This window comes from Marmota monax, unplaced genomic scaffold (assembly GCF_021218885.2).
Source record: "Marmota monax isolate L192 unplaced genomic scaffold, Marmota_monax_Labrador192_F-V1.1 WCK01_AAM20220418_F8-fsc00165, whole genome shotgun sequence".
Classification (NCBI taxonomy): Eukaryota; Metazoa; Chordata; class Mammalia; order Rodentia; family Sciuridae; genus Marmota; species Marmota monax.
The window spans coordinates 2,735,535-2,879,713 of record NW_026693851.1 but is presented as its reverse complement, the minus strand read 5'-3'; the positions used below and the strand labels follow the sequence as shown (position 1 = coordinate 2,879,713).

The 144,179-nt window shown below is 37.1% G+C and overlaps 1 protein-coding gene across 3 annotated transcripts; it reads right to left on the bottom strand.

Annotated features, from left to right (window-relative positions):
- Window positions 1–34,384: 34,384 nt before the first annotated feature.
- On the bottom strand, window positions 34,385–79,889 carry Steap4 (STEAP4 metalloreductase). Of its 3 annotated transcripts, XM_058585033.1 has the most exons (7): window positions 79,740–79,889; window positions 73,360–73,430; window positions 60,328–60,384; window positions 51,792–52,249; window positions 50,569–51,096; window positions 48,944–49,108; window positions 34,385–45,526 (listed from the first exon to the last, which is right to left on the bottom strand). In XM_058585033.1, the coding sequence occupies exons 4-7, from the start codon at window positions 52,245–52,247 to the stop codon at window positions 45,263–45,265; spliced, it is 1,413 nt and encodes a 470-aa protein (XP_058441016.1). In that variant the 5' UTR covers window positions 52,248–52,249; window positions 60,328–60,384; window positions 73,360–73,430; window positions 79,740–79,889; the 3' UTR covers window positions 34,385–45,262. The 3 variants fall into 3 exon arrangements, with proteins under 3 accessions (XP_058441016.1, XP_046318433.1, XP_046318434.1); XM_046462477.2 differs by lacking the exon at window positions 73,360–73,430 and having other exon boundaries at window positions 79,740–79,860; XM_046462478.2 differs by lacking the exons at window positions 60,328–60,384; window positions 73,360–73,430 and having other exon boundaries at window positions 79,740–79,852.
- Between the last annotated feature and the right edge of the window lie 64,290 nt (window positions 79,890–144,179).

Genomic DNA, 144,179 nt, shown 5'->3' with positions numbered 1-144,179 from the left:
AGCCTCTACAGCTTCAACTTGTTGCCATCACCATATGCAGGACCAGTTAGAGAGGAAAATCTTGAATGCTGGGGCTGTGTTCCCAGGTGGAAAATCTCTTGTGTTCAAATTCAAGAGTTTCATGAGGATGAACGTTCTTAATGCCACTGGACCAGGGTGGTACATTCAGTCAACTCTTATAGAGGTTGTGTTCTAGAAGCTGGTTGTTATGGGCTGTGTTCTCCCATAAAAGTCATTTCGTTATGGTTCCCAGGCAAGCCTTTGCAGCCTCCTCAAAGCCCTCATTGCTCTTCTGTAGAAGCCTGGTCCTAGATCAGGACAGAGAGGAGTAGGGAGGACCTGGAGCTGATGTCCCTCCCATTTTCGTCCCCATCTCAGTCCCTTACCCTACCAGTGTTGATGTCACAAGGTCTGCACAGTATCAGCAGTGCAGTGAGACCAGGGGGGAGGGGCTGGAAAGGGGACCCGTCTCCATCACTGGATTAGCATGCGTGGGGTGAGTTGGAGGAGGAACAAAAACAGAAGTTCCAAATTACACCTCTGGGAAGGAAGAATGACCGCTCATGACTCCAGGAACTTGGGTGGAGTAGGTATTTCTAGAAAGTCAGAGCTATAAAAGTCTATATAAGTCAGCTATATATAAATTAGGAATAAATTGGGATTTTTTTTTCCTCTCTCTTTTTTTTTTTTTTTTTTAAGCAGCACTGTGGTTCAAACCCAGGGCTTAAGCATGCTAGGTGAGTGTTCTACTACTGAGTCACGGTCCCTTGAAATTTCTTAATTAAGAGTTAGGTATTTCTTGGGAGACGATGTAGCTCAGTGGTAAAATATACTTGCTTAGCATGTTAGAAGCCCCATCATTAAAAAATAAAAATAAAAAGTTAAGATTTTTTTTTTAATTCATCTATTTTTACCCCCAGAAAGTTACTTGCCTGTTTTCATAGAGTTGGAAGTGATAGTAAAGCTGAGGAAGATACCCGGGCTAGTTGATTACCATTTCTGTTTTTTGTCTAAGAAGCCACAAATTGTGATATTACTATTTTAGTAAACAAGGATCAGGTAAGCAAAATTTTAATGCTGTGTTCAAAACTGGTTTATTACATGCCAAAAAGCAATTGTTGCCAGGCGCGGTGGCGTTCACCTGTAATCCCAGTGGTTTGGGAGGCTGAGGCAGGAGGATTGCAAGTTCAAAGCCAACCTTAGCAACTTATTGAGGCACTTAGCAACTCAGCCAGATCCTGTCTCTAAACAAAATATTTAAAAAGGCCTGGGGATGTGGCTCAGTAATTAAGTAGCCCTGGGTTCAATCATCAGTTCTAAAAAAAAAAAAAAAAGCAATTGTTTGTCAAATATCTAAGATTCTCGGTAAAACCATCAATCTTTCTAAATCTAAAAGCATATTATCAGAAGAACTAGATACATTTTAGATTTAATTGTATTACATGTTTTGTTGAATTTGCTGAATTATTGTTCTGTGAAGGAAACTGTACTGTTTCCATTTTATCAAAATGGGGAATGGGTGGGTAACTTAATAAATTACATCTAAGAGCAAGTGTCAAAAGGGAGGCTTTTCTTTGGAAAATGAAAGTAATTTGAGGGGAACTGACTTCTGGTGGAAGCTTACTATTCTATGAGCCTGTACTAATTTTCTCAGTGGGGAAAACCACTCACCATTCCTGTATTCCCTTGAAGGCTGAGAACACATTTTTTTCATTCTTAATTAATTTCCTTTACCATGATTATTAATTTCTAGGCTTCTGTATTAAATTTTGGCCAACCCACAAAGCATTTAGCAAATATTTTTATAAAAATAAACTTTACGGATATCCCTAATCTGAAAAAAATGAGTCATTAGAATTATGTAGATTAAGAACTTTCCTATTTTGATTAATAGAACATCAGAATTGTGTGGAACTCTGTAACATTATATACTATCTTTTCCTTACCTGCATCTTGGGGTGAGGTCTTACAGGTAGAAGCTGTGATTCTTAGAGGAATGTATCCTTGCAGTGTGGCCAAATGGAAGAATCAAGAAGTGTAAACTGTAATAGCAGATGAATCACATTACCTTCTTGATCCCTGGTAATCAGTAACCAACTATAATCACTTCCAGCAGTTAGGCAGACTTCCCATAGGTGCCAGAAAGGCTTTCTACAAAATGTGTTTGCTTCAGGGTTAGAATGACTCTAGCTTAAAGCAGGAGCCAACAGCAACAAGCAACAGCATCAAACATACACATGAGGCAATATTTTAATTCCTTTGGAATTTTTACCTTTTTTTTTTTTTTTTTTTACTTCTAGCTTTATAAGAGTCTTCTGAAGACTGTGCATTGCTCCAACGATGGGTGAGAGCTGGGTTCATAGTGGCTAGTGAGGGCCTGTTTTCAGGAATTTTGCCAGATCATTGTTAAATATTGTTAGTATTATAAGCTAATTTTTTAAAAAAACACATTTATTTGTTTTTTTTTTTAGAAATATATGACAGTAGAGTGTATTTTGACATACTATACAAGCATCCCATTCTTGTGGTTGTACGTGATGTGGAGTGACACTGGTCTTGTATTCATATATGAATATAGGAAAGTCATGTTCAGTTCATTCTACTGTCATTCTATTCCCATCCCCCCCTTCCCTTCATTCCACTTTGTTTAATCCATTGAATTCCTATTTTTCCTTTCCCCCTTATAGTGTTAGCGCCCTCATATCAGAGAGAACCTTCAGCCTTTGGCTTTTTTGGGGATTTGCTTATTTCAGTTAGCATGATAGTCTCCAGTTTTATCCATTTACCATCAAATGCCATAATTTTTTAAAAAAAATCTTTATTTTGTTTATTTTTTAAGAGGGAGAGAGAGAAGAGAGAGAGAGAGAGAGAGAGAGAGAGAGAGAGAGAGAGAGAACTTTTTAATATTTATTTTTCAGTTTTTGGTGGACATAACATCTTTATTTTATTTTTATATGGTTCTGAGGATCAAACCCAGTGCCTCTGGGCTGGGGATGTGGCTCAAGCAGTAGCGAGCTCGCCTGGCATGCGTGCGGCCCAGGTTCGATCCTCAGCACCACATACAAACAAAGATATTGTGTCCGCTGAAAACTAAAAAATAAATATTAAAAAAATTCTCTCTCTGTCTCTCTTTAAAAAAAAAAACAAACCCAGTGCCTCACATGTGTGAGGCAAGCACTCTGCCACTATGCCACACCCTTGCCCCACAAATGCCATAATTTTATTCTTCTTTATGGCTCAGTAATAGTCCATGTATATGTATGTGTCTGTGTGTGTGTGTATGTATGTATATATATATATATATATATATATATATATATATATATATATATATATATAACATTTTCTTTATCCATACATTTATTGAAGGGCACCTAGGTTGGTTCCATAGCTTAAATATTGTGAAATGCGCTGCTATAAACATTGATGTGGCTGTTTCACTGTAGCATGCTCATTTTAAGTCCTTTGGACATATGCCAGGGAGTGGGATAACTGAGTCAAATGGTGGTTCCATTCCAAATTGTGGGAGGCCATTCTTGCACTTGATTTGAGTTACCTCCCTGGCTGGGTGAAAGGCGCTTAGGCGAATCTTGTGTCCAGAGCTTTCCCCACCCTTCTCAGGTCCGAGGACTTGTCCGTTGTGGAGGCGTGTCTTGCCACTACCCTGAAGACCCAATTGTTCCTTGCCCCTGACCTTGGGACGCTAACCCCCTTAATCTTCATTGGATGGGATTTTCCCCAGAATTTTTTGTTCCCCAGTAAAAGTCCACTCCCTGGTGTGCTCTCTCTCTCTCTCTCTCTCTCTCTCTCTCTCTCTCTCTCTCTCTCTCTCTCTCTGGCCTCTTCAGTAAACCTTGCTACCACAATAGGTGGCTGGAGACTGGAGCTAGGAGGAGCCATCCTGGAGCTGGTTTAAAGGTAATTAGAGTCCTGTTTTTTTAATTCAAACTCCCTAGCGGTTTCTCACATTTCGAACCTTTATTCATGAAGCTGGTGCTGGTTGCGGGCTAAACCAAATTTTCTGAGGAATCTCCATACTGCTTTCCAGAGTGGTTGTCCCAATTTGCAGTCCCACCAGCAATGTATGAGTGTACCCTTTTCTCACGTCCTTGTCAACATTTATTGTTACTTTTTAATTTTTAACATTTATTGTTGATAATTGCCATTCTGAGTGGAGTGAGATGAAATCTCAGTGTAGTTTTGATTTGCATTTCTCTAATCGCTACTGATATTGAACATTTATTCATATATTTGTTTACCATTCATATTTCTTCTTCTGTGAAGTATGGGTTCACTTCCTTTGCCCATTTATGTTTTTTGGTGTGAAGTTTTTTGAGTTCTTTATCTATCTTGGAGATTAATGGTCTATCTGAGGTGTAGGTGGCAAAGATTTTCTCCCATTCTGTAGGCTCTCTCTTCACATTTTTTGATTGTTTTCTTTGCCATGAATAACCTTTTTAGCTTGATATTATCTCATTTATTGATTCTTGATTTTACTTCTTGTCATAAGCTACAATTTTAAGCTTACTGAAAGAATAATAAATACTCAAAACATGCCACTTACTAATGACTTTGCTCCATTTATACTATGTAAAGGTGTGCTGCTGGACATTAATTCCAATCCCAGGCTCAGTCATACATTGTTAATAGCTTGAACTTGACATGGTGGAAATACTGACACTGTGGAAATAAATTTCCAGTACAAGTGAAAGGTTTATTTTGTGTGTGTGTGTATGTGTGTGTGTGTGTGTGTGTGGATTGTCTGCTCTAGACTTGGAGTGGACATGTTGGAAAAAATGTTAATGGTGCAGATTATAGTTGAAAGTGTGTGTGTGTGCAGCCATTCCAGTATGCAGGACACAGATAGTTGAGGAAATATTCTTCTACCATTTGAAGTTACTTTGATTTACTAGAACCTTTTACTTGGCTTTGTGAAAAACTAATTTTACCATAATTAGCTATGAAAAATATAGTGCCATTTGAGTTTAATTTTTAAATATGGTTGAGTTAAATGACTTTTAGGATTTTATAGATGATAATATAAAATCAAATAATACTCCATTCCCTGCAAAACATTCAGAGTGTGATTGTAATCAGTAGTCTTGAAGCTAAAATAAGCTCAGTTTAATGAGAGTACTTTTTAAAATACTTTTTAGGTGTTGATGAACCTTTATTTTACTAAATTATTTATATACAATGCTGAGAATTGAATGTCCAGCAGCACACATGTGAGGCATGCATTCTACCACTGAGGCACAACTCCAGCCAGCCCTGAAAGTACTTTTTTTTTAATATTTATTTTTTAGTTATAGTTGTTGGACACACAATCTTTATTTCATTTTTATGTGATGCTGAGGATTGAACTCAGTGCCTCACGAGTGCTAGGCAAGCAGGCTACTGCCGAGCCACAACCCCAGCCCCTGAGAGTACTTTTTGACAATGAGAAAAAGTTTAACTAAATCACATATCAGATTAATTTCCCAATAAATGTAATGAGAAAGTGCCCACAGATTGGGATGCAACTCTGTTTTTTCAAATCATGGTTAAATTTGAACCATTGGTTGACTATGGATACAAAAATGTTTTGCAATGAAAGCATTCTGTGAGAATCAATTGGCTACGTGAAATTGACAAGAAAAACTATTATATATTTTGTCATTTGTAAATTGTGTGCTACATACTGTTATTGACAGAGTATGTCCTTCCAAAATGCACATGTTGACATCCTAGCCCTCAGTGTTGTGTGTGGGGGTGTCTTTGGAGGGTTATTAGTCATCATGAAAGGATTAGGTCCTAATTAGAATAAGATATATTCCATGCTTGTATAATTATATCATAATGGATTCTACTGTCATGTATAACTAAAAAGAACAACAAAAAAAAAGTATTAGTGCTCTTAGGCTCCAGAGAGCAGCCTGGTCATTCCTCATGTGATAACATAGAAGGCACCATTTATGAACCAAAATGTAGGCCCTATTGGACACAGAATCTACTTTGATCTCAGACTTTCTAGCATCCAGATGTGAGAAATAAATTTATGTTGCTTATAGTCACCCAGTTTACTTTGTTATAGCACCCCCAACTAAGACAACACCATTTATGTAGGCTAAATTTATAATAATCTTATGTATGTACATATGTACATGTAAACCTCCACAGTTTTGGAGAACCAGTTGTTAAACGTTTACTAATTAACCACTGGCTACAGCCTAAAGGGCAGAAGAACATCATTTTAACTAAAAGACTTAGAAAAATACATCTGGGTATCAGGCTTTGAACTTGATCTTGACTGGTAAACCAAAGACAGGGTTTTCGAGCAGAACTAGGCAAAACATTTGTGTTGAGTGCTTTCATGTATTGCTTTCTATTCTTCTCTGCCAAGTTCTAGAAGCAGCTGTCATCTGCCTTAAGGTCCCTCCCATGCCTCGGTGACTGTCCAAATTTCATTCTTCATAGTTCAGCCCTCTTTGAAGAGCCCTTGAGCTTCAAAATCACCATTATGCCCTATTTAAACCCCTATCCCGGATGCAAAAGATCACTTATAGTTGTTAAAAAGCAACTGGGTAAAAACATAAATACTGCATGTTATAGTTTTGATGTGAAGTGTCCCCCAAAAGCTCATGTGTAAGACAATGCAAGAAGGTTTAGAGGAGAAATTATTGGATTATGAGACCAATCAATGAATTAATCCCATGATAAGGATTAATGAGTGGTAACTGAAAGTGGGTATGGCTGGAGGAGGTGGGTCATTGGGGGCATGCCTTTGGCTCTATATTTTCTGTATGGCGATGGATTCTCTCTCTGCTTCCTGATCATCATGTGAGCTGCTTCCCTCTGCAATACTCTTTCACCATGATGTTCAGCCTCATCTTGCGCCCCAGGGAATGGAGATGGCTATCTATGTACTGAGACCTTTAAAACTATTAGCTCAAAAATAAAATTTTCTTCCTCTAAAATTGTTCTAGTTAGGTCTTTTAGTCACAGCCTCAAAAAAGCTGACAGAGACACTGCAAAATGTTACACTTTGCCATATAATTTTTTTAAACCAAAAATTTATCTTTAATAATAGAATATCTGGGGAATTTTTAAAAATAAAGTAATACATGCTAATGAAAACTTATACAATACAAATAGGAAAAGAAAAATCACTTATCACCGAGAGAAAACCATTGTTAATATTTTGATTTTTATCTTTTCACATTGATTTTAATTATTTAAATAAAAACTGAAATGAATTAAATTTAACAAAGTTTACTTGAGTAAGAAATAGTTTGTAGAACTGGGCAGCTTTCTAAGCCAAAGTTATTTCAGAAGGCTCCATCTCCAACCCCTCACATCTCAAAGTTGTATCTATAGTCACAGAAAAGGAAGTAACACACAGGAACAACCTTATTGGCTAAAGAACTTAGAAAATGCTGCATTTGCCTTGGATGATCATAGTCTGATTACTTGGTACTCTGTGGTTGGCTGAAACTAAATTACTGTGAGTGGCTGAGTCTCAGTTGCTTGGTTACAGTGTTATACTCTTAGGTTAAGCTTATAATTTGTTTACATATCAAGATGGGATAGTTCACTTTTTTATATACCTTTATTTTATTTGTTTTTATTTTTATGTGATGCCTGGGATAGAACCCAGTGCCTCACACATGCTAGGCAAGCGCTCTACCACTGAGCCACAACCCGGACCTTAGATTCACTTTTATATAAAGACAACTTTGGGCTAAACTTTGTCACTCAAGTATGGAAGCTGGTTTAGACAAATTTTATTTCAGTTTGACACTATGCATAAAATCAGTCCTATATATTATTTTAAAACTTGTTTTTCTTCTATTATATTGAATGAAATTTTTCATTAAATATTTCTAGTATGTACCAATTTTTGGCTCAAGTATTAAATTGTATGATCCTTCTGCACTTTACCTGATACTATGTTATACAGATTGTTTCCAAGTTTTTTTATTACATAAATGCTGAAATAACATCATAGTTAAAATTTGGCTCCCATCCTGGATTGCTTTCATAGATATATTCTTAAAATGATACTTTCTGGAATGAGGTTTTTAAAATTATTGACAGCTATTGCAAATCACAGGAAGATTGTAACTAATTTATACTACCATCAGTAGAATATCAGAATATTTAGATCTATATTTAGGGAGGGGTATGATGATGTTCGGTGATATAATTGCATATTTCTTCCTCTATAGACCTAGACTGTAGACCGAATTGTTAAAGAGCTTATTGTTGGGTGTTGAGTTTATGTGCATTGTTTCTTTAATTTTCTTTATGTGTAATGTAGTATCTTGCAGTGAACAAAATTAGAAGTATAGAAGAGTCTTGTTAATTAAAACCAATAAATAAGATTTGTTCCCTTAACAAAACTCTACCATTCACTTAAAAGGCAAATGACAAGCCAGAAAAAAATATTTGCAACATCTTAATGTGTGGGGAGCCACTCCAAATGCATGCATATTTAAGTCCCCATGGGATCTGAAAGATCAATGTAGTCTGGTGTGGTAGTCCCATGACTCATGACTCACTCTTTTCCCTCACTCTGATAACAAGGCTAACGGTGTGGCCCTAGGAGTAGGTATATCCTTGGGGTTGAACTACACTCACCTATTCCTTTGTAATCCTACCCCATTGCCCTGTTTGGAATCAAATGTTCCATGGTAACTCCCTTTTTGTCCCCTTCTCTTACTCTGCCTTTGGGTGTGGCCTTCCTAGTGGTCAGTCAATTTGCTGACAGCAGACATCATGAAGCTAGACTCAACCCCCTGAAACTTGACCCTTTGCCTCATTTGAATGGCTTCTTCCCAATAAAAGTGTTCAGCTCATGATTCTTGCTCTCTTTCCAGGGGCCCCTAAGGGTCCAAAGAAAAAAGTATTTCTCTTCTCTGTGTGATTATTTCGTGCAGCCCAGTTCACCTGGAGTGACCATGAGTGTTTAGTTGTGGAACATGACATTAACATGTTTGCTTTACACACACAGACACACACACATAAAATAGAGAAGGTTTTTTAAAAATATTTACTTATTCTAATTTGTTATACATGATGGCAGAATGCATTTCATATTACACATATAGAGCACAATTTTAGAGAAGGGTTTTTGATAGATTAATCTCATTCCTGATCTGCTCTGAACTTTGCTCTACCACCCCCTCACTTATAATCTACACACACACACACACACACACACGCACACACAAACCTTGTCCTCACCTACCCACATCTACCATCACCTACAATCCAGTATCAGCCTACACACACACCCTCATGATCCTGCAATCCTCACACCAAACCTGGTCCTTTTTTCACATTTACCCACAATCCACACACAGTCATAAAAATGGGTTGAGGAACATGGATCCTGAATACTATGGTTGTCAGAGTAATAGATTCCTCAACCATTCCACATGGATGGTAGTTAATTCTCAAAATCAGCCATCCCATCCCCCTTGCTGGTACCTGATATGAGAATAAGCAAGACAATAAATGGAGTGAAAATGCACCATCCTATGTGCAATGTGGGAAGGAATTAATGGCCAGAATATAGAAAGAACTATTGCAACTAAATAATAATTTTAAAAAAGATCTGATTTTAAAATGAGCAAAGAATTTGAATAGACCTTTCTTCAAAGAAGATATACAAATAGCCAAAAACATATAAAAAGATGCTTAACATCCTAATTATGAAGAGAAATGCCAATCAAAACCACAATGAGGTATCACCTCACACCTCTTAGGATATTAAGATGGAAACTATCAAAACAAACAATAACTGTTGGTGAAGATGTAGAGAAACTGGAACCTTAAGCCCTGCCCTATTGATGGGGATTGTAAAATGTCACAAGCACTATAGAGAGCAGTGTGGAGAACCTCAAAAAACTGAAAATGGAATTACCATATGATACAGGAATCCAGTACTGGATCATATATTTAAAAAGATTGAAAGTGGGATGAGGAAAACATCCATTCTTACATGTTCACTGTGGGATTATTCACAATAGCCATGATGCAGAGGCACCCCCATGAGCCTGAATGGGTAGATTTTTAAAAAGTGATATATATAGGGATGAGATTTAGTTCAGTGGTAGAATGCTTGCCTCACATGTGGGAGGCACTGGGTTCAATCCTCAGCACCATATTAAAAAAATACATAAATAAAAGTATTGTGTCCATCTGCAACTAAAAAAAAAGTGATATATACACACAATGACATCTTAAACATCCATAAAAAGAAGGAATTCCTGTCATATGCTATAACATGGATGAACCTTGAGGACTGTGTGCTAAGTTGGATGAGCCCATCATAAAAGGCAAATACTGCATGATTCCTTTTATAGGATGTATCTAAACTAATCAAAGTCATAGAAATAGAAAGTAGAATGGTGGTTACCTGGGGTGGGGACACATTGTACAGAATTTCAGTCATGCAAACTGGAAAAAATTCTAGAGGACTGTTGTGCAATAACAGGTATATAGTTAATACTGTTGAAGCACATGCTTAAAGATTAGCAGCGTAATACAGATGTAATGCAATTCCTATAAAAGTTCTGATGACGTTCTTCATAGAAATAGAAAAAAATCAGTCATGAAATTCATTTGGAAAAATAAGAGGCCCAGAATAGCCAAAGCAATCCTCAGCAAGAAAAGTAGGAGGCATTACAATACCAGACCTTAAATTATACTACAGAGCCATAGTAACAAAAATGACATGGTATTTGGCACCAAAACAAACATGAAGACCAACGGTACAGAATAGAAGACACAGAGACAAACCCACATGAATACAATTATCTCATACTAGACAAAGGCACCAAAAACATACATTGGATAAAATATAGCCTCTTCATATATAAAATAGAGCTAAGAAAACTGGAAATCCATATGTAATAAAATGAATTAGACCCCTATCTCTCACTCTGCACAAAACTCAACTGTAAGTGGATCAAAGACCTAGGCATTAGACCAGAGACACTGTGCTTAATAGAAGAAAAATTAGGCCCAAATCTCCATCATTTCAGCTTGGAACTGTACACGTATTGAGGACAATAAGACTCAAAAAGTGCAAGAAGAAAAATCAAGAATCAATAAATGGGATAGTATCAAACTAAGAATATTTTTCACAGTAAAGGAAACAATCAAGAATGTGAAGAGAGAGCCTACAGAAAATCTTTGCCACCTGCACCTCAGATAGACCATTAATCTCCAAGATATATAAAGAACTCAAAAAACTTCACACCAAAACCTCCCCCCGCCACAAATAAACCAATCAATAAATGGGCAAATAAAATGAACAGACACTTCGTAGAAGAAGAAATAGGAATGGTCAACAAATATATGAATAAATGTTCAACATCAGTAGCAATTAGAGAAATGCAAATCAAAACTACAGTGAGATTTCATCTCACTCCACTCAGAATGGCAATTATGAACAATACAAGTAACAATATATGTTGACAAGGATGGGAGGAAAAGGGTACACTCATACATTGCTGGTGGGAACTGCAAATTGGGGCAACCACTCTGGAAAGCAGTATGGAGATTCTTCAGAAAATTTGGAATGGAACCAGCATTTGACCCAGTTATTCCACTCCCTGGAATATACCCAAAGGACTTAAAATGAGCATGCTACAGTGACACAGCCACACCAATGTTTATAGCAGCTAAAATCACAATAGTTAAGCTATGGAACCAACCTAGGTGCCCTTCAACAGATGAATGGATAAAGAAAATGTGGTACATATACACAGTGGACTATTAGTCATAAAGAAGAATGAAATTATGGTATTTGCTGGTAAATGGATGAAACTGGAGGCTATCATGCTATGTGCAATAAACAAACACCCTCAAAAACCAAAGACTGAATGTTCTCTCTGATATATGGATGTTGACTCACATTAGGCAGGGGGGAGGAAGAAGTGAGGTTCATTGGATTGGACAGGGGGAAATGGGGGTAAAAAGAGGGAGATGGGAATGGGAAAGGTAGTAGAATGAATTGGTCATAACTTTCCTATGTTCATATATGAATACATGACCAGTGTAACTCTTCAAGAATGGGAAGTTATGTTCCAGTATGTATGTCAACACATATTCTACTGTCATGTATAACTAAAAAGAATAAGTAAAAAATGTCCAAAAATTAGGAGCGTAGATATGTTTTTACCACACTAAAATAAAAAATGAACATGTGACTATTTCTGGCTATGGTGGATCAGCTGGGGGCATCTAGGAAGTCTTTATTTACTATTAAGAAAATTATTTATGATGGACTCAAACTAAAAAGTTTCTTCTCAGCAAAAGAAACAATCTATGAGGTGAATAGAGAGCCTACATCTTGGGAGCAAATTTTTACTCCTCACACATCAGATAGAGCACTAATCTCTAGGGTATATAAAGAACTCAAAAAGCTAAGCACCAAAACAAACAAACAAACAAACAAAACCAACCCAATCAATAAATGGGCCAAGGACCTGAACAGACACTTCTCAGAAAAGGATAATACAATGAATCAACAAATATATGAAAAAATGTTCATCATCTCTAGGAATTAGAGAAATGCAAATCAAAACTACTCTTAAGATTTCATCTCACTCCAGTCAGAATGGCAGCTATTATGAAGACATACACCAATAAGTGTTGGTGAGGATGTGGGGGAAAAGGTACACTCATACATTCCTGGTAGGACTGCAAATTGGTGCAGCCAATGTGGAAAGCAGTATGGAGATTCCTTGAAAAACTGGGAATGGAACCACCATTTTACCCAGCTAATCCTCTCCTCGGTCTATACCCAAAGGAGTTAAAAAAGCATACTACAGGGACAGAGCCACATCAATGTTTATAGCAGCACAATTCACAATAGCTAAACTGTGGAGCCAACCTAGATGCCCTTCAGTAGGTGAATAGTTTAAAAAAATGTGTGGCATATATACACAATGGAATATTACTCAGCAATAAAAGAAAATAAAATCATGGCATTTGTAGGTAAATTGATGGGGTTGGAGAAGATAATGCTAAGTGAAGTTAGCTCATAATGGGGTAGGGAGGGGGAGCATGGGAGGAATAGAAGAACTCTAGATAGGGCAGAGGGGTGGGAGGGGAAGGGAGGGGGCAGGGGGTTAGCAATGATGGTGGAATGTGATGGACATCATTATCCAAAGTACATGTATGAAGACATGAATTGGCGTGAACATACTTTATATACAGAGATATGAAAAATTGTGCTCTATAGGTGTAATAAGAATTGTAATGCATTCCACTATCATGTATTTTAAAAAATAAAATCAATTAAAAAAATAAATGATTTATGAAATGTCCAGAATTGTTAATATGTTTCATGGTCAAGCTAAGTGTAATACACAACAGACTCAGCGGAAACAAACCAAACCACTGACTTACTTCAGGGAAGTTGCCATACTTTTGAGAAATGGGATTTCCTTGTTACTTAATCTACCCAAGTCAGCGTTTCTTTTACTTGGGGTACAGAAACAGAGAAGACTTTAAGACATTATTTTTGTTCTTTAAATCTCCCAGTAAGTTAACTAGCCTATATATCTATTGTAAAAATAAACCTACATTAGATCTAGGATTAATCTACCAATTAGGATTAACTTGTTTAAAAACAGAGAGGACTTTTTAAAAGTCTGGTTTATTGAAGTTTAGTAAAGTCTCCCTTTTAAATTACATGGTTTTGATTTTGGCAAATGCATGCATTTTTATGAATGAATTTTCATGTCCATTTATCAAGTAAAAAATTATGAAGACTCTGCCCTAACTTCAGCTTTTATTTATTTCTCTCCAAATGGGGTAAAATTCCTTTGAAATTTGTTGCACCAAATTATCTACAGAAGGAGCGGTGAAGCCCTCTGTAGAGATAAAAGGCATGCGTTCCATTTGGGTTGGCATCCTGAATGCCACAAAGTGCTCTGTCCTGAAATAACCAAGGACTGTCCTAGTATTTGTGATGAATATCTCTAGTTCAGGAAAACCCCTCAGTATTGAGCAAATCAGGATGGTTATCGCTCTAGCAAGATTTCTCAACCTTATAATTATGGACATTTTGGATCAGCTAATTCTTGGCTGTGAGGCGCTTGGCCTAAGCATTGCAAAATAATCACAGCTACTGTGGCTTCTGGGCACTAGAGGGCAGTAACATCTTCCATCTCTGGCTGTCAGTCAAAAGTGTCTTCAGGCATTCCTGATATCCTCTGGGTGACAGTGTCACCCAGGGTAAGAATCATTGCCCTCGATGTAAATGCCCTTACAACTCACACATTTGAAACCTATTATCTTATTCTGTTCTGCTGTTGTAAAGCAAACACAAGTTGATTCTGTTGTTTTTATAGCAGAGAACTTAAAACTGAGGAACTACTTCAATGTTCTCCCCTTTTTAAGAGGCACCTCTTCATCTTTCCACTCCCAATCTTTTTTTAACATTGTAAGTGACATGAGTGATGATTCTAGGTGCTTCTGTACTGTAGGTTTTGGGAAGCTATTATTGTGGTTGGTGTCCTTCTAACTCTTTGGACTAAAATGTTTTCATGTTTGTTTCTTTGTTATTTCTAATGCTTCTGTGCTTACAGAATCATGACACATAATGATGTTTCCTACCCATTTATAGAATCGAATATGCAAATGTTTCAATGGAACAAAAAAGGATACAGCAAATTTAAAAGTACATTTTAACACAGTACAATCTATGGTGGTTTGTGTAATTATGTCCAGTTCTTCTCATCCCTTTATAGGTCTTCTTTGTTATGTAAATTTGCAGTTTCTCCTGAAAAAGACAGAGTATATTGTCTTCCATTTCTGATACTGGACAGTTACGTAACTTCCTTTGGCTGATGAGCAGTAAGGATAGTGCCAATTTTGAGCTTAAGGGGTACCATAAATTTCACTTTTCTCTCAGGCATTTCTACCATCCTCATGTGAGGAATGAGTCTTAGGGTAGCCAGCTGGTCCAAAAAAGATGTGGGACATGTCTTCAGATGTGGAGTTACGCCCAGCCCAGCCCAGCCCAGCTTAGATCAGCCAATGCCTAACTGTCCTGCAGCTGTGTGAACTCGATCAAATGTTGCTTTCCTCCTCCAAGTCTGGGGTGGATTACTGCCCAGCAGTATTGCAGCTATGTTGACAGGCACGCTGTGTGTGTTACCAATAGGTTTGAAAATGCAGAAACGCAAGCAATGTTTTTAGAAAAATATTTTGACAAAATGGATCCTTGAAGTAAAAAATATGAACATATGAAGTTTCACAAAAGAAAATAGTATTGTAAAATTCTGTAAAATAGCATGTTCTACGAACTCTACAAAGAAGAGATTATTTCTGTCTTATACAAACTATAGCAGAACATAGGAAAAGATGAGAAGCTCTCCAATTTATTTTGTTTTTAAAGCTGGTATGCCATGGGTAACAATGCCGGACTATAAGAGAAAAAGAATATCATTGATGAAGCTCCATTAAACATATGTGCAGACATCTGAAATTAAATAGTAACAAATCAAATCCATCAGAGAACTGAAAGAGCAATGATGGCCTGTGCAAGGGTGGCACTTGTCCCTGGTGGGAGATACCACAGAAGAAATTGAGAGAACAATGCCAAACAATGAAAAATATCTTCAGCATCTATAATGCATGAACAATTAGTACCTAGACTTTGTTTCTTAAAAACTTGTACAAAACATTAACAGAGAAAAAACTAGCCCAATAAATTGGGCACAGCAGGCATTTTCATAGCAGAGGGAATAAATGTGGGCAAAGAGCTTATGAAAATTTTCAACCTTTTTAGTAATTGAGGAAATACTAGTTTAGAAAATTAGTTATTCTGTGCCATCAGACTGATCAAAAATAATAAATGAATACCAAATACCAGAGAGATGTGGGGAAATAACTTCCATTCTAGAGTGGTGGGACTATAATTCATTACAACCTCAAGGGAAATCGGTTTGTCCACATTTGGTAAAGGGGAAAATGAGCACCCTCTATGAAGTCATGGTTCATCTCTAAGTAGGTATGTAGGAATACAAGAGTGCTGAGAGCCACGGCCGAGTCTGTATGGCCCCTGGCATTTTGCCAACAGTATTGATTGACAGGCGAGGCATTACTATCCGCCTCTGCCGCAACTTTTGAGTTCTCGCACTATTTTGGAGTTCTCATGGGGATTTCCGGGGATTCCCCGAGAGTTCCCATTGGTTGGGGAAGTGCAGGAGGAGGGATTTCCGGGAGAGATATTTCCGGCTGGGGGTTCCTGGACAAGCCTCCTGGCGCGTTCGGGAGGATTCCCCGGGAGCTGTGTGAAGTGTTTTCCTGCAGTTTAAAAATAAAGTTTGTTCCTGCTTCAGTGGCTCGTGATTTGTGCCCAGCCAGACTGCGGCATTTGGTGGCCCGTACGGGGAACGTCTGAAGCTTCGGGGTAAGTGAAATTGCTTGCCCCTAAGGGAAGGCAAGAGAATGGGCGACCATTTTAAAAAACAATGTGTTCTTGTTTTGATTTGTTTTGTGTTTGTTTCAAGCTGCCTATCCCTAGAATTTTCTCAGGCAGATTGGGAAAATGGTTGGCTCAAGGTTTGAAGTTGTTCGCCCCTGAGGAAGAGATAGAAATAGACCACAAATGCACATGTCAAGAAAATAGGAAAATTGATACAACGATTTTTTGTTCCGTTTTTGTTTCATCCTGTTTCGGTTTTGTTTTGTGTTATCTTACTGGGTTGCGTTATCTTTATAACAGATTAGAAATTAGTAAAAAACAAACTGAAAGAGTGTTAAGTAAATTGTTAGAGGTTCAGACCATGGAGAAAGACATTTTAGATCAAGCAAAAGAGAAGGTCTCTCAAGCTAGTCAGACAGAGGAAGAAAATTTAAAGGAAGAAAGCTTAGAGGAGAAACAGCTATTAGGGAAAAAGCTACAACAGGAGGCTGCTACTAACACCGTTCTATCACCAGAGGGCATAATTCAACCAACAGCTCCCCCTATGGAGATAGCTGAGTGGCCCTCAAACCCCGTAGTTGATAGATGGGATCCTGAGACAGGACCTCAAAGATTAGCATGCCCTGTACTTGAGCAGGCAGGAGGGCAGCGAATTCACCATGCTTTAGATTTCAAAACAGTGAAGCAATTAAAGGAGGCTATAACAACCTATGGTCCTCAAGCACCGTTCACTGTAAGCATGGTCGAATCCATTACCAACTTGGACATGACGCCAGCAGATTGGGCTAGTATATGTAAATCTGTGCTAAATGGAGGACAATATTTGTTATGGAAGGTTGCCAATGAGGAATTTTGCAGGGAGACAGCTAAACGAAATGCAGCAGCCGGTTACCCTCAAAGAAATCTAGATATGTTGTTAGGAAAAGGGCCTTATGAGGGTCAACGGCAACAAATTGAATATGATCCTGGCGTATACGCACAAATTGCTGTAGATGCGGTTAGGACATGGAAAACTTTACAGGGGCATGGAGGTTTACAAGGTCAATTATCTAAGGTAATACAAGGAACTAATGAACCTTACGCTGAATTTGTAGATAGGCTTATTCAAGCAGCTTCCAGAATTTTTGGGGATACAGAACAGGCAATGCCATTTATAAAACAACTGGCTTATGACCAAGCAAATCGTTGTTGCAGAGAGGTCATTAGACCATGGAGACATGAAGATTTAAACACATATATTAAATTATGTAGAGACATTAATGAACAAGGGCAAATCTTAGCAGCAGTACAACAGGCTTTAGATGCCAGGCCAAAAACATGCTATAATTGTGATCAAACAGGACATTTTAAAAGGAGTTGCCCCATAGGAGGAGGGTTTAACAAAGCTAGATATCAAACGAATAGAATACCGGGTATTTGCCCACGATGCCGTAGAGGGAAACATTGGGCTAATGAATGCCGTTCTCAAACCACCATAGAGGGTATTCCGTTATCAAAAAACAGACAAGGACCAAGTGTTTACCCACGATATCGTGGAGAACGGCATCGAGCTCCATTGCCAAAAAACGGACAAAGGGGCCCAATGCTCCGGGGCCCACGACCACAAATGTATGGGGCACTGGAGGAACCCAGAAACACCATGGAGGAACCCAGCAACACCATCAGGGTAATGCCCAGGACACATTATCCATCAGATCTCTCATCAGACGAACCAGAGGAAGCGCAGGGTTGGACATCTGCGCCTCCGCCAGAGCAGTACTAACTCCAGAGATGGGAGTTCAAATCATTCCCACAGGAGTAAAAGGACCTCTTCCCCAAGGAACAGTAGGCTTATTGTTAGGACGCAGTTCTTCTACGCTAAAAGGACTTATGATAAGTCCCGGGGTAATTGATCCCGATTATGAAGGTGAAATAAAAATTATAGCTAGCTCTCCAAAGGGTATATCAGTAATTTCACCAGGAGATAGAATAGCACAGTTATTAATAATACCCAGCCTACATGATAAATTTTCCAGTAGTACTATAGAAAGAGGTTCCAGGGGATTAGGCTCCACAGGTGTAGATTGGGCTATGCTGTCTTTAAATTTAGATTCTCGTCCCATGCTAAAACTAAATATTCAAGGACATGAATTTAATGGACTACTGGATACAGGTGCAGACCTTAGCATCATATCTCGTCAAGAATGGCCAAAACATTGGCCGTTACAACAAGCCACTCAAACGCTTCGAGGCCTAGGAGTGGCGACTAATCCCCATAGAAGTGCAATGGTATTAGATTGGAAGGATCCTGAAGGATGTGAAGGAACTATACAGCCATATGTATTGGATCATCTTCCTATAAATTTATGGGGACAAAATGTCCTAGATCAATTAGGTTTGACATTAACAAATAACATCAATCCAAATGCGCCCACTATTAGGGCTAGACAAGGTTTCAGGAAAGAAAAAAGATTAGAAGAACAAGGCATAGCAGCACCAATTCAGATAGATCAGGGAATAAATAGACATGGACTGGGTTTTCAGAAGGGGTCACTGAGGCAATAAAAATTACTTGGAAATCAGATAGACCAGTATGGGTTCCTCAGTGGCCCCTGACTAAAGAAAAGATACAAGCAGCCCATGACCTGGTCAAACAACAATTAGCGGAGGGACATATACAACCTTCCGTATCTCCTTACAATACTCCCATTTTTGTCATTAAAAAGAAATCTGGTAAATGGAGATTATTGCAAGATTTAAGAGCCATTAATAATGAGATGGTTATTATGGGACCTGCTCAATCAGGGATTCCTCAATTGTCTGCTTTGCCAAAAACCTGGTACGTTTTAGCTATAGATATTAAAGATTGTTTTTTTTCAATTCCAATTCATCCTGAGGATAGTCCACATTTTGCATTTACTATCCCTGCACTGAATCATGAAGGTCCTGATCAGAGATATGAATGGAAAGTACTCCCTCAAGGGATGGCTAACAGCCCAACTATGTGTCAAATTTATGTTAACAAAGCAATCCAGCCACTTAGAAATCAAAATCCTAAACTACAAATATTTCACTATATGGATGATGTATTGTTAGCACACAAAGATAAAAACACATTGCTAGAATGTTATGCCACACTTACAAATTTATTAAAAAATTATAATCTAGAGATAGCAATAGATAAAGTACAATTAAATTTTCCAATTAATTATTTAGGAGTTCTATTATCCTCAACCATGGTCCGTCCACCAAAAATTCAAATACGAGTAGATCAACTCAAATCACTTAACGACTTTCAAAAGTTATTAGGAGACATAAATTGGATAAGGCCTTATCTAGGCATAAAGAGCCACGGCCGAGTCTGTATGGCCCCTGGCATTTTGCCAACAGTATTGATTGACAGGCGAGGCATTACTATCCGCCTCTGCCGCAACTTTTGAGTTCTCGCACTATTTTGGAGTTCTCATGGGGATTTCCGGGGATTCCCCGAGAGTTCCCATTGGTTGGGGAAGTGCAGGAGGAGGGATTTCCGGGAGAGATATTTCCGGCTGGGGGTTCCTGGACAAGCCTCCTGGCGCGTTCGGGAGGATTCCCCGGGAGCTGTGTGAAGTGTTTTCCTGCAGTTTAAAAATAAAGTTTGTTCCTGCTTCAGTGGCTCATGATTTGTGCCCAGCCAGACTGCGGCACAAGAGGTGGGGGAAGAAAAGGTGATGAGTAGGGCCCTGAAGTTTTGAAAGAAAACTGGGCCTCAATTATGCTTCATATAAATAAAAATACCATAAATATACATTTGAATTAGTCCACTTTCTGGGAGCCTTCACGGCATGATTGGAGGTCACATACATACTGAGAGGCTACAAAGGAAATATTCATTCGAGCATTGTTTATATTAATAAAAAAATCAGAAGCACTCTAATGTCAATCACTAAGAGTATGATTAAAGAAATGATCACAAATGCTGTTCTGTAAAGGAGCAATCACATTTGTGAGAATAGAACTTGAAGACACATTGGATGGAAAAAAGAATTTTATATATATATATATATATATATATATATATATAATGTTTTATATAATAAACATAAAAACATTATAGGGATCATCTTTTTGAAACTAATTAAGTTTGGGGGAGATCTTAATGTTTTCAAGGGAGATGGACAATCAGTCTCTCCTGTTGGGAGCCGTGTGTGAACTGGGCAACGTTTGAGTCATTAAGGCAGGGAAGCCACTCTTCTGGGAACTAAAACCTCCAGATCATGCTGGCACCCTGACCTAGCTCACAGCTCCAAGTTCAAACAGAGCTCCCGGAGATGGGCGTAACCTGCCAAGCACGACCTGTTTATCTCCGCTCTCATCCTCTGCCCCCTGAAGGAGATCCCTATAAATACCCTTTGGTCCATACTGATATAAATAAAGCAAGCTTTCTTTGTTAGAATTCAGACCCCACTGGTCAGCTCAACCAGTCACATCCCTGCTTTGAAAGCATATAATTCTTGCCTTTTTTTCTTTATTTCTTGATATATTATTTTATAGCTTTTGTTTCACAGCCAACCCATTCCTCTGACAGGTACCTATTCCTTCGCCCAGGTAGGATGTGGGTGGGACTCTCCCACCTGGGTCTAACATGGCTTGGAAATGCTCATTTTCATTCTTTGCCTATGTTTTCTTGATACAACTACTGTCTTTTTTTTTTAATTTTATTTATTTTATTTTTAATTTTTTATTGTGGGTTGTTCAAAACATTACAAATTTCTTGACGTATCATATTCCACACTTTGATTCAAGTGGGTTATGAACTCCCACCTTCACCCCATACACAGATTGCAGAATCACATCAGTACAACTACTGTCTTAAAGGATATAAACTGAGCATCCATTTATTTGCCTTCCTCAGGTATTTGTTTTGTGAATGTTACTTGTCTTAAATAAGCATTGCTCCCTGGAAGAATAATTACTATTTTACAAAGTTACTATTTCACAAAATGCAACAAATATATCCATGAAAAGATAGCATTAGGTCTTCCTGATTATCAAAGCAGTAAAAGTTCTAATGTGATTCTTAGTTGCCTTAACTGCCCCCTTCCTCCCTCTACCCTTCCTCCTATTGCTTAGCTAAAGCATTCACTTACAGTCTGCCTTTTCTCTATCAGGCACAGAGTGTTGGGCTGCTGTGTTCAATTCTATGAGGGATGGTTCTTTGGAATCATGTTCAGTTTTCAACTCTTGTTTCTTTGAAGGTATATAAAAGTGAGTTGTGCTTATCATAGACTTTGAAGAAATTTGGGTCCAATCTTTTTCATCTGGGATCCCATGTCTCTAAAAATTGGACATGAATGTACTTTCACACTTTTTCCTTCCAACTGGTCTGGATAATTCCAATGGGACTGGCAGCCTGTTCAAACCTGCACTTGTTGTTGTTGGTTAGTCCATTCATATACTGAGTATTATTGTAAAGTTAATATAGAGCTCTGAGGTCAAAATGTGAACAAAATGCAAGAATTGGTTTGTGCTTTTTTTCCGAAGGTAATGATCAGTCACCTCTCCTCTGGAATTCTGAAGTATTTTGTGTGGGCTCTGGAACAGTGTTTTTTTTTCATATAGTATTATAGTTAATAACCAAATAGATTGATGATCTCCTGCACCTGGTATAGATCTTTGTGACAATGTAATCTAGAGAGGGAAACATAACACATCAAAACATAACCTACACAGTACTATCCAAACAAGTTCCAGGAGGCAAGATGAGTTCTGTTAACAGTAAATAATACAGAAGCTGATTGAAACACCCTCCTTGGGTTCAACTCATTTGTGTGAGTGGCTCACATTATTCAGGGAAACATAGGTTTACTGGTTTATTATGAATTACCTTACAAAGGACACAGATGAAGAGATACACGGGGCAAGGTACTGTGAAGGGGCACGAAGTTTCATGCCCTTTTCAGCAGCTGCTCTCCAGGAACACCTATGTGTTCAGATATCTGGAAGCCCTCTGAATCTTCTCATTTGGGGTTTTTTATGGAGACACGGCATGCGCATTATTGAAGCATAGGCAACTATGTCAAAAAGTGATTGAACAACAAGGGTGTGGTCTAATGGTGGTAGACCACATGGGGAAACCCAACAAGGGTCCAGATTCTCCTTGGCCTCTCTCTGCAGCATTTCTTCCTCATGGATATGTGGCAGGACCCCTTCAGAAATGTGGGTCTTATTGTAGAGTTTCTTTATGGCCAACTCCAAGATGGAAAGGCAGGGTAAGATGATTTTAGTTTCTCTGTCTGCCTTGGGGAAGAGAAACTCTAGTTTCTAGGACCTGCTTTGGTGAGAAAAAGGAGCAGGTAAAAGAAAGGAGGGCAGCAGTCACAGAGAGAGATGTTGCTTTCAGGCTTGATTCTGAGGCTATGGAAGAAATAAGCCAGATAATGGATGTGGAGGGGAAGACTGTGTGTGTGTTATTGTATTGTAATATCACAATGGGTTACTTTAAGTTTCTTCCAAATAGAATTTGTTAAAAGCAGATTTCTCGAATATACTGATCCTAATGCAAACATACTATTTCAATTTCTTTTAAAAAAATTTTGTTTGTATTTATTTTTATTTTTCATTGATTTTTTTAAAATACATGGCAGCAGAATGTATTATAATTATTATTACACATATAGAGCACAATTTTTCATATCTTTGTATAAAGTATGTTCACGCCAATGCATGTCTTTATACATGCACTTTATACATGTACTTTTTTTTGCATTACAATTCTTATTACACATATATACCACAATTTTTCTTATCTCTGTTTGTATGTAAAGTAGGTTGACACCCAATTCATGTCTTCATACATGTACTTTATATCTTATATGCTTTAGAGTATATATCAGTTTTACATATAACTACTAAATATTTTTAACATTGTGAGTCATATTTGTAATCCCCATTTTACAGATAATTATGCTGAGGCTAGTTAAGTTGAAGAAACTTATCCCTGGTCTCATTAATAAATATCAAGAATGGACTTGAATTTAAGTCTTCTCAAACTAAGTCTCTTGCATTGTCAGATATTATATGGTCTATTAAATTTCTTTCTATATTAATCTAATTGGAAATATGAAAGTTGCTAAATTCTTCTGAAGTAATAATGGACACAAAGATTCTAAATAGTAACAAGGTTATTTTAAAACAGTTATTTAAAAAGGGGAAGGGAAATTGCATGGAAATGGAAGGAGACCCTCAGGGTTATACAAAAGTACATACAAGAGGAAATGAGGGGAAAGGGAAAAATAATACAAGGGGGAGAAATGAATGACAGTAGAGGGGGTAGAGAGAGAAGAGGGGAGGGGAGGGGAGGGGAGGGGGGATAGTAGAGGATAGGAAAGGCAGCAGAACACAACAGACACTAGTATGGCAATATGTAAATCAGTGGATGTGTAACTGATGTGATTCTGCAATCTGTATATGGGGTAAAAATGGGAGTTCATAACCCACTTGAATCAAAGTGTGAAATATGATATGTCAAGAACTATGTAATGTTTTGAACAACCAACAATAAAAAATTTAAAAAAAGGGGAAAATTTAGAAAAACTTATGGTTTAACTTTGATCACACTAGAGCTAATTTTCTTACCTGACAAAAAACAGCTAATTTACTAGAATAGATTGCCAAAATCTCAGTTTCTCTTTTTTGACAAATTAAAAATTTTTGAATAGAAAGATAAAATTCTGCAAAATGCAACCAGAAAAAAGCAATGAACAGGAAAAAAATTAATTCTGAGAAAATGATGAGGACTGCTGACAAATAAAAAAGAAAACAAGATCTTTAAATTTGGGAAACTTAATATGCTAGTGAATTGAACAAAACAAAACAAAACAAAAAACAACCAAAAACTAGTCTTTGAGTAGTGACTAGTGCTGCTACAAAGGAATATAAAAGATTTTTATTGATTTGTACTTATTCTCAGACATTTACTTTTTATTCATTTTTTTCCTGGTTTAATTAAGTTGCCTTTTAAAAAACAGTTCTAAAATATTATCTGTGATGTTTATACAATGTAATGTTATGGTTCTCTAAAACCTGAGTTAATGCTGTACAGGCAAAATCCACTAGGTGGCACTATAATACCATATTTGGTTTGGAATTTGGCTTGCATTTTTTTTTTTTCTCTCCTACTTTTTCATTTTCAGTAAGATGCCAAATTGAACTTCCTAGGGAGAGGGCCCTGGGGAGTGCTAGTTGCTCTAAGGGGATGAACTAACGCTGATATTGGGAATTTTGAAAAAAAGGATGTGTAATGCTGACCAGAACTGGAAAATTGGAAGAAATGCTTCTGTCTTTTCCTCTTACCTTTTACCCTTCTCTGTTCTTCTTGCAATGGAGTACAGTAGGAAGTCTGGGAGCAAGGGAGTCTGGGAAACTCTGTAGCATCCAAGCACAGAGCAGAGTAGAAAAGAGGCTTGGAGCCAAAAAGCAGTAAGTAAATAAGTGGCATAAAAATGTCAAACACCAATATATAAGAAGAATGGGAATGGTGGTTGAAGTCTTTGTATTATTCAGGAGAATAAAAACACTGATTATATTTAATTTTTTGAAAGTTGAATATGTACATCACACAAGGCAAGGATATCCACCTTCACTGCTCTTATTCAACATAGTACTACAAGTCCTCATCCTTAGCATATGCACAAGAAAAAGAAGAAAAAAAAGGCATGCAAATTGAAATGCAGGAATTCAACTATCCTGTTTGCAGATGACCTGATCCTATATATAGAAAACCTTAAAATTCCACCAAAAAACTCTGTTAGAATTAATAAACAAATTCACTAAGGTTGTAGACACAAGATCATCATATAAAAATCAGCTGTGTTTATATATACTAATAATAAATTAGCTGAAAAAGAAATCAAAAGAGCAATCCATTCATAGTAACTACCAAAAAAAAAATTAAAAAACATAAAGGACCTAGGAATAAATTTAGTCAAGAAGGTAAAACAACACTACAATGAGAACTACCAACACTAATGAAAGAAATTGAAAAGGACACCAAAGAAATGGAAAGATACTCCCTTGTGCATGGATTGGAAAAATAAGTCCTGTTAAAATTTCCATGCTACCCAAAGCAATATACCATTCCATTGCAATCCTTATCAAGATACTAATGTCCAGATTTCACAGAAATAGAACAACGACAATAAAAAGACTCCTAAATTCATTTGGAACCACCCAAGTCCCTACATTGCCAAAGCAATCCTGAGCAAAATGAATGAAGCACTCCCCTGACTGTGACAAGTGGGCCAATGTAATATTTTAAGACATCTATCATTTACCAAAGTCATTTTGAATTCATATCTTCCCTTTTGAGCAGTGGCTCTCTGCACTCTCCTGCTTAGTACTGGCTGCTGTCTTAATTATAACTTTTCTCTCTGAGAGCCTTATGAACGAACACTCTTCAGCACCAAGACAAGCTGCTGCCTCTTCATGGGTAATAGGCTGTTCTTTATACAGGTCTGGGGAATGATCCAGAGATAAGAAAGCTGGGAAAGAGCAGGCCTGCCTACGTTTTTCTGTCCTCCTAATAATCAGTATGTCATCTCTCTACAGTACAGAATCCACAGCCTTGCCAAGACTGAAAACTATCAGAGCACTCGAATCTGACATAAAACACTCGATTATTTGGTGGGACCATGACTACACCTACTATATTTCATAGAATTTTAGAGCCAAGAGACATCTTAGAGACAATCTAATCTAACCCATTTATTTCCCCGATGGGAACTCAGGGAGTTTTTTTCTGATTAAGCTGCTTTTTCGGCTATCCAATTCCGTGCCCTCTGTTTGCCAGCAAAACGGCATCCATCTGACTGTCTAGTGAGGGAGGTAGGATAAGACAGCTCACCTGGTGTAGTTCTACAACTTTATAGATCATGAGATCAGAAAAGACTTAATCACTTATCCAAATCCAAAAGGTAAGTGTCGGGGTCTGGACCCAGGTTTTCTTCTGGTATGTATTCTAGGGTACCCTATACTTGAGTGTAGATAGAATTCTTAAATGGTTAGAAAATAAATATTGTGAGTAATCTAGATCCTTCCATTGCACTTCTTCAAAAGTAACATGAAATACTTTTAAAAAATTGACTAAGTTCTTCTTTGAGCCTATTTCTACTTTTAAAAATATATTTTGAAACTTTATTTTTATTTATTTACTTTTTGGTGGTGCTGGGAATTGAACCCAGGGCCTCACACATGCCAGGTAAGTTCTCTGCCACTGAGCCACATCCCCAGCCCCTGAAAATTTAAGTGTCCATATGACAGATTTAATAGTCATCAACATTTTACCTCATTTGTTCCTTCTATGCATTTCTTCTTCTTTGATTAAATATTTTAAAACAAATCCCAATGTTGTGTTGTTCTGTCCCAACATATTTTAGTATGCTTTTCCAAAACAATGAACTTAAAATACCATGAAACAATTATCACCCCTGGTAAGATCAGTAATTTCTTGGTATAGTTTAATATATTCAGTATCTATAATTCTTGAAAGTCTCAAAAATAATCTTTTTGTTTTAACTTTGATTTGTTCAACTAAGAAACTCACGTAAGGTCTATACACTATACACTATACACTACATTTGGCTCAATCTCTTTATTTTATTTTATTTTTTTATTTTGTACTGAGGCTGGAACCTAGGGGTGCTGGAATCCATGGAGCTACATCCCCAGTCCTTTTTCATTTTGAGACAGGGTTGTTGCTGAGACTGGCCTCCAACTTGCAATGTCCTGCCTCAGCCTCCCGAGTTTCTAGCATCACAGGTGTGTGCCATCACATGCCTGGCACTGAATCTTTTTAAATGTAGAGCAGTTGCACATCTTGCATGTTATTGATTTTTTTTTGGATAAATTGGGTCACTGTATTCTGTAGAATGTTCCACACTCTGGATTTGTCTGTGTGATTCCTGTTGGTGACATTTAATTTGCTATCCTATCTCCCGTATTTCCTGTTAACTGGAGGAGTGAGGCTCCAGGTTTGATGAGATTCAGGTTCACTTCTTTTGGTAAACATTTGTGATGCTGTGTGCTTCCAAGAAATCACATGATGTTAGTGGCTAGGCACACACTTTTATGATGCTAACATGAGACAATAACCTATCAAGTTTTCATCTAACAATTTTATCTACTGATGAAAGATACTTGCATATTTACCTTAAGGGATGCGGAATGGTAATTTTCCAATTTTCTTTCTCTTCACTTTTATTAACTGAAATTTTTCTCTACAACTTTCCATTGTGAACTAGAGCTATTTGGTTTCTCTGTAGTATAGAAAAGGCAGTATACATGTTTAATTCTTTTCTTTCTACTTCCAAGTTTCAAAGTAAAAGATTATCTAAATAGTTAAATGGGACCAGCTGGATTTGTGTGTTTACTTTTGTTGTTGTTGGCTTTTTTAATGATACAATGAGCCTATGAATTGTAATAAGTTAACTGCAGTCACTATTCTTGTCATCATCCTCATTTTGGCCATTGGGATTTCTTTCTCATATTTATTCCTGTTTCTTTCTGACACCTCCCACTAGTCTTTGATTTCCTGAGTTTTCCTTTCCAGCACAACTCGTTATAGATTCATTTCATGCATGTCCAGCCCCAAATCTGGAATCAGAAATCTGCCATACAACTCTGATTCCTTTTTAGTGAGAAATGCTACTTAATGACCAAAATATGGGCCCTGGTGGCAATCTTGCTTTTGAGTGGTATTGTCCTCTAGATCTTTGCAGTTATAAAGCTAAGGCATACATATTTTGAAAATAAAAACAAAATCGTGAAATAATATTGGAATTTCCAATGCAAAGTTGACATTATAGAATTTTCATTTTCATTTATCTTGAAACTCTTTCTTAGGATAGTAATTTTTGGTTCTTAACATTGACTCTATGACTTATTTGAATTACCTTCATGCAAAAATGTATGTGTATCTGTATGTCTACATGCTAGTTTTAAATTAATAATACTAATAGTTGCTAAGTTAAAATTTACTTGAAACTGTGATTAAAATGAATTCTACTTAGGATGCACATCCAAAATACTTTAAATAAATCTGTTTTCTAGGTAGTAATCCCCTTAATTTGGTAGGTTTGCAGGCTTAATTGTTTCCATGTGTTTTCAGCTTGAGAGCAAGTGTGATCTTGCCATCACCTGAATACTAGTCAGAGAGAGATCCTCAGACTCCATCTCAGAACTTGTAGGTCAGAATCTTCGGGAGTCAGGCACTGAAGATGATTTCTGTGTAAGTCTAAAGTTTGAGAGCCATTGATCTACCAATGTACATTGTATTAGTTTTCCTAATACGAATTAGATACAATTCATGTATCTATTAACAATCTTTTTTTTTTTAAGTCCCAAAGTTATCATATAACATTCACACTATTCTAAATCTTGCTATTGGAAGAATACTCAGTAGAAGTCATTTTGTGATTTTACCGAAGTACTTGGGGGGTAGATATCTATAAGTGAGATTTCTAGATAGTACCCTAACTCCAGACATTATCAAATTCTTTGTCTGGGGTTGTATCAGTTTGTATTCTTATCAGCTGTTTCCTACAAACTTAATAGCAGAGACTTGGATATTTGCTGGTGTGGTAAATGAGAAACTGTGGCTGCTTCTAGTTTTTTTGTCTTCCCCTTAGCAAGAGTGAATTGGAGGATATTTTCATACATTCAAGTGACATTTGCATTTCTTTTTCTGTGAAACGTCTGCTCATGGATTTGCCACTTTTCCTAGCAGGTTGTTAGTCTGTTTTTTCCTAAATTTGTAAGAAGTCTTGATGTATTAAGATTATTGGCCATTTAAGTGCAAATATCTTTTCTCATTCTATCATGTTTTTTGACTTCATTGTTGTTTTGTGTCACAACAACATTTTAAGGAAATGACGTAAATGAGCTTATAAATTTTATGTCATCATTTCCAGATTTTGAGTTATTTTAAGGGTTCCCTCAGCCCAGGTGATAAGGCTGCTGTGGTCTGAATGTGTACTACAAAATTCATATGTTGAAATTTAATGGCCTGTGTGACAGTATTAGTAAGAGGTGGGGTCTTCAGGAAGTGATGTGATGTGAAGGCAGAGTCTTTGTGGGTGGGATTAGGGCCTTTATGAAAGGGTTTAAAGGGTGGATTTCCTTTCTTCTGTCACATGAGGACACAGTGTTAACCCCCTTTTAGCTCGTCTGCCTTTCACTATGGGGGACACAGCATTCAGGGTGTCATCTGAAATGGAGAATCAGCTACTACCAGTCAGGGAATCTGCTGGAAGACTTGATCTTGGACTCCCCAGCCTCCAGAACTTTGAGAAATAAATTTCTGTTCTTTATAAGTCACTCTACCTCAGGTATTTTATTAGAGCAGTACAAATGGATTTAGACAAAGGCATTTCCTAGGTATTCAGTATAGTTTTAATTTTTACATTAAAAATGTGATTTATTTTAAATGTACCCTATTCTGTAGTACTCACATGTTTTTTTTTCTTTCCCCCCCAAATTTGTCGGTCTTAACATGATTTGTTTTTACTTTACTAGCCATATTGCTTTCTTGTTAAATACAAATTACTTCTGTGATACAGAAAACATCTAGCAAACATATATATACTTGTATCTAGAATTAACGGTGGTCATTTTTTGCCTTCTTTCTTTGTATCTGCATTTTTTTTAAGATTTCTTTTTTTAGTTGTAGATGGACACAATACCTTTATTTTGTTTACTTATTTTTTTAACATGGTGCTGAAGATCAAACCCAGTGCCTCACACATGCTAGGCGAGTGCTCTACCACTGAGCCACAATCCATCTCTGTATCTGCATTTTTTTTTAATAAGGACACAAAAAACAGACCAAATAAGAAATATAACAGTAACCATTTATATACTTCTTAAATCCCACTTCATACCTCTCCATTATGATTTTCTAAGATGTTCAAATTTACATTTTTAATCATTTGCTGCATATAGCTAAACTGTATGTAGAACAAACATAATTTATTATAGTTCATCTTTTTCCTTAGTGAGATGCCACTTTTCTCAAATATGAGATTTGATAACCACACTTGAGGCTCTTGATATACCTTCTATTCTGTTTTATTTGTGTATCTATACCATACATAAATTCCATTGCCCCATCATTCTCTATTTAGGGACATTTATAAAAACTCGAGCAATTGTATAGGTGTCCTATAAATTTTTATAGGGTTTTAGAGTTTTCCTATCTATAGGATGATGGGACAAACACCTTTTAATTATAGTGCCTTTAAAACACATCTTAATATCTGGTGATAATAATTCCCATGGTCTTTTCTTTCTTTAACTACTGTCTCTTTATTTGCTATGAGAAGCAACACTTCAAATAGTTACTTCTTCCTTTCTTTTGCTCCATCCCTCAATTTTATTGAATAGTTTTGCCTCTTGAATACACTTATACTACTGTTTTTTAGTTTATCAGCTTCAAATGATATACTTAACTCACATTTATTTTTTACTGGTTTTCTGAAAATATGTATCTGAAAAGCTAATACCTTGTATCTGGTTGACTTTTATGTATTCTTTTTCTTCCTTTCAGATTGTTGATGTTTGCATTAGAACGTCTGGAATTCATATTCTGTTTTGGTGGCCTTGTTTCTCTCCCTCTGTCCTGGTTCTATAGTTGAAGGCACTTAGTGCTCACATCTCAAGCCTCTCCTGGAGCTTTTGCAATTCTCTTGTGCTGGATTGTTTTCTAGTACCTTCTTCACGAAGGGCTGGTAGGGACATTCCCTGAGCTCTAGTATGTTCACAACTCTTTGTGTTCTTTATATTTGAAGAAAAATTTGACTAGATGTAAAATCCTAAGCTCATATTTTCTGTCACCTTGAAAATGTCAAAATCTTAGAAATGTTAAATATATCTTCAAACTGTTGCTCCAGTGTTTTCTACCATAAAATGTTACACTTTAGAAGACTGATGCCAATAAGTTTTTTATTTTTCCTGAATGCCTCAAGGATTTTTTCTTTAATTTCAAAGTTTAATAATTTTATAAGGTATGTCTGATATTCACCAATTTTAAGCATTTCTCCATTTCTCCTTGGTATGCAGATTCAGAACTTCTTAAATTCAGAAAACATGCTTGAGTAACAGTTTCAAATGTATTTCGTTGTTGTTGTTTCATTTTCTAAGTGTTGCTTTATAGCTCACCAGTTTATACTTAATATTAGATTTCTGTTATCTGCTGCTATTTAGATTACTATTTCCTGAATCTTAAAAATTTAAAAAAATGTGAATATATAATAAAGCAGAGATGTGAAAAGAAATTTTTGTTTTTAAAAATCTTCGAGTTCCTTCACTCTTCGCTTTTCATTTTCTATTGCAGGGAGGTAGGTGCTGGGAATTGAACCAGATCTTCAAGCCTGACAAGTACCTGCTCTCCCACTGAGGTGTACCCCTTTACATTACCCATTTTTCTTATAATGCATTCATGCCATCTATTTGTGTATTTCTTTTAATTCAGTCCTTATTTCTCTTTGTTTGCTGTTTTGTCCTCCCTAGTTCTTGCTTGTAGTTTGTCAATTCTTATTTTCTCTCTTTCCATAAGTTTTGCTGCATAGATAGAAGGGCCTGGTGGTGCTTGCCTATAATAATGGTTACTTGGGAGACTGAGGTAGGAGGATTGAAAGTTCAAGGCCAACATGGGCAACTTAGTATGACACTGTCTCAAAATAAATTAAGAAAAGGCTGAGATGTGGCTCAGTGGCACAGTGCTCCTGGGTTTAATCCCTAGTACCAAAAAAAAAAAAAAAGAAAGAAAAAAAAAAAAGAAAATTGTTATATAACTCCTGGGTATAAGTAATGCTATAATTCTTTAATTCTCTACAGCAGAATAATCACGCACCTAGCCAATATCACAGTCAATTTAAGTAACTTTTTTTTTTTTTGTCTTCTTCCTCTTCCTTTCATCAAAGCAGAATCCAGGAACTGTTTATGGCCAGGAGGATGGGGATAGGTCTGGTACAAGGCCTTTGGTGGTTGATATCTTTATTTTGGTTTCTCTGGCTGCAAAATACTTCTGTTAAGAGATGACTCAGTTTAGGCATTTTGCCTTGAGTGGCCTTGGGCTGTTTTTCAGAGCATGTCTGTGCTTTGAAGAGTTACAAGATGTTTATATCTTACTAAAACTTGGTAAACATCCCTCAGCATTTGGGATACCTTGTTCCACAACTGTCATTCTTCTGTCTATTGGATATTTGAAGGTTAAACTCATTCCTTTCTCTCAGATTTCAAATTTATTGTTCTAGCATTTTCCCTTCACTAACTCCTTGCCACATTTTGCTCCTAAGAATATCAGCTTTGTAATGTTCAGTGAAATGGAAACATATTTTTACTTTTGTGTGTGTATTTCTAAGGACATTTTATATCTTTAGACCTTTAGAAGGGCATATTGTCTTTTCTTTTTTTGAATAGGGGAATAATGCTTGAGAAAAGAGATGTATTTTTCTAACACAATATTAAGTGCATTTTCACTTATTTAAGCCTGACTTAATGAGCAATAATTAGTGAAACTATGGTTAAGGGGTATATTTTGATATAGTAATAATAACAAAAATGACAACAATAATAACAATGCTGTAATTATTATGATATATTAATAATACAAATAACTTATTTTTCAACTTTTTTGCCAGTGCCATTGATGCATAGATCTTTCAAGAAGCAGATAGCAAGATAACATTTGCTAATGTAAACCACAAGCTCTACCATTGAACTGAGCTACATCCCTAGCCCCAGGTAAGAAATTTATTAGAGGTAACACCTTAAATGGTAAAGAAGGAGGGAGTCTTCATATTGCAATGCCTATCTTTATTTATTTTTTAAATATTTTTTTAGTTGTCAACGGACCCTTATTTTTATTTATTTACATATGGTACAGAGAATCAAATCCAGTGCCTCACACATGCCAGGCACATGCCCTATCACTGAGCCACAATCCCAGCACCCCCCACCCCAATGCCTATCTTATACCTGCAAAAGATGAAAGTGGAGGGAAAATTGTGGAGGAAGAGACTCAGATCAGAGTGTAGGTGTGAAATTCTCTAGCCTGGGCTATTGGGAGCAAATGTTGGTCACTAGATGAAACTTGTATGAAATAGGATGGCTTGGTTCTAGGTTCTCTGTCATGTCCATTCATCTACTGGGGGCAGCCAGGGTCAATGTGGATCATATGTGTAAACAAAAATGACCAAAAATGGGAACAGATCTCAAATCAGCAAGCTGTCTTTATTAAGCAGCAGTGGAATAGCACATTGTCAGGGGTGGCTGGTTACAAGAGGGGTCTGTGTTTTATAGGTCTTAATGAGAGTTAATCATAGCAGAATGTTGAATGTGACTTAATCATTAGAGACTGAGGATGTGCCTTTTGGGCAGTTAGAAAACTAGTTGTGTATGTTAAAAATCTAACTCAGGAAAACAGTTGTAAAAGCTTAAAACTCATTGTTACTAGGATAAAAATCCAGAGCCCAGAGTCCATTTGTTTGCCTTCCCCTCCAGGACTCAAGTGTTATTGGGAAAGGAGGAAAGACTAGAGCCCAGAACCTAATGTTTACCTCCTACCTACTGGGAAGGGATGAAAGTCCAGGGCCCAGGGCCTAATGTTTTCTTTTTCTGTCCTGAGACCCATTGTCTTCCCTCCTTCCTGGGGGCTGTAATTCCCCTTTTCTTGGGGAATGTTATTTTCCATATCCTTCATTGTGAATGCTGTGGTGCATTCCGAAGTGTGGGAGTTGGAGGTTGTCAATCACTTAGGCTGCTTTGCAGTGGGTACTCTGGAAGGGATGTCTGAGTAGGTCACCTTTCATGATGGCTACTAGTGCCTGCTTGCTCTATGTAGCATTGTATAAAGAGCTACTTCATTGTAAATTTTCTATTAAAGCACTTTGACGAAGTTTTCATGTGAAGGAGGAAATAATTCCAACAGGGATGAAATAATGCACAACTTTTTATTGTTGAATATTCCTAAAATGTCTAACAAATATCGATCACAGAATGTGAAAGGAAGTAAAAGTATCATTTATCATTATGTTGTATTCAAATAATCACAACCTAAATCTACCATTGGATAAACTGTTCCTTTAGTCTTGACATTTTGTTGGAAGTAAAGTACTCATCACTGACTGAGACGTACAAAATCAGTAACTGGATGTCCCTGTTTCTAATCCATCTGTCCTTGTAACCCTTTTGATTTTGATCTACAACCAATTTGTTTTCAACAGAATCATCTGTTTCCAAAAGGACCAGAAAATCTCCTTGTCTGGAAATCAAGTCATCTGTGGCCTCATTCTGCTTTGTTACAATGTAGCTGTGTGACCTTCCAGAAATTACTTCACCCCCTTGGGCTTCAGTTTCCACATCTGTGAAATGAGTTTATAAGATTAGACAATCTCTAAGCTTCATCTAGTCTACGAAATATTGAAGTAAATTGAAGGTTATGGATAAAATGTCTCTCTATTTGTTATCAAAATCTAAAAGACATGGAAGCCATATTTAGGAAATGTGTAGACAGCCGTATCTTGAAAAATTGAATTAATATTTAAAACAATCTTCTAGGCTGTACAACAGGTTAATTTTGATGACATAAACTTTAATCAGAATCAGGTAGCTTTTTAAAAACGTAAGTCTTCTATTTTGGAACAGTTTTAGGTTTATAGAATTACTGTAAAGAGAATATAGAGTACATATTTGTTTTTGCTTTGCATTGATGTTTAAAAATATTAATGATAATCTGTGTAGGAGGTTGAAGGAGATAGAGTCGGGGCTAGTGGGGCACAATAGAGAGAATAGCTTTAACATTTTATGTGAAAAGAATTAAGGCATATCATCGGATGTTATCCTAATAATACGTGACTATTTAAAAAAGAAAGAAAGAAAAAAGACACTAGTGTAAGATCAGACACTATATAAATAGAGACTCATGATCCAGCATAAGGGAATCATATTGTGCTGTAACCTGGCTGCTTTTGGTGTAGGGAACTACATTTAGAAAGGAACATTGAAATGTTTGTAGGAGAAGAGGGATCAGGATGATGGAAGATGTGGAAATTATTATACAAGAGGGCAGACTGAATGAACTGGAAAGGTTTAGCATGAATAAAAGATGACTTAGCATGGATATGCAATCAATTACTCTTTAAGGTTATTTTAACAGTTAGGCAAACCCATCATGTAATTACAAAATTAAAATCACATAAAGAGGTATACAAGGCTTCCACTGCTTCTGTTCTTCTCTTAGCCCATCCTGTTTAAATATGAATCTTTTGAATCCTTTCAGTGTTTCTTTGGGCAATTAAAAGCAAATACACATATGCAAAAGGAGCCAAACGATATAGGTTGTTTTTACCTTTATTTATTCTTTACTTAGTAATATTCATGGATGTTTCTTTCCATGTATGTAAAAGAAGGTGCCTATTTTTTTTTTAAACAACTGCATAGAATTCCATTATGTGAAAGCAGCAGACTCTGCTTAACCAGACCTACAGATGAATGCTTGAATAGTTGCTCATATTCTGCTTTTATAATGTTCTCATTCATGAACAAAAGAAAAGGGAATAGCAATGACTGTTTTTCATCTGGAATGCCTGCAAGTATATCTGTGGGATAAATTCTCAGAAGTGAGACTCCTGAGTCAAAACCTACTATGCATTTTTAATTTTGAAAAATGTTGCCCAATTGCTCTCCACAAGGGTGGTCCTACTTTGCATATCCAAGATGAATGTAGGAGAATAAATGTTTCTATGCCTTACCCACACAGTGTGTGCTCAAACACTTGAATTTTTGCTCATCTGTGAGGTACGAAGAAGCATTTCAATGCAGTTTCAATCTTCATGCATCTCATAGTGAAGGAAGTAGAAAATCTTTTCATATGTTGAAGAGCCTTGTTTCCCCTGTGAATGCCAATCATACCATCTGACAATTTCCCACTACAATGTGGTTCAAAGGTTGAGATGAGATTAGTGCCAACCAATTTCCTCTTGGCATTCACCTCCCCAAGCTGAAAGCCGCTTGGATGACTGGACACCTGAAACACTTTGCCTGTGGGACTTTTGTCCTGGCTGCATAGTATGTAGGAAAGTCAGAAGTGCTGGAATGTTCCTGGCAGCTTTTCTTATCCAACGATTAGCAGGGATTTAGTGGATGAAAACCACAGTTTTCTTTCACCTAGATGATGATAGTTCTCAGGTATATTTGACACAACCTCCTAGAGTTGCCTAGCTGAGCTAAGCTCCAAGTCACCCCTGTGGGCGACTGGCTTAAAAACTCACACTTTACTCCTCCCCTGTTCTCACTTTACTCCTCCCCTGTCCTGTCTACTTTACTTCTCCCGGTATTTAATGATTTAACTTACAGGATAAACCATTTGCCCCAGAATCCTTGCCTCAGGATCAGTGTCTGAAGAAACCAAGCCAACCTGGGTTTCTGGGGCCTATGTTTAATAGTCAATGTATGCTCTGCAGATAGTGCTGCTTTGTGAAGTGTTTGTGTCATAGGCAAAGGTATCTCTCTGGAGGAAGGGCCTGAGGAGTTCTCAGAGACAAAGGGGAACTCCACCCTGGACCAACAGGTCCTTGACTTAGGAAGATGGGAAAGAATTCCATCATGTACCAGTCAAAGGCATAGAATGAGGTTTATGGTTTATTTAGGAATGCAGACATGCACTCAAGAGAGAAAGCAGGCTACTTCACCTGCCAATTTTTTTTTTTAAAGGAACCTTGTTGAGAAGTGGATATGGGAAGGTATATAGGGAAGTTATTAGTCTACTGATTTCAAGACAGTTTTTGGTGGTCTGGTCATTTTCAGCATGCTGGCTGATGTGGTCTTCGTTGTCTGATCAATAGAAACACTGGAAAGTCTCCCTCAATGACAGGTTTTTAAAAATATCGTATTTTTCTTTGCTAAACCTGTTTTTTGGTGAGCTAATTAATAGTGCAGAAGATAATTACCATATGTGAGTGAATTTACCATAAACTTTAAGACTTATAGATTTCCCAGGAACTTGGGAGTGACGACGTGGGAAGAAAACTGGCTTGGGAAGTGATAGGCCTGGAACAGTATGTAGAAGTTTTGAATTAAAATTTTGTTTCCTTGTCCTTTTTTTATGTCTCCTTTCTACCTATTTATTTTTTAATCCTACCTCATTTATTACCAGTCTGTGATAAATTCAGAAACTTAAAGTTTAAAAACTTGAGTGGTCATTTATTGTTGCCAAAATATTTAAGTGTGAGATGCACACTGCTCAATGATGAGCTGGAAAAAAAAAACACAAAACAAAAATATGGGCCCTTATTCCTGTTTTAGGTGTTAGCATTCAGAAAAATAGGTGAAAGTACAACTAAGAAAACTTCGGTGAGATACAAGAGAGAGATACCTAATAACTGCCCACAGTGCCTAAATATGGGAGAGATTTCTTCCTGGTGTCCATCAGTGCCCTATCATGAGAGGGGAAGTCTGGCTGGCTGTTAGAGACTCTGTGGGCAGTCTCTGTGTTGGCTCCCAGTGTTCACAGATACTACTACTCTGCTGTAATGAAATGAGAACAGGGAGTCTGTCATTCTTTCTCACCCCTATTATCAACATGAAAGAAAGGATTAGTAAAAATGGAACTAGTATTCTGATTGAACTCCTTAAAAACCTCTTGATTCTAAAAAATCATGGGGGAAAGTCTGATTTTCATTGATTATGTCTCACTAGTTTTTGATGTACTGTGAGTGCTAGTCCAACAGCCCTTCATTTTTAAAAAACAGAGAGACTGGCAGCTCTAGGTTATAGGCAATAGGACTAAAACTTATATATAAAAATATGCATATATTTTTAAAGAACTAAGATTCCTTGGCAAGTATTGAAGCTCTAAATGAAAAGTGTTATGCAATTTTCTGCATGAGTCACTGGATCTCAAGTACAAATAGGTTCAGTACACAAAACACTCAGGTGAGCTGGAGAGAGAGGAGCTGTCCCCTCCTTCACTGCTCTCTTGAGTCCTTTGGTGGGGGTAGGGGTGGGGGGTTTGCTTCTCTTTCCCTGGAGAACTCCCTCTGAGCTCAGGAAGACTTGTGGCCAAAGTGGGAAGATTAAACTGGCAGTTGCCACAGGGTTGATCCTGCATTACAACCACCTCGGAGTATGTATTGAAATCAACACAAGCAAGTTGGGAGTATTGAGAACAGGGGATTCAAGAATATATAAAATGTTAAAGAGATTCCTGTTTAAAAAAAATCTTTCAGAATAGAATTGCCAGTGATTTGGTCTTTTTAGCCTAATTTGTGGATTCCAAGGAAATTCTAGAGGATAGCACTGTGTTCTCCATCCTACAGTTGTGTTCAGAGGGGATGGTTCTAGAGTCAGACTGCCTGGATTCAAAGTCTATCTCTGCCTCTTACTGGTTGCGTGAACTATTTTGTCAAGGCTTAGTTTCTTCTTCTGAAAAGGTTGGGTTAATAAAAAGTACATTAGAGAATTGTTAGGAAGATTAAATGGGATAATAGCTGTTGTGTTAGCACAGGGTTTGCTCATACTGTTACATGATAGAGATCATTGAAAGCCATCCAAGATTCCCTTGCAGCAGGCAGCGAGCAGCACTGGGTGCTTTTAGTCTTGCCTGGGTGAAGGCCAGGATGCACTGTCCCACTCTTCCACTCTCCCCTTCTCTCCAGTCCTGTCCCTTTACCCTTGAGCCTTCTCTCACCTGGGTCCTATTTGGGAGTTCAGTGTTTTGCCTTGAACTTGAGGTAAGAGTAACTTATTCTCTTTCCCTAAGTTCTACTGAACAAATCTTTAGACAGTGGAGGATTTTTTTAGATTGTAATCCTTTTTATAGAGGATTGGAGTAGGATTGTGTAAGGATATTTGTGGGCTCTTCTGGTGTGTGTGTGTGTGTGTGTGTGTGTGTGTGTGTGTATGTTGGCCTGGTGATGGTGGGGATGCTGGTAGTGATGAGAATGAAAATTGTGACCTTTGTGTGCAGTACCTTGAATGCCCTTTCTCCACGATTTTGGGAGAAGTTCCAGAATCTCTTGAGCTCCCAGAGGTGAAATGCATTATACACATTCATCATTGTCAGGACTCTTGTGATCCCTGAACAATAAATGCATAAAGAGCTCTTGAATGAATTTCTAATTGAAGTAGGTTTGCTTAAGGGCTTTTCCCATTTGCTCTGGCTTACTCCAAATTGCCAGTTCTTTCTTCATCAGTGGTATTTTAAATCATATTTTGAAAGCATGATAACTAACACCCATTAGGGCTGCAGCCATCCAGTTGTGCAGGACATTTAATGCCAGATCGCACTGTCTGAATCCGACCTGAAGTCCACTTGTTAAGCCACTTGTTAGTCCTGATCTGGTGGCATCTGCCTTCAGAAGGAAAGCATCTTTTCTTCAATGCTCACAAAACTCCTGGGTGGGATACTATAGCCATCCCTGTGTTTAGACAGCTGATGCCTATGCTCTCTGAGGTCATGTGGAAGCACAAGCAGGACTTGGAATGCACCACCCAGCTAAGCTCAAGCATATATTGCACAAAGCTGCCAATCCATGCATCTGCTTTTAATCTATGTACTGCCCTCTCCTTACCCTCATCACTAGGGATGGCATTTTTAGTCCCATTTGCTGGAACTCCTGTGATTCAAAACCTTTTAGGCACTTTCTTTGGAATGAGGATGAATCAAAACCAGAATTAAACAAAACTAGAAAATATTTTAAAAGGAACATTTAGTGGGTACACATTTATAAAATCAGTCGAAAGAATACAAAAATAAATGATCTATGAACTTTATAATTTTTTTCTTAGAATACAGGAAACATACCACTGGTAAAGAAGTTTAGTTCAACATTTTTATGTTGAACAGGTTGAATCTGTTAAAAGGAGTACAATTCACTCAAAGCACCTGTTTCTATCTGTTCTAAACTCTTTTTTTTCACCTGGAAGAGCCAGTTGTGTGAAGACAGTAAAATAAGTTTGATGGTTTTGGGTGGAGGAAGGGTTGTTGGAAGGATGGAAGGAGAACTTGGCCTTCTCTGGGTGGCTGATGGGAACCTGATGAAACCACCGGGGTAATCTCCAACTTCAGGCTTCCTGGTGGCTTTTTTAAGTACTCAAGTAGAGAATTCTTTTTTTTTTTTTAATATTTTTAATTGTAATGGACACAATACCTTTATTTTGTTTATGTAGTTGTGGTTTTTTTTCCCCCAATGTGGTGTTGAAGAGCTAACCCAGTGCCTCATACATGCTAGGCAAGTGCTGTACCACTGAGCCCCTGCAGTGGAGTATTCTTACTAGGCGATAAAAAATAGAGCTTGTCTTCATTACAAGTGTTTTACAAAAGGTGTGGCATTGGACCAGGAAGGTCTAGGACAGCCCGCCCATCTGTGCAGAGACTAGTGAGGCCCAGGACAGCCTCATGAACACCAGTGGAGACTGAGCAGGCCCAGGAAAGCCCCCCAACCCTGGCAGAGACCATGTCGGATTAGGTCCTGACTTCCTTAACAAGACTCCTAAAGCACAAGCAGTAAAATCAAGAATCAATAAATGAGATGGATTCAAACCAAAAAGCTTCATCTCAGCAAAGGAAACAATAAGGTAAAGAGAGTGGCCACAGGGTGGGAGAACATCTTTTAGTATACACACATCAGATAGAGCCTTGATCTCCAGGCTATATAAAGAACTCAAAAACTTAACACCAAAAAAATAAATAACCCAAACAATAAGTGAGTTAAGGAACTGAATAGACACTTTTTAGAAGAAGATATACAATCAATCAACAAATACATGATAAATATTCAACTTCTCTAGTAATTAGAGAAATGCAACTCAAAATTACTTTAAGATTTCATCTCACTTTAGTCAGAATGGCAATTATGAATACAAGCAATAATAAATGTTGTCGAGGATGTGGAGAAATACACTCACATATTGTTGGTGGCAATGCAAATTGGTGCAACCGCTATGAAAAGCAATATGGAGATTTCTTAGAAAACTTGGAATGGAACCACCATTTAACCCAGGTATCCCACTCCTCAGTCTATACTCAAAGGATTTAAAATCAGCATACTATAGTGACACAGCCACATCAATGTTCATAGCAGCTCAAGTCACAATAGCTAAACTTTGGAACCAACCTAGATGCCCTTCAACAGATGAATGGGGAAAGAAACTATGGCATATATACACAATGGAATATTACTCAGCTTTAAAAGAGAATAAAATTATGTCATTTGCAGGTAAATGGATGCAGATGGAGAATACCATAGCAAAGTAAGCCAATCCTAAAATCCAAAGACTGAATGTTCTCTCTGATACATGGATGCTGATCCATCATGGGGGGTGGGGTGGGTGTGGGGATAATGGATGAACTTTTGGAAAAGGGAAAGGAGGGAAGGGGAGGGAGCATGGGTGCAGGAAAGATGGTAGACTGAGATGAACTTCATTAGCCTAGTGTGAGAAGCCACCGTGAATTACTTGAGGGTCTTCTCAGTATGGTAGCCAGGGAGATTTAGGTTTGGCATTGTAAACTATCCATGGCTCTCCTGTGGCAATAGATTGCCCAGTGCACATGACTTTTATCTCTGCTGTACTAGAAAGACCCCTCATAGTAGCTCTGAAGATGGGCATAATGCACTGGGATCTGGACAGCCCAATTTTAACCTTTTTGGTGAAGCACATTCTATGGAAGGTCTTTGATGTTTCCCAATATAAATGAAGCAGGCATAGGCTCCATTTTGCCAGAGTCTAGAAGCCCAATCCATATGATCGGCTTGCCCATCCCGCCCTTGTTTTTGAAGATATTTTCGGTGTCCTGTGGTTCTTTTGCTGTCCTATTTTTCCTAGTATTCATTTCTCATCCAACTCTTTCCATGAGGGGAACCCCATCCCTACTGCCCACGTGGGACACTGGTGAGACCCTAGGTGCATGTATGAGTGCATATACGTCGCAACTCTACATTATGTACAACCAGAGAAATGAAAAGTTGTGCTCCATCTGTGTACAATGAATCAAAATGCATTCTGCTGTCATGCATAACTAATTAGAACATATCAACAACAACAAAAAAATGTGGCATTTTCTATTTTTAGTGGAGGACTGTGACTCTTTCTAGAAAGGCTTGACTCCACAGGCTTCTCTGGACCATCCTGGATGGTACTTAAGCTTTGGTACTTAAACAATGGCACCAATTCTCTAGGCCAGTTCTGGCACACAGGCTGCTTTGCAGAACATGGGTAAGCAGTGATATCTCCCTTGTCTTCCCCACTGACGCTCCATGGTCAGCCCTGCACACCTTGGCCCTGCTCACTCTTGCTGCTTTTTGTATCCATACTTGGGTTGATCAAGGATAGATGAAAGGAGCATATGCTCTGTGTACCTTCTCAGCTCTATTTAAGAAAACACAAATGGAAATACAACCCCAAACCTACAATTTTGCTATGAAACCAACACCCTCACCCAATGGTAATATTGATATTGTCACCTTTAAAATTAAATTGGCAATACATAGCAAATGCTAGTATACATTCTTTAATTTTGTAATCCAAATTCTTGATAAGTCTTCTGAGAACAATGAAAATATGGAAAAATATTACTAGCACAAAGATTTTCTGAAATGTTATTTGTTTTAGTAAAAAATGGAGATAGCCTATGTTTTCCATTAGGGCAGTGCTTACATAAAAGCTCATTTATGTAATATTATGCAGCCATTAAATAAACATATATGCCATGTAAGTAGAGATTAAGACCTTTAAGAAATTAAGTGTAAAAGGAAGTAAAAATGAATATTTGATATAGATAGAACAAGCTTTATTGAAAGTCATTCTGGGTTATGGGGTAATATTTTAATATATTTTAATTACATAATATAATTTCATGTGTAATATGTAATCATAAAAGTAAGAGGCAAAGAAAAATAAACGGATTTTGTAGATTAGGCAGAAAAATGTCAAACCCAACGCTTTTTAGTTATTTTGGTGACGTGGGAAGATGTGCTTAAGTCTCCTTTTAGTTCCATGCTAGAGCCATGGGGATCATTCTGCTGAAGGTCATCTTGGAAAGGGCAGAGTCAGCCCAGAACAGCAGTGAGAACCATCCCACACTCTTACATGCTAACAAGGATTTGAGAATAGACATGTCTCACAGAAACTACTGCTCACACTTTCTTTGCCCTGTGATTGCCTGTAATTCTCTGCATCTAGGCATTGGTCAAATTTACTTTTTCAGATTGTTCATTTGATTTTTTTGCTTTTACTAGGGATTTAGCCCAGGGGTGCTTTACCACTGAGCTACATCCCCACCCTTTTTGTTTTGAGACAGGGTCTCACTGAATTGCTTAAAACCTTGATAAAATACTGAGGATGGCCTTGAGCTTGTGATCCTCCTGCACCGGCCTCCTGAGTCGCTGGGATTTCATAGATGATTAGCATTGTACAATATTTTAAAATGTAATTTATAAAGCATTAATATCAATATGGTGAAGCTTTACAATGTTTATTTAGTTTGCTAACTAAAATTCTGATTTATTTTAACTTTTTGTTCAAAGTCTTTTATCAAGTCTTCCTTGCTTATTGCACCCTGAGAAAATCCAAATGGATACTGTTCCACTTTGATTCAGTCTTTCCCATATCTATCCCTGTAGAGGAAAGATTTATGACAATTGTTATGGTTTGGATATGAGCTGTCCCCTAAAAGCTCATGTGTGAGAAAATGCAAGAAGTTTTAGAGGTGAAATGATTGGGTTATAAGAGCCCTATCCCAGTCAGTGTGTTAATCCCCTGATAGGGACTGACTGAGGGTCACTATAGGCAGGTAGAGTGTGGCTGAAGGAGGTGGGTCACTGGGGATATGCCTCTAGGGTATATATTTTGTGAGCTTAGGCTCTCTCTGCTTCCTGGAGCCATGTCCCCAGCTGTTCTCCTCTTCTATGATGTTCTGCCTCACCATGGGCTCTGAGACTTCTGAAATGGTGAGCTCCAAAATAAACTTTTCCTCCACTAAAATTGTTCTTTTCAGGTCTTTTGGTCACAGAGGCAAAAAAAAAAAAAAAAAAAAAAAAAACCCTGACTAAAACAATTATATAGATTTGTATATATCCAAGGCGTGGTTACTTCCAATCAAATGCAATATTTTTGTTGCGTTCCAAAATAGTTTTCCATGGTAGATATATGTACTGTTAAAAACAAAATAAAGGTATACACTTAAGCATGGATTTCACTGTGGCAGGGTTGGAGGTGTAGCTCAGTGGTACGGTGGCTTGCCTAGCATGTTCAAGGTCCTGGATTGGCCATAGCATTGTAAAACAAAACAACAAAACCAAAATACACTATGGCATATTTATGATCACCATTTTACTTCCAAAAAGGAAGCAAAAAATTTCATTCTTTTTACTCCATTTGAGCCTATTCTTCAGACATGTTGTGCAAAGCCTTTATCTGTGGTCATTGTGGTGCTACTTTCTCATTCATTTAACTCAGTGCTTGAATCTAAGGAGGAAGTTGTATGTACTTTTCTGGATTTTGCAAGATAAGATCATGAATGTTGCCTACAGCAAAGAAACTTCTTAATGTGAAACCACAAAACTAATCTGTTGGCAGCCCCATGGCCTCAGAGGAGAAGGGGGGGGGGGGACCTGCTCTGATCCCATCACTAACTTGAGAAAGAATGGTGTTCTCTTCCAATCTGTCATTTTATCAGTTAGCAAAGTTTCTGTCCGTGTTGATAAACTTCAGGCCATGGTGAGAGAAAAAGAGCTGTCTTACCCATTTCTGTATCCATTATTCTTCTCTAAACATTCAATACTATGCATCAAAAGTCCAGGTAAATTCAACTTTCCTTTAAATATCTGATTTTCCATTCAGTGCTGATTTTGAGCATTTTGAATCCCTTTCCCAGCCCCGTCGGATCCGCATAAGGGTATTGTTTATGCACGGCATGATGAGGATAAACTTGATCACCAGCACTGTGCAGGGAATGATAAGTGCTAAAACATAAGCTGAAGGAAGGTACCATCTTAGAATTGAAGGGCTGAGGAACCTCTTCCTGCCATAGAGTAGGGCGTGGGCTGTGCATAAGATCAGGGTCAAATAACCCAGTTTGGACTGCAGACAAGAAATAAAAAGAAATACATTAATATATTTATACCTTAAAGTGAAATGCTATAAACCAATAAAATATTTGTCAATAATGACAAAGATTTGAAACCTATAATATTTAGGACACTTTGCTAAGTACAGGAAGAAATATTAACCCTCCTTGATGGGTTAATACTTGATGATAAATATTTCATTAAAAGAAAGACTTATTACAGATGACATGGTAGCTTTCTCTTAACCTGCCTGGATGGAAAAGTTTCTCAGGGATAAACTCTTTTGAGTTACAATTAATGTACCTTGCCTTGGTCCTCAGTGCTAAAATTCTTTTATATCTTTTTTTAGAGGTCAGAGACAAATATGACCTCAAGAATCTCTGCATTAGTATATGCTACTTTGCAAGCAGAGGCTAGCTAATTTCTATTGCCATAAAGAGCAGTTTGCAAATTTATACTTTGTTCCCTCTCCCTTGGCCTAAATTCTAAAACTTAGTGTTTATTTCTTGATGTCAATTAAAGGTATTATGAGAAATTTTGGGCTGCATTTGATCTGTGGGAGACTTAATATTCAAACCTAATTTCAATTACTAGTGATCTCTTTTATTATACTGGCTCACAATGTGCATGCATCACAATCATCCAGAAGACTTAATAACAAATCACAGGGCCCCACCTACAGAGCTTCTTATGGAGGAAGTCTGGGACTTTGTGTATCTAACAAGTTCTCAGGTCATGCTGTTGCTACTTCTGCTGCCATACATTGAAGACCACTGGTCTATAAGAATAGTTACTGCCTTTAATACAGTGCTGGTGGTTGATATGTGGAAAAAAACAATTTTCACTCTTTCATATCAGCAATAAGTCTGGAGTGATGTTATCTATCAAATCTTGTTTTGAAGGTTTTAAACTTCATTGCAATGTCTACTTCCCTTATCAATATGTTGATATTATAAGGTTAATTTTCAGAAGGTTAAAGGTTTGTCTTTGGGTTTCTTTTACATTGCACATAGTAATATCTCCACACCTAGGGCTCTGGGAGTAGTCAGAAATCTTGACAAAGTGTGCCACTAGGAACAACAAGTGCTGGCGAGGATGTGGGGAAAAGGGTACACTCGTACATTGCTGGTGGGACTGCAAATTGGTACGGCCAATTTGGAAAGCAGTATGGAGATTTCTGGGAAAGCTGGGAATGGAACCACCATTTGACCCAGCTATTGCCCTTCTCGGACTATTCCCTGAAGACCTTAAAAGAGTGTACTATAGGGATATTGCTACATCGATGTTCATAGCAGCACAATTCACAATAGCTAGACTGTGGAACCAACCTAGATGCCCTTCAATAGATGAATGGATAAAAAAATGTGGCATTTATACACAATGGAGTATTACTCTGCACTAAAAAATGTCAAAATCATGGAATTTGCAGGGAATTCTGTATATTAGTAACAAATCCTCTGAAAGGAAAATGAGAAAAACTATCCAATTAAGAATAGTATCAAAAATAATAATAAAATACTTGGAAATCAACTTAATAAAAGAGGTGAAAGACCTCTACAATGAAAACTAAAGAATCCTAAGGAAAAAAAAATTTTAAAAAATGTGGGAAGATGGAAAGATTCACATTTTTTTTTGGGGGGGGGGTGATAGTCAGAATTAATATTGTCAAAATGACCATACTACCAAAAGCACTATACAGATTTAATGCAATTTCAATCAAAATTTCAATGACATTCCTCATAGAAATACAAAAAGCTGTCATGAAATTTATATGGCAAAATAAGAGATCCAGGATATCTAAAGCAATCCTTAGCAACAAGAGTGAAACAGATGACTTCACGATACCAGACCTTATACTATGCTACAGATCAAAAATAACAAAAACAGTATGGTGTTGGCACCAAAACAGACTTGTAGACCAATGGTACAGAATAGATAACACAGAGACTAACTCCCATAATTACAGTTATCTTATATTTGACAAAGGCATCAAAAATATACATTGGAGAAAAGATAGCCTCTTCAACAAATGATGCTGGGAAAATTGAAAATTTATATGCAATAAATGAAAGCAAACCCCTATATCTCACCATGCAAAAAACTCAACTCAAATTGAATCGAGGACCTAAAAATTCAATCAGAAACACTATGTCTGTTAGAAGAAAAAGTAGGCCCAAATCTTCATCATACCTGATTAGTCCCCAACTTTCTTAATAAGACTCCATAGCACATAATAAATATTAAGCATCAATAAATAGGATGAATTCAAACTAAAACTGTTCTTCTCAGCAAAAGATACAATCAGTGAAGTGAATAAAGAGCCTACTAATTGGGAACAGATTTTCACCACATGCACATCAGATATAGAATTAATCTCTGTAATATATAAAGAACCCAAAAACTTAAACAAAAAACAAACAAAACAAATAACCCAATCAATAAATGAGCCAAGAAACTGAACAGACACTTCTCAGAAGATGATATACAATCTATCAACACATATATGAAAAATTGTTCAACATTTCTAGAAATTAGAGAAATGCAAAATAAAACTACTCTGTGATTTCATCTTACTCCATTCATTTAAGAATATAAATTGCAACAAAGTATTGGCGAGAATGTGGGTAAAAGGCACATACTCATACAATGCTGGTGGGAGTTCAAATTGGTGCAGCTAATCTGGAAAGCAGTATGGAGATTCCTTGGAAAATTTGGAATGGAACCACCATTTGACCCAGCTATCCCACTCCTCATTCTGTACCCAAAGGACTTAAAAACAGCATTCTACAGGGACAAAGCCACATCAATGTTTATAGCAGCACAGTTCACAATAGCTAAAATGTGAAACCAACCTAGATGACCTTCATTAGATGAATGGATTAAGAAAATGTGGTATATACACACAATGGAATATTATTCAGCATTACGAGAGAATAAAATCATGACACTTGCAGGTAAATTGATGGAGCTGGAGAATATAATGCTAGGTGAAATTTGCCAATCCCCAAAAAACAAATGTGAAATGATTTCTCTGATTTAAGGATGCTAATTCAGAATTTAATAATGTGGCAGCGGGCAGGATGGGAGGATTAAGTAAACTCCAAATAAGGCAAAGGAGAAAAGGGGATGGAGGGAAAGGAAGGGGGCATAGGGTAAGAAAGACAGTGGAATGTGATGGTTATCGTTACCCTAAATACATGTATGAAGCAACAAAAAATGTGACTCTACTTTGTGTACAACTAGAGATTTAAAAAAATTGTGCTCTATATATGTAATATGAATTTTAAGGCATTCTGTTGTTATATATAACAAATTAAATTTTTTCCAAAAAATAAAAAAGTGTATACATACATACAAAAAAAAAAGTGTGCCACTAGGAAACCAAACCATTATGGAATCTTCCTGTTTGTACCTGAGTTTAAGTCCTTACCTGGATAAACCGGAACTCTCTCCAGTTCATCATGTTGCTAACTGATGGCAAAGAAGTGATTCCCAAGAGCACAAACAGAAAAAATCCAAGGATTCCCAAAGATAAATATGAATCACTATGCCAGGCCACAGAGGTTAAAAATGGATCATCTTTCTTGGTGATCACCTAAGAACAATTATAATAAATTTTAAAAAACTATATATTTTTTTGTAAACTGCTCATATTTTTAAAGGAATTAAACAGTAACTACGCATGGGTTATTTGCTGCTGAAAATTGTATGGCATTTTTTCTCAATCATTTAAAAATAATTGTAAAAAATACACTTAGAAATATTTTTGGTAGAAACAGTAATTCTTTCTGCTGGGATTTTATTACAATTCTTGACTCTGGGAGTTGTATAAGGAGTTTTAAATTAGACTATAAATCCCTGAAACTAAGTAAACATTTACTTAAAACTTCATTCTGTATGGATTTTTTTGTTCCTCAAGCAAAACTTAATGTTCTCAAGTAATCACATCATAATTCTGTTTTTCTGTTGATAATTCACACACACAAAGTCTGGGTTCTTTCACATTGATCTTCTCTTCATATAGAATCAAGTCTGTCACACCACAGATTGAGAGGAATCACGCTCTTGTAGTGTGACTCTAACCCTAGAAACTTTCATGTATGTTTTAGGGAAATGAAGTAGAGAAACCCACAGAAGCATCATCAATGAGTTATTGACTAATATTCTTTGAGACTGCAGTAAGATGGATTGATCAAAACTGATTATTTCTAAACTAGAAATGACTTACAATACTTTTTCTGAGATTGCTTTAAGACACCTTGAACTGATTCTGAGTCTTTTGACTTGGCATAAGATAATATTTGATATTTGCTCAGAATTATTTACTTTTCTAGTTACGGAGGACAACATCCTTCAAGTCAAACATTCATAGAGCAGGAAGCAACATTTTGTGAATCTGTTTGCATTGCTGCCATAGCACAATTGTTTGGGAAGGCTCCTTATTTACAAGACAGTTGGTTTTGACTTCCAAAAGGAAGTAGAGTGCATGAAAGTAGAAACTTGAAAACACATGGGTTTTCTTTTATTGAGTAGGTGTCCTTAGGTTTCCTGAGCTCAAAATATGCCAGTTTGTTAGTATCCCAGTGAGCTCTTGGGAATACAGATCTGGACCCAAGTGAGCCTGGGAATATAACTTTTATTCTTAACAGTTATGTGAGATCTCAACTGAATTCATTAAAACAACCTTAGTCATGAAATCTCTATTTAATTTTAAAAATACAGATGCTTAGCCAGGTACAGTGGTGCATACCTGTAATCCCAGTGGCTCAGGAGGCTGAGGCAGGAGGATTGCAAAGTTCAAGGCCAGCCTCAGCAGCTAAGTGAGGCCCTAAGCAACTTAGTGACACCGTGTCTCAAAATAAAAAATAAAAAGGGTTGGGGATGTGGGTCAGTCTGTGTTTAAGCACCCCTGGGTTCAATCCCTGCCACTAAGTAAATAAATAAAATAAAGATGCTCAGAGGAGTGATTTTCTCTATTTTTGGAAATGGAATATCATGTAGTCAAATTCCTCTTTGATATAAGGACTAGGGGAATACCAGTGAGTAGAGATTTACCTGAGTAATGGTTGTGTTTCTTATCCTCCATCGTACATAATAACGAATAGGAATCACAAGCGTGTAGATGGCGTGAAGGAAGGCGAACCCCAAAGCCACCAAGCCAAGCTGCTTTCTGCAAAGCATCCAGTGGTCGAGCCAGTCTGGGAATCGTCGGTATTTGGTACCTTGGTACAGCTGCAGGATGGCGGCAATGACGCCAGGAAGGTAAACCAACGCAAGCAGGGTAAGTGCTGTTATAGGGAAGACACGATTCGGAATGGATACAGCTATGCGAAATGTGCTGTCTTTGTTCTCATTCACATAGAGGTAGATTACGTCTCTTATAACACAGTAGATAAAGAAGAAGAGACAGAGTGCAGCAGACAAATAGAAGGGGAACCTCCACATGGGAAATAGTTGCAGGGGGTAGTTTTCAATTTCGGTGGCTGCCTTGAGAGATCCTCGATCCAACGGGGTAAGTCCAAGAGCACGAACAATGTCCATCACTCTTTGCTTGGCTTTGCTGTCATTTCCACAGACAAACACCTGGGTTCAAAATAATTAATTCTGTATTTACTCTTTTTTGGCATTTAATAATTGTTTTGAAAGTGTATACAAGTACCGTGCAGAACAATGACCTGTCAAGGTGAACTGTTTCTCAAACAAGGATGTGGAATTAACATATACAATGAGATGTTATTTAAACTAGCACAGGTGTGCTGGAGAGCTAGATAGGTATTTTTTTTTTTTTTTAGGATTTTTACTGAAGGGTGGTTTTAGGCACTCTGTGTAGATATAAGACTTGACAAAGAAGACCTGGTGGTCTCCACAGTGTGAGTGGCTTGATCTTTTTTTCTGTATTAGTGGGTGCCACATCACTTACGATGGCTTCTAATCTCAGTGCACAAATGGAACCAATTTTGTACAGGTAATGGGAGTAGAAGAGGATATTCAACAAGCTATATTAGTTTCTAGTGCTGACAAGAGAAAGGCTCCCAGAGACTGGTATTAGTGGGTTCCATCAAACTAAAAAAAAATTAAAGTGCAGACCATGGGAAATAAATCACAATAATTGACTCTCTTACATGGTCAAACCCAAGAAAATTATTCTTGGTACATATTAGAAATATAAAATATTTACTGGGCATTTTATTTGGAGATTGTATTTTCTGACCTTGGAGGTAAGTGCACATTAAAAGATTCACTTTTTAAAGAGTGAGGGCAAATTCATTTAATCTCACCTGCCGACTTGCATCCAGTGCTCCTGATTGGAGAGCCCAGGCTGAAATGGTGTTAAATGTTTTTACCACATAAGCTCCCGGCACCAACTGAGCAAGGTATTCTGCATTAGATTCTGGATACTGATTAATTTTGGGGTTGTTGCTGACATCTACCAATATTTTCCCATTGAGATCCTCAGTTAGTTCTCTGAGAAATTCATAATGCTCTCTGTGGATTGCAATAAGTATGATGTCAGACTTCTGGGCAGCTTCTGAATAGCTGAAGACCTCGGCATCACTGGGCAGCAGGCTGGACATCCTGGAGTTTCGACTTCCAAATACAACAGAATAACCACACTGGAACATTTTAAATCCAAGTGATCTTCCAAAATCCCCTGTTCCAAAAATGCAGACAGTCTGTGGCTTTTCTGAAGAATTCATTGTAAGAGGAAGCATAACTGTACAAGTTTTCTCCATTACTGAAAAACATATACACAAATGCTTTGGTCATGGAAAAATTAATGAGAATTATAAGTAGGAATTAGTGTAATTATCTGATGTTCTAATGTTCTGGTTATCTCAAGAGTATTCTCCCTAAAATTAGGTAAGTACAAATTGTCATATATATTTTATTGAACAAAATAACTAGTAAAAATCTTCTCTGGATAAAGTGAAAACCAAGATACTTGTCTTAAACAGTGGACCTATATTACATTAATATTACATTTATTAAACACTTGTGATTCAAAAAATTCTCAGAGAAAAATATGATAAGGTATGTGCTAATAAATTATAGAACAATTCGCTTACATTTAGTTATATAAAAATCCCAAATAAAACTTTAGTAAACAGAATCTAGCAGCTTTTTAAGAGAAAGTACAATTGGTTAAATGAGCGTTATTCTAGGAATGTAAAGATTAGTCCTAAAAAATAAAGAATAGTTCTATAAATTCAACATTAGAAAATCTATTAATATAATTTACCATAAAATTTATGGAGAAAAATATGAACATATCTATGTATAAAAGTAGACATGTTAAAATTCCACATTTGTTCTTCATTATAGTAAAATAATATATATTCCCTAAGTATGGAAAAAGTGTCTATCTTAGCCTAAAATACACTGTTATGCTTAAAAGAGAATTACTAGAAAAATTCATAGTAAAATCAGAAACCAGAAAAAATTGTTTGCTATGACTTTAGTTATTTTTGTTCTAGAGGTTCTACCTAATAAAACTAAACTAGACAAAGAATTTAGAGGTATAGAAATGCAAAAGAGATTGCAGATAATTAAGCCAAGACTTGGAAATTCCAGGAAAATTAACAAAAAAGAATCCATATATACAAACAAAATTCAATATTTTGTCTCGGAACCTAATTAAAATCAGTATTAATAATACATCCTAAAGACAAAGTAGTTAGAAGATTTAATTGAATAAAGGCCCCTACTATCACTGCAACAAAATAGACAATATGAAATAAGATAGAAAGATGTGTGCAAGATATATATGAACAAAAATTTTAAATGCTTTTAAAAGTTGGAGATTTGCTAAATGGAAATGTATGGCGTGTTCTTGGATGAGAAAGTTCAGCCCCACAAAGACATTGTTTTCCTTAATTTAATATAAATTCTGTAAAGTAGGATAATTAATGGAATATTAGTCCTATTAAACAATTTAAAATTTTATAGAGCTACAATAATTAATTTACTACTGTCAAAGGAACAGAAATAGTCCAATGGAGTAGAGTAAAAAATAAAATCTGAAATATACCCAAACATCTATACTTCAAGTTGAGGAGAAGAAGATGGGTTATTCAATAGTTAATATTGGTCAATTGGAATAAAAAACTGAATCCATACCTTATACCGTATTCCAAGGTAAATTTGATATATATTAAACATTTAATTTTTAAAAAATAAAACTATAGTAGAACAGGAAGCAACCATGGCGAATGTTTTTATTATCTTAGAGGAGGAAAGCCCTTTTGCAACATGATTAAACCATGAGAGTAGATGGAAAAATGTGATTACATAAAAGTCAATAACTCTTGCAAAGCAAAAGAACTGTAAACAAAGTCAGAAGATAATCAACAAAAGAGCAAAAAATATTGTCAACTAGTACAAATCAATAAGAAAACCCCCAATTGTCCACTAGAAAATCGGGCAAAGGATATGAGCTGATAGTTCATTCTAATGAAGTAGAAAATACTTTTAAATATAGAAAAAGGTCCTTAATCTTACCCCAAATAAAACAAATGCAAGTTAAAACTAATCTGAGATGTCATTATAAATAGCTAATGACATTTAAATTTTAAAAAGTTTCTATGATCTAATACCTTAACCTAGGCTACTATCCATACTTGTGAAGAATATTATTTCTTCTTTCAGTGTTGATTTTTTCTTAAAATTTCTCAACATTTTGTTTAAGCCTATAGTTAATCTTTTTGGGTTGGAAAAGTCTCTGTTTTCTAATGATGTATCCTCAGTGTTTAGGAGTACCATCCACCACAGTCCAGGCACTGGACAAATATTTGTTGAACAACACTAGAAGAATGGAGTGCAGGAGTTGGGAGTAGCAGTGGTGACTCTGTCCCAGGCACAGTGTGATATCAAGAAGCCCAGTGATCAAAGAGAAACCAATGGGCAAGGGGAGGAAATAAGGAAAGAAGTAGGGGAGGACATCGTTAATGACATTACTTCTTTCTCTCAAATGGGTTAAAAGTAAACTCAATGAATGTGATGTGGAATTTTCAAAACAGGAGAAAAGGACAAGAAATATAGGACTTCCTGTACTTGCTCAGAAATTCTGAGTAATTTAACTAACCCAACATTGAAATCATTTTATAAACCAGCTGGTGATATCCTGAACAGTGTCAGAGAAGTCATGACCATATATGGAAAAGCACCCATGATGATCAGGGCTGTTCATATAGAAGCACATCTGTGCCATTTAGAAAATTTTTAGTGATATCTATTAATATAACTTACTTAGCAATTTAAATTATACAATATTGTTAGTTGCTAATCAGTTAATAACTTTATAATTCAAACCCTCAAACTTCTGACTGATGGCTTAATTATTCTACCCTTCAGAACTGGATTGTATGCTCAAAGAAGGTCTCCTCCATATTTATTCTGATATATTATTTTTTCCTCTCTCAAGCTGGATGGAAATTGGCAAGCAAATTATTGACTTGAAATTGCCAGTGTCCTGCAATAAGATTAATTATATTTTCCTTTGAATTATCTTAATCATTTCAAAGAGAGTGATTCCAGACTTTGACTATTTGGCCATTACATTCATTTATCATAATTTGCCATAAACTTTTCTTTTAAATGAAGATATTGACTCCATGGTACTATTTTTTTGTTCTACCTCTTTTGAACAATGTGATCTTGGGCAAGTTACTCAAACTCTTCATGCCTCCGTCGAAACAAAAGAAACAATTGAAAAATTGACAAAACTAAAAGTTGGTTCTTTGAAAAATTAAATAAGATCGACAGACCCTTAGCCATGCTAACGAAGAGAAGAAGAGAGAGAACTCAAATTACTAGCATACGGGATGAAAAAGGCAATATCACAACAGACACTTCAGAAATACAGAAGATAATTAGAAATTATTTTGAATCTTTATACTCCAATAAAATAGAAGATAGTGAAGGCATCGATAAATTTCTTAAGTCATATGATCTGCCCAGATTGAGTCAGGAGGATATACCCAACCTAAACAGACCAATATCAATTGAGGAAATAGAATAAGCCATCAAAAGACTACCAACTAAGAAAAGCCCAGGACCGGATGGGTATATAGCAGAGTTTTACAAAACCTTTAAAGAAGAACTAATACCAATACTTTTCAAGCTATTTCAGGAAATAGAAAAAGAGGGAGAACTTCCAAATTCATTCTACGAGGCCAACATCACCCTGATTCCTAAACCAGACAAAGACACTTCAAAGAAAGAAAACCACAGACCAATATCTCTAATGAACCTAGATGCAAAAATCCTCAATAAAATTCTGGCAAATCGGATACAGAAACATATCTAAAAGATCGTGCATCATGATCAAGTAGGATTCATCCCTGGGATGCAAGGCTGGTTCAATATACTGAAATCAATAAATGTTATTCACCACATCAATAGACTTAAAAATAAGAACCATATGATCATCTCGATAGATGCGGAAAAAGCATTCGACAAAGTACAGCATCCCTTTATGTTCAAAACTCTAGAAAAACTAGGGATAACGGGAACATACCTCAATATTGTAAAAGCTATCTATGCTAAGCCTCAGGCTAGCATCATTCAGAAACGTGAAGGTCGGTGATTTTTTAGTCATATTGAGCTCCATTTCAAATCTTCCTGATTCTACTTCTAGTCTCTGGGCAGTAGCAGAGCTCTGATCAAGCTCTAGGGCCTAACAGAAACTCATCTTTTACCTCCTGATTCTTGTCCTGGAGATCCTTTGAAGTTTGAGCCTGTCTGGTGCCCAGATATGCACAACCCTTGGGGCCACCACAGATCAACAGGAGGAGAACTCCATGAGTAAATACTTCCTCTTTCTTTTGGCACACAGTTCTGACACATTTCATAAGACTCTTCACACAGTCCCAGTGGAACAGAGATCAGTCGTCTACAAGTGGCTGACTCAACGTGAGTTCCAGTTGGTACTGTCTTTCCCAAGCTCCCGGGTTGGGCCCTCTGCCACTGACTCTTAGTTTCCTAGAGTCACCTTCCTAATAAACTATCTGCATAGAAGTCTTTGTCAAGGCTTTGCTTGCAAGATGACAATAAAATATGCTAATGATTTTGAAATGAAAAGTGTTACCACAAAATGGGATGATTATATAAATAACATGTAAAAAAAAATAAAAAGTAATTTGGGGGAAGAATTTAATTCTGATTGGAATTCAATTCTGATTGGAAAATATATCCTAATCATAGGAGTTCATAGAAGTGGAATTTATGCATACTCCCAGCTACAAGGGAGATTAAGTTGAGGGTGCATTTTATAATAAGCATTATATAAAGAAGGCCTTTACACCCTTGCCAGACATAGTTGTAACTAGAAATAGCTATGTGTAAACAAATGGATTCATGTAGATAATAAGATTTCTTGTTCAAAGACTTAAGAAAACATTCCTAGGTGGAAGAAATACAGAAAATAATAAGAAAAGTGGTAAACAGGAAGGATACTTAAGAGAAGGATGTGTTAAAATAATAAAAACATAACATACTGTTCTCCTTTCTTTCCTTCAACCCATGCGTGCCCCATAAAACTCAATTACGTAACAGGTCACACAACAGGATTAAGTCTTGTTTTACGAAATCTCTAGGATGGTTTACCTGCTATGAAGGCATCTCTTAGCAACATCCCAGGGGTAGCCAAGGTACATAATGTGATCCTATAGGACCTTTTACATAGATTAGAGATTAGAATCCAATTAAGTTGGTAAAGTGGCCTACCATGAAGGTCATGGAAGCATTAGTCACTGAAAAGTGTGTGTGTGTGTGTTTGTGTGGGTGTGAAAGAGAAGCATATATGAAGGGATCAGGTGTGGGTCAAGAAGAGTCTTGCCTATTGTTTCCCTGGGTCTATGTATCCCTCCCCAGGCCTTGGGAACCCGAGGGAGCATTCTTTAGGGGTGTTCCCAACTGGGCCTCCCAAGAGATGTTAGGGCCTGTCTGGCGTGTGGGCTTTACATCTCACACTTCCCAAGAGGTCAGAGGTTCGAGAGGCACAGGCTGTCTACAACTTTTGAGAACTGCAGTATATTAAAAGCATGGAAATGTTGAAACAGGATTTTAAAATCATATATTTTAAATACCTATACTTAAAAAATCAATGCTTATGAAAAGAAAAACAACTAAACTATTTGAAATAATTACAGAGTAGGAGGTTGTGAACAAAGTATAGGAAGTTTCTGTCCACTCTTTACCCAGTTTCCTCCAATGACTACATTTGCACAACTACAGCACGACATCCAAACAGGACCTTGACACTGGCACAATGGGCATGCACACTGATATGTCATTTTATCTCAAGTGTAGATTTATATACTCACCATTGTAATCAGGATACACACTATTTCATCTCCGCAAAGTTCTCCCTCATGTCATCCTGTATAGTCATACTCATTTGCCTCCTTACTATCAATCCTAAACTATTAATCTCTTTCTATTACTTTGTCATTTTGAGAATGTTGCATAAATGAAATTGCATGGCATATAAACCTCTTGAGATTGGCATTTTTTAAAAAACTCTGCATGAATCTCTTGGGATTAATCCAAGTTTTATCAATTGTTTCATATTATGACCAAGTGCCAAGTAGTATTCTATGGTATAGATACACTGCTGTTTGTTTAACTCTTTAAAAATACATTGTGTGTGTGTGTGTATGTGCATACTGGAGATTGAAAAAGGCCTTGTACTTCTTAAGCATGCACTCTAGCATTGAGCTGTACCCCTATCCCTGTTTAACTCTTCATCAAATGTAGGGCATTTTGTTTTTTTTTTTCAGTTTTGGATATTGTATATAGAGCTGCTATGAACATTGATGTATAGGTTTTCATCTGAAAATAAGTTTCCATTTGTTCATGATAAAGGTCCAGTAGTACAATTGCTGGGTTTTATGGTAACTGTATGTTGAGTTTTATATCAAACTGCCATACTGTTTTCCAGAGTGGCTGCACTATTTCACAATCCTATTAATAATTTAAGAGTGCCAATATTTTTTATTTGAGATATTTTGATATTGTATTGTGGTTTTAATTTGCATTTTCCTAATGGCTCATATAGTTGAACATCTTTTTATGTGTTTTCTTGCTACCTGTTCTTTGGTGAGATAGCTCTTCATGTCTTTTGCCTATTTTCTAATTGAAACTGTATTCTTTTTTAACTGTTGAATTTTGTCCATTCTTTATGTGCTTTAGATATGAGTCCTTTGTAAGAAATGTGATTTGTAAATATATTCTCCCAGCCTATAGCTTGTCTTTTTTCCCTTACATCTTAACAGGGTCTTTCATGGAAAAAGAGCTTTAAAATGTTATGATAGCCAAGTATTGACTCTTTTTGTCTAGGACTATGGTTTTGATATCTAAAAACTGATCATGAAGCACTAGGTCCTAAATATTGTTTTCTAATAGCTTAAACTTTACACATAAATCCACGATCCATTGTTTGTTTTTGTACAAAGGGTAAAGTTTAGGTCAAGATTTATTTATTTATTTTTTGCCTATAAATATTAGCTAACTGTTCCCCTATCATTTGTTGACAATACTGTCATTGTTTTATTGAATTCCTTTTTCACCTTTGTCAGAAATCAATTATTCGTGTATAGGTGTGGGTCAATTTCTGGGTTCTCTATTCTGTTCCATTGATCTATGTATCCATCCCTATGCCAATATCACACAGTGTTGATGGCTGTAGTTATATGTCTTGAAATTCAGCACAGTGATTTGTCCTACTATATCATTTTTCTTTCTTTATATGTCACTTTGTTGTGTTTATTGGTTTCTTTCATTCAACATACTTATTTTTGAGATTTATCTGTTATTATAAGAGTTAATATTTCATGAGTCAACCTATTATTTTCCAAAACTATTATAGCTATTCTAATTCCTTTTCCCTTCCATATTAACTTTTAGAACAATCATATATGTATATATGTATATGTGTATATATATATATATATATATATATATATATATATATATATATGTATGAACAAATATATTTTAAATACTTAGAAAAAATTCAGTGCTTTAAAAATATTCCAAAAAATAGGGGCTGGGGCTGTAGCTCAGTGGTAGAGTGCTAGCCTCGCACATGTGAGGTACTGGGTTCGATCCTCAGCACTACATAAAAATAAATAAAGAAAGATATTGTATTCATCTACAACTAAAAAAATATTTTAAACAAAATTCCAAAAAATAAAATACAAATTAGTTGATTTTTTAGGATGTAAATATAGACTGTGTTAAGATATTAATTCATACAAAAGCATAGCAGCAGTGTGCAGGTATCTAACAAATAGTCAAGTTTAAACTTATATGATGGACTATAGTCTTGATGGACTTCATTTAGAGGACAAGCTAAAACAATTAAAGTTTGAAGTCCTTTATGTATCAGCAACCTGGGATCAACTGGTGTTCTTGCTCCCCTCAAGCCTCAGAATAGACCTTACTCCCAGTAAGAAGAAAGATAGTAACCCAGCCAAGCGCTCTTCTAAAAGGTGCTCACAAGTTGGGTCTGGTGGAATACACCTGTAATCCTAGTGATTCAGGAGGCTGAGATAAGAGGATTGAAAGTTTGATGCCAGTCTCAGCAATTTATTGAGGCCATAAGCAACTTAGAAAGACCCTGTCTTAAAATAAAATATAAAAAGGGCTAGGGATGTGGCACAGTGGTTAAATGCCCCTGGGTTCAATCCCAGTACCCAAATTAAATAAATAAATAAATAAAAGCACTGACATTCTTGCCTTGCACTTGGAAATGGGCCATTTGTTTTCTCCAAAGATTGTATAGAGTGAAGAGAAAAATATATAAATACTTACATAAGTAATACTATTTGTAGAAAGAAAAGAAAATCTTTCTCTCAGGTGCAGAGAGTCCTGAAAGAAAAAATTGGCGTCTGTGAATACCTTTAATTTTGAAATCCACAGAAAATTCAAATGAAGACAAATTTCTTTATGTAAAGATTCATGCTTAATCACACACATCATTAGGAGTCTTACTTTTTTCTTAGCTCACCCAATTTTACATATCTATACAAATTAAAAATGCAAAGCTGTAGTTTCATATGAAAAAGGTTTGGAGATAATCAAAAAACAACTCTAAAGACAAAACTATCATTTTTATAATGTACAATTTTTAGTAATGAGTAGTAACATACTGGACCAGAGGTGGTGGCTCATACCTATAATTCCAGCAACTCGGGAGGCTGAGGCAGGAGGATAGCAGGTTCAAAGCTAGCCTTAGCAACTAAGCAAGGCCCTAGGCAACTTAGTAAAACCCTATCTCAAAATAAAAAATAAAAAAAAGGGCTGGGGACATAACTCAGTGGTAAACACCCTGGGGTTTAATCACTAGTACCAAACAACAAAACAACCAAAAGCATTCTGGGATCCAGTCACAGGCAAAGAAGGACCCTGTTGAAGGGGGTAGACCCAAGTTGGCGATAGTTAGGCTTTCTTGCCAACGCTTTTGGTGGGCTATATTTTAGTATGTAGTCAAGGTCATAAACACTCTGATTCAGCGAATGTGCTCAAAGTCACCAACATCTCCTTGCTGGCCTGTACTCTCTTATGTAACCTGGTGCCTTCTTTGTTTGGTCTCCACATAAAAAGGCCTGTGGAGAGACTCAGGGACTGGGGGCTGCTGTGGCCTCCAAGTAAAACATGTCTACTATCACAGCTGTGTCTTCCCAGGGCCTGAACCTCAGTCAGACACACATCAAGTGAATTTGACTAAGCGTGTGGAAGGAGAGGAGACTTGTAGGGTACAGACTGACATCTATCTTCCCAGATATATGTCTATTTTCCCAGAACTCTCTTCTTTTTTTTCAGTCATTGAAATAGCTTCTTAGAATCATTAAGGCTTATGAAAATGCAAATACCTCTGTGAAGGGTCACACCAGAAACTGATGGCTCACATTCAAATTAGGTGGAATGCTTGTACAAAAAACCCAATAAGCAGAACTTGGAGAGTCTGGATGCCCCTGAATTGAGCCTGGGCATTGTCTTTGTGTGTATTTATTTATTTATTTATTTATTTTTAAACTCCCCCTTGTGATTCTAATGTACAACCAAGACTGGGAACCTTTTTATCAACTTTTTTAGTAGGTTTGCATTAATGGTCTGCTACAGTGGGTCTCCTTTCTGATCATACATTAGAATCAGCTGGGGGGCTGCTAAAACTCTAGGGAACAATCTCCTAAATTTTGGAATCAATTGATATGAGGTACAGCCCAGGCATCTGTATCTAAAAGCCAACCCCAAAAAACAAACTTCAGGGGATCTCAAGTACACCCAAGGAGAACCACTGGAAATGGAAAAAGGTAAGCATATTTTTTGTTGTTGTTGTTTTGTTTTTGTTCTTTGTTTCTTTCTTTTTTTTTTTTGGAGAGGGATGGGGTGAGGAAGAGACAGAGGGAGATAGGATACTGACAAGGTTGTAATGGGTTTCAGAAACATTTCATCTCTTTTATAATTTTCCCTGTAGGTAATTTTACTGAGATGCTAGAATTTATATTTTTATGAAAAAAGGCAAAATGAGGAAGATGGCGGCGAGGGGAGTGCATTACCCCCGTGTGCTGCTTCACTGTGTGGGAGTATGACAAGTCAGGACGGCTAAAGGATATCTTGTTAGGAATTTCCAGCAATAGTGGGGTGCGCCGGAACCTGGAGGAAGGATTTCCATCGCATGAGGATCGGCTACGGGGACTCAAACGCGAGAGGTTTGTCGCACGGAGGGTAACACTGCTTATTCAGCAAATCGCCCCGCGGCTAGAGTCTGCAAGGCGCGCTGGGATAGAGACGCAGGGTTACAGCGCTGCAGTTTCTGCCAGACGCGCAAGCACCGCACTCAGGGCTGAATTCTGGGTTCGAGACGGGGAAGGAAGCGGTCCATCTTGGTTCTCCACACCGGTCAGACCACAGAGGAGGCCAGCAGCCACCATGTTGGTAAACTGACGTCACCACACCTGTTTTTGACTGACCGCAGCTCATTCAGCCATAGAACAGGTAATTTCAGGCTGCAATTCGCCTGCGGCTTGCAGACAGATTGCTAGGGTTCAGCGCCTGGGGGCTTCTTAAAATCTGATCTTATCGGAGTGAACACGGAGTGCGGGGCGGCCGAGTCCCGGCTCCCGGAACCGTCCCGGAACCGCCCTGGCTCCGGGCTGCGGAGCCTGCGGAGGCTGCTTCTTGGACCCTGCTAATATCAGAGCAAACACGAAACACCAAGAAGCCGAATTCCAGCTCCCGGAACTGAGCCCGCGGGGACTGCTTCTTGGAGCTTACACTTATAGGAGCTTACACCGAGCACAGAGCGGCCGAGTTCCGGCTCCCGGAACCGTCCCGGAACCGCCCTGGCTCAGGGCTGCGGAGCCCGCGGAGGCTGCTTCTTGGACCCTGCTAATATCAGAGCAAACACGAAACACCAAGAAGCCGAATTCCAGCTCCCGGAACTGAGCCCGCGGGGGCTGCTTCTTGGAGCCTACACTTATAGGAGCTTACACCGAGCACGGAGCGGCCGAGTTCCGGCTCCCGGAACTTCCCTGGACCGGGGCTAGGAGCCCGCGGAAACTGTGTCTCGGTCCGGGTCCTGCTGAGGGCAGGTCAGGACTCACCCATTGCTTGGGTTGCCTGGCAAGGGGAACGAAATGCTGCCATTCGCATAGGATACCAACATGGCAGAGATCTGATGTCAGCAGAAAGCGGTGGAGGAGAGATCTTCATCAATACCAGCGGTGACATAAGCAGTTGGTCTCCTGGTAAGGGGGGTGAGGCTCAGTCACCCGAGTCTCCTCAATTTGTCCTCGAGCCAGAGGGAAGGAGCCGGGCCGCCGCCAGCCCCCGGAGCAGGCCCAGCGGCTCGCCAGCGTGGTGACCGCGTGCCCCCAATTGGAGAGGGGGCGGAGCGGAGCCGCCACCCACACCCGCCAGGTGGGCAGACCCACGACCCAGTAGTACATGGGCGTGGTAGGAGGGGCAGGGCAGAGCCGCCCTTCGCGCTTGCAAGGTAAACAGACCTGTGACAGCCTGGCGGGTCAGGCCCAGTGGCCTGCCAGTGTGGTACACACGTCACCCCAACTCGAGTAGGGGCAGAGCAGATCCTTATCCCACGCCCGGATCAGGCCCTGCCGGTGTGGTGGTCACGTGACCCCAATTGGAGTGGGGGTGGAGCGGAACCGCCACCCGTGCCCGCAGGGTGAGCAGACCAGTGATCAACCTGCAGATCAGGCCCAGGGGTCCGCAGGCGTGGTAGGAGGGGCAGGGCAGATCCGCCGCCAGCGCCTTCAAGGTAGGCAGACCTACAACAGACCGGCGGATCAGGCCCAGGAGCCTGCCGGCGGGGTACAAACACCACCCTAATTGGAGTAGGGACAGAGCAGAGTCGCCTCCCTTGCCAGGAACAGACCCAGCATCCTGCAGGCGGGGTAGTCACGACACCCCAATTGGAGTAGGGGCAAAGCAGAGCCTCCACTCGTGCCCGAAAGGTGGGCAGATCTGCGACCGACCAGCAGGACAGGCCCAGTGGCCTGCTGGTACGACAGACACGACACCCCAATTGGAGTAGGGGCAGAACAGAGCCGCCACCAGCTCCCAGAACAGGCCCAGTGACCTGCCGGCGTGGTAGCCACGACACCCCAATTGGAATAAGGAGAGAGCAGAGCCGCCGCCCGCACCTGCAGGAAAGATACGCAAGCAGTATGAAAAGACAAGGAAAGAAAGGACCACAAGCAATGCAGGTCAACGCAACTTTAGAAGAGGTAACAGCTGCAGCAGATGGAATGTCAGATAAAGAATTCAGGATATACATGCTTCAGATGATCTGGAGTATCAAGGAAGACATTAAACAGCAAAATCAGACAATGAAAGATCACTTCGACAACGAATTACGCAAACAAATCCAGGAAGCAAAGGATCAACTATACAGGGAGATAGAGGTTATAAAAAACAAGCAATCAGAAATCCTAGAAATGCAGGAAGCAATAAACCAACTTAAAAACTCAATGGAGAATACTACCAACAGAGTAGAACACTTAGAAGATAGAACATCAGACAATGAAGACAAAGTATTTCAACTGGAAAAGAACATAGACAGCTCAGCAAGACTGTTAAGAAACCATGAGCAGAACATCCAAGAAATATGGGATAACATTAAGAGACCAAACTTAAGAGTCATTGGGATACAGGAAGGTACAGAGCTCCAAACCAAAGGAATGAGCAGTCTATTCCATGAAATAATACAAGAAAACTTCCCAGACTTGAAGAATGAGACAGAATCCCAAATCCTAGAAGCCTACAGGACGCCGAATGTGCAAAATCATAAGAGATCCACACCTAGACACATTATAATGAAGATGCCCAACATACAGAATAAGGAGAGAATTTTAAAAGCTACAAGAGAAAGGAAGCAGATTACATTTAGGGGCAAGCCAATCAGGATAACAGCTGATCTTTCAACACAGACTCTGAAAGCTAGAAGATCCTGGAATAACATATTTCAAACACTGAAAGACAATGGGTTCCAACCAAGAATTGTGTATCCAGCGAAATTAAGCTTCAGGATGGAGAATGAAATTAAAACCTTCCACGATAAACAAAAGTTTAAAGAATTCGCAGCTAGAAAACCATCTCTTCAAAACATCCTAGCCAAAGTATTACAGGAAGAGGAAATGGAAAATAACAATGAAAACCAACAGTGGGAGGTAGGACAGTAAAGGGGGGGGGGAAACAATCAAAGAGGAAAACAAACAATGTTTAGTAACAGAAATAAACAAATATGGCTGGAAGAACAACCCATATCTCAATAATAACCCTAAATGTTAATGGCTTAAACTCACCAATTAAGAGACACAGGCTAGTAGAATGGATCACAAAACAAGACCCAACAATATGCTGCCTACAGGAGACGCATTTGATAGGAAAAGACATACATAGGCTGAAGGTGAAAGGTTGGGAAAAATCATATCACTCATATGGACTTCGGAAACAAGCAGGCGTGTCCATACTCATATCAAATAAAATAGATTTCAAGCCAAAGTTAATCAAAAGAGATAAAGAGGGACACTACATACTGCTTAAGGGAACCATACACCAACAAGACATAACAATCATAAATATTTATGCCCCAAACAATGGTGCAGCTATGTTCGTCAAACAAACTCTTCTCAAGTTCAAGAGTCTAATAGACCACCGCACCATAATCATGGGAGACTTCAACACACCTCTCTCGCCACTGGACAGATCTTCCAAACAAAAGTTGAATAAGGAAACTATAGAACTCAATAACACTATTAATAACCTAGACCTAATTGACATATATAGAGTATACCACCCAACATCAAGCAGTTACACTTTTTTCTCAGCAGCACATGGATCCTTCTCAAAAATAGATCATATATTATGTCACAGGGCAACTCTTAGACAATATAAAGGAGTAGAGATATTACCATGCATCTTATCTGATCATAATGGAATGAAACTGAAAATCAACGATAAAAGAAGGAAGGAAAAAGCATACATCAATTGGAGAATGAACAATAGGTTACTGAATGATCAATGGGTTATAGAAGACATCAAGGAGGAAATTAAAAAATTCTTAGAGATAAATGAAAACACAGACACAACATATCGGAATCTATGGGACACACTGAAAGCAGTTCTAAGAGGAAAATTCATTGCTTGGAGTTCATTCCTTAAAAAAAGAAAAAACCAACAAATAAATGATCTCATACTTCATCTCAAAATCCTTGAAAAAGAAGAGCAAAACAACAGCAAAAGAAGTAGAAGGCAAGAAATAATTAAAATCAGAGCTGAAATTAATGAAATCGAAACAAAAGAAACAATTGAAAAAATTGACAAAACTAAAAGTTGGTTCTTTGAAAAAATAAACAAAATCGACAGACCCTTAGCGATGCTAGTGAAGAGAAGAAGAGAGAGAACTCAAATTACTAGCATACGGGATGAAAAAGGCAATATCACAACAGACACTTCAGAAATACAGAAGATAATCAAAAACTATTTTGAATCCTTATACTCCAATAAATTAGAAGATAGTGAAGGCATAGATAAATTTCTTAAGTCATATGATCTGCCCAGATTGAGTCAGGAGGATATAGAAAACCTAAACAGACCAATATCAATTGAGGAGATAGAAGAAACCATCAAAAGACTACCAACTAAGAAAAGCCCAGGTCCCGATGGGTATACAGCAGAATTTTACAAAACCTTTAAAGAAGAACTAATACCAATACTTTTCAAGCTACTTCAGGAAATAGAAAAGGAGGGAGAACTTCCAAATTCATTCTATGAGGCCAACATCACCCTGATACCTAAACCAGACAAAGACACTTCAAAGAAAGAAAACTACAGACCAATATCTCTAATGAACCTAGATGCAAAAATCCTCAATAAAATTCTGGCGAATCGGATACAAAAACATATAAAAAAAATTGTACACCATGATCAAGTAGGATTCATCCCTGGGATGCAAGGCTGGTTCAATATACGGAAATCAATAAATGTTATTCACCACATCAATAGACTTAAAAATAAGAACCATATGATCATCTCGATAGATGCGGAAAAAGCATTTGACAAAGTACAGCATCCCTTTATGTTCAAAACTCTAGAAAAACTAGGGATAACAGGAACATACCTCAATATTGTAAAAGCAATCTATGCTAAGCCTCAGGCTAGCATTATTCTGAATGGAGAAAAACTGAAGGCATTCCCTCTAAAATCTGGAACAAGACAGGGATGCCCTCTCTCTCCACTTCTCTTCAACATAGTTCTCGAAACACTGGCCAGAGCAATTAGACAGACGAAAGAAATTAAAGGCATAAAAATAGGAAAAGAAGAAATTAAATTATCACTATTTGCAGATGATATGATTCTATATCTAGCAGACCCAAAAGGCTCTACAAAGAAACTATTAGAGCTAATAAATGAATTCAGCAAAGTGGCAGGATTTAAAATCAACACGCATAAATCAAAGGCATTCCTGTATATCAGCGACAAATCCTCTGAAATGGAAATGAGGACAACCACTCCATTCAAAATATCTTCAAAAAAAATAAAATACTTGGGAATCAACCTAACAAAAGAGGTGAAAGACTTATACAATGAAAACTACAGAACCCTAAAGAGAGAAATAGAAGAAGATCTTAGAAGATGGAAAAATATACCCTGTTCATGGATAGGCAGAACTAACATCATCAAAATGGCGATATTACCAAAAGTTCTCTATAGGTTTAATGCAATGCCAATCAAAATCCCAATGGCATTTCTTGTAGAAATAGAGAAAGCAATCATGAAATTCATATGGAAAAATAAAAGACCCAGAATAGCAAAAACAATGCTAAGCAAGAAGTGTGAATCAGGCGGTATAGCGATACCAGACTTCAAACTATACTACAGAGCAATAGTAACAAAAACAGCATGGTACTGGTACCAAAACAGGCGTGTGGACCAATGGTACAGAATAGAGGACACAGAAACCAATCCACAAAACTACAACTATCTTATATTTGATAAAGGGGCTAAAAGCATGCAATGGAGGAAGGATAGCATCTTCAACAAATGGTGCTGGGAAAACTGGAAATCCATATGCAACAAAATGAAACTGAATCCCTTTCTCTCGCCATGCACAAAAGTGAATTCAAAATGGATCAAGGAACTTGATATCAAATCAGAGACGCGCCGTCTGATAGAAGAAAAAGTTGGCTACGATCTACAGTCGGTGGGGTCGGGCTCCAAATTCCTCAATAGGACACCCATAGCACAAAAGTTAATAACTAGAATCAACAAATGGGACTTACTCAAACTAAGAAGTTTTTTCTCAGCAAAAGAAACAATAAGAGAGGTAAATAGGGAGCCTACATCCTGGGAACAAATCTTTACTCCTCACACTTCAGATAGAGCCCTAATATCCAGAGTATACAAAGAACTCAAAAAATTAGACAATAAGAGAACAAACAACCCAATCAACAAATGGGCCAAGGACCTGAACAGACACTTCACAGAGGAGGACATACAGTCAATCAACAAGTACATGAAAAAATGCTCAACATCTCTAGCTGTCAGAGAAATGCAAATCAAAACCACCCTAAGATACCATCTCACTCCAGTAAGATTGGCAGCCATTAGGAAGTCAAACAACAACAAGTGCTGGCGAGGATGTGGGGAAAAGGGTACACTTGTACATTGCTGGTGGGACTGCAGATTGGTGCAGCCAATTTGGAAAGCAGTATGGAGATTTCTTGGAAAGCTGGGAATGGAGCCACCATTTGACCCAGCTATTCCCCTTCTTGGTCTATTCCCTAAAGACCTAAAAAGAGCATGCTACAGGGACACTGCTACATCCATGTTCATAGCAGCACAGTTCACAATAGCAAGACTGTGGAACCAACCTAGATGCCCTTCAATAGACGAATGGATAAAAAAAATGTGGCATTTATACACAATGGAGTATTACTCTGCATTAAAAAATGACAAAATCATAGAATTTACAGGGAAATGGATGGCATTAGAGCAGATTATGCTAAGTGAAGCTAGCCAATCCCTAAAAAACAAATGCCAAATGTCTTCTTTGATATAAGGAAAGTAACTAAGAACAGAGTAGGGACGAAGAACAGGAGAAGAAGATTAACATTTAACAGGGATGAGAGGTGGGAGGGAAAGGGAGGGAGAAGGTAAATTGCACGGTAATGGAAGGAGACCCTCAGGGTTATACAGTGGAGGGGGTAGAGAGAGAGGAGGGGAGGGGAGGGGAGAGGTGGGGAGGGGGGAGGGTGGATGATGGGAAAGGCAGCGGAGCACAACAGACACTAGTATGGCAATTTGTAAATCAATGGATGTGTAACTGATGTGAATCTGCAATCTGTGTATGGGGTGAAGGTGGGAGTTCATAACCCACTAGAATCAAAGTGTGGAATATGATATGTCAAGAAATTTGTAATGTTTTGAACAACCCACAATAAAAAATTAAAAAAAAAAAAAAAAAAAAGGCAAAATGAGTACTTGAATATGCAGGCCTCACAACAGAGTGAGTCAAAGGGTGCCGGGATCCAGACTTGGTGTCAGATTGTAGATAGCTAGGTCGCTTTGCCTAGGAAACCTTGAAAAGCTCTCTTACAAGGGCTGTAAAGTTATAGTTGGATTAAGTCACACAAATCTGCTATGGTGCTTTCTCCCTCCCTTCTTCTCTCTCTTTGCAGTACTGGGAAACTCAGGCCTTCTGCATGCTAGCTAAGCAATCTACCTCTGAGCTACATCCCCATCCCTTATTATGTTTTATTTTGAGACAGGGTCTTGCTAAATTGCCTTAAACTTGTGATTCTTCTGTCTAAGCCTCCAAAGTTCTGGGGTAACAGGTGTGTACCACTGCACTAGGCTGTTAGGGTGCTCCTTAATAGCAGTTCATGTACTAAAGCACACTATCTTGTTGATCATTTGCATGAAAACATTATTAAAGTCACTCTGCCTCTCTCTCCACTTGAGAATTCAGCTTTGAAATGTTGAAGTGATTGTTCATTCAAATATCTAAATTCCTCAGACATTATCCCCTCTTTACACACACACACACACACACACACACACACACACACAGAGGTATTGCAGCATACAAATGCAGTAATTTTGCTTGGCAACTGAGTTTTGGAATACAAATAACACCTTCAGACTGTATGAGCTATTACAAGACTTTTTATTTTAATCTGATGCCTATAAACAGGATTTTTTGGTTCCTTCTGTTTTATTATTCTTTCTGAATTTCAAACTTCCTTTACCAAAGCCCCCAATTATGTGACAATATATTTATAATAAACTGAAGTCTATCAATCAAATGTTTACTTTCATCATAAGGCAAATGGGCAGGAGGGAGTTCTGCAGCTATGTCATCCTTCTTGTGATTTGGAACATTTGTTTCAATATATCCAGGGATGATTGAAGAGCAAAAACTATTTTAAAAATGTAAAATCCTTATACTAATACAAGAACCCATCTAATTTATTCATTGAATTATATCCTTATATAGTGAGATCAAGGCTCTTTAGGGAAAACAAACATTCACATTTGAGCACATATTTTCTTTTCTATTTTTTTAATGAATATGCAGTACATTTTAGTGTAGGGAAATCAGAAGACTTTGGTTTAAAAAGACTACTGACTACCGTTTATTTAAAAATTGTTTCCATAATCAATGAATTCTTCTGATTTTTTGACAGACTTAATTCGTCTAGTTTTAACTGAGAATTTAAATGTGTATTTTTAATTTTAGCTTTGTAGTTAGAAGTTGCTCCATTTGCAAGTGTAATTTCTTCTTGGTGGTATTTATACATAATTTTCAAAGTCATTTGATATATCCATTAACACATCCCTTAAAATATTTACTGATTGCCTACTGTATACCACGTATTATTTTATATGCTGAAGATAGAGGATAGAGGTGAAGAATACAAATATAGAGTTACAAGAATACAAATATAGAGTTCAATTGAAAATCTTTTTAACCCTTTAAAAAGTGGCAAACCAGAATTCTGATTTGTGTGCTTCAAAAACTGTGTGTATACTCTGTTGTAAAAAGTTGGACAACGTACCCATAAATAATAAACAAGATGATTTCAGATGGTAAGTGTTTTGAAGAATACAGAACAGAATGACAAATCAAAAGGCTTTGACAGAGAGAGGTAGGCTATTTTTGAGAGTTGGTCAGCATAAATATCTGTAAGAGTTGTCAGATTTAGCAAATAAAAATACACTGTGCTCAATCAAATTTTAATTTCAGCTAAATAATTAATACTTTTTTAGTGCAAGTATATTGCTTGCAATATTTAGATCACACTCATACACAAAAACTTTTAATATGAAATTCAAGTTTGGCAGGGCATTATGCATTTTATTTGGCAGCTTTAACCAAGCTGAGACCATAGGATGAGATGTGGCTTCCAGGTAAGGACTTTTCCAGACGGAAGGGAAGGCAAGTGTGTATGTATTCACCAGCTGTGATGGTGAAGACTTACCCGTACAGAAATACTGCATTTAAAATAGTTCAATTGGCAACCAGATTAGTAAAGCTATTAGTAACATTTTAATACAATTTCCTACTTTGTCATGTGAAATGGAAGATTGATTACTCAATGCTTTTTTTGTATTTGTAGACTTTTGTCACTGAGTGATAAACCAGTCAGAAGAACAAAGTTGGCTAGAAAAGGACTTCAAACTTGGAAAGTAGTGTCCATTTTAATTGAATACCAACCAGAACTAAGATAAAGCATTCTGAAAGTGATATTATTCAACTGAAATCTTAATTCTAATTACACCAAACTTGTATTTGTTAAAATAAAAATAAAAGAACACACACACACTTTTATTTAGAATGGAGAGGACGTTAAGAGATTTAAAACTTGCTCAAACTAATTTCCAGACCCCACTCCTGGTTTCTCAGATGTGTGTGCTTCTTAGCAACTCATATATTTCCCCATCTTATTACTAGCACATCAGTTGAAGTAAGAATTAGAGCAACACCGTGGTAAGGTAAATCATGATTTTGTGATTTCCAGAATAAGTTCTGGTAACTACTTAAAGTTACTCATAGCCATAGACCAATATTATTTCAAGCTCTTCATCTAAATAAATCACTGTAGGTTGGTTGCTGGAAAATAGATAACCTGAATTATTTTGTGAGAAAGTGTTACTTTATATCTTAGCAACCAAATTTATTGGTGATCAGTTTTTTTTATGCTAGCTAATATGACAGAAGAAAATAGTAATCACTTGTTCAGTCTGATCAAGTCACGGAACATAATTAAAGATAACTTTTACATTAACCTTCTGTGGATATATGCACTGCTACATTAATTGCTAATAACTAGCTAGGAACTAGTTATAGCATGTGCTATAACTACAGTGATTCTGTTAAGTTTCACTACAATCCATTGAGTTATGAGGACTGGGAGGTAATGTAGGCATTTTATCTATTTTAATTGAATGCTACAGAAAAAGAATTTATTTTTAATGTAAGTTCTTTGTCAATATTCTAGTTCAACTAAAAATCTCATCAATGTTGCCACATTTAGGTCCCAGCAGCATCTGTCAGGATAAATTAAGATCATTTTATGATTTCTTGGTGAAGAATTTCATCATGTAGGCTCATCATAGCCTAGGGTACATGACAACAAGGTCAGGGATAATTTACCTTGACCTCTGCTTACATTTTAAATCCTGAAGAATTTACAAATCTGTGGTTCACCAACAACTTCATCATAGAGTGGTTTATCTGATGTGTCATTGCTACCAGATAAACCACTCTATCTTATTGATTTGGTGTTATTTGACTTACATATTACATGAGAATTTGCTTACTTTGATGATCTGTAATAATACACTTAATATTCAGTATAAATTAATGGGTGCTGCCAGGTGTGGTGGTATATACCTATAATCCTAGTGACTATGAGGCTAAGGCAGGAGGATTGCAAGTTTGAGGCTTAAGCAACTTAGTGTGACTATGATTCAAAATGAAAAACATAAAAGGGCTGGGATATAGTTCAGTGGTAAAGCCCCCGGGTTAGATACCGAGTACTAAAAAAAAAAAAAAAAAAAGTGTTGCTTTTCTAGGTCTACTGTAGTCAGAGACATTTGAGAAGTTATTTTGATCAAATAAAATTTCCTTATGAAATTAATCTTCATATTAAGGCCACTAGAATTATCTAAATATTAATGACTGCCAACTTGGGGATAGAGCAATTTTGCTGTGGATCTGACCTTGCCCCATAGGTCCTGCTGATGGGAGAGTTCCATTCTGTTTTAAAGTACCTCCTTGGGCTGGGGATGTGGCTCAAGTGGTAGCGCGCTCACCTGGCATGCGCGTGGCGCTGGGTTCGATCCTCAGCACCACATGCAAATAAAGATGTTGTGTCCGCCGAAAACTAAAAAATAAATATTAAAAAAATTCAATTCTCTCTCTCAGAAAAACAAAACAAAACAAAACCAGAGTACCTCCTTAACATTTTTAGATATTTCCTGCCCTACCCCCCCCAGCCTCTTGCACCCTCTTTTGTGTATCATTTTCCTCCACTTCTCATATGGCTCTTGGAAAAAAGGACTCCCAGTAGTCCAGGGCTTCTAATGTTCGCTGAGACCCATCAGACAGGGCTGTTCAGCTCATTTCTTACCCCATGGAAAAATGCTTTTGAAACTCCCTCCCTACCCTTCTGTCATACTTTGATGCATAAGTTTGAGAGCAGTGCCACTTGATAAATATTTTTAAATGAAACAGTTTCTTCTTTGTAATTCCTAGGTTATTTATATACTTAATTTGATGCTAGGGATTGAATGCCAGTCTTCTTGCATGCTAAGCACATAATTTACCTCATAACAACAGCCCCAGCCCTCAATTCCTAGGTTTTTAGTCTCAGCTCCCTTGAGTAGTAAGGATGGAACTGACTTGCCAGCTGGGAACTTGAAATCATCCATGGTGAGAGTTTTTACAGCATAGAATCACCAAATATTACAAATCAGGACTTTTTTTTTTCCTTAGTCATATGCCAGTGGATCCTTCCCTGCCTCTCTCCCTTTCTCTCCACAAAGATGAAAAAGTAATTGGGCTGACAGCATGAGACCACTTTTCTCATCCTTACTGTACCTTAGACCTTAATCACTTTCCTTAGGATGTGCCTTCCTCCTCATGCTCCCAAGTTCTTTATGAGAACAGAATCCATATGGTTTCCCCAAACCCTATAAAAGTCCCAGCCTCTGTCAACCTCACATGTAGTTTTGGTTATAAGCCTTCCTTTAGATCTGTTCACCTCAGGAAATAGAAACAGGGAGTCTTTTAGGTACCACCACCCTAAACACTTACCTTCCATTTTCCCAGATGTGCCTCAAAAATAGTACAATTTAGGATCTCAACCTGGAAAAAGTATGCCGATGGCACACTTATATTATTAAATGCAATGAACCATTTATTGACCCAATTTCTTTCTCCTCAGCCTCCTCCTATTTTCCATGTTATAGAATCAAATAAGCTGAAGAGATTACCTTTGTACTTTGGTATTAAGGAAGAAATAACTAGAAATATGGTAATATTTTGTGTGTTTGTGTGTAAGAATGATTGATATTATTTAGTCCTTTTGAAATGCTCTGTAGGTTTCATATGGCTTTCAGGTATCAAAGAAGGACTAAACTGTTTTACTTAAGTTAACCTAGGTAAAAACCTTAAAAATTCAATATTCTAATCTTTATGACCTCAGTTTAATGCCTTAATAATATTATATAAGTCTTTTAAATGAATTACTCTTTAAATGAATTAGAATCCAATGTATTATAGTTGTAAGTTTATTATGAAAACTAAGCCAGTATAGCAATGCAATAGGTTACTAAAATGAAGGTCAGTGAAAGGAAACAGCAAACTTCCTGCAGTTTCATCTACTTAAAAAATAGTAAGTTCAACTATTTATATCCACTGTTTAATACAAAGCAATCTCATGCCTCTCTCCAATGGCAGATAGTTAAAATCTGGTCTTTGCCATTACACTTCAACATGTTAACTAATGCAGTGCAGGTAGCATCCATACTTATCTGCTATGCCCATAATGGTCAGCATCTTCCAAAAATAAAAATCAGTGTTATCAACAAACTACTTGGTAAGATTCTATGATTTCTACACAGATTTATTACTGAATAGACTTTCTGTACCGGCCCTGTGCTATGTACCAGGGATCAAGTGATCAATTAGATGGTCGCTGTCCTCAAAGAGGTCTCTAGGAAGATGCAATACATAATCAAACGCAATGCACTGTGTGAGAGGGAGAGTGCAGAGAGGCTGGGAGTCCACAGGAGGGACACTAATCTACTGGGAAACGGGACAAAAAACATTTACCAAAGTCTGTGCAAAGTTGTTCCAGCTATCATTTCACATGGAATCAAAGTTAAGCTGAAAGTTTCCATACTCTGTTAAAAACTAGACACAGGTGAAAGATGCACTATGAGTGTCCACCATTACATATCCCTTCCAATCTATTTCCATGGTCCACAGTGGCAGTGCCATCAGACCTGCTGGGAGCTCCAGCTCTGTTCATTTTTTTTTTTCCCTTTCTGGTGCTGGGGATTGAGCCCAGGGTGTTCTGCCACTCAGTTACATTGCCATAACCAATTTTTTTTTTTTTTTAAATTTTGAGACAGGGTCTTACTTAAATTGACTTGAATTTGAGATCTTCCTGGTTCTGCCTCCAGAGGTGCTAAGGTGACAGTCCTGTGCCACTACACCCTGCCTTGTAATCTTCTAGCTCTGTTCTTAATGCAATTTTTTTTCTTGACTATTGGGTGCTGATGCCAAAGACAATTACTAGTTTGTTTTCTTCTAAAACACTTTTAAGAGGCATATTCTATAGTTCTATTAAGTTATCTATTAGTCTTCTCTTTGTTCAGAATAGTTCCTAACTTGAAAAATACTCTTTGCACACATTTTTCTTCCTTTTAGGATGAAAAGTGAACTTTTTCCTGACCTTAAGACAGATCATATCATCTACATTTAAAAGAAGCCTCTCTCTCAAAATAACTTTTGAGAAACATGTGACTGTCAAAGTACAAGGTCTTACAAACTCTCCACACGTAGCTAAATAATTTTTTTGAGAACATTGTGAAGAAGAATTTGGATTAGGATGTCAATGTCCTTCCTAGTTAATTAGAGTAGAAATATTTAGTAGACTAATGCATTCTTTTTGCAGTGATGCATTTCTGAAAGATGATATTGAAATAGTGCCACTATTCTTTGCTTTTTGATCCTTAATTATTTTGGAATAACAAATTGTTTATGTATACAGGCCATGTATATTTTCTTACTATACATTATTTTAAGCATTAATTATCCTCTAGTTATTTACTTAGTTTTATTCCTTGTAGGACTAATTTCTTCCTAACAAAATAATGAGTGTTAATCCAGATCATCTTAGAAATGACCTACAACTCATTGAAAATTTTTTGAGCAGATTTAGTGTTTCATGTAGAACTAATCTGGAAGTCTTCATAATGAACTAATTAATCATTCTTTTTGTATATGTAAAGATGTGTCAAACTGGTAACCCCAGAGACCTTGTCTTTGAAACAAGGCCTTATTTTTATTATTATCAAACCTAAACTTTGAAGAACCCAAAAGATAATCCAGAAAAATTCATTATCTGCAGTATATTCTAGATTCTTATAGGAATTATGGGTAGATATAAATGCAGGCACTTAACAAATGCCTTCCTCCTCAGAGGATAACACAGAGAAAACTACCTGCAAGGTACCCTAACAATTCCTCAAGCTTTAAAGGATTATTGTATTGTTTTATTTTGTTTTGCTAGCAGTTTATTGTCTTTCTTAAGATTTCCAAGGAAATGACTTTTTTTTTCAGTACTGGGGATTGACCCCAGGGCCTCACACATAGAAAATGACTTTTAATTAGAGGTGGATAAAAATATTTAAATTAATTATGAAGAGAACTAGATGGAAGAAATCATGAAACACTAAGATGTGTTTCTGAGAGTGACTGCAGACTCAACTACTTGGACTTTGAAAGGAGAATCTATATGCCTTTAATAATGATATTAATAATGGCTGATTTAGGGGTAGTCCTTTAAGAGAAAAAGTAACACAAGTAATTGCTCAGGGTTTCTTCAATTTTAAAATTCTATGACAAATAAACTTATTTTTCTTAAAGTTATTCACAACACAGTGCAAGGACTAGGATTTTCAATTTACTTACAGACTTAAAAAAATCTGTTTGGTTCCTTCTAAACAATAGTTAGTGAGACTAAGCAAGACAGGTATCTGGAAGTATTTCAAGTTCAGGGTCAGGCCATGTATATGTTGGTTTCTGAGCCTCCAGTTGGTATGTGAACTTCGGTAAAACCATAAATGTTGCCAAATGGAGAAAGTGCTGTGACCCAATTTCTCTGTACACATGTACCATTTACTTTACAACCTCGAAGCCAGATAATAGAGAGTGCTTCATCTTGTTTTCTGGGCTGGCAGTATTTGCCATGCAGGTGGAATACATGCAGGAGGACTCTCAGACTGTGCTAAATCACAGCACTCTGAAAAACCCAGGGCCTTGCAAAAGGCCATATCTCAAAAAAGTTACTGCTTCAAATAAATGTGCCATTTTAGAAAATTACACCTACTGTAACAGAAAAAAAATGTTCTTTCATGTGAGTGACATTTATATGATGGCCATTTATAGAGAATAGGACATTCTCACATAGCAAGGCTATGAAGAATGGTTTTGAAAGCAGAGTATTCTCTGAATGATAAATGTGGTAGAACTTTAAGATGCTCCTGTGGGATGAGACTCTTCCCTCCACAGCTGGGTGGTTTCCTTAAAAAACTAAACCTGTGTTATTTTGAAAAAAAAAAATTACTTAGATGTACTTATATCATTGGCTAAATTTCTATCATATTTCAAACCTACAGCATCTTAAGTCACATGGCTTTTCACCTTGTTAGAGTTGGACTTTGTGGATCACTGAGGCCAACAGCCTTTCATTTTACACCTGCAGAAACTGAGGCTGGGATATTGAGTTTCTAGTTAGAACTAGGAATAGAATTCTCTTACCCCACCTGCATATTCCATACAACTCATTTTCCATTACACTAGTTATCTCTTAAAGAAAGTGCTCAGACTATGTGAAGAGAAAGGATGCAGAATTGGAGAAAATTTTTGCCAGCTACTTTTCAGATAAAGGACTAATATACAGAATATATAGAGAACTCAAGAAACTATCAAAAATACAAAAAAAAAAAAAAAAAACCACCCCCAAACCAGGTAACCCAATCAAAAAATGGGCAAATGAACTAAATAGACACTCCTTAAAAGGAGAAATGCAAATCTGTGGAAAAAATGTTAAAAAATTTTAGCGATTAGGGAAATGAAAATCAACTACAGATTTCATCTCATTCCAGTTAGAATGGCAGCCATCAAGAGTACAAATAATAAATGCTAGAGAGGATATAGGAAAAGGAACACTTTTACATTATTGGTGGGATTGTAAATCAGTACAACTGCTATGGAAATCAGTATGAAGTTTCCTCAAAAGACTAGGAGTGGAACCATCATATGACCCAGTTATACCACTCTTCCATATCTCTTCTAAAGAATTAAAGTAAGTTGTACTATAGCAACACCTGCATACCCATGTTTATAGCAGTACAATTCACAATAAATAAAATATTAAGCCAGCCTAGGTGTCTGTTAATGGATGGATAAAGAAAATATATTTATATTTGAATATATATTTGAGTTTTATTCAGTCATAAAGAAGAATGAAATTATATGTCATTTTCAGGAAAGTGGATGGAACTGGAGAAAATCATGCTAAGTGAAATAAGCCAAAGTCAGAAAGCTAAGGGTCATACATTTTCTCTCATATGTGAAGCTAGAGAGAAAAAAGTAGGTGGGGGCAAAGGTGGGGTTTCTCATGATAATAAAGGGAGACCAGTAGACTAGAGAAAGTGGGGGGGGATAGTGTGGAAGAAATTGACCAAATTATATGGTTATATTGTGTGCATGTACAAATATGTAACAACAAATCCCACTATTACATTGAATTATAATAGACGAATAAAGAATAAAGTACATATTTATATGGGGGGAAAAAAGAAAAACGTGCTCGAATTGCACTGCAGACGGTGGGGGAACTACCTTTCACTTGTCTCTGGACAGAGAACCAAGGTTTTATTGTCTTTTCACACGTAAAATACAATAATAAACAATAATACTCTTAAAAAAATTGCTAAACTGCTTAAGGAAGTTTAAGTCACGATCAAGGATGCAAAAGGGTGTTAAACTCAGGACAAATTTTCAGCTCATGGTCAAGATGTGACCTTAGATCTGAGTTCTGATTGCCAACCCACATTCTTCAAGAGTCCCTTCTGATGGGTGACAAAGATGTGCACCAATCCGGACGTACGAAGTAGAAACGAAGCCAATACATCTGTCTTCCTCTTTCGGATTTGTCTGCACGCTGGGTGATAAGCGATAAAACTCGAGGAAGTTAGAAGTTGGTTGAACCGATAGCGTGGCGACTTTGGGTGACTTTTCCCCGAGAGGGATGAGGGGCGAGCTGGGGAGTTTGAATACACCTTAGTGCGCGCAGGCTGGGGAGTGGGGATCTGGAAGCAGTAGTTCAGGTGGGAGGAGGCAGATAAGGCTGTGTAAGAAAGGTACACGACAAAAGCCGGAAAGGTGACCCACCCACCTGCGGGATGAGCGCCTCCCGGTGCTGGGGTCCAGCGGAGCTGCAGCGGTGCGCGCCACGGGTCTGGCCCAGAGAGAGAAGCTTTGCGGGACGTCCCCTCCAGCTCACTCCTGCAGCTCGCTGCTCTCCGCGGTTTAAGAAGCCAGAGAGGAGGGAGGGCCTTCTAGATTTCGCAAGAAAAGCGTGAAGAAAAGTTTCCGGGAAGAGTTTAAGCTGGAAATCCCGGGAAGCTGGAAGGACCAGAACTTCCTGTGTTGTTGTTGCTGCAGATGTCCCCGCTTACATCTGGCTAGCGGGGGATTTTAAGGGTTTTTCCCTGAGCTCTTGGGATCTTTGAATCCCAGGCTGATTGAGCTTAGGAAGGCAGAGGAGCACACCTTTCATGAAGGAGCCAGAGAGGTCTCTCTGAGATGCTGAGAAAACACCACCTGAGCTAGGCTCCTAGGCATTTCTCCTGCTGCAGTCTTGTCTCAGTTCAGAGTAAAAGGTGACATTGTTCTCTGCTTGGATACCGTGGGTTTTTATTGGGATCATAGTTTGGATGCTCTTGTTTTGAGGTATTTATTGGGCAGATAAATCTTTTGAAGGAAGCAAAACAATGAAAGAGGGATCAGAAGTCCTTCTATTAGTGAGGGATTGGTTCCAGGACTTCCCATGGGTATAAAAACCTAGGAATGCTCAAGTCCCTATAACCTATTCACATTTGCCCATATATTTAAAATCATCTCTGGATTATACTACCTAATACAATTGTAAATGCAGTGTAAATAGGTGTTATATGGCATTGTTTGAGGCCCAGTAAGAAGAAAAAAATACCTATGTTCAGTACAGATGAAAAAAAAATTTCGAAATTATTTTTGATATGCAGTTATTTGAATCAAAAAATGTGGAACCTTGGATATGGAGGCCAACTGTGAATGCAATTGGGATTGATGTGTCTTTTTACAAAGGAGGAGTTCAAAAACTGTACCCATGATAGTTTAAGGTTTAAATAATCATGATACCATATGTGGCAAAGCACTCCTGTACCCCCAAACTCTGTGGTTTAAGACACAGAGTCCTCCCAGTTTGTCTCTCACCTGGCCATCTGGCCTCAAAATACATGCCTCCTTGCCAAGGTCCAGAGGCCCAGTCACATGGGAGGCATGTTCCCAGAGCTGCTGAGTCCACCTCACCTCCCCTTTGCTTGGATTGTAATTCTCCTTGGAATTAGCGCAGTCCCAGTGTTTTCCAGGAAGTCTTCTCTGAGACATAGTTGTAACTAAATCTTTTCCTTTTCTATACAATGTCAGTACAGTATTGTTTATGCCTTTTTTTTCTTTTTGGTGGTACTGGAGATCAAACTCCAGGCCACATAAATGCTAGGCAAGCACTATACCACTGGGCTATATTCCCAGCTCATATTTATACTTTTCACACAGCAATTAGGACAGTTTTCCTTTCAAGAGAGTTATTATTGTGCTCCTCTTCTGGAGCACCAACTCTGAGGGTTGATGCCCTATCCTTTTCAGCCTGGAATTGTCCACCACATGTAGCACAGCCCTTTGCATGTAAGTATTTATTGCACTCAATAATTTAAAGAGTCTACTGCAAATTATCATCTTTTGCAAAGAGTTCATCTGATAGTATCCTTAGGCCAGGGAAGAATTTAAAAAGGTATTCATATATTTATAGAATCTAATTTTTCCAGTTTGTAGACAGATAGGTCAAAGAAGTGTGTGTGCCTAAGAGGCCAATGCTTGGCCAATTTGATATCTGGTGAAAGACAGATTGGGAGAACTCTGGGTTTTACACTGCAGAGTTTTGGGAGTGTGGAAGTGTTTTGCTTTGTAGAAGTGCCCTGGTCTAACATCTGTCTTTAAGCTTTGTGGGGACAGAAATTTGATTCTCAACATACTGACTCCAACATTTATAACCAGAATGTGGATTTGTTAATTGCCAAAGGAATAGAAAACAAATGGTCACTGTGAAAGGACAGTTGCTGAGGGCACCAAACTTTCTGGCTACCATCTCTCCTTGCAGGCCCTTCCAGTGGAAGGCATTTTATATGGAGAGAGCTGCTCAATAAATAGGGAAGTGAGTTATAAGATTCTAAGGTTTACTGTCATCCGGTTAAGAGAGGCAGCTATATCTGTGGTGACATAGCTTAGAATAACAAATAAAAGTGAATTGTCTTTATTAGTACTAAACTTAAGAGGCACTTGACTTATTTATCTTGTGGTTTAAAGATTGATTTTCCCCTTAGTTCTAAGAGGGACCTACAATTTATAAGTCTTCTAGTTTCTCCTTAAACTCTTACTGTAGCAGAAAATTAAGACTATTCTTTTTTTTTTAGGGATTCCTGTCTGTTTGGCCTCGGGTCTTGGTCATTTCTCTCTCTTTTTCCAGGCCTTTCCCTTACAGTGGAAAAGGTGGGGCTTTTAACTAGGACTGACCCTGGAAGGGGCTGACTTGGTAGTCTATTAATAACATGTATATGTGAAACTCTTGTCAACTAATTTCTTATTAGTGAAGATTTGCACTTGAACTGTCTGCCTCCAGATGCAGACAGCTGGAGTCTATGGAGCAAGCCACTTTGGTTTCTAGGTAATACTTGGATCTATTATGGGTTGACATAATGGACAACCATATTCCCAACTGTAGCCTCCAACTAATAATAGAATCCTTGCTTTATATATTGATCATTATTAAGTGGATGAAAAATTTGAATCTTGGTTGTTATGAGAGGCAGATATATTTCAGTTATGTAAGCTGTTTCTTTGCTAAAGGCAACCAGAGACCCAGAAAAGGATGGATGATTGAATTACTGGGATATGAGGGATGGAAAAAATTGTGTTTATTAGTGCTAAATGTAGGAGGCACTTGGCTTACTTATCTTGTGGTTTAAAGACTGATTTTTACCCTTAGGCCTAGGAGGGACAACACACAATTCATAACTCTTCAAGTTTTTCCTTAAAGCCTTGCTGTAGGGGAAAATTAAGCTTCCAAAGATGCCAGTAACCTGAATACCTAAGGATTTGTTGTTGGCAGGATTCATCCTTCTTTCTGTAGCACTATCATCAGAACTCCAGATAAACCTTCCCAGATGTTGCACACCAGGAAAGAATTCCACACTGTTATGGGATTCAGCTTTTAAAAGGTGTTTGGCCTGGAGGCAATAGTCTGTTTTTGGTATTCTATCATTAACATGTGTAGTGGAAACTCTTGTTGACTTAAAGATTGGTCCTCTTCTGTTTCCCTGTTAGGGAAAATTAAAAAGAAGAAGGAGAAGGAGGAGGAGAAAAAGGAGGAGGAGGAGGAGGAGGAGGAGAGAAAAATGAAATTAGAAATTAAGGTATTTCTGGACATGTCTTGCCTAAGCCAAAGAAATGAATCTCTGCTGGTAAGAAGTGCAGGCCCTCTGGGAAATAATTTTGAATGTGGGTGTAATATATATTTTGTTTTTTGCTTGCTTAGCATCTATGGCTCTTTCTAGAGGAAGGTGAGGGAAGAGATGCTCACTCTCAAAACCCACCCTGTTTGAACCTGATAAATGAGTGTCGTCTTAATCTTTGGCCCTGTGGTACCTCTTTGGCTTCTGTAGTCCTGGCCCTGAAGCATCCATTTCTCTTTCTGCTAATGATATTCTCATTTTCCTTTGACAAACACCTTGCACAATCTTCCTCTTTGTGGTCCAGGTTGAACTGATATTACTACTAAGGATTCTAGCAGCAGGTACCTGACTTAGACTTGTCCAATCAAAGCACAGAGCCTTGTCTACAGCAATTGGCTCAGTGATGGCACATGATCTACAGGGGCCAATAAGGGTCTTTCCTGGGACAACCTGGGAAATTGCACATTCTTTGCTGAACTGCTAGAATATGAATCTGGTCACTGTGCAGAGAAAGTGAGCCTGAGAGAGACGCAACTTGAGGAAATGAGAGCAGAGTTGGGAAGAAACAGATTTCTGAAATTGTTGGAGCTCCATTCCCAAAGAGGGCTCTACAGCCTAGGCTCCTTAGTTTCTGTGATTGGGTTTCTATTAGTATAATAATAATTATTATTATAATCCTGAATAGTAAAATGGAAATATGTAGGAGAAGAATGAAACCTGTTCAGTCATGCTTCTCTGATCAAACTGCTACTGGAGTAGCTTCTTCACAGTAAGCAATCAGAATGAGGATGACACTCATTGTTTAAAAACAACAACAACAACAAAACGGAGAAAGAAAACCCTTTCTGAGATTTCTGGTAGTAGTAGATTTGGGATTTGAGAAAACAGTTGGTTTCTGAAGCTGAAAATTCTCAGCTACTTCTTAGTACATTTGAAATTTAATTTCCTGTCTCAACAAACTTCTGTTTTTCTTTTTGCTTCATGCCTGCTCATGGAGAAATAGGCAAATAGAATCCCTTTCCCTTCTTCCCTTATTCTCTGGAACTGCAAAGGGTGTAAGGAAGAATCCAGGCCATTTACCCAGTTCTTACCAATGTTTGGGATTCTTGCCAACACAGACCAGGAAGCAAAACCAAACCACATTTGCCACCTATCTGAACCCTCCCCACCAAAAAACAACACTGATGGGAAAACATGCCAGACACTGACAATATTATAAACCGGGCTAGGTGGTAATGTCAGGAATAACAACAAAGAATTTAAAAATAAGTCATGCCCTAAAAAGAACCTCACTATGGCTCAAGAGAGTGTTAAAGTACAAAAATTGAGAGTATAAGATGAGTGAATATATAATATCATACCTTTAAAATAGAATAACACTTTAAATAGTCACTGACAAACCTAAAGTGAGGGGTAGCTGTAGCTACTTCTTGGAACTGAAGATGGGCAGGCAGGGAATCTTAGTTCTCTTTACATGGGTCTTGACTCCCTGGGTCACTAAGTTTTTGTTAATTTTTAAGGCTTCTTGGCACTGGCAGGGCCAGGATTGACCATCTCCAATAGAAATCTGGAGGTTGCCCAAGTCATAAAAACTGACCTCAGACGACATTACTTAGTTATAATATTATCAAAGAACAAGATGTTCAAAATAGTTTGAAGAGGTAAAAAAAAAAGTTTAATATTTTAAAATGCAACTAGTATTAATAGAGATTTTTCTTTTGTAACTAAAAAATTGAAGACAGGCTGTTCCAGTTGTACCCCAACCTTCTGGTACATGCTGTGATATATCAAGTCACTGGCAGAGCCATAAATCAATGGGTGGGTGGTGATTACTGTGAGTACTGGAAGTATTATTGGTAAAGACAATCCCAGTCAGGCCAATCTGTGCATGGTGCCAGTAAAGGAAGGCAAATTAGATTTCTACATGTTAAAGGTGGGTGGGAGAAGGGGAGAATGTAGTATTTTTCATTTTCAAATGGAATTAGCATTGAAATTAGAATAAAACAGATCAAAGGAGGGAATACAAAGGACAAAAATGGTGAAAATAGTTGGCTATTTCGTCCTGCATATTTTTTATTATAACTTGCTGAAAATTATCTTTCTTTCTTGGGATTAGTTTCAAGGTAACAAATCTTTTGCTATCATTATAGTATTAAATGTAGATGGTTTGATTTGGCAGATTCAAATATAGATAACTCATTTTATATTCACAGATTTTTTGCCAAACAATTTATTTTAACTAATATAGGTTGTTTTTGGTTCTTTAAAACTTTAAAGAATTAATTAAAATATTTAAATAATTGATGCATAGCTTAAGATTTAAAAATAAAAAGGGGTAAATTAAAAAGCTTTTCCCTCTTGACATTTAGTTCCCCACCTGTAGGCAACCATGTTGATGATTTATTGTGCTCTTTTCATAGACAGGCAATGCATATAAAAGCAAATATGTTTATTCCTAAAATGTACAAGTGGAAGCCTTCTACATTTTGCTTTGTCCCCTTAATAACTGTTATGGTTTGAATGTGAGGTGTGACCCAAAAGCTCGTGTGTGAGACAATGCAAGAAGGTTTAGAGGAGAGATGATTGGGTTATGAGAGCCTTAACCCGATCAGTGAATTAATCCCCCTGTTGGGATAAACTGAGTGGTAACTGAAGGCAGGTAGGGTGTGGCTGGAGGAGGTAGGCCATTGGGTCATGCCTTTCTGGTATATTTTGTATCTGGTGAGCAGAGTCTCTCTCTCTCTGCTTCCTGATCATCATGTGAGCTGCTCATCCTGAAGGGGAACCACACTCTTCTGCCATGTTGTTCTGCCTTACCTTGAGCCCTGAGGAGTGGAGCTGGATATCTATGGCCTGAGACTTCTGAAACTGTAAGCCGCTAAATAAACTTTTCCTCCTCTAAAATTATTCTCATAGGGCCTTTTAGTCACAGCAGTGAAAAATCTGACTAAAACAATAATATAAATTGGAGATCATTCATAATAGAGTGTTCAAGGCAGCCCTATTTAAAATCACTCCCAGCCCCTGCCAACTCCCTTTACTGGGTCCTTGTTACTCTGATCTTCCTTATGTCCATGGAACTCAATTCTCTCCTAACATAGTGTAATTTATTCATCATGTTTATTGCTTATCTTTCTCCTGGAACTCATAGCCATGAGGACAGATATTTTTGTCTATGTAATTTGTACCTTCCTGGATTTATAACACATACAATGGTGACTGACACATGGTAGGGTCTGTATAAATATTGTTGAATGATGAAAATCAATGGTTTGAAGGGGAAATAATGGACTGATAAGAGACTATATAAAAGACATGTAGAAATTTAAGATCTTTGAAATGATTCATGTCAAAAAATAGAGAGGTTAGAGCTGTGCTTCACCAGCTAAAGTACAATGTTCAAGTACGTGCCAAACATTCTGACGCTAAAATTGTTCAGAAAAGGCCAAATGCCTCTAGCTACTTTATCTCTTGCTATTCCCAGGTTTTTGCTTTTTTTTTTTTTAATCCAGGCTCTTTTTTCATCTATAACCTTTTCATTTAATTACTTCTTTCCCAACTCCGTATCTCCTACGCCTGTAATAGCATTTTGTGAAAATATAATAGAGTTCTTGGGCCTTTATTCTGAAAGCATTTCTGTAGTGAGATATTGCTTCCTATGTCTCCAGAGTCAGCAGCTGTAAACAGGCTGTGGAAAGATGTCCAGTATAATTCATTATATAGAAAGAGTGAACGCTTTCCTCCTTAAGTTATAGAACTGCACAGCAGCTGTTGAGAGTTTCGATTCCTTGCAACTGCCATCTCTTTTTTATATAGTGACTGCAGGAGAAAGGAGGTGGACATATCCTCTTAATTGGTATAAATAAAAAAAATATATTTTTTATCATTAAGGAAAGGAAGTTCAGATAACAAATATTTGTCTACTCTACCAGTCCCCTTCAGATATCTGCTTTGGGTGGGCTGGTGGGTATTTGGAAATATTCTTAGTTTGTGATTCCTTGAATTTTGCAAAACACTTATAGATTTTATACATGCATAAGTCCACAAGGGAAAGATTATTTAGAGGTAGTAGGGAGGTAGGTTGTAATGTTTTATGTCATTTAAATGTGAATTAATTAAAACCTTAAATAAGAGCTCTTTTAACACTGAACTTAAATACAGGGCCTTTTTATAACTTAATGGCTCTTTCCCAAGAAGATCATTCATTTGCAAGAGAAATATTTTGATTGAAATTTAAATAGAGATTTGTCAAAGCTTGCCAAAATCCATTTGTTACAAATAAAAGATTATTATTATTCAGTGGGAGTTCACACCAGTCAGCTCTGGTGCCCCCTTCTCCTCTTCAGAAAGTAAAACCCCATTTGTTTTGGGGAAAGAAATCCAAAGAAAGGATACCTGAGGACACTAATTCAGACAAGTTCATGGGTTTCAATTGTAGGTGTCTTCTGTGACTCTCACTAAGGGACGTTTTAATAATAATGCCAATACCACTACTAATAAAGCCATTGACATAGAACTCTGCTGTACAATTTACCAACATTGACTTATTTAGACAAGAACCTGAAGACACAGGAATGATTATAACTTCCATTTCATAAATAGGAAAACAGAGGCAGAGTGTATTAGTACAATCAGGTTCTTTCTAATCTGAAAAATTAGTTTCAAAGGGAAAAATATTGAGAGATATTTATTTTACATCCTTCACTATCATCACACCTGTAAATGGAAAACGAGAAAAAATAGCCATTTGGTCAAAAGTATTAGGAAGTCTAGTGTCTACCATTGACTGTAGATTCACTGTATACAAGGAACTGTGCTAGGCATTGTGGGAATTACAAAGAATGGACAAAACAAGATTCTTCCTAGAAAGATTTAAGATTTTTAAAATAAGTATAAGAAGGAATGGATTATGTATCATTAAACACAGTGAGCAAATATTTCATAAAACATTTATACCTTTGAATGTATACTTTTAATTTTTAAATGATAATGTGATTTCTATTTTGAAGCTGTGGATATGAAGTTGGATATGTGAAGGTCATATCACCATACCTTGGTACCTAGCTTTAAAACTCTTAGGATATGTAAAAGGTGTTGAATACAAAATGAATCTCTACATTTGGGTGATGTAAGTCTCCTTTTTTTGAACAAGTATTAGTTGCCTACACAGATACCATTTTCTTTTTGTACTACTTTAAGAATCTTCTCTGTAATGATCTTAGGACTTTTTAAATACATAAGAATTCATTTAGAAGAATTGACTACATATCACTAGAACTAGAAAATTATTTAAAATGCACAAAGAGTTATTTAAACACAAATATAGGCAGTATATATTAATTCAGGCACAGTTCAGTGTGGGTTGGGTGATACTTAACCTATTTCACTAGAGAATTGGGAACACCCTCTGGCAGCAGTGACTAAGGGGACATTATCCTGGTTTTACATGCCACACTGGCCTACACCCTCTGTTGTTGGCCTGGGTACACTGTATTTCAGAGATGATTGCTGGGAATTCCTTATTTGGATATGTAATTTCTTAAAGTGAAGGCCCTAAAATACTTTAATGTTTTGTCTAACCACACAGACTTGATCAACTCTTTATTGCGTAGCTACACATATTTCTTTCTTTTTGTAAAGCTCTGAAAATGCCAGTAATTTATGACTTTAAGTTTTTAAAAAAGATGAAAAATTATTTACTAATAATATGTAAGAAAAAATGATGTATGCTTTGTATTTTATGGTATGTTTTGTACTGTATGTTTGAATAATCCTTTCATTAAGTTTTGTAGCTAGAGTATGTGTAATTTTAGGACTATTTCATGGTTGAATAAAAAGATTATGTCCTGTTTATAATCCCTGATAACTGTGAATATGACCTTATTTGAAAATAGGGTAATTATAGGTATAATTAGTTAAAGACCTAGTGATGAGGTTGTCCTGGGTTTAGAGCGATCCTAAATCTAATTACTGGATCTAATTACTGGCAAGATAAAGGAGAGAAAATTAGAGAAACAAAGACATATAGAAGACCATATGAAGACAGAGTCAGAGACTAGAGTTACACAACCCAAGACAAAAATTGCCAAGGATTGCTGTTGCCAATGGAGGTAGGAAGGAGGCACAGAACAGATTTCTCCTTAAAGCCTTAGAGAGAACCAGCCCTGCCTGCATCTTGAGTTTTGACTTCTGGCTTCTAGAACTGTGAGAGCATAAATTTCTATTGTTTCAAGTCTCCTATTTTGTGGTAATTTGTTACAATAGCCCTAGGAAATGAATGTACTTGGCTCTAGGTGGGACAATAATAAATTCTGGCTTCATCAGTGCCTTGAAGATGCTCCTGTTACTGACCACTGCTTTCTTTATGGTTGTTTCCTGTCTCTTATATCATCCAGTGTCCACCTTGGATAGGGTAAGGGCTATTTCTCCCACTCTTTATAGTAAAAATCAGCCAATACCAAGCAACAGTAACCAACTAACCAACTCAATAAAAATAAATCTGTAGTTCTGTGGGTTTCTGTCTTCCATTCTTTTGTTACTTTCTTTGATGCTGGGGATCAAATCCAGGGTCTTATATGTGCTAGGCAAGGTGCTCTACCATTGATCCAAATGCCCAGGCCCTGTGGTTTTTCTTTTGAAGTACTTCACATGTCTATATATGGTCTTACAAAGTTTCCATTGTTCTTATATATTTATTAATATATTTAAGGAAAAATTACTACTGTAGGATTTGGGTGATATAAAAAAAAAACCTTTCTTGGGGCTGGGGTTGTGGCTCAGTGGTAGAATGCTCGCCTGGTGCGCGCAAGGCCCTGGATTCGATTCTCAGCACCATATACAAATAAATAAATAAAAATAAATAAATAAAAATAAAGGCATTGTGTACAACTAAAAGAAATAAATACTAAAAAATATCTTTCTTTTGGTAGAATCTGGAGCTTTCTAGAGAAGTTTTAATCAACATGTTGCAGAGAGAAGACATACTTGGCCACGTGATCTTAGATACTTAAGGTTGCCATTGTACGTTATGGACTTTCAGGACACAGAGAAAATCTTGCTGTGCTGGGATAACTAAAGGAACTCTACTACATTCATCTTTCTTCAGGGTCCTTCTGGGAGCCAGTTTTGTAGTAAAGCAAATTTCTTAGATGTTACTTCTCAGGTACATCAGTCTCCACATCTATAGACCCGAATCTTCCCACTGCCTCTGTGCTTTCTGAAACTCAGTCAAGTCTTACTAATTCTAGAAGATGAAAGCTTGTGTTCACTTAGTTAGTTAGCACACCCAGGGAACACTAATTATATTTTTAATTTTTACAAAAGGACAACCAGTTCTTAACTTGGTGTTTGTGCTTTCAGATGGTGAAGGCGAATCATTAATTAAGCTCAAAGTGAGAATGACTTTCAACTATGAATCTAGGCGCTGCACCATGGAGCCATGGAGTATTATCCTATGATAGTAAATACCTGTGACTATTACAACAGTAATCACTGGTACTTTTGTATTTCTTCACGTGGTACAGTTATCTTGAAATATTGTTAATATTGTTAATATAGTTACTAGCTCTACTACCAATTTTGTTATTTAACATAATAATAAAGAAGTTACAAATTCATATGTCACAAAGTTTTCCTCTTAACATTTTTATTGTAAGGTTTCAACTACTTTTTAATTGCAATTCCATTTCACTGCTTTGCCAGCCTGTTCTATTTTTTACATTTATAAATGCTAGTCTGAGTAGTCCACATACTTCACCAGACTTTCATAGGGACATAGAGCACAGAAAAGTTTTAACTCCTGAATTAGCTCTTAGAAAGTCAGACAACTAGGGTCGGTGGCCACTAAATCATTTGTTCCTACAGAAAACTGACTTATTTAGCATTTTTTCAGTTAAGGACATAGATGAATGACACGTCACATTCCACTTTGCCACAGTGATCCTAGTTCTTGTTTTCTTTAGTTACTTTACATTTTCTTTGCATTTTGTGTAACAACCCTTCTTGCTATCACACTGAGCAAGTTTTATTGGGTTTTGTGTCAACCGGGGCACTCGGTTATAATCATCCATCATCTGCAGCCCTCCATTTTGGTTGTGTGTGTGTGAGAATCTTTACGCTGCTTTGCTCATTCACTGACCTACCCTATTTGATTCGTTACTGGCAATGGGAAGCACACTACTCTCTGAATGCTAGTACTGGAAGGCACAAAGTCATTTTGTAGGAAAATAGTGACAGTAGAGGAAGGTCATGTGGAAACGGACTCATGGAATTTCCTTCATGGAAATGAAAATGCTCTGTTTATGCTTCTGGACCTTTCATACTGGAAAATTATTCTGTTGATATGGCTTTCTTAGAGTGGTTAGGTACCGCTGAATTAACTGGTATATCATGTAATTACATTCCTTCTCTCTGATGTTCAGGGCAATTGGAGCTGTTTATTATTGTTGGCTCCTCTCAGGGCTGGTGGCAACACACTGCTCTTTCTTTCTGACTAATTTTTAAAAACCACCATCAACAGAAATATCCATCTACATATTTTCACCTATGTGTTTGTGTTGCAGAGTTGTTTATTCATTCATCAGTGTTTGCTGAGGGCTGACTGTCCTCTGGGTCCGGTCACAGGCCATATCATCATGGCTTGAGTAGAGCTCTCCTGCAGCTTTACAGAGGGTGGAAGACACTAGGCTCTCTTGACTGTAGTCTTTCCCAAATCACATCGGTGCTTCCTGTCCCCTCCAGAATTTGATTCTACTATGCATTTTCAACCTCTGAATGTGTTGGTCTTTCCTCCCTGATCTCCTCCTGCCATAGTCAGGTCTTCAATGGTTAAAAAGAGAAAAGAGGGGGAAAAAAAAATAAAGGAATGGGGGAAAAAAGTCACAATCAGGTCTCTCTCTTCTTTGCTTCTGTTTTTCCTCAGGATATCTTAAAAGATTTCTCCTAACTTGCTCCTAACCACTTAGTCCAAAGACCTTAGTAATCTGATATTTTCTTTCATGAATCTACTGAAAATGCACTGCTACTGCTTAACCGTGAATCTGGGGGACTTTGAGACTTAACAAAGAAAAGAGAATAAAGGTATAAAAATGCTTAGAAGGAAGACTGGATGACACTTAGCCACTAATGGGCTATCTGGGAGGTTGAGGGAAAGGAGGAGTCAAAGATAACTCATATTCTCAATTCCCCTGACCTCTCCAAGATGTTTAAAACTGTTGACCACCTACTCTGTTAAGCTCCTTAGTATCACCAACATTTTGCTGTCCTGATTTCTCCTGTTTTTCTTGTGTTGTTTTTTCTTTTTTTTGGGGGGTGGGGCGATATTTTCTTCCATGTATATATTCCTATATGTGGACACTCCCCAAGACTTTATCTTGTCATTCTTTTCCTCTGTCCTAAAGCCTTGCCTAAGTGAGTCAATCCACAATGCAATAGAAAGATTCCCATATCTGTAGTTCTGCTCTCGTCTTTCCTTCTGGGCTGGTGGACATTCTTTGCCAAACCAGGCAGTTGCCTCAGGGATGCCTTACCTTCAGCTCTTTATACCCATCCTCCTGGGGACTTCAGGTTTCAGTTACTGGTCAGATCATGCTTATGGTCTTAGAGACTTGGGGCAGTTATCTTTGACTCCTCCTTTCCCTCAACCTCCCAGATAGCCCATTAGTGGCTAAGTGTCATCCAGTCTTCCTTCTAAGCATTTTTATACCTTTATTCTCTTTTCTTTGTTAAGTCTCATACTTAATTCCCAACTGACCCCTCTTATCTATTCCCTCTCTGCCCACTTCTCCCACTCTCAAATCCATTCCATCCTACACACTACCTCCTGGTTCATTTTCTAAAGCAGTGTTAAGATTAGTCTGGAAAAAATTAATCCACCTAATTCATTGTCCTTGGATGAGCTACGTGCATTCACCTTTGAAGCCCAGGCCATGAGACCATTTCCTTCCCATGGAGGAGCAGAGAGGTGGCAGCTGTAGATTACAGATACTGAAAATGACCTCTTCCTCTTTCCCTCCCTTCTAATCCTCTTTTCAATTTTCTTTGCCTTCTTCTCTTTCTTTCTTTTGGCTACTATATCCTAGTAAACAGACTAATATTAACTGACTTCACACAGATTCTGAAATATCAGTATTTAAGACCCTAAATATTAGTATTTAATAGAAACCAACTCAAGCTAGATGAAAGACAGTGGGATACAAGGCTAAGGATGCTGATGTCCCTGGCTCTCAGAGGCCTGCAGGGACCACACCATCACTGTGAGCTCCATGTGTGGCAGCTCTTGAGTCCCTGTGTCTGCTGCCTTCTCCAACATTTGTTCTCAGGGACGAATGTGATCACTCATAGTTCCCAAATTCAAAAATCATCCAAATACATAGGCATGTATTTCTTCCACCTTCCTTAGTTTTGGGGAACTCTTGCTTGTCCTTCAAAGTCTTTGATCACTTGTTGCCTTCTTTGTGACAGCTTCCAGAAATTTCCAAGAAGTGAGTCATCACCCCCACCCCCATGTCCTCACTAACACTTCTGATGTAGTTCTATAAGTACTGTTTTCACTGTATTGTTAAATATTCTCCATTAGACTATGAGTTTATCTAGGGGGTGAGGAAGATTAATTTTTCGATTCTTTTCAAGCAGCAAAAGCAGGACATGGCATGGAATCTCTTCATCATAAGTGGTAATTTAAGGAATGAATCCTTAGGATCATTTTTCCTCAGGAATGCCTAGTATTGAATGGAACCCATGAGTGGACGTGGTCAGCATGTTCTGTCACATAGAATAGTAACATAGTCTAGTGTATAAAACCAGGGGCTCCAGAACTAGTTTGCTTGGATTAAATCCTGGATCTGGAACTACTTACCAGCTGTGTGACGGGGGTTAAGTTAATGATCATCTCCGTGCCTCAGTTTCTTATCTTTTCTTATCCCATTCTTTTTCTTGTCTTGATATAATGGTAGGTGTTAGCAATAATCAGAGGGAGAATTGGGAGTTGAAAAAGCAATAGTTCTTGAAAGCTGCTGGAATAACCACAGTAATTGTAAAAATGAAGAGGAATGGATGTTATGAGTCACTTGGAAAGGTTCCCTGGATGTGGGCCTAAAAGCTTTCAGGAGGGGAATCCAAACCACAAGGAATGTGAATTGACCAACAAATACAATGGATTTGATATCTTTTTCCCTTCCTAGTGATTTTAGTTCTTGAATAATGCAAATAAAATTCCACTAACATTTTGAATGAAGTATATTTCCTTGTTTATTAAGAGATTTAGGGCTCCAAGGTTGAGATTTTCTTACTTTTTAAAAGATTTACTCTTCAAGGTGTGTACTTATAAATCTTTATGTTTCCATCTTTATGCTAATTCCAGAATCTCTTTTGGAAGTTTTTTTTTTTTTTAGAAACAATCTTGTTGATTGTACTGTGATGTATGTGGTTGTATGAAATATGATCTAGCTTGGTCTGTTTGCACCACTATGTCCTTGAAATTCGAGGTGCATCTGACTGTCCTCTCTTTAGCTCTTTGTAGTACAGTGGTTGTGTACTTGGGAACAGAACTGCAGAATTTTGACTGGAGAATTCTCTTTTTTATCTTCTTTTTATGGTAATGAGGATTGAAGTTGGGGGTGCTCTGCCACTGGCTACATCTGTACCCCTGTAAAAATAATTGTTTCAAGACAGGGTCTCACTACATTTGCTGGGGGTGGCCTCAGTCTCCAGAGTAGCTGGGATTACGGGCATGTACCACCGCCCTGGATGACAGGAAACTATTATTTGCTATATTTGTCCAGAAATTGGTTGTGGTACTATATTATAACAGTGATACAAAATGTGTTTTACTTAATACCTTTAGCTTTACCAGATCAGTTGATTAAACAAACAGGCATTAACTTTTAAATGTGTTGTATTTCCTACATAATCAGTTATTTGGGAAATCAAGTGGGGTGAGATAGGGGATGAGGGTGGCTAATATGATGTTGTGTTTGAATGAGGTAGATTTTAAGACCAGAATTAAGCACAAGATGTTAGATGCATTATTCAAGCACTGGGGAAAAAAGCCTAAATTTAGATTTAAAAAAAATCAATCTTACATGAAGTATCTTGGTTCTTAGTAAGTAGAATGTTCAGTTTGGGTAATAAGATGAGCATAAGAGAGAGGCATATACGCTCCGGTAATTGGAAGCTACAGCAAAGTTATCCATGAATGACTGGAAATAGATTCTGAAGAGACATTAACCACAGAGGGGAAGCTCGAGTGGCTCATAAGGCCATCAAAATTCAAAGGTAAGAGAACATACTTGTTTACAGCATTCTTTATTAAAGATGCTGGGTGGATGCCTCTCAAGGTCAAAGAGAAACATGTTAAATGAACTGCTTCCCTGGTTTTCTTCAAGGCCTTACTTAAAAATTATGCCTAATTTAATAGAAACACCCAGATAAAGTGGCCTTGTTTTCTTAGTTTTCAAGATGCAATGAAGCAGGAATTGTGGTGCAAGTCTTTTGTTTTCATATTTTTCTGGAATAGCCCATTTGTGTAATTCTCTAAAGTTATTTTTATTACTTTTGATTGCTCAATGTGAGTAGTCAGTAGGGTTCTACCACAAAGCTTCTGAATTAGTAAAAATAACAATCTGCTTATGGGTATGTGTTTGTTATGGAGAATTTTGCCAGTGGGGAGGTGGACTCATGGAAACTTTTGATTTAATATGAGACTAAGAGGGATACTTCCATTTTCTCTGGTTATTCCCCACAACCACAAAAATTTGGAAGAGGTGATGGACAACTCAGATTTAAAGCTCTAAATTGGCTACCAGAACTCTAAAATGTGACACTTGCTTATATATTTTTTTCTTGGTTCAGATTAGGATTGAGGAGAGAAGATCTAAATTCAAAAGAACCTCTATTTAGTACTTCTAAAATGGTTTCTTAATCGTGGTAAAATACGTGTAGCACAAAAATGACATCTTGATCATTTTAAGTGTACAGGTGAGTGGCATTAAGTTCATTCACATCCTTGTGCCACGGCCACCACCATCTTCCCAGGAACTCTTGTCTAATACTGTTCGTGAGGTGGAGTTTTCCTGTCTCTAACCTACCAGGTGTGAGCATCAAAGAGTAGATCTAACTGAAGGAACATAAGAAATATGAATCAGAACTGAAGGTAGAATTTCACGACACTCATTGGCATGAGTAGAAAAAGATGGAATGGCAAGTGGACTGTGAGAGAAATACCATTTATCTAAAAATAGATTTAATCTGACCCTGCATCTGATGTCCCTGCAAAATTCCAGCTCCAGAATCCTTGTTAAATGTTTCATTGTCGAGGATTAAATTAGATGCTGGGTGCTGTGTTCTGCTTTGGCCACAAATTGAATGAAATGGCAGGGGTTATAAGGCTTATCCTGGAGCGTGACAGAGGCTCTTCGCAGCTGTCCAGGGGTTCATAACCTCTTCTTGGTTCAACCTTAGTCCTCCCACATCCGCAACAGGCAGAACTTTAGGTCACAGAGAGGGCTTTATTTTCCCAGGCAGGAAAATTCATCCCCCATGTCCTGCATGTTCAGAGACTCATGAGAAGGATGGGTAGCAGACACCAGAACAAGGGACGTTCCCCCTTGAAACAGCCTCATTGTAAGACTTGGTTATATAGTATTTTTAAAAAGGTCACAAAGGTGAAATTAATAGTAGATTACTACCAATATTCAACAAACAGAAATAAAGAGAATAGAAAATACCACAATGAATGCAATTCACAAAATTTTCTTTGGCTGTGTTTATGTGTGTTTCATTTGTGTGTGTGTGTGTGTGTGTGTATGTGCATGTTGTAAACAGGTGGATATGTGCAATGGAAGTTTACTTTTTACCACAAGTCTCTGGAAAAAAATGATAGAATCCACTAAAACCACTAGGGTCAGAACCACTTTCAATTTTTAGAGTCTGATTTCCTCTGTATTAACTAACATCTGGATATAAATAAGTATACGTGTAAACTTTTTTCAGCTTAATTTTTTTTTTTTTTTTTTTTTTTTTTTTTTGCCCAAGTAAGTCTTACTGAAACCAGAATCAAAGACAGGCAGTCAGTACAGAAAGGCAAGGGTCCCATCCAGAGAATGGAGGACAATTTAGGTTCAGAAGTTGGAAACTGCCCCTGAGGAATTGAATGTTAATGCCTTAAATGTTAAGCCCTTCCTCCACCCTTATCAAGATAACCTGCCCCTGCTCCAACCTTTTGCTAAGTTAACCTGTCCCAGGAATTGTCCCTCCCTTCAGGGAGTTGTAAAAGTTGTTAATTAATGTACCCTGTTCCTGCACAGATCACTGCACCTTTGCCCCTCCTGTCCCTCTGCTTCTCACCTTTTGACCATCCCACCTGGGCCTAGTCACGTCTGCAGGGAGGAGAGAGATAAGGGGAAAGAGAGCAGGAGAGCAAAAGAAATTTAGATGTATAAAGGACACAGAACCTCTCACTTCATGAGATACCAGGATACCAGCTACGGCCCCTTCTCCCTCCTAGGAGAAGTCTATGTTACCCCTTTTTAAGTAAACCCTGCTTTATATGCTTGCTTCGGCATATTTCTCTAATGTTATACTTCAACATGTGAGGAAGCAGGACTTGTCACGTGTAACCAGAAGTATCATTACTAACTCAAGCTAATAGAGTACCAGCCTGTGTGTGAGAATGGTAATTTACAACTAAAAATTGCTAATGTTTTCCATATTGCCTAATATCACTTTCAGTTTACTTTGTTGACTGTGTTTTTTGGGGATAGGAAACATTATTATCCTCATTTTACAGATCAAAGAATGAGAGCTGAAGCAAATTGTCCCAGCTCACATAGCTGGTATGGGGCCAGCCAGGATTTCAACCCACACATTTAGAGTCAATAATGCTGACAACAACTACTCTATCACTTTCCACTATGCTGAACAGAAGCTCTTTATAAACAAACAGAATTACATTTCTTACACCAACCTGAGTCTTTGGTAACACTTGGTTCAAAGTGATTGAAATAACATGATTACTACTCTTTTCTGATAGTTTTATTTCAGAAAACACCTGCCTTGTTTCTTAATCATCAGTGTGGTGGAAAGATGAGATATAACTGTCTAAAACTAGACTAGCTTACAGTTTATTCTCCTCTTGTATGAAGAACAATGCTACCCATGAACACTAACCGTGTTTATCAAACAAGCTGACTTTCACTTCTAATTCTCATGTTTCCTAGTTTTAGTAGGCAGCTATTGAATAGGGTCCAGAGAGTGACTATGCCATTCTTTTAAGCAGAAAACAGGTAAGCACTATTGAATACCACTTTTCAGGCATTTTACTGTCTCATGAATTTAAAAAAGAGAGAGGAGAGTTAGAATTAAAAAAGAAATAATCGTCAAGGATGATTGAATTGTGTAGAACAAATTTGTGCTATTTTTTATCTTTCACACACAGAGCCCATACTATCCTCAGGACTTCATAATTCTTGTTGCTCCCCAAAACTCCCAACTGCAATGTCCATCTGCACTAATGTACCTGCTTCTGTGTAGTAAGCTAGAATAGCTTGGCTAGTAATCATCTTGGAGTGGCTCTCCCTTGACTGATAGCCCAACGCTTGGATGGATTAATTCTGAAGCATATATGAACTCTGAATTTTCCTGGCAGATTATGTTCTAATTGCCCAGTGTGGCAGATGATAGTGGTAAATTGTAAACTAACCATAAATTCTCTTCCTTCCTGTCATGTGATATTACAGATCTATAAAAAAGTAGCATCTGGATGGTCAGGTGATTTGCTTTGTACATTTGGAACTTAACAGAATGAACCAATCAGAGTCTTTGAAAGTGCTTTCATGTTAGGGCTTATTATGGTTTTGGAGAACCTGAGATTGCCACCTAATGGTGTCCAAGCTAGCCTGTTGGAGGATGAGAGACGACTTAGAGATGAGTGGTTCCAGACAGAGGCCCCTAGTCCAATCATTGTGTGTGACCAGTGAAAACCAACTAGACCTAATCCAGTGGCCAGTTGAATGTAGAATCAGCTGAGCCAACCAGATAAGAACCAAAAGGATGAAAGTATGAGAGACTATACACATTTGTTTTTTAAAGCCATTAAGTGCTGGGGTGGTTTGTTATGCAACTCATTAGTGTGACAGCTTGCTCTCCGGTGGCTTTCTTCTCTTCTTTGTATCTCTATCCTATTCTGCTACTGGAGTTTCCTGAATCTCTCAATAAATGCTTAGTTATATTTTTGCCCCAGGATCTATTTCTTGGGAAACTCAAAACACTATTCAATTATTTTTTTGCACACACTGAAGTTTTCTTCCTTAGGCATTCTCCTTAGGAATTGTAGGTTGTTAAGAGACACTGAACAAAAAGTATAGGAAAAAGAAAGAAAAAAGACAAAGATAGTGTCCTTTTGAATAACTCCAGTAGCACTCAGCTTTGACAAGCTCACATGTTGGAATGTTCTTTCCTAGACTGACATACTCCCAATTCCTCCCAAGTTGGAATGTCATGCATGCTCCTTTCTTTCCCTAGCATGACTGTAAAAATCCTTTATAAACCATAGGCCTGGGAAAATATGTCCTAGGCTTGAGTTGATGTGCCAATTTGATCATATTCTGTTTTACAATAAATAAGGAAAATATAATTATTCCTATGAACCTTTAATTTATTTTTTTTCTTTTGCTTTTTGGCAAACTCAGGAGCACTTTACCACTGAGCTGTATCCCCAGTCATTTTTTTTATTTTTTAATTTTGAAACAGGATCTTACTAAGTTGCTGAGGCTTGCCTTTAACTTGCCATCCTCCTGTCTCAGCCTCCCGAGTTGCTGGGATTACAGGCATGTGCCACTGCTCCTGGGCTATTTTATTTAATCAATTCATAGTTAGTGTTATCTGAGTAAAACAGAGAAGTTCATAAGCTCAGCCATGGTTTTATGAATCAAACAAATTCAATTTCCTGTGAATTTTTCTTAGGAAGCAAAAATAGAAAATGTTGACTTTATTCTAACCAGATTATCGGAGAGCAGAAAATTTACCAGTAAAACTATAAAAAAAAATGCTTATTATTTTTGATACTATAATGGTGGGGTGGAGAATATTGGGAAGCAGACATGCTTGGGATAAAGGGAAATTAAAGAAATACAGATATTATTTGTAGATAGATATATGCATATACTTGCAGCTTTTATAAACCCTTTGATATAAATAAGATTTTAAATGTGGTTATGTGGATCAATTTTTCTTGAATATTTCTTTTTATAAACTCTTTATATGGAGATTATATGAATAGTAAAATAACTCTTAAAATGTAATCACCACACATCAGGAGATTAGTGTGGAGATTAATACTTCAAATGCTTAAAAACCTATTTTGTATTTGCTACCTCATAATGAGCACTATTGCAGGATATACAGTCTTCTATACTTATTTATTCTATCAGCATCTTTTTATAGGGAACTTTGCATTTGCTTGACATATGACTTTGGGACTATTAATATTACTTTGACTTCCTTTTGTAGCCCTCTGACACTGCTTCATTGTAAGAGTAGTTGTTATTTATTATCATTTCAAGGTGGCAAGATAGAACTTTATGTCTAAGAAGTATCACACAAATTATTCTCTGTCATTGCAATAGATAGCTGCTTTCCCCCCCAGACTTTTGCTGCACAAAACAGCCTTTTCTTCAACATAGAGTTTTAAAATACATAGTTTTTTAAAATTATAAGGTACTATGCATTCATTATACCTAAAAGCAATAAAATAAAAATTATATAGAATTCAAATACTTAAGGGCAAATTAACACTTACTTTAACTAAATTGTCATTATACTATATTAGAAAACAGAATGCATTCTGAGCTTAAAACTATGCCATAATAGCTTTTCAAAACCTCTAAATATTTGAATATTGTATTAATGACTTCATTGGAACTCCCTATATGGATGTTCCTGGCTTATTTTACTTAGTCACTATGGTTAGACATTTCCAAATTTTTGTGATTACAGTGACACACAAATCCAACATTCTTAACTGAATCTCTGATAATTATCTTAGTTTAAATTTCCAGAAATAATCATAAAAATGCAGTACATTTTTGAAGCTTTTGATATTTTTTCTCAGAGTTCAGAACTATTTCTACTGTCTGTGGATACATTTTTATACTTTTGTTGCTCTTGACAACATAAATTTCATGTTCAATGGCCAACTAGTATGATCTCCACTCAATAAGTAAGGATCTATCTATCTCTCTGTCTACCTATCTATAATCTATCTACCTACTTATCCAAGAAAATACCTAAGAACACATATATGCCTATCCTTACTTATTGTACTTTATAAAAGAAACCTGGTATTTGGCAGTGGTGTGAATCCATCTCTCAAGATCACTTCTACACTAAAGCCTATTGTAACCTTACCTAGTCCTCTACCCATGTCCAGTGCATTTTGTAAAAATGGCAGGAAGAGCACCTGCTATTATGTGGCACAAAAGCCTCAGAACTTGTTGTACCCCTGCCATATTTGCTTGGTGATCATATCACAATCCAATTCTCCATTGCTGTATGAATCAGAATGACACTTGAACTACTGCTTTGGCCTATTTGTGGCAAACAAATGGGCTTCACAAAAGATTAGAAAACAAACAAAATTCATTTTGTGTGATATAAAAATAAATACATGAAATCTTGATTTTTTTTCCTTAGAACTTAATGGAAACTATTTTGCTGGTGGAATGAGATTATAAAATATGACAAAATTGAAGTTACACTCTTTCTACCTCCAGATGTCATAGCTATAAGGGAACATGCTTTAAAGTATGCAGAGTTATTGGAAAAGCCATGTAACGAGGAAAAAGACCTGTAGGAGAGACCTTGCATGGTCAGGGAAGATGTTGCAATAGAATGAGCTAGTCTGACATCTTTTTTGCCTCATTTCCAAATCTGGTCTTCCTTTCATGCTTTCTGGTTTGGGATTTTGTTTATCAGTACTTTTGTTGCTTTGGTTGTCGTCACTAAAGCCACCAGACTTTCTACCTCACAGAGGCGCTTCCCATTCCTAAAGATTCAATGTACCTCACTATCTGGCAGATGCTCTGAAATAATTTCAGGTGGGCAAACTGCTCCCTTTGCAGGCCTACACAAAGGGCTCTTCCCTTAAGGTATAGATCCGCAGCTATTGACTAACCCAAGAGATGTGAGGAACTGAAGCAGAGTCAATCACAATCCTCCACACATACTTTGACATTTTTCCTGCAAATGGAATTATCTCAGTATTTAGGTTTTGATAATTATTTATCCAATGAGTAAATATTAGTCATGAATTTCCTATGCATCATGTACTTCTAAACAGCGTGGACTATACAATGAGAAGAGGTGTGCAAATTCATGATAATAATGGAAGTTAAAATTTAGTAGGACTGACAGATAATTAACACATATGTAGCAGTTTTCTCTCACTTTTTTTTTTTTTTGGCACCAAGGATTGAACCCAGGGGTGTTTAACCATAGAGCCTATTCCTGGCCTTTTTTATTTGTAGAGAGAGGGTCTCGATAAGTTGCTTAGGGCCTCACTAAATTACTGAGACTGCCTTTGAACTTGACATCCTCCTTAGCTTCCAGAGCCACTGGGATTATAGGCATGTGTCACTGTGCTGCGCTATGCAGCAGTTTTCTAATGTAATGTTAGGTAATGACAAATGCCATGAAGAAAAATTTAGTAGAATATGAGGATAAGAGAACTACTGTTCTAAATGGGAAGTCAGATGATGGTGTCTGAGCAGAGGACTGTAAGCCACAGAAATACCTACAGGATATACAGATGTTCTGATGGAGGAACTAAATGCAAAGACCCAGAGGTAGGACAGTGCTTTCAAAGCAAAAGGAAGTCAGTGTGTCTGGATGGAGTATGTGAATAGGAAAGTAGATGCAGATTAAGTCAGAGATGGTCAAGTATAGGTAAGGAAACAAAGAAGGGTTCAGCCAGGATGAAGTCTGGATTTTACTAGTGTGATGGGAAGCTATTGTTGGTGTTTGAGAAAAAAGTGGCATAACTTATTATGAAACTTTTTTTGTGGTTACAGATTTTTTTTTCTATTTCTGCTTTCATGGTCCTTCCTAATCTATGGCATTGAGACAGTGGACATTTTTTCAAGTTTGCTTTTGCTTTTTATCAACATCACCATATGGGAGACAGTTTACACAGATAGACACACTCTCTCTGCCAAAGCCAGAATTTAAATTTCTGGAGTTTAATATAAAACTTTACAGAGGGCTAGGAGTAGTCTATGTTCTTTGGATTCCAAGTAATAGAATCCAACTCAGATTGCTTTAGCAAACTTCTTTGGAAAATTGATGGCATTCTGTATCTTTCAGAATCTAAGGAAGAGGTATATCTAGTCCTTAGGAAGCAGTGTTGCTCCAGGAGTTATTGCAGAAGTTGTGGTCCCTTTTCATTTGTGGTTCCTTTTTCCAGTTTTATGTTATTAAGAGTCTCTAGGTTCTGGATTCAAAAGTCCAAATTATTGGGAGGGAAAAATGTGATTGACTTAGTTTGACCCAGGTGTCCTCAAGTGAGCCATGATAGCAGAAACACAATGGCTCTGACATCTCTTTGGGTAGAGTACATGGTTCCCAAAGACAAGGCTGTATCCTATCAACAACTTTCTATAGAATGCTTGTGACCACTCTGGCCGTCACCTATATGCTTTGTGTATGCACTTTGATGGAATCCGAGCTGTGAGCAGAGGCTTCTGGGTGGGAGCCCCATCTCTTCTCTTTTTTTCCCTCAGGCAAGTTCATTTCCTAGGCATTTTGGTGGTAGGCTTGTTGATAACAAGAACCAGTTTTATCTCATTTTGTATCTCCTCACATAAAACAGACAGCAGAGATTAATTTGGGTGTTTAATTTTGTTTTGGCCTCTGTTCTTCATGATCCTGAAGCTGTCCTGGAATGATCTAAAATTACAGGTTCTATTTTCCATTCTTAAAAGATTTGCTGGTAACTTGGCAGGCAGATATTGTTTAATTGTGAAGAAAATTTCCCTTGCTTTCACATGTATGGTTGTGCCAAGAATGTGGAATTTGGAGCCAGGAGCCTGTATTAAGCCTGGTTTCTCAGAAACTTTGAGCTGGAAATGTGTAAGTGGGAGTTCATTGCTCTGGGGATCAGCGCCTACAAGGGGTCAGGGAACCAGACTGGGCAGAGGGAGAAGTTGAATTTTTTTTTTTTTTTTTTTTTTTTTTTTTTTTTTATTTTTTTTTTGTGGGTTGTTCAAAACATTACAAATTTCTTGACATATCATATTCCACACTTTGATTCTAGTGGGTTATGAACTCCCACCTTCACCCCATACACAGATTGCAGATTCACATCAGTTACACATCCATTGATTTACAAATTGCCATACTAGTGTCTGTTGTGCTCCGCTGCCTTTCCCATCATCCACCCTCCCCCCTCCCCACCTCTCCCCTCCCCTCCCCTCCTCTCTCTCTACCCCCTCCACTGTATAACCCTGAGGGTCTCCTTCCATTACCGTGCAATTTACCTTCTCCCTCCCTTTCCCTCCCACCTCTCATCCCTGTTAAATGTTAATCTTCTTCTCCTGTTCTTCGTCCCTACTCTGTTCTTAGTTACTTTCCTTATATCAAAGAAGACATTTGGCATTTGTTTTTTAGGGATTGGCTAGCTTCACTTAGCATAATCTGCTCTAATGCCATCCATTTCCCTGTAAATTCTATGATTTTGTCATTTTTTAATGCAGAGTAATACTCCATTGTGTATAAATGCCACATTTTTTTTATCCATTCGTCTATTGAAGGGCATCTAGGTTGGTTCCACAGTCTTGCTATTGTGAACTGTGCTGCTATGAACATGGATGTAGCAGTGTCCCTGTAGCATGCTCGTTTTAGGTCTTTAGGGAATAGACCAAGAAGGGGAATAGCTGGGTCAAATGGTGGCTCCATTCCCAGCTTTCCAAGAAATCTCCATACTGCTTTCCAAATTGGCTGCACCAATCTGCAGTCCCACCAGCAATGTACAAGTGTACCCTTTTCCCCACATCCTCGCCAGCACTTGTTGTTGTTTGACTTCCTAATGGCCGCCAATCTCACTGGAGTGAGATGGTATCTTAGGGTGGTTTTGATTTGCATTTCTCTGACAGCTAGAGATGTTGAGCATTTTTTCATGTACTTGTTGATTGACTGTATGTCCTCCTCTGTGAAGTGTCTGTTCAGGTCCTTGGCCCATTTGTTGATTGGGTTGTTTGTTCTCTTATTGTCTAATTTTTTGAGTTCTTTGTATACTCTGGATATTAGGGCTCTATCTGAAGTGTGAGGAGTAAAGATTTGTTCCCAGGATGTAGGCTCCCTATTTACCTCTCTTATTGTTTCTTTTGCTGAGAAAAAACTTCTTAGTTTGAGTAAGTCCCATTTGTTGATTCTAGTTATTAACTTTTGTGCTATGGGTGTCCTATTGAGGAATTTGGAGCCCGACCCCACCGACTGTAGATCGTAGCCAACTTTTTCTTCTATCAGACGGCGCGTCTCTGATTTGATATCAAGTTCCTTGATCCATTTTGAATTCACTTTTGTGCATGGCGAGAGAAAGGGATTCAGTTTCATTTTGTTGCATATGGATTTCCAGTTTTCCCAGCACCATTTGTTGAAGATGCTATCCTTCCTCCATTGCATGCTTTTAGCCCCTTTATCAAATATAAGATAGTTGTAGTTTTGTGGATTGGTTTCTGTGTCCTCTATTCTGTACCATTGGTCCACACGCCTGTTTTGGTACCAGTACCATGCTGTTTTTGTTACTATTGCTCTGTAGTATAGTTTGAAGTCTGGTATCGCTATACCGCCTGATTCACACTTCTTGCTTAGCATTGTTTTTGCTATTCTGGGTCTTTTATTTTTCCATATGAATTTCATGATTGCTTTCTCTATTTCTACAAGAAATGCCATTGGGATTTTGATTGGCATTGCATTAAACCTATAGAGAACTTTTGGTAATATCGCCATTTTGATGATGTTAGTTCTGCCTATCCATGAACAGGGTATATTTTTCCATCTTCTAAGATCTTCTTCTATTTCTCTCTTTAGGGTTCTGTAGTTTTCATTGTATAAGTCTTTCACCTCTTTTGTTAGGTTGATTCCCAAGTATTTTATTTTTTTTGAAGATATTTTGAATGGAGTGGTTGTCCTCATTTCCATTTCAGAGGATTTGTCGCTGATATACAGGAATGCCTTTGATTTATGCGTGTTGATTTTAAATCCTGCCACTTTGCTGAATTCATTTATTAGCTCTAATAGTTTCTTTGTAGAGCCTTTTGGGTCTGCTAGATATAGAATCATATCATCTGCAAATAGTGATAATTTAATTTCTTCTTTTCCTATTTTTATGCCTTTAATTTCTTTCGTCTGTCTAATTGCTCTGGCCAGTGTTTCGAGAACTATGTTGAAGAGAAGTGGAGAGAGAGGGCATCCCTGTCTTGTTCCAGATTTTAGAGGGAATGCCTTCAGTTTTTCTCCATTCAGAATAATGCTAGCCTGAGGCTTAGCATAGATTGCTTTTACAATATTGAGGTATGTTCCTGTTATCCCTAGTTTTTCTAGAGTTTTGAACATAAAGGGATGCTGTACTTTGTCAAATGCTTTTTCCGCATCTATCGAGATGATCATATGGTTCTTATTTTTAAGTCTATTGATGTGGTGAATAACATTTATTGATTTCCGTATATTGAACCAGCCTTGCATCCCAGGGATGAATCCTACTTGATCATGGTGTACAATTTTTTTTATATGTTTTTGTATCCGATTCGCCAGAATTTTATTGAGGATTTTTGCATCTAGGTTCATTAGAGATATTGGTCTGTAGTTTTCTTTCTTTGAAGTGTCTTTGTCTGGTTTAGGTATCAGGGTGATGTTGGCCTCATAGAATGAATTTGGAAGTTCTCCCTCCTTTTCTATTTCCTGAAGTAGCTTGAAAAGTATTGGTATTAGTTCTTCTTTAAAGGTTTTGTAAAATTCTGCTGTATACCCATCGGGACCTGGGCTTTTCTTAGTTGGTAGTCTTTTGATGGTTTCTTCTATCTCCTCAATTGATATTGGTCTGTTTAGGTTTTCTATATCCTCCTGACTCAATCTGGGCAGATCATATGACTTAAGAAATTTATCTATGCCTTCACTATCTTCTAATTTATTGGAGTATAAGGATTCAAAATAGTTTTTGATTATCTTCTGTATTTCTGAAGTGTCTGTTGTGATATTGCCTTTTTCATCCCGTATGCTAGTAATTTGAGTTCTCTCTCTTCTTCTCTTCACTAGCATCGCTAAGGGTCTGTCGATTTTGTTTATTTTTTCAAAGAACCAACTTTTAGTTTTGTCAATTTTTTCAATTGTTTCTTTTGTTTCGATTTCATTAATTTCAGCTCTGATTTTAATTATTTCTTGCCTTCTACTTCTTTTGCTGTTGTTTTGCTCTTCTTTTTCAAGGATTTTGAGATGAAGTATGAGATCATTTATTTGTTGGTTTTTTCTTTTTTTAAGGAATGAACTCCAAGCAATGAATTTTCCTCTTAGAACTGCTTTCAATGTGTCCCATAGATTCCGATATGTTGTGTCTGTGTTTTCATTTATCTCTAAGAATTTTTTAATTTCCTCCTTGATGTCTTCTATAACCCATTGATCATTCAGTAACCGAGAAGTTGAATTTTGACGCAATTGCAACAGAAGTTTTAGTTGATCCTAAAGGGATCTCTGAAATTACAAGCCTTGGTGTGTTATCCAGAGTTGAGGCAAGGACACCAGACCTCTCTACTTTGTAGTGAACAGTCTGGAGAGGCCGAAACTCTGGGGCCATGCAACCTGAGGCAATTTCCTGAGACAGAGAGGCAGCTGTGAGCTATCAGGCACCAATCCTACCTGCAGCTGGGAAATAAATGTTTGGCTCAAGATGGGCTAGGTGGGAAGAAGAAGGGTCTGGTTGATCTCATAGTGTCTACTCCAAAGACCCAAGATTCCATTCTATTCTGTTATACTAACCTCTGTGTCCTTGGACAAGTCCTCTACTTTCTGTGAGTCATCATTTCATTATTATTATTTTTTAAATTTACCAAACCAAATGAGTCAACATCATTTAAAAAATGGGATTAAGTAAGCAGTGTTGCCAAAACTGCTTAGGACACTTTAATTAATACTGTATTTTCTAGTTCTCCCAATAACTAACTCTATGACATTCGTTTTAGGCCAACTTTATTGATGAAGATTCAGATATGTCTAGAGAGGCAAAGGAAATTTTCTTGAATTTATACAGAAACTGCAGTCTCAGGTGTCCTGACCCTAAGTCCTCATTTTGGCCTTTCAGCAACAAAAATAGCATTAATGATACTACTACTAGTAATAACACAGATGTTTAATTTATATGGTTGTTATGAGGGGCGAATTAAAGACATTTACAAATAAGTTGCTGAAAAAAGTGAGTTGATATTATCTGTTCTTCAAAATTGATTTTTTCCAACAGTAAGAGATGGACATGGTCTGATCAGTCTTGAAAAGGGGAGGGCGAGTTTACATAGTGTTATGGTTTAGATATGAGGTGTCACCAAAAGCTCATGTGTGAGATAATGCAAGAATGTTCAGATGTGAAATGATTAAATGATGAGAGTTGTATCTTAATCAGTGGATTGATCCACTGGTAACAGGCTAGCTGGATGATAATATAGACAGGTAGGGTGTGGCTGGAGGAAGTAGGTCACTGGGGGTGTGCCTTTGGGCTTCATATCTTGTCCCTGGTGATGGAGCTCAGTGTCTCTGCTTTCAGGTTGTCATCTCCTGAGCCATTTTCCTTTGATTGCCCTTCTGTTGTGATGTTCTGCCTCACCTTGGGTCCAGAACCATGGAGTTGGCTGATCATGGACTGAACCTCTGAGAACTTGAGCCCAGATAAACTTTTCCTCTAATTATTCTTGTTAGATCTTTTGGTCAGGTGACCAAAAAGAAAAAAAAAAAAAAGAAGAAGAAGAAGTTATCTAAAACACATGGGATCCAGAAAAATCTCTCTCAGCCTCCACAAGGCACACAGCACACACTCTTTTGAGAACTTAAAAAAATCAGCTCACATAATCTGAACTGTAGCTTCCTCTATGAGGGTTGTTCTGTAGGGCAAGGAAATGAAAGAAATGTTGTCCTTTAGGGATAAAAATGAGAGCAATCAGTGACAGTGATGGGAATCACATACTGGAGGGAGAGGGCCATTTAAAGAAAATCTCCAGCAATGTCAGCAGAGCTCAGAGGCTCTTTGTTCGAGTCTAGGTCAACCTCTTAAATTGTCAACTGACTTATACTGATGTCCAGGTAAGTTTCTAACTTTATATGCTTTGACATTCAGGAACAATATTTATAATGTGAGGAAGTCATGGAAAAGTACCAGACTGTGGGGTCTCTGCCAATTTGAAAAAAATGTGACTCTATATGTGAGACTTTTTTCCTCTTAAGGTATGTGAAATGCCTTACATGACACACACAATCCAAAGAGCACAAAGTTGTTTTGAGCATGCATATGGTCACAGATATATTTTAATTCATTTTGTGAATGATATTAATATTCATGAACTTAATGCAAACTCAATAGCAAATTCAAGTTTAAGTTGAAATAGGGTGTCTCCACATTATTGTGAAAGCCCATTTTTAAACTCCTCTCATAGTTACCTTGCTACAAAATTGCAGATTTCGGTCAAAATTTTTGCTTATTCTTCTTTCTGCAAAATAATCAAATAATGCTACTAGAATGTATTATTTGACCAAAGATATTACTCCCTAAATCATGAAGTCTAAAGTTCTGGGTTTTCCAATGATTATCCCCTCCCGCTCCCACCTCGGCTTCATTTAGTGAATTCCCAGTTCCTCAGTACAGAGTACAATAGAGGTCATTGCTTCTCATGTCACTGGTTTGTTTATTTTTTTATTATCACTTGACCTAGGTTAAAATGTCAAGCTTTTTTTTTTTTTTTTTTTTTGGTCGAGGGGCGGAAACAAGATAAATTATCTGAAAAAGAACACTAATGTTTTAGCAATGGTTAAAATGAATCTGAAAATTCTATCTATGTCATTGTAAAGAGATTTGAATGAGTCCAAAATGTTTGGTTAGTTTGTTTAATCACAGTTTTACTATGAGGCTGCAATAGTGGTATGAAAATATGTCAATTAGGATGGTGTTTCTTATCACTCTGTGAACCATAGTGGATGTAAATGACTGACTCATTTAATTGTGCTTTGGATATATCTGGCTAACATTTTGGGCATGATCTGGGATAATACATCAAATTGTAAAATGATATAGAAATACCTGTCACAGCTAAAGACAATTCTAGTTGTGATTTATAGCACAGAAGGAAAATTAGTAATGTCTCAAACATGGTTTCTTTTTTTTTTTTTTTGGTTCCCCTTTATTCCCAAGGCTATCATTATCTTTTGACGCAGAATTCTGAATAAATGGAAGTGCTTCCTAGTGTAAAATGCAAACCACATTAAACTCAAACACATTAGAAAAACACAATCACTTTTCACTTTCTAAAGCATTGGAGTCAAGATATACTTAAAACAATAATTAAGCTTAAGAATGGATATAATAAAAGAAGCATTCTTTATATGTGTGCTCTAGCCAGAATTCTAAATTTCATCTGAGAAATCTAAAAAGAATTATCCCTCTTATAGCACAGGACATAGGTTTCTCAGTCTTGGCACCATTGACTTTGGGGACCAGATTATTTCCTGTTGAGGGTGCTGTCCTATGCCCTGTAGAATGTCTGAAGTTTCACTGACCTCTATCCACTGAAGGCCCATAATCCTACCAACCTTCCATTCCCCCCAGCTGGGACTTCTAAATGTCTCCAGACATTGTCAAATATCTCTGGGAAGGGTGCATAATATTTAGCACACTAAAATCTTTGCTGGATTTCATGGTCAAATTCAGTATTAATATTAAAAAGCAACTCTTACCTATAGAAAATATATGACTAATAGTCTCTGCTTGGAAGACTTCCCCCTAAATGGAACTATTTTATATATCTACCCATATTTCTATTAGACAGTAGCCAGAAAAAAATTGCCTTCTTGTGAACTTTTCAGCACTATGATTAAGTGATGTATTCCGAGGAGTGGGGATTACAAGACCTTTCTGTTTTCAAGCCCAAAGAATTTAATGGCATATTTTAAAAATTATGGTTAAAGTAACTGAAGTGTAAATTGTGTAATTCTCATATTGACTACACCTCAAAACAGAAAATAACATTTAGATTTAGAGAAACAGGTTGTCAATAGTTTTGGGAGATCTTTAGGTATGTCTAACTATTTATGCCAAAGACCTTGGGAATAAAATTATGCCTTTTCTCAGTAATGTTGCTGTGGAGAATCATATTTTCATCTTTGCATCTGCATGGTTTTCTTATTTATAATATCCAAGAGTAGGATTGAGAGTATTGCTATTGTTAATATGTTCCTGTCAACAAATCTTCTTGTTCCCTGTTTGTTTTTGGCCAGGTTATTTGTATTTATATTTCTCTAGAGTTAAATAAGAATATATTCATAGTATATTGGCCTTACAATTTATAGCATTGGCCTTAGAATTAGACTTTCATGCATATATGAAAGTATGCATGTGTTTGGGAAGATTTCCATTTACCTTAGCATTTATGTCCATTTACAAGCATCGTCCCATCATGTCATCTGCCTAGGGCAGGTGGGAAGCCCATTGAAAAGAAATAAGGTTTTTTTTTTTTTTTGAGATCTTTTGACTTTTAACTCAGACCCAAACTTAGCATCGAAATGCAAAGTCAGAGGACTCCAAATTACAATGTTCAGTCACCTTCCTCTCACTGTCAATCTTGGGTTCAGTTGTGAATGCAGAGAATTGACTTTGGGCAGCTTCTGTGTCTCCTCTGAGACTGCTCTGGCCTCCAGGGAATACCCATTCCCTCTTATAGCCACTTCTTTGAAGGGGCTCTCTGTGGAGCTGCCCCACACCAAATAGAGGACCCTGACAAAACTCCCTATTATGTTGATATTGTTCAGTTCATCTCCTTCAGCCATCCCACATCTTCTTTTGTAAAAGTTAGAGATAATTTTTTTTTCAAATTTTATGGGAAATAATAAGGTATACAGTGAAAATTTCTACTCTTGCCATCCACCTGCCCATTTCCTATTGTTCCCCAGCCACAAATCATCACTGTTGTTAGTTTCTTATATGCACTTATAAAATTTTAAGAAATGTATAGACAAATACTAATGTCTTATCTTCTTCTTTACTTACATGAAAGGGAGTATGCCATACAAGAATACAACATATTACTTTTTTCACTTAGCATTTTTTGTAGGAAATATTTCCACAGCAATACACAGGCAATTTGCTCATTCTTTCTTGCACCATAAATATTTCAATGATATAAATGTGCAATAATTTACTGAATGTCTCCTCTATGGATGAATATTTGGGTTGGTTCACTACCATAAACATTCAGTAATGAAAAGCTTTTAAACATTGTTTTATTGCATGAGTATGAATATATATGCAGGATAAATACCCAGTATTGAAACAAAGGGGCAAGGGGTATATGCAATTGTCATTTTGATAGATATTAAAAAATTACCTTCCATAAGTGTCTTAAGAATACCATATGAGTATGTCTATTCCCCACCCTCCACCTCCCCCCCCCCCAGCCTGGGCAACAGCATGTTATCACAATTTTAAATTGGTAAAATGGTGGTTTTAATCACATTTCTATTTTTATGAATGATATTGAGATCTATGGTTGAAATCTGAATTCCTGTTAGATATTCTGCCTGAATTCTCATAATTTAGGCATATACTTAAAGGATACTGATCAGCATACTTATAGAGGAGGAAGAATGAGAGCTCATGGTTTCAGAGGTCTTAGTCCATAGAAGGCTGATTCCATTCCTCAGGGCTTGAGGTGAGGCTGAACATCATGGTGGGAGAGTGTGGCAGAGGGAAGCAGCTCACATCAGGGTGATCAGGAAGCAGAGAGAAACTCCCCTCTTCAGATACAAATATACTCAAAGCCAATTCTCACCTCCTCCAGCCACACCTTACCACTTCATTTAATCCCTCTTGTCATTAACTTGTCGGACCTGCCCTCCAACAGAGGTTGAGGAGAATCACTAGACCAGCTAGTGAGTGTCTCTGGGCTGAGCGAGAGGGTAGTGTCACGACCCGGCCGGCCACCCAGCCTGGCAAAAATCACACCCAGTCGGGAGTTGAGTCAGCCGAGATGGTGCAGCAACTCAGTTTATTGTGGAGGGAGAGGACTTATATAGAGAGAGGAGAAGGAGGTGGGGGGGGGGTTGGGCGGGCAAAGGCAGGGGCCAATCAGAGATCCGAGAGTCCAACAGGTTGGGGTAGCCTAGTCACCCCAGTTATAGAAACAGAGCCCCATTACCCTAGTTACAGAAACAATACCCTATTAGGTATGTGTGCCCCTGTTGCTGGGGAGTTATTCTTTGTGTTTGCGGAAGCCATATCTTAGGGCCGTTCAGGCACATATACTGAAGCCATTTCTCAAGCTCTAACTGTCACATACATGGAGAATCACAAAACCAGAATCACAAGACTGGGGATTTCCCAACAGTGGTGTTTCTTCGTCTTTCCCCAGCGATTGCACTTCCGTGGTCAGCAGAGGTCCCAACATTAACTCACTGATTAGGCTAAGGCTATAACCCAATCATTTCTCCTCCAAACTTTCTTGCATTGTCTCACATGTGAGATTTCAGGGGACACCTCACATCTAAACCATGATAGTCCTTTTGATATCATCCTTTCCACTGTATTCTGTTTGGAGAGAAATAGAAGATGCCAACAGGTGAGTGTGTACCTATCACATTCCATCATACAACCAATATTCATTGAGTGCTGTATACACCAATCATTTACATTATAGCCCAGGTATTTGAGTACTCCTTAATTTACCTACACTGTGCATGAATAGGAAGGATTATGTTGTACAGCACATATTGTGCAATCTATCAAAAGATCAAGACTGGCAGTTGAGAAGCCTAGGTTCTATTCTTGGATCTGCCCTTATCTTGCTCTACGTATTGGGAAGGCTTTTCATCTCTATGGGCTTCAGCTTTCTCATCTGTGAAAAATGCACTGTTGACTAGAATAGATGATATTTACATCCCTTCTAGTTTTAACGTTCTAAGATCATAATGCCCATATGCTACTTTTACGATTTAAAAAATATCCAAGAACCCACACTTACATGCTAACTGAGTAATTGTGCCCATTTGCTATTATGGATACCCCTCCAAACATTCATAATCATTCCTTTTTCATCTTAAGTAACAGGAAATATGTATTTTTAAAGAATATATTAGAATTTGTTCTTATCTGTGATATAATTTTTACACTATTATTTGCATTTAAAAAATATCCCAGGACATTAAATATTCAAATATTTAGAGTATATTTTTGTTGAAATATTTCTAAGTAAATAAATGCCACCAAATATAAAGCTCACTGGAAATCTTGAACAACAGACAGATTCCAAAGAAGCCAAGATTATCTAGAGAATGGATCACAAAAGTAGGCACTGTGATCTTGGCCTGTGCTTTTAAGAGCATCTAGCCCCATGCTACTAGTAGAATGGAAGATCTTATATTTTAACTCCTCATCCAGAACTATGTTACCTGCCTATGAACTTGGAGACAGCAAACATAATTTGAAACATGCATTATACAACCCACAAGTTCATTTTATCAAATCATGCTTACCTTTGCTTTTGTATACACCTCTGCTATTCTCCACCTTCATCATCCTGGGGTTCAGGTTAGCAATTTCATCTGCCATAGCAGTAGGTCAGATTGTAAACATTTTAAAATGTATCCTATCTCAATGATTTTCAATCCAGTTTTAAGCAAACTAAATAATTTCATTGGTTATCTCTAAGGCAAAATATTATTAATTTACATTGTCATTTTGGATTTTAAATTAGTAGCTCTTTATTATTTTCAACTCAATATGATGTAGTGGAAAGAGAAAAGAAGTTTTGGAGTCTTGTTTTAAATACCAGCTTCATCAACTACCACTTGTAATTTACTTGTTTTTATCATTTATTTGAGTCTCAGTTTCTTTATTTCTTAAATGATGATTCTAATAAATTTTAAATTATTATGATAGAAATAATAGATGAATACATAAAACTAAACACAGTAGGGACTCAATAAACATTCTTTGCTACATCATTATCATTGTTATGAGAGATCAGATAAAATACCACTAGAAATTTTTCTTTAAGATTTTTCATGTAAGGCAAAATTGGGAAATTAGGTCCTGCTGTTTTACTTTATTTCTTATTGTTCTTTGAGAAATATTTCTTATTGCTATTAGAAAACATCTAGCAACTTACATGATGAACATTCAAATTCTGGACAAACTGAAGTCGAAATGAGTCACTGCTCACATACTGTGACAATTGATCAATGTGTCTAGAAAAGAGTGCATAGATTCCTAAAATGTCAACAGAGCCCTTCAATGAGCTATTTTTTTTCTTATGATTGCTATTCCCAAACTCATTACCATATAAATATCAACATCATATTTTATTTCATACAGTTGGCCATTGTTATTAACTTGTAGACATATGAGGAAAGCAAGCTTGTCTTTAAAGGAGGAGAAAAGAAGACTAAAATCTCAGAACTAGGTTATGGAAAGGGGACTCCAGGATCCACTACAGAGCCAGCTCCTCTTCCAGGCCAGGGGTCCGCACAGCATCATTTCAGAGCAGGGCCTCTAGATGGCGGAGGAACACTGCGGTGACAGATGCAGTGTGCCCAAGGATGTAACCGCTTGTATCCCTGGAAATTTAGGTGCACACAGTAATCGGGATTGCAAAACCAATTAGCTGAAGTTATTAATTTTCTCTCAACAAGAGTGCCCAAATATTCTTAAACCACTGTATAACCTTAAAAACAAACACCAAATTGCTTAAATATAGGAGAGGGTGTAAGAGATAGGAAATATAGCAAATCATTTTTTTTAAAAAAAGTTTTTTAAAAGCATTTTTGGGAGGTCCGGTGTTTAAAGGCAGGCAGTGACTTTATTTCGGTGTGGAGGCCCCTCTTAGAGCTGTCTGAGAATCCAAAACGGTCTGGGGTTGCACGTGGTTCTCCCACCTGCTGTGTGGTCTTGAGTAAGATGCATAAGCCCTCTGAGCTTTTGTTTACAGTCTGGAGATAACAACAGTGCCTACCTCATTAGGCGATTGTAAAGAATTAGGAGATTAAACTGGAGTATTTGAAATAGAGCTTGACACATGGTAGGTACCTCATAAATGGCAGATTTGAGCCCATGAGTCACTAATACTAGTAGATTGGTTTACTCTAGTTGAACGACAGGCACAAGGGGAATGTGAACCTTCACTAGAATTGGAGGGGGTGCCAGGTATCTGAACAGCTATTTATTCCTTGAGATTTAAATGAAAGAATGCAGCCTAATCCCCATATCACACTGACAAAATGTAGGTGGGTTGGGAGGGGAAGATCACTATGTCCTCACAGGTGGGAAAGTCAGGGGCATATTAAAGCACACCACTCTGAAGCAAACTTCTCAGGATATTTCTGGGGCATTAGCCTTAGTGTCAGTGGAAATGATTCTCACAGAGGAGAGGGTAGCAGAAGTGTGTGATTCCTGGTCCTGGAGCAGAGGCTTATGCTATCAGATTCTGGTTCAAATAATATCAAAGGAATAATGGAGAAGTCACAGAAAGTGATATTTTGAATATTTTCCTATAACAAAAGAAAGAATATGTGTTATGGTTATGAAAATGCAGGTCTCTTGGGGGAAATAATAATTTGGGAAACCAGTATAATTCCAGTAAGGAGTGAGAGGCAAATCTTTCTAAATATCCGACTTTCTCATCTCTTTATATTTAGGCGTAATTTTTTTTTCATTCTCAATGAATTTTAACTTATAAGTTAATTGGAAAACATATGGATAGTGATGTTAGAAAACAAAAGAAATAGATTTCAAAAAAATTTTTTTTAGGTACTCACATTTTTTCCCCTGAAAATGAATCGAAAAAAAAAAAAAAGATTCAACAAAACCACATTTTGTTTCTAACCCAGATATAACAGCAGATCTAAAGTTCAATTTTTAAAATATGCCCTGTTCTCTTTGCTTAGGAGTGAATAAAAGAGGAAACCCAGGATTTCTTCTAGCTCAGCCTTCAAATGACAAAGTTGTCAGGCACATTGCCTTGGGAGGAGGGAGCCTCTGAATCAAGAGCCTCTTCCACTGGCCTCACGGATTCTGCAGTCCAGGGACAACTGTGCTTGGTGGCAGTCCTGCTCAATTCTGAACTGGCCTATACTTTGCCCTTTTCCTGCTCAGTGATGACAGGCTCAGTGGTCCTTCTGGGCCTGAAATAGAGGCCTTTCCTTGAGAGGCAGAAGTTCTGAATCTTGCCTTCTCAGTATACATTGGCAAATTATGTATAATCGAAACATTTCCTGAGTCCTTAGGTTTTGAAGACTCTGGAGATACTACATGGTCTTCAATAGATACTACTCTAAATAGTAGATCCAAGCACTGAACTGAATCTTATAGATACCAATAGAGGATGACATAGTCCCTGATGTCAGACATTGGTGAGAAAGTGACAGGTAAAGATACATGTGGTGTGTAGCTGGCCAACTGTTTTCCTGGAGTCATTCTCTCTGAGGGTTGTGGTGATGCATTAATTGTTCAGGTGGAGAGTTGGGTTAAAGGGAAGAAAAGGGAGAATCTCAAAGTACATTTTAAGTTAAGATTTTTCTCAGCATTATACTACATAGAACAACCTCTTTCCAAAAAGTGGGGAGCCAGGCCCTGTATACTATAATCCACTTTGTTAATGGAAATCTTTTGAAGACATAGTAAAATTTTTTTGAAGACAAAATTTTTAGTATCCATGATGATGTTGAATGGTTTTCTTTTATCAATTATTTTCTCTCTGTGGACCAACATCTCTCTAATTGCAATGTTTTTATTGAAATAAGACAATACCATATATTTTCCTTTCTATATTCAATTGAAAGAAGGAAGAAGGGAATGGGTTAGGATCTCGGAATTTTAGATCTCCTCTCCTGATTTATTGTATGAATATCTGGTATGTGTGATTACTGAAAAAAGGCCTCTGGGACAGAATGAATTTATAGCCTCAGAAATGGCAGATATACAAGCAGCTGTAATTGTCATACAATGATGCAATTCTCAAAACATCTAAAACTGAAGGTCAATATTGATACCATGTTTGGAAGTAGGCCTTTAGGCTGATGCCATCTTCAAATGTGAGGTTATTGGCTTTCCATCCTCTTCTCAAAAGTAATCATAATTTTATTGTACACATTAACATTATTACAGAGTGTTGTGCACATTGTTTTGAATGAAGTGTCAGACATTGACAAGATCAAAGCAACTATCTGGAGCATAAAGGAGAAACAGAATCATCAGGTTACCATAAGTACATGAATAAATGGGGATCCATCCATTTTTCTTTCAGAAATGCAGAGGTTGATTTTTTGGATGTTGAGACCCATTGAATATAATTAGTCATTCAACGTGTAGTAAAGTTTTTGGTCCCCATGTTGTACCACGTATATAACAGTGGTCCTATAAAATTATAATGGAACTGTGGTCCTCTAAGATTAAAATGGAGCTGAACAATTCCTATTGCCTCTTGACATTGCAGCCACTGTAACATCAGAGTGCAACATAGTACTCTCAGATTTATGGTGACGCTGCTGTACAGGCACAGCCAGTCCCATGAAAGTGTGGCACATGTAATTATGTATAGTATATAATGCTTAATGATAATAAACAACTGTTATCAGCTTACATATTTACTCTACTTTTGCTCATTATCTTAGAACAGTTCACTTTCTACTTAAGTAGTACTATTGTAAAATAGTACGCTTTGTTACACTAGCAGCAGCTTCATGCATCTCTTATTTACTGCACCTCTTGATTACATCAAGAGGTCATGTTATGTAATGGACCTGTGCCATCTAGGTTGTGTAAATACACCCTATGATGTTCACATAACAACCAAATCATGAAATGATACATTTATCAGAACATATCCCTGTTGTTGACCGACTCATATCTGTGTGTGTGTATGTGTGTATTGTGTTTGTGTATAGTGTGTGTGTGTGTGTATGTGAATTCTTACATACCAAAATTTATAATGTATCTCTGCCATCTTTATTAAAAGTAATTAAAATGCTAAAATATGATGGAACACACATTACTCTGAAGCATGAAGCAACCCCTCAGGAAAACCTTTCAAAACTTCATCATAGCACCCAGGAAGTGTCAAGTCATTCATCATGTATAATTAATACATCCCTTCTTCCCTTTCCTCCTCAAGCACAGACATTGCAAAATGAGTCATGTAGTTTTGTAGTAAATAACACTGTTTTCAACAATTTGTTTCCATGTCTCGACAGATGTAGCATTTAGTTTGTCAGTTCTGAAAATGTATTTGTTCTGCTTTTTTTTTTTTTTTTTGTTCTCAGATGCATATATACATACCTGCTTCTGCAAATATGGAACAAAATCTTCATTTTGTAATATTAAAAGACAGCACTGCTTTACCAAAAATCTGTCGTTTCAATACAACAACAACATGATTTATCAAAAATGCCCTGGTAATTGGGTGAGGGGGATCATTTTATGAAATTCAGAAAGCTCTTCTAGTTGAAAAGACACAGGACTAAATAAGCATTTAGTCTATTCAGTTTTATATTTGTGCAGAGGTTACTGGTCAATGATTTCCTTCCTCTTGAAAGGCTTCAAATTAGAAATAAATTATGGCATTTATTGTACTTGGCTGACATGCAGAGTATGTGCCCAATCAATACACACTTATTTGTAGTCAATTTTGGATTGTCTTCCTTTAGGGGAAGTAGCATTTGTATAGATAATCTGCAAGTATTTGTCCTAGCATTTTAATATGTGTTCCAAAGTCTATGTGATTATCAGTGGTTTTAATGAACTGTGTGGGAATTGAAAACTTCATGTACAATACTCCAGCCATCTAGCTGAAAACTAGCTCAGCTGGTTTTTAGGTTTCCCTATTCATGCTGGAATTTTGATATTGTCATTTCTTAGAGAAATGCAAGTCACCAGTGTAAGATAAATTCTATGCTTCAACCTTTTCAAGATAAAAGTTGGTGATAAATATTTCAGTTTAAAATGATAAACAAAAGAACACCAATACAAATGTACTTGAAGAATCTTTGGCAAATGATTCTATTAATTTCTCTATTTAATCATGGCAGTAAAATCTAAGAACAGATTCTCGAATTGTTAACATTTTTTTTCATGAATAATTAAAAGATAGTTATATTATTTTTAAAGTTCTTCCCAGTCCTTAGGGCAAATGAACAATAAAAGATAGTAGGTAACTGAAGCAGTTATTTGAATTACTCTATCAAAAACTCAACCAGGGTCTGGGGCTGTGGCTCACTGATAAAGTGCTGGCCTAGCACGTGTGAGGTTCTGGGCTCAATCCTTGTTATCACATAGAAATGAATAAATACAGATATTTTGTTCATTTACAATTAAAAAAAAAATTTCAACCAGTTGTATACATGCTGCCTCACTGAGATCAAGGCAGATATACTGAAATAGATAAGTAATTCCTGCAGTTTGGTAGAGTGATTATCCATCATCTGTATTTCAAATCTAGTCTTTTTTGTAAAATTTGTTCATATTAGTTATACATTACAGTAGAATGTATTTTCTAATCTTTTTTTTTTAGTAGGCTATAGTCTCTGTAAATTTTAGAAGGAGCCCTCTTGTTTTTAGACAAAGATGTAAATTAAATTCAGTGTCCTTTTTAATCCTTAATAAAGATCCATAGGCCATCTCTCAGTGCCACTACATTTTGCTGAAAGATCAAATTGGATATTTTAAGTTCCTTGAGAATGACAATACATTGAGCTACTTGCTCTAGAGGACACCTAAGTTCTCATACTACCCAGTCAAATAGGCTTTTGTCCTGTTTGCCAGGTAACTTGTGTACCTGGTCACCCTCCTTGGTATCCCCAGAACTATACAATGTTATAGGCAAGTTGTCCATATGAGACGTGAGGCTAAAGCAAGTTGCTCTAGCACTTCGTTGTTCTCTAGACCACAGGCCGTGGGATTCTGCTTATGTCTTACTCAGATACTTCCAATTAAATGTTTAGTCCAGGCAAAGATAGAAATGCAGAAGTGTCACCAAATATATAGAAATTATGCTGATATGTGTTGGTTTTATAGTGCCAGGCACCATAGGAACACAGATCATACACAATTACTCAGAAGAGGACATTTTAAAAAGGAAAGACTTTGTCTCTACCCCTGAACAGTCCTGTCCAGGGCTAAATGCTTGAATTAAACATCCCTTCTCATTTCTTTCACATGGCCATCTTTGATTTTTTAAAAAAGTATTATTTTCATATTCTTATTGGTGTACTATAATTATACACAATAGTGGGAATCATTGTTACATATTAGTACATACATACAGTAGTATATCATATAATCTGGTCAATATTGTTACCCAGTATTTCCTCCCCATCCTTTTTTTTTTTTTGAAAGTAGGAGAATCCCAATTGTGTTCTTCCTGCATGTCTCAGTGTGTTCATAAAAACCAGTCTTCTGCCAGTAGTAAAAAGCATGTATGCAGTCTGGTTTTCCTCCTTCAAATCCTTCCATTTGGAGGTCTTGATTAAAAATGGCTGTTTAGTTTCTACTGTGAAGCTTCCTGGGTTTCTGGTCTGTGGCATCCACTCTAGTTTTTTACCCTTCATTCACAAAGCATCCTGTTCACCAATGATTTGAACTCTTCTTTTTTCCCTATTCAAACATTCAAGTGTCTTACTTTGACATTTTCATAAATTCTGAATGGCTGTCATAGGGGATACATGCCTGGCGTGTCTCTGTGACCCCAATTTATTCCACATAGTCTATTTTGTAGTCACACTTTACTGATGAAAAAGAAAATAATGCTGTTATTTGATAGCTTGCTGCACTTAGAAATCTCAGATATATGGATGAGCTAAGGTCCTAAGTAAAAGTTGCATAAACTGGAATCATAAAAAGAAGTATACTGCCGAGACTGTCTTTGAAAATGTGTAGCTTAGAATGAAGGGGCTGATTTTGCCATGGTAGTAAAATTGCAGTAGGTCAGCTCCTGGAGCTTTGATTGCTGCTTAGAACTTTAGAATTCAGATGTTATGAAAATGCAGGAGCAATCCATCATGCGTGCATTTAAAAGACATACACTTTAAAAGGAAAAAGAAACGAAGTTCAGATCACTACTGAACATCTACTTGTACACAATGTAACATTCTCTTTATTTATATTTCAAATCGGGGTTTCTATAACCATTGGCATGCAAGAAATTGAAAGGCATGGCAATTGCATAATTTAATATAAATTTTTTTTACTTGCCAAGAATAGAAACAATTTTTATTGAAACAGGACAGCTCAATATTACATTATATAATACCATAACTCACGTAATAATCCAATTTCAATTTAAGAAATTAGTTTTGCATAAGCCTAGCTATTAGTATCAGCTGCCAGAGGACTGATGTGTTTCATTATTTTTATTCTCTCTGTTGAAGTTTTATTGTAGTGGGGTTTCTAAGCATGCAGTCTTTAGGGAGTAGGAAAAATAGTGACTGGTAGAACAAATATCTCTGAAAAGTTCAAGGACTATAAAATTCAACCCTGACCTTAATGGGATGCTTAGAGAAGTAAGCCACAACATGATGGGAGGGAAGACAGAATTCCTTCCACACCACAGGCTAACTATTAAAAAATTAGAAACTTTCCTGCTGAAGAATATATAGTGAAGTCAAGCATTGAGACCAGTTGTTGTGCTGGACTCCCTGTGGAATGTCATCTGATCCGTGTCTTCCATAATAATCAGGTGAAGTGTGCTTCTTTTATTACTATGAGTTTGGTGATCAGCAAGAGGGCCTTGGGATAGCTACCCCCCTCCAGTCTGTCCATTGTGCAATAGGTCAGGAACCGCATGTGGATAATCAGTGATGAGAATAGCCCAAGGAAAGAATGATCTTTGTTCTTGAGATTTGCAGAGCTGAAAAGCATCTGGGGCCCAGGCAATTAGGATCTGTTGGCACATCTGTGCCTCCTTTGGCTACAAGCCTCCACCTGTGAGAAGGTACCCACCAGACTGCAATCAGCCACCTCTATATAACTGCCTCTAAACCAGCTTCCTGGAAGTTGATCTGTTGAAAGGAGAGTCTGCCACTTTCCTGTCATCTACTTCATCCTAATGAAGTTCTTTCCCAATACTGCCTTGTCTCTTAACTCCTCATGCAACTGGCCTGGAACAAAAGCGAGGTAAGTAAAAAGCAAACAATTGCATCATTACTCTTTAAGTTTCTCTTGGGGAATGACGGCTTTGTTTCTTCTTCTCTTTTAAAAATATTGTATCCCCAGGGAAGGGGAATATTTAGTAGCAAAAACATTTGGTTCTTGGCTGGACTCTGTTTTGCTCCCTCTGTTGCTTAATTTCTTGTTTTTATTCTTAAAAAATAATAATAATGCTATTTGGTGATGATACTGTGGCAACCATACCTTGGCAATCAACCGTGGGTGCCACCCAAATAGTACACAAAAATCAGAGCACAGGACTAACATGATTATAGTGAAACTTCCTCCATTCTCACTTATGGGACTTCTGAACAGCTAGGTGCAGAAAGGAGATGGAGATAGAGAAATGGTGGGCATCCAATGAAAAGGCGAAGGGATTGAAAAAACAATGGTGTCCATTGAGTGTTCTTTTCCTTGGAGTAATCATGGAATTCTCAAAGTTATACTGAAAGTAATGAGAAAGCCTAAGCTTGCTGTGGTGGCTCAGGCAATTAAGAAAGCAATTTGGGCAGACTGCCGGTTTAATCAGCCAGGTTGGGAGTAGGGGTTGGGGTAGGAGCATGAATGCCCAATCTGCAGTTTGCACTGACTCAATTTTAAGACCACAATCTGATGATATTGTGTGTGTGGTGTTTCTCTAGTTGAGTCTAAATTAACTTGCAATGTCTGGCTGTGTTTGACGCAGGGTTGGTATACCCCTTCTTTGCAAGCATACATTTGTATGTAGGTATAATTCAGGAGTGATTTAATTAAAAAGAGTTTTTAGGCTTTTTTTGGTTGTTGTTTATCGTGTAGAGACTCTTTAGAGAAGTTCATAGACACGTGGTTGTTATTTTCTAAGTAGAGTTCTCTAGTAGAATGGAAAATCTGTTTATTCCACCTCCTATGTATCCATGGAATCCATTTTCTTCTCTGTTTTTCACTGACATTGCTTTTTAGTTTTGGTTTTTATCATCTTTCTCCTGATGGTAGTTGGTTTTTAGCATTTTCTCCTTGAAATCCATCCATACTCTTGTTGGCAAAATGATTGTTCTATAATGCTACATGGATCATGTCACTAATTTAGTCTTTTAATAGCTTCTGGCCACTTTTAAGAATAAATCCTCTTTCCCCTTCCTCATGGGCCCCTGACTACTGGCCCCATGATTTCTCTACACCATTAGCAAATCTTCAATTCCTGAACTCACTTCTTTTCATACTTTCCCTTCTCAGAAGATCTGGAATCCTGGCTGTTTACCTCCCCCGTTCTGCCACCCTTTCAACTAGCAAGCAAGGAGAGAGCAGTTAAGAAAGGAAACTATTTAGCTGGTTGGCTTTAAATCTTGGGTATTTGTCATTTATTGAAATAGCAGAAAATTCTTTCTGCCTTTGTTTCCAGACAGCATTATGATTCTTTCTCAGTTTTGTTAGAAAAATAAGTTTCATTTGTTAAAACACATTGAGAGTTATTGATAAAAGATCATTCTTCTAGTAATGGCAATATTATTAGCACAAAGCAGTGTAAAATATTATTTCCTTGTGAGAAAGTACATGTGTGAGTTTGCTGTATTAAAAGAATCAGATCAAACCAGGAAACTCAGTTGAGGTCTCACAGTAACACTAATCTTTGTGTGGTGTTTCTAGCAGATGCATCCATGGGTAGCTGGTTAAGGGGAATGCAGCAGTAAAGAGTATGACCAAATTAGCCCAGGATATTGGGGAAAATTCATATCATAAGAGCATGTACTCTGTATATCCCTTCCATATGAAGTTAGAGAAAACCAGATGGGATCACTGACCATTTTATTGATGGCAGAGCAGTGCTGATATTACAAAAAGTGTAAATTAGAGAGTTAGCCTGTAGAAAAGAGGTATTGAAAATGGGTAGACCCTGACTGGTGGTAGCTCTTAATCTAAGAAAATCTTTGGGTGAATCCCTTCAGCTTTCAAAATATTCTTTAGCCTAAAGCAGTGGTTCTCAAAGGTAAGTATGCATCAGAATCCCCTGGGGGATGGTAAAACATTGGAAGGTCCCATTCACAGTTTCTCAATTAGTACAGTAGCCCACATTCTGTTTCATGATTTAATTATGAACATGACATAGCCCTTTGAGCCATAAAGTCACGTCTATATTTTTAGGTAGGAAACAGATAAAACACCATGTAAGAAGAGAACTGACATCTTTTGTTGGTTTCAGTAAATTAATACTCTTTCCTTAAGAAGAAAAATACTCAGAAGGGTAAAAGGAAGAGAATTGTGTCAAAAATTTCAAAGACTTGAATTTAGGAAGCACATGCTGGGTGATTTAAAAGTATAAATGTACATACACCACTTTTCACCCAAAGTGTTGCTTCTTCTTAATTGGCAAACAAGCATAAACACACTCAGACAATATCAGAATTATAGAAGAGAATGTAGATTGTTGTGTAATTTTCAAAGTAGCAGGGAATTAATAGCAATAGAAAAGGAGATGATTTTTCCTGGTTAGAGGAAATAAAACAAAATATCATGAGAATTCAAATATCAAAACAAATTCTTCTCATGCCTTTCAGTTACTTATCAAATAACCCTTTTAACAAGAATTAAACCTTCAGGGGCTGGGGATGTGGCTCAAGTGGTAGCGCGCTCGCCTGGCATACGTGCGGCCCGGGTTCGATCCTCAGCACCACATACAAACAAAGATGTTGCGTCCGCCGAAAACTAAAAAATAAATATTAAAATTAAAAAAAAAGAATTAAACCTTCTTCTGTAATTCAGTTTTTGATAATGGGGCAAACAATAGAATAAGTTGACAATTCTTTTTAAAGAAATTGTTAGGTTATATCCTGAAGTATATACAACTCAATTTTGTGTTCTTCTGACACTGCCATTTGCAATAAGGTAAATTATTTTTTTGTATTTCCATATTATGACTCTTTGAAACATCCATCCTTCCACAGCATATTAAAGTTTCCCAGAGAAACAGAACCAGTATATACTTAAAATTATTGTACAGTTTCAACTCTTGAGATTATAAGGTCTGAGAAGTCTCAGGATCTGCCATATATAAACTGGAGATCCAGGAAGCAAGTGATGTAATCTGAAGATGTGAGAACAGATGGTACAGGTTCAATCTAAGTCTGAGGACCTGAGAACCAGGAATGCCCAGCACAGGAGTTGCCCACTTTTTTATTCTATTCAAGACCCCAATGAATTGGATGATGTCCACCAACATTGGGGAGGGTCACTTACTTTATGTAGGCCACCATTTCAAATGTTAATCTCTCCTGGAAACATTCTCAAATACACCCAGGGATAATGTTCAGTAAGCTGAGTATCCTGTGGCCCAGTCAAGTTGGTACCATCATAGAGATTAAAATATGTACTAAAATATTATTTATTAAATGTGATATATGGATAAACCCATTATAATTAACTGAGATAATTTTATATATTGTAAATTCTGAAAAGACACTTCATTTCATGTGAAGAGAGCTAGAAATCAAAATCATTATTTTTTTATTATTTTCTATAGAAACATTTAGATTATATATATAATATGGTCATTTAGAAATTAAACCAGTATAGCACCTCAAATAAGAACAGCAATTAAAAAACCATATTCATCAATATTAAGATCTTTCTTATTGTAGTAAAGTCTTCTCAGATTTATATGATTAAACATGATCTCCATAGTGTGTGAGTTAGATTGCTTAGGTTATTGGAAATAATTTTTATTAGGAGAGTTCACTTAGTGCAAATATACAACATATAGGAGCTAAATGAAAGCATTTGTTTCAGATCAGACTATATTAATTTATTAGCCTAGGAATTGTCAAACCTCCTGACTAATAAAAAAAAAAGTATTTGATTTGCTGTTGTGAATTCAGCCTTTTGGAACTTTCCACCTCTCTTTTCAATTTCAGTATTAGTTCTCTTGCTTAATTCCCACTGTAATTAATTAATTTATAAATAATGTATACTCCATCATTTCCCAAGAAAGGATTTAAGGAGGCTGCATTTAACTAGGAAACTACCATAAATATATAATGAGGTGGATTTCAGTACTCTCTTCCAGTGACTGAAAGGTCACTCCTCCTTGCCTTGGAGAAAAGAGCAGCACATTCTCCAGCTCTACTGAGCTCACATTAGGGTGGATGTGTGGGGGGGAATTCCATGACTTAGGGACACAACCATGTTCAGGTTTTGCTCGCTTTTTGTGTTCTGAGGCAAAGAACTTACTCTCTCTGTACCCATTTTCTGTCTATCCAAGGGAGATAGCGAGTTATCTCACTTCAGAAGAGTAATTTAATATATACCATTAGAAAATGATTGGCAGATAGTAAGCATGACTGAGTGCTAACCATTGTTAAATATACCCTTTGTTCAATTAGCATTTCCTTAAAGATGCCACATTGTAGGCACCACCTTAAACCTGTGCCAATATTACATCATTGTAAGAGGCTATATATTCTTCATGACACTTATCAGTTGTTAATGGTATTAAAGGCACTTAACCTGTTCCTCCTATGAGACTGTAAGCTCAAGAAAGGCTGGAATCCATCTGCTTCCATATTCCACCTCTTGTTGCAAACATAGTGCCCAGTACAAAGCAGTTATTTAGTAACTAGCTATGAAAGAATGAATCCAGAGATAACTTTCTGCAAATAAACTGAAATGGGATGACCAATAATTATTTTGTTTTGCAAATTTTAATTTTCTCATTTTTGACAACGAATGCATACTTTGTGCAATAATAAAGCAAAATCCTGTTATACGTCCTATATGTTCTATTTTTTTAAAGTCACTTTAGTAGGGCAGTAAAGGAATTGTTGATCAGAATTCACATTTTCACATTTTTTGGTGGACCATGGGAGTAGATTAGTGGTTTTCAATTAGTGATAATTTTGTAATATTCCTGCATCCAGGATACATTGATAATGTTTAGAGGCAGTTTTTTGATTGTCACAACTGGGAAGGTTCTACTGGCAACTAGTACATAGAAGTCAGGGATGAATAGAACAGCCTCTTCCCCGAATAAAAACTATCAAATCTAAAATGTTATTAGTGTCAAGGTTAGAGAATCCTGACCTAGATGGATGGAGCCTTACTAAAAGAGTAAGTCATGAAACTTCCAAAATTGGTTGAGATGCTAAATAATAGGAAATTTGAATTTTGAAAGTTAATAAAATTTACTATGGTTCTCTTTTTCTTTGTGGTTTATATTCATTTTGTGGTATGGCTGCTAATGGTTAAGTAGAAATAAGTATTTAATGTAGTGTATCCACCAGTATTACCAGTGTCCATAGAGAAATTTGTCCATGATATAGGTATTTCTTTTTATAACCAATGAGGTGATTTTAAAAGAAAGGTGTCATCTAACTGTTAATATACTTATAAATAACCAATTTATTGGATCTTTTTTAAAAAGAGCAGTTTATAAATCAATTTCACTAAAATTCTTGGGCAGAGAATACAAATAACTATTGCTTATACATTGTTTCTTTGTAGTTCTGGATTAATAAAGTAGAAATAAGAGAGGTATTTATTATTTAAGAGCCCAATCTGTTTAAATTTAATATCTGAGATAGAAGGTATAGACAGGACAGGGCAGGTTATGCTGTAGTAACAACATCTCAGAGGCTTATACAACAAAGTTTTGTCCTTTAAAAAAATTTTTTTTTAAAGTTTCTTTGGCTAGCAGCTTTGTTTATTTTTTGATACTGATGATTAAAACCAATGGAGCTTAATCACTGAGCCACATCTCCAGCCTTTTTTATTTTTTATTTTGAGACGAGTTCTTGCTATGTTGGTGCATTGTAATTTTTATAGTAGTCGAATTCATCACGGTATATTCATAAATGCACATAGCATAATTTGGTTTATTTCATTCATTCCTCAGTACCTCGCTTTTCCTTCCCCTTGATTCTAGTTCCCATTCTCTGCTCTATTGATCTCCCTTACTATTTTCATTAGATATTCCCCACATGCACCATTTTGCTCTCTAGCTTCCAGATACGAGAGAAAACCTATGACCATTCACTTTCTGAGTGTCTTTTTTTTCACATAGCATGATGTCTTCCAGTTTCCTGAAAAAGACATTATTTTTCTTCTTTGTAACTGAATAAAACTCCATTGAGTGTGTATATATACCACTTTCTCTTCAGTCATCTGTTGGTAGGCGCCTGGTCTGGTTTCTTAACTTGGCAATTTTGAATTGTGCTGCTATCAACATGGGTGTGCATGTATTTATTTCTTTTGGATAAATACCAGGGAGTGATATAGCTGGGTCATATGGAAGTTTTTATTCCTAGCCTTTTAAGGAGTCATCATACTGCTTTCATAGTGGTTGTACTAATTTACAATCCCACCAATAGAGTATAAATGTTCCAAAGGTTTATGTCTTCTGCAGAGTCAATGATACATCTGAATGACTCTCTCAGACAAAGTTATCTCTGTGTGACAGCTCAGCAGTCCATGCTGAGGAAGGTGGCACCATCCTGGAACTGAACCTTTTGGAACGGATGGCCTTATTAGTGAGTGTGGCAAAGAGGAGACAACATGGGAAGGTGCATATTAACTCTTTCATGTTTTTTACCTGGAATTGACACAGGTGATTTCCAGTAACATTTAATTCATGCAGAAAATCATGTGGCCATGCCCAAATTCAAGGACTCAGGGAAGTTTAATTCTTTAAAGTTGCACAGGAGAAACAGAATTCCTGAACATGAGCAATATCTAACACAGCTAGCTTACCTTTATATATTGTTGTTCAGTATTGTTTTTAAGGAAAGGTATTTGCTACATATACATATACTACATCTCATACCAAATTATTCTAATTTCATTATGGTCATTTTGGACCTCTATATCTTAGTGTATTTGTAGTGTGCATCTAAATGTTTGGACTTCTTAATGAAAGTCTTTAACAGATGCTGTGGTCTCTCATTTCTCAAATAGGTTAACATTCCCCAGAGTATTGAGTGATAAAGGAAAAGATGGTGTTTTTTTTTTTTTTCATTTGAAATAATGGTAAGTAATAAAAACATTTAATTTTTGTTTTGCCACAAAAGTAGATACCTCAGAATAAAAAATTTTTAAGGTGAAATAAGGGACCTCAATGAAATTTTGCACTGGTTTAGGCTGTTTCTAGCTATGCCTCAGTGGAGAGTATTTCCTCTACTGCCAAGATTACTTACTAGGCAGGTTGAGAAGCATGCTAATTTTTATTCAATTTTGATTTGGATATTTTCTTCATTTTCATGGAAATGATCATATTATTATGTTTTGTTTGAAATGGTGCTTCTCTAATAACTTACATTGTGAAAACAGGTTTCTTTTACAAAAAGGAATTTAGAATTCCTTTTTACAAACACGAGTCTGTATTATTAGCAGCTTGATCAGAGAAACTGGATAATGCAATTGATCACTGTTCTTTTGGACCACCATGGAGCTGAGAGAGGGTGGAGAACTACTCCCACTCATCCCCATTTTATGATGTGATTCTATTTATGGTTCACACTGTATTGCCTTTAGCCATCTGAGTTTGTATTCATCCATTTATTCTTTTGTCCAACAGCTTTTGAACATCTACCCTGTGTGACTGGCATTATGCTAGGGTGCTGGGGATTAGGACCAGATGAATAGGTCAGTTCCTTCCCTCAAGGATCTTACAACGGTGAAATCTCTTATTCATTTCACATATGTTTTGAGGTGTGACATACATCAATAATGCTACAATGAACAAGAGGCAGAATATTGTAGCGTTTTAAGACAAGTGTTTTGGCAGCTAAGTTGCCCAAGTCCAATTGCATTGGTGCACTATGGTTGTTCTTCAGCTATCTCAGGCCTAAGTTTTCTCATTTAGAATAGGGATGAAGCAAATCTTACTCATGCTATGGCATTCTTAGGAGGATCATGAGTTGAAGTTATAGATGAAGTTATGTAAGTGTTAGCTCTTAGGATTATTCTGGACTTTTCCCTTCATACTTTACTCTCTCTTCTGTATTATTTTTTTTTTTCATTTCCCTAGCCCAACTTGAAACTATTAATTAATCATTTACTTGAATATTGTAGTTGTGATATTATGATATAATAAATTTATATTTGAACTTTGTCCTTGCTCCTAACTCGGAATTCCTGAATCCTTGGAATTTCCTGAATGATAGGATAGTCTTTGGCTCTCATGAGGTGACTGTTGGTGGGCCCATAGATAGCTTCATAATGTAGGGGCCATAACCAGAAAGACTAAGCTGTGATTAGAGGCTTAGGACTTTTAGCTCCAGTCCCTCCTTCAGGGAGGAGAGAAAGGCTGAAAATTGGGTTAATAATGGACTGTGTCTATGTTATAAAGCTTTACAACAACCCCTAGAAGATGAGGTTTGAAGAGCTTCTGGGTTGGTGAACACATCCAAGTGCTAGGAGAAGTGGAGAGGTGATGAATAGAAGCTCCTGCACCTGGGGCTCTCTGGACTTTGCCTTTGTCCATGCTCATGTAGTTGTTCATCTGTAACTACAACCATATCCTTTACTATATGCTAAACTTGAAAACATAATTGTGTTTCTCTGATGTCCGTGGGCTCATCTAATAACTTATTGAACCTGAAGAGGGGTAATGCCAACCCCTGATTTTGGAGGGGTTCCGGAAATGCCACCCTGAAATATGATGCTTTGGAATGTTGGTTACTCTGAACTGAGAGCACCTGATGAGTCACAGTGCAGTCAAAGAAGTTCTCTGAGCTCCTATATTTACTTAAATATGCTCCTCCAAAAGGAACTTGGCTGTCATGAATCCCCTCTCTGAAATCTTATCAACCAGGGAAAACAAACTCAGATCATAGGAGAGGAGAGTGGAAGCTGACAATTCCTTCCCAGACAATCAGTTGTTCTGAGAGTGGCTTTGAGACAAACTACCAAAGAGATTTTTTTTTTTTTTATCTGCGTAGCAAGACAAACTTAATTCATCATACATTTTCTCCCCTCTCTGTCTCATACTGTGTTGCCACCATTCCCAATCCAAGTAATTTATTCATTTCTGTAACTCAGGGTGCTATATAAGCTTGAGCCTTTCTTAGTCTTTCATTTTATGGAACTCCTGTATGTTTGGATGTAATTAAATAGGAGAAAAATTATATTAATCTGTCTTGCAACAATTTAATTCATAGCTCAGCCAAGAAAACTAAATTGGTGGCGAGAAGCCATTTTCTTATCCCTATAATTTATAACCTATTGTCAAAAGTGCTAGAGGCCTGGACTAGCAATTGGCATCTGAGATGGGGCAGGTGGTGGGATTGAGCCCTTAGCCTGTGGGGATCTGATGCCAACTCCAGGTAGATGCTGTTGGGATTGGACTGAAGGAAACCTAGCTGGAGTCCAGACAGTTTGGAGAATTGCTGGTCTTGGAGTGCCCCTCCATGTGCTGACATATTTTGTATTCACAAGTATTGTGAGAGCACAGAGAAAGGTTTGTCAGAAAACCTTTTAGAAATATTGCCTTGAAAAAATACAGCTCTATCATTTTCTGTTTTTTTTTTTTGGTAAGGCTCTCTTCTGTTGTTTCTTTTTTAATCATAGAAAAAAGCCATTGCAAATCACATTCTTCAAGGGACTTAACCAGGTAAGACAACCACAATCAGAAGCTGCATTTTGCAAGAGCCTCTTCTACTTTTCCAGGCTTTGAAATTCTGAAATGTCTTCTGTTTGCCTTCATTGCTGGGCCCTTGCTCTTGTTTCATGAGTGGGCATACATCAGGAGCACACAGACCTATCAACAACCTATGGGGCTACCTTGGCAGCAGAGCAGCAAGTACCTGCTACTTAATAATTTTATATTGCCTTTGTGAAAGAGCTTCACCAGTGTGATTTAACTTTGCAAAGGAATAGGTGTAGAGAGAACTCAGTGGAGACCCATTCTTTGGTAATATTTGCATTTTATAGGAAGCATACATATAAATTTCCCATTCTATAGTAATACAGCTTTAATCTTAATGAATGCCATTTTGGCGGTTCTCTTCAGAGAGTGGAATTAACATTCACATGTGAATGGGAAATGTTAAAGTGTTATTAGTCTCCTGAGGGTTTTGCTCCTGGCTATGCAGTTTCAGAGATTTCATCATACTTTAGGTGTAGCAAAATACCACCATTTCTGCTTATTAGAATGAAACTCTCCAAGGTTTCTGCATATTTCAGGCCAGTGTTTGGTATTTCAAAATGGAAGGAAAAAATGTTTTTCCTGGACCCTGACTATAACCTGATGTAAAAAATCAATTGAAACTCCCACAAAAGTTTGTTATGAGTGCTCTTAGAAATCTTTTTTTTTCATAACAGCTTTCTTGTGAATAATAACAGTTCTTAATTAAGCTTCCTAAATTATTAATATAGTCTGTATAATTTCAGAAATTCTATTTATTGATTTACTTCTTGCCTGATCCTACAAAGAGTTTGAGGTGACAAACCCCATTTTGTGCTGGTTTTCCACATCTTCTTTTTTCTTTTTAATAAATAATGAATAGGTGAGAACTTGGATTTAACAGACATGTAAAGAAATCACAAATTTGAGATTGCTATTTAATGTCTTAACTTTGCTACATTTTCTCCCTCCCTCCCTCCCTCCCTCCCTTCCTTCCTTCCTTCCTTCCTTTCTTTCTTTTGTGCCAGTGATTGAACCCAGGGGCACTTAACCACTGAGTCACATCCCCAGTCCTTTTTGTTATGTTGAGATGGGGTCTTTCTAAATTGCTTAGGACCTTGCTAAATTGCTGAGGTTGACTTTGAACTTTGATCCTCTTGCTCAACTAAGTCACTGGGATTATAGGCATGTGCTTCCATGCTCTGGCTTACCTAAATTTTTTTTTTTTATTTTAAATATGGAGTCCTCCTTTCTCTATTTACCAGAACTTGAAAATTTTGCCTTATGTGGAGGTTATCTGCTATTTCGTAAAAATTAGGATAATATTTTAGGTTATATAATCATCTGTAGAGGGGTGTGGAACTTAACATTTTAAAGTATAGCTTCACGAACCTGCATGTACACACATACACAAACATCCATCCTTCCATATCTGCCTTTAACATGTAAAATGCATGTGATTGAATTTGGGTTTTTATTTTTTATTCTGAATCCTAAGGTGATGCTCTGCCATAACACAGACAACCAATAAAGGAAGGTTGAATAATGGTTATCAAAACGGATAGAAGGGATTAAGTTCTGGTGTTCCTAAGCACAGTGGGATGATTATAGTTCACAATAGCCTATTATATATTTTATGAAACTCTAGAAGGAGACAAGGTTGAAGGCCCCAAACAAAAAGAAATGATAAGCAGAGGGAAATGCTAATCATCCTGATTTGATCAGCGCATGCTGTATGCATATGTTGAAATATCACACTGTCACATTAATATGTACAACTAATACATGTTAATAAAAAAGCCAATGAACAAACAAATAACAAAAACAAAACACAACAGAATATCTACTGAGCACCTTATTTGACCATGCTCTTACTTTTTCATGTCCTCCCAGGACCATGCAAAGTCCAAACTGTTATTCCTATGCAAATGAAAAGGTGTGGAGGTATGAGAAGGCAGGGGACTTGGCCAGTGCTGCACAGCTTTTAAGCAGCAAAACTGGGATTCTGTTTAGTCACCATGTGCTCTGAAGTCATCACTCAAGGGTACAATTCTGGACTAGCTACCCTGTTCCTGGAGTGAATTAAAATGCAGGGCCCTAGACCCCAATACTATGGGATCCACATGAAATCTGCATTTTAAGGCAATTCCCAGGTGATATACATGCACATTGAAGTTTATGACTGGAGGTTTTTTTTTTTTTTTTTTTTTTTTTTTAAAAAAAAACAACACTTTCAGACAGATAAATGTAAGGCACTGAAAAAATTCCATTTGAGATGGCTTTTGGTCTCTGGACTTTTATGCTTTTTTACATAATTACAAGTTAGATTATTATCTTTCAACTGTTCTGCTTCTACATCTGGCTTTGTTGAGCTTGTCTAACAAGGGACATGTGTTGGGCTGGCATCTGTGACATTTGTTAGTGATCTGTTTTGGTGATATTATTCTTAGTTAAAATGGCTTTGTGGTTATAAAACAAGAAAAATTGATTCTGTCCTAACTGCTTGATCTCTCCGTGTATCCAGGTGATCTTGTCACATTCCTCTCCAGATTTACCTTTGCTTGCTTAATTCTATATATATATATATATATATATATATATATATATATATATATATATATATATATAATGCTTTCCTTGTTTATACCTTCAAAACATTAGAAGTGACTTCTAGTGATAAAACCCACTTAAAACAGACAAGATAAAAAGAGAAATTATAGGAACAAGTTTAAGAAGGTGAAACATACTTACATCATGCATATAAAATGAATTAGTTGCTGAAGTTGAAAGCTGAATTCTCATCTTTTGGGCAGTGAAGTCAAACAGGGAAATGTAAGAGGCTGCCAAATTTTCAAATAGGATGAATAGAATCATTCATGTTCATCTGGTGAGAAACATATTTTCTTGCTACTGAATACTAAGAGGATTATATTAGGTAGCTCTTTGTCTGAAAGTTCATAAGGTAGCACAACAGTATTTCTACAAAAAAAAAAAATCAAAACATTAAAATACACATTTTTCTTATGTGAGTCTTCAGTGAATCCAAAGGTCATCACTTTGAAGGTAGATTTTTGTGAAGGAATTTGTGGGGAGGATGAAAACAATATTATGAAGTATATTGTTTCTTCATGATTAAATGTCTGAATTCAGTGACCAGTTTGAGAACTTTATCTAAATGTGTGATATAATAGGTCCCTTAAAATAAACCTCCTTCTTACAATAGGTACATCTGAAGTGGGTACTTTGGAAAGTGTGAGGTTTCATTAAGTTTGAATTTTCAGAAAAGTATGCATAGTAATCCAGCTTCTGCTGTTGGCTCAAGGAGGTTTAGAATACCAGGCATATGTTGACATCACACTGAAGCATTTTTTCCTCTTAGTGGAAATGGTCACTAATGCAAACCTCTTGAAGAGATGGAGACCTTTTATTGAGAGCAAATAGTTTAGTCTTTAAACCTGTGTTTTTAAAAAATTTGCTGGGCATGATGGCACATAGCGTACGTAATTCCAGTTACTCAGAGGATGAGGCAGGAGGGATTGCAAGTTCAAGGCCAGCTTGGGCAATTTAGTGTAATCCTGTCTCCAAATAAAAAGGGCTGTTTATAGAGCTCAGTGGTAAACCACCCCTGGGTTCAATCTCCAGTTCTGCAAAGAGAAAAGAGAGAGAGAGAGAGAGAAAGAAAGAAAAGACAAGTCTTTAGTATCTACCATAAAATTGTTAAGGATGATTTTTAAAAACTCTGAACACTCATACACACAGAGAAAGAGTCTGAAAGAAAATTTTAAAAATGAAAAATCCAGTCAACCATGTTTAAGGTCGTTCAACATTAAATAGTTTTGAGGTCCAATTTTGATCCAGTTTCTTTGCTAAACAGTGGAATGTTTATTGAATAAAGCATGATTTCCACCCTCAAGGTGTTTGCAGACTGGTAGGGGAACAAACTCTCAGCTATTGTTTTAGTAATAAGTAATGTTTTATACATATTTATTATAAATAATGTCCCAGCCTTAAGAATTTGGATGGTCTTTCTTTCTTATTCTTTTTTTAACCTCAGAATCATTTGGAAGTGCTTTCTAAAAATGAAGAACAAGAATTCATGTGAGTACTAAAATCGCTATTTTAAACAAAACCTCCAGGTGATTCAATTGCAGGGGTCTTTGGTGGACACTTGGAGAAATAATAGATGAGATGGTAATCTTATATTTAATGGATTGACTGGTCATTTTGGCTGTGTGGAGACCTAGTTAAAGTGTAATTACTAAGGTCATCTGTAAAGTCCGTTTTTAATAATCACCTTACAATTTTACTTGAAGGGAGTTATCCATGTTAATATTCAGGCATGAAATGTAATGATCTGTTTTATTGTTAATTTATGCTCAAACTTCCTTTTGCTCTTCTTTTTAACCAACATAACAATTATACAGGCTAACTATTTGCCTCAGGGAGTTGCTATAATAGGACTAATTAGATATTTAATATTTTAAAGGACTTAAACAACCTTGTAAGTAATATGTTAAGAGGAGATAAAATCATGATGATCCCTTTAGTAGGAAGAATGTTAATGAAGCACTGGGATCAGGTATCCCTTTAATGCCCATGTCCTGTATCTATTGGGAGGTAGCACAACATAATGGTTAAGTTAATGGCATTGGTAACCTATGGCAATTTTCTGTTTCCTAGTTTTGAGACCTATAGCAAATTTCTTAACCTATCACAGCTCATTTCATTTTACTTACCTATGTAGTGGGGAAAAGAATGCCACCTAAATTTTTGGATTTGTTGGAATAGCCTATATGTTTCCAATAAAAAGTGACTTTTAATAATGTGAATGAATCCCATAGATTACAAATGTTACTGACTGACTTAACTTGAAAGTTTTTCTCTTTAAACTAGAATTGTGTCTATGATTTTGAAAATATCTACTTTTGGAGCTAATCCAAATTTGGAAAGAAAGAAAGAGGAATTGGGGCAAAGGAATGTGTCATGGTTAATTATAGTTGTCTGTCTGAGGGGAAACAAGAAATACCTAGAAACCTGGTAAAGCATTATTTTCAGGTGTGTGTATGTGTGAGACTGTTTCCAGAGGAGATTGGGGTGTGTGTCTCAGAGCTGAGTGGGGAAGATCTCCCCTCAAGTGTCTGGGAACCATCCAATTAGCTGTGGTTCCTGTTAGAACAGAAAGAGTAGAAAGGTGAATTGGTCTGAGTCTGTCTGTCTGTCTGCCTCTCTCTTTCCTTCTCCTGGAGCTGGGGTGTACTCTTATTCTCCTGCCCTTGGACATCAGATCTTCAGGCTCACTGGTCTTCTGACTAGTCCCTGCTCTCCCACACTTTGGACTTACATTGAACTATGCTTTGGGTATTCCAGTGTGTCTACCTTGCAGATGGTCTACTGCAGGATATCTTAAACCAATATCCCTAATAAACTCCATCTCATCTATTTGCTATTAGTTCTGTCTTTCTAGAGAATGCTGGAGAATACAGAGTGGGAGAAAATACCTCTAAATTTAATATCAATGGTGCTAAAGACAAAGCAATCTCTATGTAGGCTTATCATTGGTTATATATAGTCAATGTGAAAATGACCTCACTAATGTGGGAAAACCAAGGAATAATCAAATGTTATAGCATAGAGATTATAGAGAAGACCTTTATTTTCTAAGGGGTTACTGAATGAAACTGAATTAGAAGTAAGTTATATATATTTTTAAAAATGGTATCTTATTTTTTCAAAGTTCACATAGAAAATAGATCTAGACTAACAAAGATTTTTTTAAAAAAATTGTCCCTTCAGAATTAATTGAATAAACAGTTTAAAGACATAGTTACATCTAAAGTATTTTTGAAAACATTGTCTCCTATTTACTACATGGTTATTGAAGATTTTTCTTTAAAACTAAACATATTGTGCCAAAACTTTTTCTAATGGGGAATCTAACTGTAAAACTTGCTCACCTGGTTTTTCCTAATGATATGAATGATAAATTTTGGGGGTCCATCCCAAATAGTGAGATTTTTCTTGTATACTCTAAGTCCTTCAATCTCATAATTAGCTTCACATTCCATAGACCAAAGGAACAATGTTTCCAGCTTCATTCATTCAATAAATATTTATGATAGCTACTCTATCCCTTTAATGCCTCATAAGTAAGTGATATTGAAGAATTCTTAAATACTTATTAATTATATATTGGCTTTATAAGGACTAACTGAAAATCAGGGTGAGGTTCCACTTTCCTTTATCCAGGACAGGTACAGTTGTATAGTTGATCCTCAATTATTGGTGGATTTCATTTTTACTAATTTTCCAATTTGATAAAAAACTGTAACCCTCAAATTAATACTAGTGGTATTTTTTTAGTCCCTCTCAGAAATAATGTCCTTTTAAAGCATATTTAGCATATCTAAGCAGGCATATTTAAAAAGTATTTGGATTTTATTGGTATTGGTATTTAGATAACTTATGGGTTCATTTTATTCCTCAGTGGAACTATGGCATCTTGAATATTTAACATCCCTTGAAAGCCACTGGAAGCTTTTGCTAAATAGACAAACAATGCTTTGTGACAGGTTTTCATCACAAATAAAGTAGACATACCAAGTTCTAGCTTTAAAATAACTTTTACACAATTACATTTTTCCTCTGAAGCTTTATACTAGTATAATATCTTTAAAATCACTTTTGGGAGCAACAAGAGATGAAGTCCTATGAAAAAAATTCAATCATATAACCCAAACAAACCAAAATCCCAATTGAAGTGACAGCTGGAAAACAGATGCCATAGTTATCTAGAAGTGACAGTTACTCTTCTGTATGGATACATTCAAGTTATTCCTTTTTTGATAGTAAAATAAATTACAGATTTTAGAAATCACTATGGTTTGGATAAATGTTCCCCCAAATTCCACGTGTTAAAGCCTTTGTCCTCAGAATGGCACTACTGAAGTAGTGGAATCTTTAGGGAGGTAGAACATAGTGGGAGGTCCTCAAGCTATTTGTGTGATGCCCCAGAGGGGATTTGGGGACCCTAACCCATCTAGTTCTCTTTTTTGCTTCTAAGATGAGATGAACAGTTTTATTCTACTATGCATTCCTGCATGATGTGCCAGACCACTGAATCATGGAATGGAAACTTAAGAACTATGAACCAAAAAACTCTTTTACTGGTTAATTATCTCAGGAATTTTGTTATAGTAATGTGAGGACTAACACAAAACACAAAATGTCACAAGCATAAAATATATTATTATCTTAACCTTCAAAACAGATCTGTAGTATAGTATCAATATACTTCTCTTTTAGATTAGGATGAATCAAAAGCAAAAAGAGATGAAATCACTTTGTCAAGGTCAAAAAATATCACAGCAATAGGACTGAGTTTCTAATGGCCTCATGCCCAACCCTGCAACCTCTCATAGCAACAACTAAGGAGGCAGACTTGGTGATCTTTTTCTGCTCAAAAATACTTTGTTTTGTTATTTTCTACACATTTTTGTTATTGTTCCTATATAACATTTTTAACTACTCTGTAATGCTCTTTTGTGTTCTGTTCTTCTTAGCCTTATTGAAAAATAAGAAAACCTTATAGTTTTATTCTCTAATTTACTTGAACACACACACACACACACATATCCAAGTGACTTTGAGAATATTTTCTTCACATGCCCTGCTATGATCTTTATTTTACCATAAAGGTTTTCAACACAGAAGATCATGTAATGTTCAAGGGCTTCTGCATGTAATAAAATTGCTCACTGTGACCGATATGGTGGTTTGACTCTAGACATCCACTCCAATCTCCTGTATGGTGGCTTCCTGTACTGCGGGAACTGTAAGACTCAGCACTGGAGTCCTAGCATCCTAACAGGTGGTTTATTTAAGTCCTGTCACTCAGGAGCACCTGCAGAGGACATGAATTTGGAAATGAACACGATTTGCTGGAGCAAACCAGACTAGGTGGGGTGGGCTGAGGAGGCCACGGTCTTGATGGCAGCTTCTGTTCCCTGGATTATGATTACACAATGTGGTCCTCATGACACAAGTTCTTGGCTACACAGTGGTAAAATACTCCAGTACAGGGATATTCTGTGGCTGTTTTGGGAGCCCTTATTTTTCCTTGAGTCTCTTCCAACAATTTCATAAGGAGCTACTTCCCAGCATACCTAGACAGAATGGTGCTAGAATGGTTTCTATTATCTGCAGTTGGTTCCTGATATGACTCCTCCCACCTATGATTTTTACAAGGTTTCCTCCATCCTTATAAATCTTAAGATTTGGGATTATTTTCCTCAAATTGGAGTCATGTACTAAATTAATAGTAATTTCCCTTTCTTCAAGATCTACTCATGATAGGCACAAACTGTCTTCCCGAGGAAGCAATCTTTAACATGAGCAAAAATTCAAACTGTCATGGGCCCTTGAGTTTACAAATGACTTTTTTCCCTATGCCTTTATCTAAACCTTGTATTTGTAAGAAGAAAAAAAAATCTATTATGCAAAGAATTAATGCTGTGACTAGGGATAAACTAATTTTATAAGAATTGCTATAGGTTGAAAAAGAATGAAAGTCTTCTGTTTATTTTCTATATGAATTTACTGAAGAGGTAATGTAAAATACCTTAACTACCTTCATGGGCTTTGGAATTGTTATGTGGGCACTTGAAATAACTTAAATGCTATTTAATATAGTATTATAGTGGAATTTTGATGGATTAATGCCTATCAAACATTATAAAAAATGTTTATGCTATTAATGTCATATATAAAACTATTCTATTCTTTTAATGTTTGAATGACTGAACTCAAATGCAGAGTAATCATGAGAGTCCTAACTACTGATGAAATTTAGTGTTCCATTATTGTTAGGCTCAAATGTTATGATTATATAATTGCCAATAATAACAAAAATTCTGAGTTTACTTAAATATTAAAATTATTATATTAAATCAACTGAAAATTGGCCTTTGGCTCCATTGTTGTGTTTCAACACATCAATCGATGGTTAAAAAAAAAATTAGCATCCCCCTTAGATGTGGCACTAATCTTTAACAACCAGTATTTGCAGACTTATTGGGTCATGCCTTCCTTGAAGTACATCATATTGTTTTATATACACTCAAAGTTGTATTGTGGTTTTAAAAGAAATAGTCTTAATGGGTTGCTTAGGGACCATGCCTCTGAGAAGTTCAGTTCTAGTTCGAGTTGTAGATTTTCTTTTCCAATTTCTAAGATTGCATTAACTATAGAGATAGGCAATTGAAGGCAAGGAAGTTGTCATCATCTTCAGGGTAACTTGGTCCTGGGAATACTCCTCTTCTTCCTTTCATTATGTCCTCAGTAATCAGGAGATTTCTATTTGATATGTTTCTATACCATGTATTTGAAGCTCTCCGGGATGATTTTGGTTAGTTTCTTTTTTTTTTTTTTTTTTAACCTTAATTGAGGTTGCTTTTCAGGACACTCACACAGATGTACAGTCCACAGGCAGGAAGGACCTGAACTCTTTCCTTTGCTTTTCCTGCTTCTTTCCCTCATTACCCAAAAAGAGATTTACCACTAGTTCACACACACATTTTGTTACTTAAGCATGATTTACATACCATGTAACATTTAATCAAGCTTATGTAGTTCCCTGTTATTGGGCATATGAAATGCCCCAGACCTTTACTATTTTTCAAGTTGTGAAAAGTCTCATTTTTTTTTTCTTGTTCATATTTCTCAGAATGAAATTAACAAGTCAATGACTCGAACCATTTTTGTCTACCCATTCTTTTATAAAATATTTATTCATTTTCTAGCATATATTAGAAATTATATCAGCTCCTGGGCACATGATAGTGAATATTAAAAAATTAAAAAATAAGATGTGGTTTCTGCTCTTAATTTTTTAGGTCTCATCTCATACATGCCAGATTGCTTTCCAGAGAAAGTGAACAATTTGCAGAATCACTAACCTTTTTCATTTCCTCCAACCTTACTAATTTTGGTTTTAAAATTTGTTTTTTGCTAGTTTAATAACTGTACAATGACAAATGAATATCGATTTGCATATGATTAGTAGCAAGTTACCGTGTGCATTTCTTCAAGAATCAATATATTCATCTTGTTTAATTTTAATAGAATAATTGGTAAATTATTTTCTTTTTTATTAAACAGGAATTTCTGTTCTACAATAATACTTTGAAGTTTTTTTTTTTTGTACTGGGGATTGAATTCCGTGGCACTTAACCACTTAGCCACATCCCCCGCCCCATTTTGTATTTTATTTATAGAGACAGTCTCACTGAATTGCTTAGTGCCTAGCTAAGTTGCTGAGGCTGGCTTTGAATTCACAATCCTCCTGCCTCTGCCTCCTGAGCTGCTGGGATTACAGGTGTGCACTACCACGCCTGGCCTATTTTGAGTTTTTTAATAGACAGTATAAGACTGTTGGTGTGAATCCCAGACATCCCTAACTGGCCCAAGTGTTGAAGGCTTGGTTCTTAGCTTGGTGCCTTCAGGAGGTGGTGGAAACTTTCAGAGGTGGGACCTAGTAGGAGGTTGTTGGGTTATCCTAAATCCACCTGAAAGGGGGTGGTGGAATTCTAGTCTCTTCTTCTTTTTCACTTGTTAGGCATAAGATGAGTGGTTTTGCTCTGCCACATGCTCACCACCATGATGTGCTGCCTTTCCACAGGCCAAAATCACTGGGGCCAACAGATCATGGACTAAACCTTTAAAATGTGAGCCTGAAAAAACCTCTCTGGATAAGTTGATTCTCTCAGGTATAATAGTCTTAGAAAGTTAGCTAACACAGACACAGTAGAAGAATGAAGTTTCACAGTGCTAACTCTAACTCTTCTTGAATTAGAACAATGGATTTAAAGATGATAAAAATAATCACACTTCAGCTGACTTAAATAATTTTAAAAAGTCATGAGATCAAATAGCATGTTTTCTTATCTATAACAATATAACACTAATTTTACAACAAACATAGCTAGAAGAAAAGGAACATAATAAGATAATTAATTAGTCCTTCAGAAAAGAAAGCTAGATTAAATACATTTTTATTTA

Excerpts from the sequence above, each read along its gene's own strand:
- Steap4 (XM_058585033.1), bottom strand. The coding sequence starts at position 52,247 with ATGGAGAAAACTTGTACAGTTATGCTTCCTCTTACAATGAATTCTTCA. Across the intron at positions 49,109-50,568 it reads GAAACACAACCATTACTCAG|GTGATCACCAAGAAAGATGA; the intron begins GTAAATCTCTAC and ends AATTGTTCTTAG. Across the intron at positions 45,527-48,943 it reads GAGAGTTCCGGTTTATCCAG|TCCAAACTGGGTTATTTGAC; the intron begins GTAAGGACTTAA and ends TCTTGTCTGCAG.